The sequence below is a fragment of the Microcaecilia unicolor genome, chromosome 14 (assembly GCF_901765095.1).
Source record: "Microcaecilia unicolor chromosome 14, aMicUni1.1, whole genome shotgun sequence".
NCBI lineage: Eukaryota > Metazoa > Chordata > Amphibia > Gymnophiona > Siphonopidae > Microcaecilia > Microcaecilia unicolor.
Window position 1 is genome coordinate 18,655,011 of NC_044044.1, and position 144,179 is coordinate 18,799,189.

At 46.0% G+C, this 144,179-nt stretch overlaps 3 protein-coding genes across 6 annotated transcripts in view; all 3 read left to right on the plus strand.

Annotated features, from left to right (window-relative positions):
* The first annotated feature begins 298 nt into the window (after positions 1-298).
* Positions 299-74,779, plus strand: LOC115457000. The gene is made up of 13 exons (XM_030186428.1): positions 299-671; positions 5,671-5,706; positions 16,366-16,447; positions 16,578-16,643; positions 20,493-20,522; positions 31,714-31,838; positions 36,711-36,953; positions 42,773-43,204; positions 43,733-43,847; positions 58,583-58,630; positions 59,923-60,041; positions 71,453-71,600; positions 73,531-74,779. The coding sequence occupies exons 1-13, from the start codon at positions 501-503 to the stop codon at positions 73,638-73,640; spliced, it is 1,725 nt and encodes a 574-aa protein (XP_030042288.1). The 5' UTR covers positions 299-500; the 3' UTR covers positions 73,641-74,779.
* Positions 74,780-93,913: 19,134 nt separating this feature from the next.
* On the plus strand, positions 93,914-115,152 carry WRAP53 (WD repeat containing antisense to TP53). Of its 3 annotated transcripts, XM_030187802.1 has the most exons (12): positions 93,985-94,002; positions 96,890-97,092; positions 99,390-99,854; positions 104,389-104,487; positions 105,352-105,463; positions 106,135-106,223; positions 108,633-108,723; positions 109,070-109,202; positions 109,413-109,621; positions 111,243-111,346; positions 111,522-111,665; positions 114,059-115,152. In XM_030187802.1, exons 3-12 carry the CDS (start codon positions 99,529-99,531, stop codon positions 114,333-114,335), a joined length of 1,584 nt encoding a protein of 527 aa, XP_030043662.1. In that variant the 5' UTR covers positions 93,985-94,002; positions 96,890-97,092; positions 99,390-99,528; the 3' UTR covers positions 114,336-115,152. The 3 variants fall into 3 exon arrangements, with proteins under 3 accessions (XP_030043661.1, XP_030043662.1, XP_030043663.1); XM_030187801.1 differs by lacking the exon at positions 96,890-97,092 and having other exon boundaries at positions 93,914-94,002; XM_030187803.1 differs by lacking the exons at positions 93,985-94,002; positions 96,890-97,092 and adding an exon at positions 94,171-94,238.
* A 23,336-nt stretch (positions 115,153-138,488) lies between these two features.
* LOC115458034 (trichohyalin-like) overlaps positions 138,489-144,179 on the plus strand; it is a 20,853-nt gene continuing 15,162 nt past the window's right edge. The window contains exons 1-3 of one of the 2 annotated variants that reach the window (XM_030187806.1): positions 138,489-138,771; positions 140,288-140,451; positions 141,161-141,394. In XM_030187806.1, the coding sequence (XP_030043666.1) occupies positions 138,654-138,771; positions 140,288-140,451; positions 141,161-141,394 (516 nt within the window). In that variant the 5' untranslated portion in view covers positions 138,489-138,653. The remainder of the gene's footprint in view (positions 138,772-140,287; positions 140,452-141,160; positions 141,395-144,179) is intronic. The other variant, XM_030187805.1, reaches the window with a different exon arrangement.

The window sequence follows — 144,179 nt, forward strand, 5'->3', positions numbered from 1 at the left end:
TACAGAGAAACTGGGGGGGGGGGTGTTTTTCTTCTTTCCTGCTCGCTCTCTCTCCATTTCGCCGACCTCGTTTCCTGTCTTTTGAATTAAATCTATTTTTTTTTCACTTTGTTGGGGGGGGGGCTCTTGCTGTTCTCGTTTTGCCTTCTGGCACCGACCCCGGAGAAATCATGTTGGCCCGCTCTCCCTAACCCAGTCTGCGTTTTTTTTTTCTTTTTTTAAAGAGAGAAGATATCTGCCTCTTTTTTTTTTTTTTTTTTTTCTTCTTCCTAAGTTTCTGCAAATCCAACCAGGCGCGCGCGGGAGGGGAGAGAGAGTACGAGGAGGAAGTTGGATTTTGCCAAGAACCGTGACTGAAAACAAGAAAAAGAAGGGGGGACGGTTTCCGCAGTGCAAAGGGCCGGTCGCTTTTCTTTGTGTTTTGCATTAAACAGCCGCCCCGCGGAGCTCCGGGAGCGGAGGCCCCCCCGGGGAGGGGGAGGGGGGAGGACAGCGGCGGCATGCACCGGGCGGAGGGCAGGAGAGTGCGGCGGGGAGGAAGAGGGGCCGCTCTCCTGCCGCTGGGGCTGGCTGGGGTCGCTCTGCTCCTGGCCTCCCTCAGCCTCCTGCTGGCCGCGGCCTCCTGGGCCCGGAGCCTGCAGCACCTCTCCCGGGCCTTCCCGCGGCAGCAGGTAAGTCTCCGTCTCCTAGGCAACAGCGACCCTTCCCCGCGCGGCCACGGACGTCTCGCGCTTACACCTTCCCCTGCTGCTCTGCTGTGCTGACTGAGCCCCACTGGCTCCCCGTCTCCTAGGTAACAGTGCTCTCCCTCCCTCCCTCGCGGCCAGGGGGCATCTCGTGCTGAGCATCCTGCTGCCCCACTGGCTCCCCGTCTCCTAGGTAACAGTGCTCTCCCTCCCTCGCGGCCAGGGGGCATCTCGTGCTGAGCATCCTGCTGCCCCACTGGCTCCCCGTCTCCTAGGTAACAGTGCTCTCCCTCCCTCGCGGCCAGGGGGCATCTCGTGCTGAGCATCCTGCTGCCCCACTGGCTCCCCGTCTCCTAGGTAACAGTGCTCTGTCTCCCTCCCTCCCAGCAAGGGGGCATCTGGTGCTGAGCATGATCCTGCCCCACTATCTCCCCTGTCTCCTAGGTAACAGTGCTCTCCCTCCCTTGCAGCCAGGGGGCATCTCGTGCTGAGCATCCTGCTGCCCCACTGGCTCCCCGTCTCCTGGGTAACAGTGCTCTGTCTCCCTCCCTCCCAGCAAGGGGGCATCTGGTGCTGAGCATGATCCTGCCCCACTATCTCCCCTGTCTCCTAGGTAACAGTGCTCTCCCTCCCTCGCGGCCAGGGGGCATCTCGTGCTGAGCATCCTGCTGCCCCACTGGCTCCCCGTCTCCTAGGTAACAGTGCTCTCCCTCCCTCGCGGCCAGGGGGCATCTCGAGCATCCTGCTGCCCCTCTGGCTCCCCGTCTCCTAGGTAACAGTGCTCTGTCTCCCTCCCTCCCAGCAAGGGGGCATCTCGTGCTGAGCATGATCCTGCCCCACTATCTCCCCTGTCTCCTAGGTAACAGTGCTCTCCCTCCCTTGCGGCCAGGGGGCATCTCGTGCTCAGCATCCTCCTGCCCCACTATCTCCCCTGTCTCCTAGGTAGCAGTGCTCTCCCTCCCTCGCGGCCAGGGGGCATCTCGTGCTGAGCATGCTCCTGCCCCACTATCTCTCCGTCTCCTAGGTAACAGTGCTCTCCCTCCCTCGCGGTCAGGGGGCATCTCGTGCTGAACCTCCTGCTGCCCCACTAGCTCCCCCGTCTCCTAGGTAACAGTGCTCTCCCTCCCTCGCGGCCAGGGGGCATCTCGTGCTCAGCATCCTCCTGCCCCACTAGCTCCCCGTCTCCTAGGTAACAGTGCTCTGTCTCCCTCCCTCGCAGCAAGGGGGCATCTCGTGCTGAGCATGATCCTGCCCCACTATCTCCCCTGTCTCCTAGGTAACAGTGCTCTCCCTCCCTCGCGGCCAGGGGGCATCTCGTGCTGAGCATCCTGCTGCCCCACTGGCTCCCCGTCTCCTAGGTAACAGTGCTCTCCCTCCCTCGCGGCCAGGGGGCATCTCGAGCATCCTGCTGCCCCTCTGGCTCCCCGTCTCCTAGGTAACAGTGCTCTGTCTCCCTCCCTCCCAGCAAGGGGGCATCTCGTGCTGAGCATGATCCTGCCCCACTATCTCCCCTGTCTCCTAGGTAACAGTGCTCTCCCTCCCTTGCGGCCAGGGGGCATCTCGTGCTCAGCATCCTCCTGCCCCACTATCTCCCCTGTCTCCTAGGTAGCAGTGCTCTCCTCCTCTACCTCCCTCGCGGCCAGGGTGCATCTCGTGCTGAGCAATGCATCCTGGTAGCCAAGACCTTCCTCTGCTCTTCTGCCCCACTATCTCCCCTGTCTCCTAGGTAACAGTGCTCTCCCTCCCTCGTGGCCAGGGGGCATCTCGTGCTGAGCATCCTGCTGCCCCACTATCTCCCCTGTCTCCTAGGTAACAGTGCTCTCCTCCGCTCCCTCCCTCGCGCGGCCAGGGTGCATCTCTGCTGAGTAATGCATCCTGGAGCAATGCATCCTGGTAGCCAAGACCTTCCTCTGCTGTTCTGCCCCACTATCTCCCCCCCCACCGTCTCCTAGGTAACAGTACTCTTGGTTGGTCCTCCACTCCTCGACATCTCGTGCAGAGCGTCAACACTTTTCCCAGCTGCTCTGCCCCACCATCTTCTCCATCTCCTAGGCAACATCAACTCCCACCCCTCCCCTCCTTCCCCACCCTCAGGGCCAGGGGCATCTGGACGGTGCTCAGCATCCTCCTATTAGTTAAGACCTTCCCCTGCTGCAACAGTAGCCATACTGGGTCAGACCAATGGTCTATGTAGCTCAGTATCCTGTGGCCAAGCCAGGTCACAAGTACCTGGCAGAAACCCAAATTGTGGCAACACTCCATACTACAAATCCCAGGGCAAGCAGTTGCTTCCCCATGTCTGCCTCAACAGCAGACTATGGACTTTTCCTCCAGGAATTTGTCCAAACCTTTTTAAAATCCAGATACACTAACCGCTGTTACCACAACCTCCGGCAAAGAGTTCTAGAGCTTAACTATTGTTGAGTGAAAAGATATTTCCTCCTATTTGTTTAAAAGTATTTCCATGTAACTTCCTTGATTGTCGCCTGTGTATGAAAGAAGAGCAGGACTTGAGGATGATTGTGTCTGATGACCTTAAAGTGGTCAAACAGGTAGATTGGGCAACAGTCAAAGCCAGAAGGATGCTTTGGTGCATAAGGATGACCAGCAGGAAAAAAAGAAGTGATAGTGCCCTTATATCTATAACCCTGAAATGGCGATGCCATAACAGGTCTTTGTAAGCTACATTGAGCCTGCAAATAGGTGGGAAAATGTGGGATACAAGTGCAATAAATAAATAAATAAATAAATATAAGTCTCTGGTGAAGCCCCATTTAGAGTATTGGGTGCAATTCTGGAGACTGCACCTATGGAAGGATATAAACAGGATGAAGTTGGTCCAGAGGGTGGTTACAAAACCGGTAAGCGGTCTCAGTCATAAAACATATAGGGGATAGGCTTATGAACCTCAACCTGTACATGCAGGGAGGGAGAGAGGGGATATGATAGAGAGGTTTAAATACCTCAGTGGCGTTAATGTACAGGAGGTGAGCTTTTTTCAACGGAAGGAAAACTCTGGAATGAGGGGGTATAGGATGAAGTTAAGAGGAAATAGTCTTAGGAGGAATCTAAGAACATACTCTTTCACGGAAAGGGTGGTGGATGCATGGAGTGGCGTCCCGGTGGAGGGTCGTGGAGACGAGGACTGTGTCAGAGTTTAAGAAGGCATGGAACAAGCATGTGGGACCCCTGAGGAAAGAAAGAGTTAGTGGTTGCTGAGGATGGGCAGACTGGACGAGCCGCTTGGCCCTTATCTGTCGTCATGTTTCTGTGTTTCTTTTCGGAGAGTCTAACTTCCCAAATTGCCTTCGTCATGGAGGATACCACCTCACTAACCTTCTACAGTACCAGGGCGCACCTGGCTTTTACTGTATGTTATGCTTTATCATGGCCGTAATTACCCATAGCGTGTGTGTCCCTGGATTTGTTTGGTCTTCGTCAAATTCCATACATTTTACTTGGGTAGCTGATACGCATGGATATACCCAATTGCTTCATGGCCTGCCGAATGGGCATCTCACAGATAAATGCGGCATTGTTTCCTTTTGGGATGTACATGTCAACACGGACAGTTATTATCATCATTACTCTCAGTCTTACGTTGGCATGGACACTGAGCCTCTTTAGTACTGGCAGCCACAGGAAATTCCACCCAGCTGGTGGGATCCTGCAGTCTCCCAGTTTATGATTAACTTCGGCATAGTTCTCCTGAGGACACTGAGGCAAAGTGAGGTCCTCGTAGAGTGACCTTTTCAGAATAAGGTCATACATCTCTCTCCTGGAGAGTGATGTCACTTCATGTACCAAGACAGGCCAAAATGCCAGATATTTTATCAGATCCTGAATATGAGAGAGGTAGCAGGCCTTGTAATCTGATTGATAATGCTCTGCATCCTTCTGTCTAGGCCAGCGATAGGTGCATGAATCATCAGGGTAAGATACGTTGCCACTGATATGACCCCGAACCGAAGCATTGGTTCAGGTTTAAATTAATGTACATAACAGAACAGCAAAGAGCTCATCGTATTTTCTTTGGCATTGAACCAAATATTCACTTGCACTCTGTGCTTTACACCCCCAAAACTTTTCTTAGAACAGGTCTTTCATCTTGGCCACCAGATCTAGGGCAGTGAGTACCCGGAACTTAAATATGTATTGGTAAGAGAAATATCTGTTTTAGGAGTGGGGAGTAGCGGGGGTACTGCAGGGCAGTATCCAGCAGATAGCCAAGACCTGTCGCTTCTTCCTCTATAACATCAGCAAAATTCGCCCCTTCCTGTCTGAGCACACCACCCGAACTCTCATCCATTCTCTCATTACCTCTCGCCTTGACTACTGCAACCTACTCCTCACTGGCCTCCCACTTTGCCATCTATCCCCCCCTTCAGTCCGTTCAAAACTCTGCTGCACGTCTTATCTTCCGCCTGAACCGGTACACTCATATCACCCCTCTCCTCAAGTCACTTCACTGGCTTCTGATCGGGTACCGCATACAGTTTAAGCTTCTCCTTTTAACCTACAAATGTACTCGATCTGCAGCCCCTCACTACCTCTCTACCCTCATCTCCCCTTACGTTCCCACCCTTAACCTCCGCTCTCAAGATAAATCCCTCCTGTCGGTACCCTTCTCCACCACCGCCAACTCCAGGCTCCGCCCTTTCTGCCTCGCCTCACCCCATGCTTGGAATAAAGTCCCTGAGCCCATACGCCAGGCCCCCTCCCTGCCCATCTTCAAAGCCTTGCTCAAAGCCCACCTCTTCAATGTCGCCTTCGGCACCTAACCACCATACCTCTATTCAGGAAATCTGGACTGCCCCTACTTGACATTTCGCCCATTAGATTGTAAGCTCCTTGGAGCAGGGACTGTCCTTTTTCTTAATCTGTACAGCGCTGCGTAACCCTAGTAGCGCTCTAGAAATGTTTAGTAGTAGTACTAGGACTGAGGTGGAGTAGTAACTGATTTTTCTACAATCTTTCTCTTCAGGATTTGATGGAGGATGACATGGAGGATCAGGGTATGGTAAGCCCTTCTTCCTTTTCTATTTCTGCTAAGGGGAAAGAACCTAACCATTCTGACCTCTCCGATGACTGTTTTTGAATGCATTTTTAATTCACCACAAATGGGTGGGAAGCAGGCAGGGAGAATCAGATCTATGGGGGTGGGGGTGGGGGAGAGAGTGGCAAATGTTGAGTATCAATCCCAAAATTGAAGAATCAATAAGAAAAGACAAGTGGTATTTTTCTATTAAAATTGTTTTTTTTAAAAAGTACCAGCTTGGGATCTGAGGGAGGGAGGGAGCGAGCGAGGTAGTGCTTTCTGCCTTCCACTTCAGTCTCAATGGAAAGAATGAAGCAAGTTTGAAAGGTTCTGGATCGGTGACCTGGCTGAAACTCACCGCTACAGAGAACCTAAATTGTCATTTTCTGGGAGGGTAATTTTATATCTGGTCACCTGGATGTTAACGCTAATATCTTAATATTATATTCCCCTCAACACCTTAAAACGTTCGGACTGGATTACAATTCAAAACGAAACCAGTCTGCAAAACTGGGAACTCACAATATAATAATCAAATTGATGTAAAGAAGAAACATAGCATCGACTAATTGGAAAGCACATAGAGCAAAAAGATGCCCGCTTGCAGTCTATAGACTGATCCTGAATCCCTCTAGAGCAGAAGCTAGGTGACCCTCCTAGTAACAAAGCCCCTCTTCCTTTTCATCTGTAGCTAAACCATACTCCAATACCAATAAAAGAAATATTGCTGTCTCGTGATCACTTCTTGTTGTTCGAGCTGCCTATCTCTCTCAGGGTTGTTCAGAAATCTTTTCTGGCACTGAGCAAAGTTCGTTCATAGAGACCTTTTATTAGATGAGTTTGCATTGAAGACTTTGGTGCATGCCCTAGTATGAACTGCAATTCAGTGCTCTCAGGAGTTCCTGCCTACTCTTTAAAATGCCCCCAACTAATATAAATTCATTTATATAACTCTGTTACTTAAGGGACAACATTGGCTCTCACTGTCCAGTAGAATGGATGGTCCTTACTCATAAAGCTTTCTATGATAACCTGCCTCTCTGTTTATCCTTTCTCCTTACCCCATATTACTACTAATATTATTTTTCGTTTCTATAGCACTACTAGACATACACAGCACTGTACACATTATATTCAGGTACTTTCTCTATCCCTACTGGGTTCACAGTCTAAGGTTTGTTTGTTTGTTTTTTACCTGGGCAATGGAGGGTTAAGTGACTTGCCCAGGGTCACAAGGAGATGCAGTGGGAATCAAACCCAGTTCCCTAGGATCTCAGCTCACTGCACTAACCGTCAGGCTACTCCTCCACTCAACCATCAGCTTTTTCTTATTTATTTATAAGATGTTTTAAAACCATACAGTCCAACTTGTTCTTTACATTCTGAAAATTCAAGAAGGTTGAAGCTTCCCTACCAAACACAATGTTGCTTTGTTTGGACCTGTGAGCGATCATTTTCAATAGCATGTGTCTATGAATGTAAATAATGGAATACATTATCTGCCTATCTTAGGCAAATAGAAAATTACTGTACTTTAAGAAAACAATTGAAAGAAGCCTTGTTTATTGAGGCTTTTGCTTAATCTGGTGTCAAAGAGACTTTTTTTTTAATGCAGGCCGGGATTATGGTAATACCCAGGTTGGGCAAAGAACAGAAATTTTCTTTTAGTTATTATAGACATATTTCATTTATTAATGTGCTGTAAAAAGTAAAATTTTTGCCAAGATTGTGGTGCTTTGGATATCTACTGCATTGGTTGAGATTGTACATCGAAACACAAAGGAATCCTGTTTAGAAGGAATGGTTCCGCGGAATCTTAGCGGAGATTGGGTGGCAACGCTGGTAATTGGGAAACAAAATGGGAGCTGGGCAGACTTCTACGGTCTGTGCCCTGATCGTGACTGAATAGATATGGATGGGCTTGAGTGTAAATTTTAAGGGGCTTCGACGTTAGCTTCAGAACTTTTAGTACAAGAACCAGTGCTGGGTAGACTTCTACGGTCTGTGCCCTGAGAAAGGCAAGGACAAATCAAACTCGAGTATACATATAAAGTATCACATACCATGCATAATGAGTTTATCTTGTTGGGAAGACTGTACAGGTCTTTATATGCCGTCATTTACTATGTTACTATGAAATGGGTTTATCAAATCCCGATCAATGGCAGAGGACTTGCACCTATGTTGCCACATTCTCTCCTTGACCCAGACTCATGCCACCTCGGCAATCACAATTGCTTTGGATGCAGAAAGGGCAGTTGACTGGGTGGAGTGACCCTATGTATTTAAACTGGTTTGGGGTGGGCCCTCGATTTGAGCAGGTGATCCATCTACTATAAATGCATCAAGTTTAGTTAATGGTCTTTTACCTTTATACTTGGGTTTGACTAGAGGTACAAGACAAAGTTGCCCCCTTTCTCCCCTTCTATTTAGTGTATAGCACTAGAGCCTTTGGCCATCACACTTTTGCAGTCTGCAGGTATTGCCGTTAGGAAACTGGCGGATTGTGAATTTAAACTGTCTCTTTTTGTAGACGATCTCTTCCTCTTTACTCAGATTCTATTCCGGTAATACTATCTTGTATTGATAGTTTTAACTCAATTTCAGCGGGAGGTTGTGAAGTCAAAAACGGTGACAGAATTCAAGAATGCATGGGATTAACATAGATGGGGGCTTCACCAATGACTTGTACAGGGCCATCAACACATCCTTTCTTCTTCTGGTTACACCTCGCTCTATACAGCCTAGCATCCTTCTGGCTACGGCCACACTGTTTCGTCGCATTCAGATCTTCAGATACTATCAGTCCAAGATCCCTCTCCCTGTCTGCATATCAGCCTCTCACTACCTAGCTCATATGTCTCACTTGGATTTCTACTCCCTAAGTGCATCGCTTTGCACTTCTTTGCATTGAATTTTAATTGGTCACCCAGTCAAAGAATTCAATCAGATTTGTTTGGCATGATTTAAACCATGCTGTCTTGGATTTTGTAACCTATTGGCTTCCAGGAAATTCAGTATCCTTTCCTTCAGCATCGCTTCCCTTACTTTTCCATTAACTGAAGTGAGGCTTACCAGCCTGTAGTTTCCAGCTTCTTCTCTGTCACCACTTTTGTGAAGAGGGACCAAATCCGCTCTTCTATAATCACAAGGAACCTTCCTCGTCTCCAAGGATTTATTAAACTAATCTTTAAGAGGCCCTGCCAGAACTTCTCTGAGCTCCCTCAACATCCTGGGATAGATCCCATCCGGTCCCATGGCTTTGTCCACCTTCAATTTTGTTCCCGGTTTTTTTATATTTAGTTTACATTGAGACATGGTTGACTTTGGTTTCAGGCCCAGCGGGATTTAGTTAAACCTGATTGGCTGGGAGCAAGTCTTGATTGCTCCCTTTCCATTATGTCTTCTTTCGGATGTCCCTTCCTCCACAGGCCAAGCAATGGCTAGTAGTGGCCGCTACTCTTTGGGCCTTTTACTTGTTGGACAACATAGTTGTGAAGTTAGTGGATTATCAAGGAAATCCCTGATATGGAATAATTCTAAAAACCTGATTGATAAATGGTCCATCAACTGGAGAATGTGGCATAGAAAGCTCATTTGGCAGGTAGGCCAACTATTGGATCAGGAAGGCTATGAATCCTTCTAACTTTTACAATGAGAGTTAGGTCTCCCAGCAAGTCAGTTTTTAGCTTGGCTGCAATTATTGCATGCAATAAAACACGTTGAAAATCTCAGTGATATGGAGGGAGATTGTCTTTTGGTTGATGCCACCCTTAAAATACTCGCATTCCCTAGGATAGCCTCTTATTTCTATAGGCTTCTTTGAATGAGATTTTAGAAAAGACCTTTAGGTGTGGAGAAGGTAAGAGACTGAAACGGAAAACTGATGAAGAAATTATGGAACAAATTTTAGTCTAAGAGTGCTAGAATATCCGCATTGGTGACAAAATTATTATTTTTTGTAACCTCCATCACCAAAAACTGTGCTTCCCGATCAAAGCAAAGAAATGCAGTGCTATTCAGGGAAATACATACTGGTCATGTAAGGCAGATATTGGTACCCGTTCTCACTTAGGGGGGTCTTTTACTAATGCGAGTTGGCATTTTTAACGCGTGTTAAAAATAGGCACGCGCTAAATGCTAAAGACACTAGCGTATTCCTATGGGCGTCTTTAGCATTTAGCGTGCGCCAAAAACGCCAGAGCATCTAAGTAAAAGACCCCTCCCCCCCAATTTACTTTTTCCAAAATTGCAGATATTCTGGACCCAGATTTAGAGGCGGGTATCTGCGCTACTAAAAGTGGATAAAGTTCTTTCTTTTAACATAGTTATTTGGAAATCTTTTGTCCTATAAGATGAGTTTCCTTCAGGAGACTCTGTTTGTTTGTTTTTCATATGTGGCAGAATTATATACTTCAAATTTGTAAATACAAGAAGCTTAGGGCCCTGTTTACTAAGCTGCGCTATAGGCGCGCTAGTGTTTTTAGCGTGAGCTAAAAATTAGCTCGTGCTAATGCTAGAGACGCCCATAGGAATATATGGGCGTCTCTAGTGTTTAGTGCGTGCTAAATGCACGCTAGAGACGCCCACGTATTCCTGTGGGCATCTCTAGCATTAGCATACGCTAAAAACACTATCACGCCTTATTTTATTTATTTATTTTTTGTTACATTTGTACCCCCGTGCTTTCCCACTCATGGCAGGCTCAATGCGGCAGGCAGTGGAGGGTTAAGTGACTTGCCCAGAGTCACAAGGAGCTGCCTGTGCCGGGAATCGAACTCAGTTCCCCAGGACCAAAGTCCACCACCCTAACCACTAGGTTACTCCTCCACTATCACACCTTAGTAAACAGGACCCATAATCAGGGCCGGTCTTAGGCAGGGGCGACAGGGGTAGTCGCACAGGGCCTCGCGCTCCTAGTGGCCCCGCATCATGGCACATCTGTCCCCTTGTCTCGGAAATCCTCTCTGTCCCATGCCTTAATGCGCATCAGCGTTTCAGTAGAGGGCGGCAGGCAGTGGCAGCTATTTTTGTATCCCATCAGCCACTGCTGCATCCTGCCCCCTTTTGGTGTCACTTCCTGCCGCTCTCCACTGAAACTTAGTGGATGCATGTTAAGGCATGGAGTGAGTGGATTTTAATTTAATGCCATGATAATACAATCATAAATAAGAATAGATTACTACATAATATATATCGCAAATGAAATAGTGTATTATTTATTACAAACGATGCTTAAAAATACCCGTTACATCAGTCCACTCCAGATATTATACATGCTGTTTCTCCCTACCTATATGTAAATATTAGAACCATCAATCAACAACAATTTTGAAATGTTCTCCAGTATATTACTTTAGGAAGACTGTAACAGATCCCTAGGCACCCAAATATACTAGTTTTACCTGACTCTAACATCAAATTGTATTTGTTTCCATACCGTTCTAGGCGATTGCCTTGACCGGTAAAATGTAAGCCACATTGAGCCTGCAAATAGGTGGGAAAATGTGGGATACAAATAAAATAAAAAATAAACATCAAAATCCTCATTCTGACGAACCATCCAGAGGGATAATCCAAATTCTCCTGGGCTCACGAATCCAATTTTCAGCCACGGAAGAGCTGTGGTCCCTTAAAGAATCCTTTAGGCAAATATATCAACCAAAGCAGTTGCATTCCATACAATAGCGACTCTTGATATCAACAAATGTCTTGAATAACATCCCAAGGAAATATTGAAAGTTATTCTGCTGACAGCGCTACAGACAAGACTGTGTTTCGCCGATTGGCGACAGGAGTTGTTCAAAAAGCCGCCACGGACGAGCGGCAACTAATCACGTATCACTGAAAATTCTCAGCGAGATGGGAAACAGTGTGTTCAACTGCCCAAAAACGTGTTAAACTGAAGAAATTAAGTTGAGCTCAACTTTAATTCATAATATAGTTTTTAAGGAGGAGGGTAGAGAATGACACGGGGACAGAGCTTGCGGGGATGGGGCGGGGACAGATCCCACAGGGATGGGGCGGGGATGGGGACAGGGGACAAACTTTGTCCCCGTGTCATTTTCTACTTTGAAGCCTGTTAATGAACTGGACTGTTATTTATGTTTAAGTGATGCCTGCAAAGATATTTTGATTTTTTGGAAAAACAAGCAAACATACTGGCCACAGCTAGCAAAATCTGCATGGGAGATCCTGTACATCCTGCTACCAGCACATCTTCTAAGAAGACAACTTCTATTCCGGGAAGGGCTGTGGAAGACAAGAGAGCTAGATTGAATCCTGAGATTGTTAATGATTTCTTATTTATCCACAGATTAAAAAACCATAACAGTGCTTCATAGGGCATATTTCTCCCCTCCAGGGCTAATAGAACGGGTTGTATTTTGTACCCTGGACATTTTAACAGTGTGAATTAGGATTCCTTGGTGTAGTAGAAATCACCTATTGTTGGGGTTGGAAGGGTAGAGGGTGGTGGTGGGAAGGAGGGTTATTATAGCTGCTCATTGTTATTATTGTTCTCTATTTGTAATTTATACACAACAGTTGCACAGCATATTGTTCCTTTTTATATTTTAACAAAAAGATTTAAATATAAAATCATATGTTTGAGGCTTCTGCAGATGAGGACAGAGCCCATGGGACGGGGACAGAACCTACGGGGACGGGGCGGGGATGGAGACAGAACCTGCGGGGATGGGGTGGGGATGGAGACAAACTTTGTCCCTGTGTCATTACTACTGCTACTACTATTTAGCACTTCTGCAGCGCTGCACAAACTTAGAAGAAAGACAGTCCCTGCTCAAAGAGCTTACAATCTAATAGACAAAAAATAAAGTAATCAAATCAATTAATGTGTACAGGAAGGAGGAGAGGAGGGTAGGTGGAGGCAAGTGGTTACAAGTGGTTACGAGTCAAAAGCAATGTTAATGAGGTGGGCTTTCAGTCTAGATTTAAAGGTGGCCAAGGATAGGGCAAGACGTAGGGGCTCAGGAAGTCTATCCCAGACGTAGGGTGCAGCGAGACAGAAGGAGCGAAGTCTGGAGTTGGCAGTAGTGGAGAAGGGAACAGATAAGAAGGATTTATCCACGGAGTGGAGTGCACGGGAAGGGGTGTAGGGAAGGACAAGTGTGGAGAGATTCTCTAGAGGAGGGTCAGTTATATGTTTGGAATTGGATAACTAGTCAACATTTTGTGAAATGGTTGGGATGATATTATAAAACTTTAATTGTAGTATTTATAAATGTGAAGAGTTACATTGAGAAATTGATTGTTGATATTTTTCATTTTTGCCATAATGCAAGATTTTAACAATTATGCATGTTTCAGAGTAAACTGCCTAGTTTAATAAATAAATTATAAATATAGTCAACTAGTAGAAAAAGTATTCGGAGCATTATCTTTTAAATTCTTTTCATCCTCTCTGCTTGTGAGTTTATCATTGTTGTCTCTGTCTACCTCTCTGACCTGGAAGTGAAAGAGGAGAGGAAGGTTCAAATGGAACTGTTCCCAAACATTACAATTTGATTGGGGGAAAAAAAGCTGTAAAATGAAACCAAGTGTGATAATGTATTTAACCATTAGTTGTCACTGTCAAGAGATTTCAAAAGGTACACAGTAAATGACGGCAGATAAAGATCTGCATGGTCCATCCAGTCTGCCGAACAAGGTGGCCAGAGCCACACCCCCCCACTGTGTGTGGGCCACAGCCACCCAGATGGATTTTAAGAGATTTGTATTTATTATATTTTACAGTTTGATAATTTATTTATTTGGATTTTGCTCATACCTTTTTCATTAGTAGCTCAAGTTGGTTTACATTCAGGTACTCTGGATATTTCTCTGTCCCAGGAGGGCTCACAATGATCTAAGTTTGTACCCGAAGCAATGGAGGGTTAAGTGACTTGCACAAGATCACAAGGAGCGGCAGCGGGATTTGAACCGCCGGTGCTCTAACCCCTAGGCCACTCCTCCACAAAGCATTTCAAGTTGAAAGTGCAGAATATATCGTATAGATCAATGAAACAAAGTCTTAATGCCTTTTGAACCGTATTTTTAGACAACAGAATGTAAAAATATAGAAAGATGTGAAGACGCTGTAGCAATTCTTCCGATTCAATGAGATTTATAACAGCTGGAGCTTTTAAGCAGTCGAGTTTTCAGACTTTTTAAGGGAAAAGGGATGGGACTTCATATACTGCTTTTCTGTGGTTACCATCAGAGGGTTTACATATCCTGGGGCAATAGAGGATTGGGACCCTTTTACTAAGCCGCAGAGGCGCCGTACATTCGCACAATGTGCGTCAGTTTGGAACTACCGTCTGGCTACCACAGGCCCGGGCAGTAATTCCATTTTTTATGCGCGTCTGAAATTTTTTAAAATTTTTGGATGTGCGGCGCTAATTGGGCGGTAATCAGCAGTGTATTACCGCCCGGTTAACGCGTGAGACCTTACAGCTAAGTAAATGGGTGGCAGTAAGGTCTCAGACCAAAAATTAACGCGCGCCAATTTTTATTTTCCTGCACATTCATTTACGGCCCCAAAAAAAGGCATTTTTTTTTACAGGCGCTGAAAAATGGATCTGCGCGCATCCAAAATACGCGCCTGCACTAGCACGGGCCATTTTTCAGTGCACCTTAGTAAAAGGACCCCTACGTGACTTGCCCAGGGTCACAAGGAGCTGAAGTGGGAATTGAACCCATTTCACCAGGATCAAAGCCTGCAGGCACTAACTACTAGGCTACTCCTGCACACTAAAATATCTCCTCAGAGCTGAAATACAAATCAGAATAAAACTATACAAATCAAAATCAGAGTCCTCCGTCTGCTGTGATTCTGCAGCAAGGACCTGCATATTTCTGCCCTTGGCATGGAATTGGCCAGTCCCTGCCAAATCGCCTGAGAACTAGTTGGTCCCCATGAAATTGGCATGGTAAATCAGGGGCTGGGCTAAAGATGCAGAAGTAGCAGTGGAAGGCTGCAGAAAGATAACTCTTTTTCCTCTGTCTTCTCTCCCCCCCCCCCATCTCCCACCACAATCTTCTCATGCCACTAGGGGCTTGAAGGAGGACAGTGGCAGGTCAAGTGAGAGCATCGGAAGGGGGCATAGGTTATGGGTATGGGTTGTATGGAGTTGGGGGACTTTTAGAGAGTGGATGCAGGAAGAGAATGAAGAGATCTTAAGGGGTGTGGAAAGATCAGAAAGGGTACTATGGATTGTAAGTGGGTATTGGAGGTCTTGGGGTGTGGGGAGTGATGGAATCAGAGGGATTTTGAGACTTGAGTGAGAGGATGGGGAGAGGCCATTAGGGATCATTCTTCTCCCAGATCCCCTTTTTTTTTTTCAACCCCCTCCTTGTCCTTCCGTCTCCTATCCCTCTGCCTATCCTGCATAAGAACCATTTTTCCATTTTCTTCCTCTGAGATTCCCTCTCCCTTTCCATGTCCCAGATCTTTACCTTAGTAAAGGGATAGTGCTGGGCAGACTTACACGGTCTGTGCCAGAGCCGGTGGTGGGAGGCAGGGATAGCGTTGGGCAGATTTATACGGTCTGTGCCAGAGCCGGTGGGAGGCGGGGCTGGTGGTTGGGAGGTGGGGATAGTGCTGGGCAGACTTATACGGTCTGTGCCAGAGCCGGTGGTGGGAGGCGGAGATAGTGCTGGGCAGACTTATACGGTCTGTGCCAGAGCTGGTGGTGGGAGGAGGGGCTGGTGGTTGGGAGGCGGGGATAGTGCTGGGCAGACTTATACGGTCTGTGCCCTGAAGAGCACAGGTACAAATCAAAGTAGGGTATACACAAAAAGCAGCAAATATGAGTTATCTTGTTGGGCAGACTGGATGGACCGTGCAGGTCTTTTTCTGTTGTCATCTACTATGTTACTATGTATGTTACCTTAGCTTCTAGCCCCCTCTGCGCCTAGTTCCAATCAATAGGATCCTTTCCCCCTAAAAAAAAAGGGACCGAATAAATTGAACACACAAAAAATGCCAGAAAATTACATTTTGAAAATTAACTTGATTTAATATGCAAATATATGGAAGCCTATGAAAATGTGCCACATAATTTGCAAATGCTTACCAGAGAATCTTGAAAGTTCTGCTTGACTAAATTGGTAGCTGTGATCTTTAATGATTCCAGTGACCTGTGGTCTCTGATACAGTTTTATTTTGCTAACACTGTTGCTTTAAAGCTTCCCGTTCCTCCGTAGCACTGATGGAGTATTATCTTCCCATCCCACAGGCCTCTGGGATCCCAGCCAAAGTCACTATTTAAGCAGAGCTGGGATGGATTAACCAGCTGGGCCCAGGGGAGTAGGAACAAGTGTTATTCTCAGCAGGCGCTGGAACCGTTTCAACATCCTGCAAGGAAGAAGCAGCTGGTCCTACACAGTCCAAGCCTGAGACCATAATCACTTGACTTTGGGGGTGCATTTAACTAATATGATGGGAGGAGACTGACTTATCCTCCCTCACACATTGAGTACACCTGTGTGGTCTCAGAGATGTGTACTGTGGGTGTGCATGCTTGTGAGTCTCTCTAGGAGCATAGAAAGGATCTATTTAATAGTCTTGGTATCACTAGACTCTGGAACCTTAGCAACCTGACTGGTGTATTTGCTGTTTGCTGTACCTTTACACAGGTGCGTTTTGGCACAGGGTGGGACAGTGAACAGTTCCTGTATCGCTACACCCAGGAAAGAAAAGCCAGGCAGAGAAGAACAGGTAAAATGCTCTTCACCCACCTGCCTTCCAGCAAATACTGGTACCCTCAATTCACTGCTCATTCTTTGTTTCTTCAGTTCATTGCTCAACCTTTTGTTTCTTGTTATTTTCTTTTTTTTTTATTCAACAGCTCCAAAAAACAAAAATCTACGTAATCGGAAACAAGCTGCCCTGGTGGCAGCCGCTCATTATGAAGGTGAGTGACATGTGGCTGCATAAGCTGACTGTTCCTAGTACCTGTTATTGAGGGGGGTTGATATGATGATGAACACAGATGACAGGTGAAGAAGGGAGACTTCAGTCCTAGATTTATTTTCATTGTACACCCCGATGCATTCTGGTAGCAGTAGTCCCTACTTTTTATCATTTGAAATTGGCATGGCAGGCACTAGCATGCACCATGATGGGGACTGCCAGAAATACAGAACTAACCTAAAATCTCCCTTCTGCAGTCAGGAGGTAAAACATGTATTCAGGGAGAAAAGGATCATGGCAAAAACAGCAGTACCCACACTGAATTCATTCTTTATAGGTGATGAGTCAAAGGAACTGAAGCAAATCAGTGTAAACCAGAAAAAGGTGGTAGAACAATTGGGTAAAGTTTAAACTATATACTAGGAAATCACCGGGACCTGATAGTGTTCACCCCAGAGGTCTAAAGGAACTGAAGTAGAAAATTGTAGACCTGCTACTGGTAATATGCAATATATGCAAATTTGCTTTTACCTGAGGACTGATGGTAGCCAATAAAATGCCTATTTTCTAAAAGGCCTCCAGGGGTGATGCAAGTGGATAAACATGAGAAGAGCCAATGCAGATTTAGAAAAGGGAGGTTGTGTCTTACTAATCTATTAGAATTATTTGAAGATGTGAACAGATATGTGGATAAAGGTGAGCTGGACAATATAGTGCAGTGGTAAGTGGATAAGGAGTAGGAGGGAGGGGAAGCTGACCGACCAATAAAACATCTACTCCAGAAGTTGATTGCAGCAATAATTTATTAAACAGCAAGACACATACAGACTCGACATGGACCGTGTTTCGGCAAAGATATTGCCTGCCTCAGGAGTCAAGTATCTAAAAACATGTAAGAATAATGTAAATATATATCCAAACGGGAGTAATAATTAAAAATTATAGAGAGAACATAAAAAATATTTTAAAATATATCTAAATATATAAAAAAGTATAAAAAGGAAGGAGAGAGGTATAGCCGGAAACAGCAAAACATCAATGTGAATGCATTCAAATATCTATATATTAAAAAACATATATATGAAAAAAATATATATGGAGAGAAAAAGGTTACATGAGAGGTAATTGCCCAAGAAAGCACAAAGGCAGACGGTCTGCAAACTCCAAGATGGAAAGCAAAAAGAGCAGATCGTGTAAAAGGAAAAATATAATTTATTTCAAACAATATAACAATTCTTATATAAATACAAACAGCCCGACACAGGCCGTGTTTCGCCCAACTGGGCTGCTTCAGGGGCTATACAAGAGTCCTTTGCTACCAAATATAAAGCGTATGGAGAATGTTCTGTCAATAAATATATGAAGGATTGATTTGATCTGAAAAAAACAGCTGTATCAGAGATGCCAAAACATAATCCGCTGACGTAAAGCCAGTACTACGGTCACATATCTCTGAAGTCGCTGAAATAAATTATATTTTTTCCTTTTACACGATCTGCTCTTTTTGCTTTCCATGAGAGGTAATTGCTAAAGACAGCATAACACCAAATTGAATACATACAAATTGCAATTTAAACCCATTATATGCTGAGGTACTTTAAAATTGTTTTATGCTCCATTCCATCTATAAAACAACAAGGGTAAAACGGAACTGAATATCAGTAACTGACCTGTTGTTGTCTAACTCAAGCGTAATAAAACTGTTGAACCAAATGGAACAGTGGCGGATCAAAGAGAAATTGAGCTATATTAAAGAACAAATGAATGCTGAAAGACTAAGGGACCCTTCCAGCAAAAAATTTCCGGCATGCGGCATTGTATGCACGCTGACAATTGCCACCCGGCAGGGGCGTAGACAGACTTCGACGGGAGGGGGGGTCCAGAGCCCGAGGTGAGGGGGCACATTTTAGCCCCACTGCCGCCACCACCACCAACTTTGACCCCCCCCCCCCCCCCCCGCCGATGACCCTCTTGATCCCCCTCCCACTGCCAACCCGCTGTCGCCTACCTTTGCTGGCGGGGGACCCCAACCCCCGCCAGCCGAGGCCCTCTTCTTCCGGCGCAAGGCTTCGTTCTGTTTGAGTCTGACGTCCTGCACGTTGTATATGCAGGACATCAGACGTGCAGGACGTCAGACTCAGAAACAGAACAAAGCCTTGCGCCGGAAGAAGAGGACCTCGGCTGGCGGGGGTTGGGGTCCCCCGCCAGCAAAGGTAGGGAGGGGGGGGTCGAGAGGGTCATTGGAAGGGGGGGTACAGGGCCAAATCTACAGGGGCCTACTACTACTACTACTTAACATTTCTAGAGCGCTACTAGGGTTACGCAGCGCTGTACAAATTAACAATTAAGGACGGTCCCTGCTCGGAAGAGCTTACAATCTAAAGGACGAAATGTCAAGTTGGGGTAGATAAGTTTTCCTGAGAAGAGGTGTAGTGGTTAGGTGCCGAAGGTGACATTGAAGAGGTGGGCTTTGAGCATTGATTTGAAGATGGGTAGGGAGGGGGCACGGCGTATGGGCTCAGGGAGCCTAGGCCCCTGTGGCCCCACGTAGCTACGCCACTGCCGCCTGGTTAACGCGTGAGACCTTACCGCTAAGTAAGTGGATGACGGTAAGGTCTCAGGCCCAAAATGGATGCGCACCAATTTTCGTTTTTCTGCACGTCCAATTTTAGCCAAAAAAAAAAAGGCATTTTTTGCAGGTTTGCTGAAAAATGGGCCTGCGAGCGTCCAATACATACGTCTACAACAGCGCAGGCCATTTTTTCAGTGCACCTTAGTGAAAGGACCCCCTCAGTTAGAAAAACAGTGTACAGCTGCACCCAGAAAGATCTCAGAACGATATAAATTTTTACTCTGGTCACTTTTCCATCCCTAACTTGAAAAAGTACGGAGAAGGGTGACAAGAACGATAAAGGAATGGAATGACTGTCCTGTGAAAAAAAGGATAAATAGGTTTGGGATTTTTTTTTTTTTTTTAGAGAAGTGACAAGTGGTTATAGAGGTTTATAAATTCATTAGTGGAGTGGAACAGGTAAGTAGGGAACAGTTATGTTCTCCTTCAAACATTATTAGGACCAGGGGGCAACTCCAAGAAATTAACAAGTAGCAGATTTAAAAACAGATTGGAGAAGGGCCTTTTTTTTTCCTCAGTGAGCAAACAAGCTCTGGAATTTGTTGCCAGAGAACGTCGCCAAGACATCAAGAATAGCTGGTTTTAAAAAGGGGTTTGGATAAATTCCTAGAGAAAGTGACCATAAATAATTATTGGCTGGGTCGTCTAGGGAAAGCCACTGCTTATTTCTAGAAGTGGGATGCAAGGAATGGATCTAGTAAAGCGGGTTAGCTACTGTCTGAGACGGGACTTGACAGACTTTTTGGTGCGATCCAGCATAGCAGATCTTATATAACCGGGCCACTTGACAATTCCGGAGGAAGGGGGAGGGGATGGAAGGGGCTGTTGACGTCTAGTGTTGCCACCTGACCCAGGTGAACAGTAACAGGTCAACCTCTTCCTGGTTTTGCCTCATTGCATGCTGGGAATTTAAGGGGGCTCTGTTTACTAACCCATTCCTGTAGGCGTCTACATGGTTAGCGCGTGCTCATTTTTAGCACACGCGAAAAATGCTGGCGCACCATATTGAACAGGGCCCTAAATATGTTTCTCTAAATTCACATCGCAAAAAAAAAAATTATAGTTCCCAAAAAATGATTAAAACTGGGTGGGCGCAATCACATCCTTAGTTGCCAGAAGTATTTTCCCACTACTGCTCAGGTAATGGTAGCCATTGCTAGCTCTGCTCTCTGTCGTTTAATATGTAATTAATCTTTTCTGGTTTTCAATTTCTTTCAGTGAAGTCCGGAACTGCGGAGATGCAAGCAGGTAACCAGGGCCATGGGCATGGCGGCGTAGCAGAGGGGGAGGGTGTTTCTGTCGTAAAGTAATAAGTTTTTATTTATTTGTATTTCTCCAAGGGCAATTAGGCCGGTTGTATTCTCACAGCTGGGTAACGTCATCTGATGGGAGTACGGTGCATATGCTGACTTGCGAGTTTAATGCAGAACTTTCTAGCGGCATCCCACCGTGCATGCGCTGGTGCCTTCCCTCCCGACGTACAACTGCAGGTCCCTCAGTCTTCGTTTTCCGCGTCATCATGTTCTCTTCTCAGTGCGTTTTTTTTTCTCTGATTCACAGTGCCTTCCCGTGCAGGTATTTTGTCCCTTTTGTGATTATTTTTTCTTTCCTCTTTATTTTATTCTGTTTCCCTTTCATTTTTGTAGTGTTTTCGACTCTTCAAGTTTCCTTTCTTTTTTCATGAGTTTCTAGGCCCATTTAGGCCAGACCACCGACCTCAGTTTGAACACTGCCCCTTTTTACATTTCACAGTTGAGGAGTTTAATTTGGCTGCAATTCTTTTCTCAGTGTCCAAGACCCCAGTGGCTTTAAAAGGTACGCCAAGTGTAATCGGATGATTTCCATGATTGACCCAGACTCTTGATGCATCGGGTGCCTTGGGCCCGACCATGAGCCTAACTCTAGTTCTCTCTGTTTGCAAAAGCAGATGAAGACATAGAGGGTGCAGTAGGTCCAGCAGGACAGACGTTTTGGCTCCTCGAAGGCTGATCCATGAACATCGGCACCAGAAGCATTGGCCTTGATGGCTGATAACACTTTGACCATCACTGGGAGTGCACCGTCATTGAGGAGGTCTCCCCTCTCTCGACATCAGGCACTGAAAGTAGGCCCCGGTCTTGGTCAGCATTGGACTCAATTCCGAGGGCATGTACGGGTTCGATATCATCCTCATCGGCTCCAAAGGATCGTGATGCTGAGCATCGTGGGAAGCCCAAGGAGCATAAGCATTGGTCCTCATCGACACAGAGTGCTGGGAGCTCCGGGGCATCAGTTTCGCCGGTACCTAAGAAGCGCCGGCACCAGGAGGAGCTCTCCCCCTCTTTGGTAGAGGTGCCGGTGCATAAGTCTCCAGGCAGCCAGGTTCCTGCTTCTGATTTGACACCAACATCTTCTCAGGCTTCCCCGCCTTTGCCGATGTCTTCCTTCAATGACCAGTTCCGAGCTATGCTCGGGGAGGAGCTGCTGCATGTGCTGCAGTTGTAGTCCACTTAGGCATCGAGGGCATTCGCGCCAACTGTGGATTAGCTTTCAACGTCACTGGATCATTTTGCCACTCATCTCAACAATAAGGTCCCCCGGTTCTGTTCCAGGCTCAGATCACATGGCAGCCCAAAATTGGATGCATTTCTCCTACACTGGGGGGAGGTTCTTCTATATGCATAGCGTCCAATACCTCTCATAGAGAAGGCTTTGCTGAAACTCAAGCAAGACCAGGGAACTATGATCCTAATTGCTCTTTACTAGCTGAGGCATTTCTGGTTTCCTCTTATTCTGGAGTTGTCCTCTGAAGATCCTTAGAGATTGGAATATTTTCCAACTCTCATCACGGTGAACGAGGGATCCCTACTGCATCCCAGCCTCCAATCCCTAGCCTTCACGGCTTGGATGTTGAGAACAGAGAATCTGAATCCTTAGATTTGCCGGAGGGAGTCTCCCGTATCTTGCTGGCTTCCAGGAAAGGCCCCACTAAGTGGAGTTATTCATTTAAGCGGAGGAGGTTTGCCATCTGGAGTGAGGGCAAGACCTTAGATCCTCTCACTTGCCCTCCAAAAAGCTGCTTGAATATCTCCTGCACCTCTCCAGGTCTGTTTTGAAAACCAACTCTGTAAGGATTCATCTAAGTGCAATTAGTGCTTATCACCGTGTAGGAGGTAAGCCCATTTCCGTACAACCTCTAGTTGTTCTGTTTATGAGAGGTTTGCTATTGACAAAGCCCCCTGTCAGATCTCCAACTGTGTCATGGGATCTCAACATTGTCCTCACCCAGCCCATGAAAGCTCTTTTGGAGCCGCTTGATTCCTGTCATCTGAGGTATTTGACCTGGAAAGTTGTATTTTTGGCGGTAGTTACTTCAGCTTGCAGAGTCGGTGAGCTTCAGGCCCTAGTAGCTGATCCACCTTACACTAAGTTTCGCCACAATAGACTTAGTTGTCTGCACGCACCCTAAGTTCCTTCCTAAGATAGTGTCGGAGTTTCATCTTAATCAGTCAACATTTTCCCCAAAACCACATGCCCATTCTGGCAAAAGTGTACTGCATACCTTGGATTGCTACCGGATGGGGGTAGCCATTGGCAAATGCACAGTTCTAATTGGCTAGCACATTGCATCTCATTTTCTTATGCCCAGGCTGGGCTGACTCTCTAGAGGGTCATAAGGCTCAGAGCCATGGCTACATTGGTAGCCCACTTGAGGTCGGCCTCCATAGAGGAGATTTACAAAGCTGCGATGTGGTCATCTGTCCACACGTTCACATCTCATTACTGCCTTGAGCAGGATACCCAACATGACAGCTGGTTCGGGCAGGCAGTCCTGAAGAATTTGTTTGGTCTCTAGAATCCAAACTCCACCCCCCTAGGCCCAGTTTTCTTTGGTTCCAGGCTGCAAATTCACAACTAGTATGTGAATAGTTTCAGGCTAATTGACTTTGAGGCCTCAATGTTCCTAGCATTGTTGTTTTCGGTGAGCCTGGTAGCTAAGGATTCCCAGCTGTGAGAACCCAACTGGCTGGCTTGTCCTCAGAGAAAGCAAAGTTACTCACCTGTAGCAGGTGTTCTCCGAGGACAGCAGGCTAAGTATTCTCACATACCCTCCCACGTCCCCTTGGTGTTGTATTCTTTAGCTATTTTACATGACTGAGGGACCTGCACTTGTGTGTGGGGATGAAGGCACAAGTGCATGAGCAGTGGGACTCTGCTAGAAAGTTCTACATTAATCTTGCTAGTCAACATCCGCATCGGGTTCCGTTGGATGACCTCACCCAGCTGTGAGAATACTTGGCCTACTGTCCTCGGAGAACACCCGCTACAGGTGAGTAACTTTGCTTTTTTGAAAAGCGATGACATTAAATAAAGGATACTATCAATCACAAAGCTTTAAAAGAATTTGAAGGTTAACGAAAGCCATTCACAATGTGGTCTTACATAATGAGAAAATTATTGCAATAAATTAACTTTTCAGTTTTACCAGATTTTCCAAAATTTCCACGTCCTATCTTCCCCGCTCATCTGTTTACCCCCTATCCATCAACTACTTAAAATTATACTCCGTGATTTCTCTATCTTTAATCATCTCGTCCTTCTCACACCAGTTCCTAAAGAGGACCCCATACTTTGTGAAATTCAGCCAACTTTTGTTTCTGAATGGCAGTGATTTTGCTACATCCCAAAGTCCATGGTTCTACCCATTGAAATCAGTGCTGTAGGTTCCATAACGCATCAGGATGAGGTTGGCAGAAATCCAGGACTGGCCTTAACTCTTCCTCCTGGAACTGGCTAACTTGGAAGCACTAATTATTACTCCCTTTCTCTGGGTTTCACACTTGCTACTGCTTCTGCCTTTTTCCCTCTTCTGCCACTGCTACTGTTGTGAGCGACTAAAATGATAGCGGGGATGGGACGACTTCCCTATGAAGAAAGACTAAGGAGGCTAGAGCTATACAGCTTGGAGAAGAGACGGCTGAGGGGAGACATGATAGAGGTATATAAAATAATGAGTGGAGTGGAACAGGTGGATGTGAAGCGTCTGTTCACGCTTTCCAAAAATACTAGGACTAGGGGGCATGCGATGAAACTACAGTGTATTAAATTTAAAACAAATTGGAGAAAATTTTTCTTCACCCAACGTGTAATTAAACTCTGGAATTCGTTGCCGGAGAAAGTGGTGAAGGTGGTTAGCTTAGCAGAGTTTAAAAAGGGGTTGGACGGTTTCCTAAAGGACAAGTCCATAAACCGCTACTAAACGGACTTGGAAAAATCCAAAATTCCAGGAATAACATGTATAGAATGTTTGTACGTTTGGGAAGCTTGCCAGGTGCCCTTGGCCTGGATTGGCCGCTGTCGTGGACAAGATGCTGAGCTCGATGGACCCTTGGTCTTTTCCCAGTATGGCATTACTTATGTACTTATGAGTTGGCTCATCTTCCCCCCCCAGGTAGGAGATAGAACCAGCGGCATAGCCAGACCTCAGCGGGAGGGGGGGGGGGCACATTTTAGCCCGTCTCCCCCAGCAGCCGCCCCCCTCCCCTGCCGCTTCCGACCCCCCCCCCCCCCCCGCCACTGCTTCTGACTTCTGCCGCTGCTTCCGACTGCCGCAAGGTACCTTTGCTGGTGGTGGTCCCCAACCCCTGCTAGCTGAAGTGTTTACCTGTCCCGCACTGGTCTCGCACTTGCTTCCTCTCCAGTTTTCAGCGCGCCATGCACTGCATGCTCGTTTTAATGAAACTGAGCATGCGCAAGCATACTCGGTTTCATTAAAACGAGAGCGTGCATGGCGCGCTGAAAACATATGATCGTCATATGAACTGAGAGGATTTTTTTTAACCTTTATTTCCATACATTCAAGTGGACTAATACAGAAATCACGCTTTCACAGTTCGGAAAGAAGTGTATCTCTGTTTACAGGGCTGGAGCCAGCAGGGGGCGATGTTTCCAAAAGGTTTAATAGTGGAATACTAGGGGGCCCTGTTTACTAACCTACACTAGAGGCGCGTAGCGTGGCTTAGTAAACAGGCCCTAGGTCTTCTCCCGGGATTGCACAATGCAGGAGTTTCACAGAATTCCCCTCCTGTTCAGAATTGAGTGGAGGAGTAGCCTAGTGGTTAGTGCAGTGGACTCTGATTCTGGGGAACTGGGTTCGATTCCCACTGCAGCTCCTTGTGACTCTGGGCAAGTCACTTAACCCTCCATTGCCCCTGGTACAAAATAAGTACCTGGATATATGTAAACCGCTTTGAATGTAGTTGCAAAAACCTCAGAAAGGTGGTATATCAAGTCCCATTTCCCTTTCCTTCTCTGGCAATGATTGGCACAAGAGGAGAGGAGAATCAGACCACATCCTCTGTTGTACAAGACCCACTGTACACAGTATCCTTGCGTAGTACAGCGTTCAGAGCCAGAATAGTAAAGGAGACGGATGAGCCCAACATGCCATCACTGTCTTTCTCTTTTTGTGTTGATCGGCATGGAGGTGGGAAGGAGAGGAAGAAGGCAATCTCGGGGTGTGTGCCAAAGGGCTGGGAGAGATAGAGCTGAGGTGGGGTGCACTAGGGGATTCAAAAAGAGAGCTATGAGCACATGTACTGAGTGGGGAGGAGGGGGGTTGAGAGAGTGCTGTGGAGGTATGTGCCAAGTGGAGAGGGAGGTATGATAAAGAGGGGGGATGAAGAGAAAACGTTTTACATTGCCTGAGAATATGGTAATGGTGGTTAGCTTAGCGGGGTGTAAAAACGTTTTGGGCAGCTTCCTAAAGGAAAAGTCCATAGACCATTATTAAAATGGACTTGGGGAAAATCCACTGCTTATTTCTGGGATAAGCAGCATAAAATGTTTTGTACTTTTTGGGGATCTTGCCAGGTATTTGTGACCTGGATTAGCCACTGTTGGAAACAGGATACTGGGCTTGATGGACCTTTGGTCTGTCCCAGTATGGCAATACTTATGTACTTATGAGATGAAGAAATAAAGCTGGAGGGCAGAGAGAGGGAGAGAAATGTTGGGGATATGCACCCTGGGGAGGATGGTAGAAGAAGCTGGGGGTTGAACCTGCATGGAGGGGTGGGGAGAGAGATCATACCTAGGGAGAGATTCAAGCTAACTTGTAGAATGAGACAACTGGGTGGTGATCATAACAGGGGAGAGCTTTGGGGACTGTTAGGTCTGAGTGGGGGGTGTTATGATATAGGAGTTTTAGAATGATCCAGAATTTTTAAAAAATGAACACGGATATTTCAAAATGTTTGTGTAAAATTGTTAAATTCGTTTGCACAGAATTACCCCAGGAGTAGATATAGAATAGTGTTGTTGAGGGTGAGGGGGGGGGGGGGGGGGGGGAACAAATACTTCTAAGAACCATAGCATCTAAGAATAAAAAAATAATTTTAAGGATAAAGCAAGGCAGCCGTTTTGGAACAAATCCTTTCTGGTTACTTAACTCGTTTTTTTTAGGAGGGGTGGTTTCCCAGAAGACATGGATTATCTCCCAGAGGCTGCCGAGAAATCACAAGAGAATGGTTGCAATTTTACAAAAGGAAACCTTTTATGCATCTGAAGAGAAAAATGTTAAAAAAAAAAAAAAAAAAACTAGGGGACTTCAGTGAAGAATCCTTGTTAATTATTTCTTTACCAAGAGGAAGGGGGGCTTTTAAGTTTACAGGCAAAAAGGTAGAGCACGGTAAAAAGCTTATTTCCCTTTTCTAGCTTGGCATAATAATTTGTCTTAATATCTTTCTAAAAATAAAAAGCATGCCGTGCAAAGTTGCTCACCTGTCATGAGAATTCTTTGAAGACAGCAGGGTAAATCGGACAGAAAAGTGGGTGATGTCAGCTTGTACTGTATTCGTGGTTTACATGTATCAGTGTGATGACTGCACGGGGGTCTGATAAAGATTCGAACTGCTGCACGCTGACATTAATACCTGCTTAAGAAGGAATAAAATCATACAAGTACTGAGGGTCATCATTATTTTTTTTTTTGCGTGTTTGGTTTTAGAAAAGTAAAAGTCAATCTGGCTCCCTGAAATGAGGCATGTTTGGCAGAAGACTTGAACAGAGACATCAGCTGGCTGGCTGTCTTTTTAGATTAGGCTGATTCAGTCTTGGATTTGCATGCTGGGAGTTGTAAATCAGATTTTTTTAAGTAAGAAAAAGCAAGACAAGGCCTTGTGTGCAGTGTGGTACAAAACTGGGACTGGATTTTCTACTGGTGGGGGATATTTTCAGAAGCCCGGTGGAAGCATGTGTTTTCTGAGGACAGGCAGGATGAAATCATTGCACATCACCAGGATGAAATAACCCTCCTAGAGTTCAGAACTGCCTGTCAAATTCTAAGCATGCACAGCCTTTCCCGTGCGCAGTGGTCTTCTCAGCATCTCAGTTCTGTTCTTTCCATTCTGCCCAATGGACATGAAAACAATTCTCCCTCAATTCTGGTCAAGAGGTTTAAACTCCTGTTCCTTTTTCCAGCTTTGTATTTTGCTTCACCCGAAAAAGAATGTATTGTGTTAGTTTATTGTTTTCTTTTTCTTGGCTTCCTGCACATGCCTGTATCAGGGTTCTGTCCTGCCTGCAGTGTGTGAGAAAGATCCACAACTTCAGTACCCACTCCAAGCATTATTCTGCCTCAGCTCTGACAAAAACCAAGTTGACTGTAAGCATGGTAGTCGTATGTTTCCGAGAGTCCAAAAAGATCACCTTCACTAACTGAGGGGAGATATGATAGAGGTCTATAAAATAATGAGTGGGGTTGAACGGGTAGACGTGAAGCGTCTGTTTACGCTTTCCAAAAATACTAGGGGGCACGCAATGAAGCTACAAAGTAATAAATTTAATACTGATCTGAGAAACCTTTTCTTCACTCAACGTGTAATTAAACTCTGGAATTCGTTGCCAGAGAATGTGGTAAAGGTGGTTAGCTTAGCAGAGTTTTAAAAAAAGGTTTGGACGGTTTCCTAAAGGAAACGTCCATAGACCATTTGGGGAAAATCCACTATTTTGGGGATAAGCAGTATAAAATGTTTTGTACTTTTTGGGGATCTTGCCAGTTATTTGTGACCTGGATTGGCCACTGTTGGGAACAGGATGTTGGGCTTGGTGGACCTTTAGTCTGTCCCAGTATGGCAATACTTATGTACTTATGTTACTAGCTTCAAAACCATTATGAGGTGGAGAAAAGACTTTTGTTGCCTGAAAAGAAGAAAGTGGGCTTCCTTTGCATAGAAATCAGTTGAATTACATTCCAGCAGATCCATTCCAGCTGAAATTGCTTTGTCTTCCTGCACAGTGACTTCAAAAGCCCAGCCACAAAGGAACAGAACCAGAAATGGGTAAAAATGCCAAAGAGCAACTTGGAAGTAGCAAGGCCTAAAGTGCAGTGATTTTCAGAAAACTCACGCAGGCTTGATGTGACGACATCCTCTGTCCCCTTCAAAAACATAAGACAATCACAGACACATCAGAGCTGAAGATTGTCAAGTTTCGAACTGACAAACAGAGCAGAGCCGTGTACAGGCCAAGTCTACAGTAAGAAAGGAACTCCATTAAAAATAGGACAGGATGCTCAAAGCACGTAAGACAGAATGGAAAAAGGGAAAGGGAGAGGGACAGTCCTAGGGGGCCACTATCAGACAGTCCTGGGGGTCAGCCAGAAGAACCGAATGCTTCATTGAACAACCAAGTTTTAAGATCGGCCCTGAAGCTTTTAAATGACAAATTACCACGAAGTGAAAGCGGAAGGTTGTTCCAAGTAAAAAGTGCCAAAAAGTAAAAAGCATTGTGTGTCTTGTGGATTCTAATTGTGCTGCCTTTGGGTTTGGCAAAACTAGACGGTGGTCATTGAGGGAACGTAGAGCCCTGCTAGGGAAAAAGGGTATGGTAAGGTTTGACAAGATGCGTCTCCCAAGTTTAAGCCTGCACATCCATTTCTAGTGCTGTCTGCTCTATCAAAAAGGCAGCACAGGGACAGCGCTGACATGTTCTGAACTCTGCCATCGCAGTCACTTTGGCACACCCACGGTGCAGATCCTCAGGAGATAGGGTTTAGCACAGCAGCTTTTCCATACTGATAGCACAGGTACAGCACAAGTCTCTTGTGGCTTCCTGTTTTTATTTTTTATTTATTTTTATTTTATTACATTTGTATCCCGCGCTTTCCCACTCATGGCAGGCTCAATGCGGCTTACATGGGGCAATGGAGGGTTAAGTGACTTGCCCAGAGTCACAAGGAGCTGCCTGTGCCTGAAGTGGGAATCGAACTCAGTTCCTCAGGACCAAAGTCCACCACCCTAACCACTAGGCCACTCCTCCACTGTTGCTACTATTTGAGATTCTACATGGAATGTTGCTATTCCACTAGAAGTCGGCCCTTGCAGATCACCAATGTGGCCGCACAGGCTTCTGCTTCTGTGAGTCTGACGTCCTGCACATACGTGCAGGACGTCAGACTCACAGAAACAGAAGCCTGCGCAGCCTTCTACATGGAATGTTGCTAGTGGAATAGCAACATTCCATGTAGAATCTCCAATAATAGCAACAGTGGAGGAGTGGCCTAGTGGTTAGAGTGGTGGACTTTGGTCCTGGGGAACTGGGTTTGATTCCCACTGCAGGCACAGGCAGCTCCTTGTGACTCTGGGCAAGTCACTTAACCCTCCATTACCCCAGGTACAAATAGGTACCTAAGCCGCATTGAGCCTGCCATGAGTAGGAAAGCGCGGGGTACAAAAAAAAATTTAAATAAATAAATAAAAGCAGGGAGAGAGAATATGTTTATTGGCCACCTTACACACGCGGCTGAAGAGTCCCTCCACCAACATGCTCTCTCTTTTGTTAGTAGCGGTCCTGGACCCCTAACTTCTAATAGAGGCTCTCTTGCATCATCAACAGAAAATTTCCACCTGGCGATACAGGCTCTGATTGATGCCAGGCTAAACTGTTGCAATGGTGCCTTATTGGGGATTAGCAGAGCACAAAATGCAGAGACTGAAGTTGGTTCAAAAGACAGCTACATATCTGGTGGATGGACTACATTCTCAGAATCATACAAGTGTTGCTATACTGGGACAGACCGAAGGTCCATCAAGCCCAGTATCCTGTTTCGAACAGTGCCCAATCCTACGGTCACAAGTACCTGGCAAGATCCCATAAATTTAAAGACCTATGCTCAGGGGCGTAGCCAGACAACAGATTTTGGGTGGGCCTAGGCAAGAAGTGGGTGGGCACCAAGCATTCTCCCCCCCCCCCCCCCCCCCCCAAGCACCATCAAAAAAATATCTCAGCTGGCGGGAAAACGCTTCTTTCCACCTTGGCAGTCTGCAGCAGGTATGCGCTGGAAAATGAGCATGCTCAGGTGCCAGTATCATGGAGAGTAGTGTTTTCGTTACCATCAGGGGGAAGCCTTCAGCTGGCCGAGCTTGGGATCCCCACCAGCTACCACTAAACGTGTGCTACTGTTGGGTGGGCCTGAGCCCTAAATGGGTGGGCCCTGGCCCACCTGTGGCTATGCCACTGCCTGTGCCGCACTCCCTTTATTGGCTTCCTGTTTGAGTCAGGTGTCAGTTTAAAGTGTTTGGGCTTTTAAGGTCCTGTCGGGTACAGGCCCCCCCTCACCCTTGCTTACAAGAATCGCTTAAGGTTCTTGTGTCATTTTGGGTTCTCCGCTCTTTGCCCATAGGATACTAGTGATTCTGAATGTGAAAGAGGAGAGTCTACAGCTGATTCATAGACAGACCTTTTCAGCGGCAGTTTCTATTGATGTGGAAATCACTTTTGCAGAGTATTAAGCTATTAACAGATAATGGTTTTTGGAAGCAGATTAAAGCCTGGGCTTTTTTTTTTAAGACAGGCTTTTGATGACGCCTGAGGGATTAGGAGTTGTAGTGAGTGGTTGTGTTGGGTTTTGGGTAAGATGTGATGGTAGAAATCAGGAAATTCTAGGTATTATTTTGTTGCTCTGTAATTTGTAAATAGCTTTGAGCTTTGTGATCTTAGTGTCTGCTAAACGTAATAAATGAAATGAAATACATACTGCTCTGGGGGACTGTGTAGACACAAACTTAAATTTTTTTTTTCTAAATCTTCCCTAGAAATAGGCTACTTTGTGGGTTTCCATTTGATCCATCTTCCCCAGCATGGAATGAGTCCCCTTATGAGGACATTCCATACCTGAGGTTTCATTCAATGAATGGCAAGGGAGATACGATAGAGAGGTCTATAAAATACTGAGTGGAGTGGAATGGGTAGGCGAGAATTGCTATACTCTTCAAAAATACAGATTCTAGTCGTTCAATTCTGAGCTCTTGGAGAGTTGTTCCATCCCACCAATGTACAATGATGTATCCCACTTGTGTGCCTTATCAATCCTTATATCTGTGGGGAAACATCTGTTAAAGGTGAGCTACAATACTTTCCTTGACCTCACTGTTTCAGACATGTCGTCTATTTTCCCCAGGTAAGGACGGCACCATCAGAGAATGGACGGAGGTAAGACTGAATGCAACAAATCCACTGCGGTATGACAGCCGGAGGGGCGAGTTCATCGTCACTCGAAAAGGCCTCTATTACCTGTATTGCCAGGTGAGATTTGGGGTAGCTGTAGGAACCTGTACCAAGCAACGGGAAAGGAGAAGGCCAGTGAGTGGCTTGTATTTTTGATGTACTCTGATCCTTTTCTTTTTATACAGTAACGTTTAGGGGTTTCCTTCAGCAAGTCAGAACTGTAGGTTGGGATCTAGGGTCATGAGTCTTCTTTCACAACTACCCGTGAATTTTTCTTTTTTTACCATATGTTATGTGGAGGGGCGTTTTCGAAAGAAACGTCTAAGTTGGGATTTGGAAGTCTTTTGTAAAATGTCCGAATCCGGAGGCGGGGAAAAGCGTATTTTCAAAAAAAGATGGACTTCCATCTTTTGTTTCGAAAATACCAAGGACGTCCTTAGATATGGATGTCTTTGACTTTCGACGATTTTCGAAACCAAAGACATCCATGTCAAAAACGTCCAAATGCAAGTCATTTGGATGTGGGAGGAGCCAGCATTTCTAGTGCACTGGTCCCCCTGACATGCCAGGACACCAACTGGGCACCCTAGGGGGCACTGCAGTGGACTTCATAAAATGCTCCCAGGTACATAACTCCCTTACCTTGTGTGCTGATCCCCCCAAAACCCACTACCCCCAACTGTACACCACTACCATTGCCCTTATGGGTGAAGGGGGGCACCTATATGTGGGTACAGTGGGTTTTGGAGGGCTCACTGTTTCCTCCACAAATGTAACAGGTAGGGGGGTTATGGGCCTGGGTCCGCCTTTCTGAAGTGCACTGCACCCACTAAAACTGCTCCAGGGACCTGCATTTGCTGTCATGGACCTGAGTATGACATCTGAGGCTGGCACGTAATATTTTTAATGATGTTTTTTGAGGGTGGGAGGGGGTTAGTGACCACTGGTGGAGTAACAGGAGGTCATCCCCGATTCCTTCTGATGGTCATCTGGTCATTTTGGGCATCTTTTTGTGCCTTAGTTGTAAAAAAAACACGTCCAGGTGAAAATGTCCAAGTGTTCGTCATGGACGTCCCTGCTTTTTTCGATTATAGGTCAAAGATGTCCAAGTCTTAGGCATGCCCAAGTCCCGCCTTCACCATGCCTCCGACATGCCCCCTTGAAATTTGGTCGTCCTTGCGACGGACTTCAGTTGGAGACATCCAAAATCGGGTTTCGATTATACCAATTTGGACGTCTCCGGGAGATGGACGTCCATGTTCCGATTTATGTCGAAAGATGGGCGTCCATCTCTTTCGAAAATGAGCCCGATAGTCTCCTGACTCAGTTAGTCCACTCATTACAGCGCCAGACCTGATGTAAGGGCCATGTACCAGGATTCCTTCCAGGTCCTTAAAATCTGGCCACTGGGTGTTACATTATCAGTACCATCAGGGACTCTGAATGCTACCTGCCCAGTATTAGGGTTGTGTATTCATTTGAAATGACACAGGAAATGTCATTTTATGCTATTGGTAAATGCAAACAAACAGGGGAAAAATGAAATGTCATATTTTGTCATTTATGGTTTAATTGTATTTGATATACTACTGTTCATACATCAGAGCATAGTGGTTTACAATAAACAAAATAGTACATCATTAGACATAAAGGGACTCCAGTATTAGGACAGAGAGAGAAGAGCGGCAGCAGCCATTCCGAAGAAGGACGATTTAAAGAGATAGAGATCCTGTTTACAAAGGCGTGCTAGTGTTTTTAACGCGTGCTAACCATGCAATTGCCCATAATATTCCTGTGGGTGCCTACACAGCACACGCTAAAAATGCTAGTGCACCTTTGGAAAGGTAGGCTCTTCTAAAAACCGGAGGAGACATCTATAAAGAAACAATTCCTTATTGCAAGCAAAGTGACAACGACTTTGCTTGCAATAAAGAATTGTTTCTTTATTTCTTTATAGACGTCTCCTCCGGTTTTTAGAAGAGCCTACCTTTCCTACCTCTTGCTTCTGCAACCTTTTACGTAGGAACCAGTGTACCTCCACCCATTTTGGGGTGGTTTTCTTTGAGTGCACCTTTGGAAACATGGCCTACAGTCATAGCAGAGCACGGTCTCTAGGTGCCCCGGTGCCAGATGGGTGTCTCCAAATAAGTGGGTCTTGAGGGCTGCTTTAGATTTGGGAAATGACAATTCAAGGTGAAGACGGAGATGATAGTGAGTTCCATAAGGTTGGTGACACACAGTAGAAGGCCAGCTGCCTTGTAGGATCTAGTCATGCGGCAGATGACAGGGTGGCGTGGAGAGATGACCATCATTCAATGACCTGAAGAGTGTAGGGGGAAGCATATTGAATTATTAAGGAAGACGGGTATGATGGGATTCCAGTAGAGACAGTTCTGTGAGCGAGAGTCAAAACCTTGTGTTGAATGCGGTAGCTCAAACTTCAAGCCAGTGATTTTGAATAAAGTAGGGGGGGTAACTACTACTACTACTTATCATTTCTAAAGCGCTACTAGACGTACGCAGTGCTGTACACTTGAACATGAAGAGACAGTCCCTGCTCGACAGAGCTTACAATCTAATTAGGACAGACAAAATAAGGGATAAGGACAAAGAGTAGCAAGATTCCGTGTAGAATCCTAAAGAGTAGCAAGATTCTGGAATCCCACAGTAGCAAGATTCTTTGCAGAATCCCAAAGAGTAGCAAGATTCCGGAATCCCAAAGACTACTACTACTACTTATCATTTCTATAGCGCTACTAGACGTACGCAGCACTGTACACTTGAACATGAAGAGACAGTCCCTGCTCGACAGAGCTTACAATCTAATTAGGACAGACAAACAGGACAAATAAGGGATAAGGACAAAGAGTAGCAAGATTCCATGCAGAATCCCAAAGAGTAGCAAGATTCCGGAATCCCAAAGACTACTACTACTACTTATCTTCTAATATAATAATTTGCTCCTGCAACGTTCCAATGAGGCTACCTGCGTTCGTAACCAGCTCCTGACGTCACTCTCCTCCAACGTTCTCCGTCCTCCCCTCCCACCCAGCCCCAGGGTCGCCATCCCTCCCCCCTCTCCAGCTCCAGGCCCCCCCCCCGACCCCCAAAACCCATCCCCACCCACATGATCATACTTCCGATCTTGTCAATAGCGTGCACTCCTGCTATAAAGTATGCACTCTATCAAAAGACTGTGTACATAAGCATATGCTCTTTTGAAAGAATGCGCTCTCTTGATGACATAGCTCCCGTAACCAAAAAAAAAAAAAAAAAAATGCCGGAAACCCCCCGAATAAAACAAACATTCCCGTAAAAGTCAAGGGAAACAGCACGGAACAGCTGGCTCAGGAAGTGGAGCCCAAAGTCAGGAGACAACAAGTCAAGAGAGAACAATGAAGAAAATAGAAACACCAGTCTGGCAAAAAAAAAAAAAAAAAAATTTATTGCCGAAGTGGTTCATATATAAAAACCCGACGTGGCTACGTTTTGGCAGATGCCTGCATCAGGGGTATAGTTTCGAAAGACAAAACAGACATAGCTTAAAAATGAACAAAAATGACCTCTTCAGTGAATAAAATTCACTATAAACATTTTTTTTGATTGCTCTTTTAGCTGTTATGCTGTCAAACTTTAGAACTTTGTTCCTACTCAGCTTCGCGACATTTCAGATCATTATTTGTTTAGGAGATCTCTAAAAACCTTTCTATTTCAGAAGTATTTTGGTTCTTGACTTCACCATTCTTTGATATTGTTTTGTGTCTTGATTTTAAGCTCTGTTGGGCAGGGACTGTCTCTTCATGTTCAAGTGTACAATGCTGCGTACGTCTAGTAGCGCTATAGAAATGATAAGTAGTAATAGTCTTTGGGATTCTGCACAGAATCTTGCTACTGTGGGATTCCGGAATCTTGCTGCTCTTTGGGATTCTGCACAGAATCATGCTACTCTTTGGGATTCCGCACAGAATCTTGCTACTGTGGGATTCCGGAATCTTGCTGCTCTTTGGGATTCCGCACAGAATCTTTCTACTCTTTGTCCTTATCCCTTATTTGTCCTGTTTGCCTGTCCTAATTAGATTGTAAACTCTGTCGAGCAGGGACTGTCTCTTCATGTTCAAGTGTACAACGCTGCGTACGTCTAGTAGCGCTATAGAAATGATAAATAGTAGTAGTAGTAGTAGTAATTTTTATTGTATATCGATTACCACAATATCCGCTGCTTCAAAATGACATTCGTATAACTTGTAGTGTTATAATGAACAGGAAAAAAGGCACTCGATTTAGTAGTACAGTTGTGACTAGCTGCAGTAACAGGAAATTTACGTATTTAAAAGGTTTTTGGCCGATGATGAAGGCAGGATCTTGTGATCCGTTTTAGCTCGTACAGTTCCATTAAGATCTTTGAGGCCTTTTTTCCTGTTCATTATAACACTACAAGTTATACGAATGTCATTTTGAAGCAGCGGATATTGTGGCGATTGATAGATAATATAGCATACCTGCACCCGAGGTTTTGATTTGTGTTTAGTCATTTTTATTGTAACCCGCTATGACTCCCTGAGGGAAACTAGTGGGATAGAAAAGCTGGAATAGAATAGAAAACTTAAATGAAAATTAAAACACATGCTGGTGAACAACAGTATAGATGTTAAGGATCATCTTTTTGTCATACTGGTGTTTTGCCATTTTTTTTCATTGTTCCCTCTTGACTTGTCTGCTGACTTTGACCACCTTGGGTGTGTGATACCAGCCTCTTGTGGGGAAGTGGAGGATCTGAATCAGGTGTCAAACCTGGCTCCTCCACATGGCTGTTCAAAGCACTGGCAGTGAGCTCCTGGGTTAGCCCGTAATTATACATTTAAATGGCAAATGCTATCATCGATTTGCTGAAAAGTTCCTTAGGACTCGGGAGAGCTTACCTGACTTTTATTTCTCTGGCCCAACCCCCAGGTGCACTTTAATGAGGGAAAGAGCGTGTACATGAAGCTGGACCTCTGGCTGGATGGAGTCGTGACCTTCCGCTGTTTGGAGGAATTCTCTGCCACGGCAGCCAGTGTTCAGGAGGCAGAGGTAAAGGCCTGCCAGGTGTCGGGGCTGCTGCTTTTGCAACCGGACTCCCTTATTGCGGTCCGTACCATCCCCCAGGTCAGCTTGAAGACTAGCCGTTCTCTTACTTACTTTGGCCTCTTTCAGGTGCACTGAGAGCCAGAGTGCTGAGAGTTCGGAGGGTGCAGTAGTGGAAGAATGTTGACCCGGGCAGATACTGCTACTAATATCTGTTATGAGATTTGTGGACACTGCAGTCTCCTGCCCTCTCTTCCTCCACCACAAAACAAAAGATAAACCTTGTATTCCAAGTTCTTGCCTCTCTGAACAGAGTGGCGGTTTATTCAGCCTCTGCTGCAGGCTCTTCGTCCCAGTGGAAACCAGGATTGTGGGAAGGAGCCCCCCTCTCTCGGAATCGCAATTCATGGACTTCAGTTTTCAATGAAAGGTCAGACTGTCCCTGTCGTGTCCCTTCTTGTTGCACTCCCACAATGCTGCATCCCTACTATGGCTGCTATCGTTTTGAAGACAAGCAAAGGACAGTGACAGTAATTCTGCTGGACCAGAGGAAAAAGATTTATTATTTTTGCAGGATGCCAAGGCTCATGTTGGGAGTGCCTCTGATTTGCAAGGGTTAAAAGACAAAACTACTGCACCGTGGATGGTGGCACTCACTTTTGCAAAGAACGGGACAACCGACTTCTCTTGCAGGTAGCTCTCTCCACTTCCAGAGCACAAGATGTAAGGTCATAAACTCCATTCCAGGACTTGCACCACACCCTGTGAAGCCTCTGGTGCTGAGTACATTGACGAGGGGTTGGCAGGGGGTGATGGGGAGTATAAAGTCCTGTCAGAAGCTGGAAACACTTGGGGAAGAAGGAAACAGCTAATTCTGTGTTCAGTTCTTTTATATAGCGGGGTTCAGAGGAGAAGAAAAGCGAATTAAACCAAAGCTGCAGGGTATTACTTATCCACATGGGGGCACTGTCTCAGAGGAAAAGCTGCACCCTTACACCGTGCTGGGACAATAGGTTGGCATAGGCTCAGAGAAAAGCTGGTCTCCTAATACCACACTGGGGCAGTGGGGACAATATTAGGTGTAGATGGAAAATCTCCCTTTAATGCCATGCTGGGACAGAGGAGTAATACACCATGTTAGTATAGGCTCAGACACAAGAGTGTCCTTTAACACCACGGTGGAGCATTGGGTAAGTAGCTGAGTCAAAGGAAAAAGTACCCCCTAACTCTATGCTGGTACATCAGATCAATATTAAATCAGATGGAAAAGTGCCCACAGACACCGTGCTGGCACACCGCATCTGTGTTGGCTCAGAGGGAAGAACTCCTAATGCATGGTGAGGCACTGAGTCAGTCCTGGGCTCAGAGGGAAGAACAACCATTCTGGGGTGGTGGATTAGTACTGGCTCAGAGGAGGTAGTGGACCTGGTACCATACTGAGGCAGCGGGACAGGACGATGCCCTCTTCCTCTAGGCATTTAAAGGTTATAAAAGGGGGGTAGGCCACAGTGTAATTATTCCCAAGAAGGATAACCATGAGGTAAATGTACGTTTCAGTGTAAAGCTCAATTTCTTTTCAGCTGCCCTTGTTGAATCTCATCAGCAAAAGAGGTTCTCTGCTGCTCACTGAGACTGTGTTTTATATCCTAGCATCCAACTGTAATTTACACTCTGTAACCACTGCCTACTGTTTGAACCGTGTAAAGCTTTAATAAAGAAAATATATTCCATTAAAAACTGTCTGCACCTTGAAATCTCTTTACTTGTTAAATCAGAAATCACTGTCACTTTTGCATTATGGAATTTCCTTCTTCAGTGATTTTTTTTTACCTCTTGATTTTGCACTTATTCAGTATTTATACTTTACATCACAAGGTTTTTTAAATTTTGTGTTTCTCGTGTTTTTTTCTTCACTCATAACCTCCAGTAATTAAAAAAAAATCTCTTTGTCTTCTCCAAGTCTGCTGTTTGGTTGTCTGTGCTGTATTCATGCTTTATAGACCTTGGTGTAACACCAACATGGAGCTCTGATGAAGATCCACCCTTCAGTCACCTGTGCTGTATTCCTCCTCTACATGTATCAATGCATGGAGCTCTGAAAGTCTGCATTTCAGTCGTCTGTGCTGTATTCATGCTTTGTGTTATCAATGTGATGCCTGCCTGGAGCTCTGATAATTTGCATTTCAGCTGTCTGTGCTGTATTCATGCTTTATGCGTATCAGTGTGATGACCGCATGGAGCTCTGATAATCTGCATTTCAGCTGTTTGTGCTGTATTCATGCTTTACGTGTATCAGTATGATGACTGTATGGAGCTCTGATGACGATCAGAGCAGCAACATTACTCCAGTTTACTCAGCTTCCTACTTGCAGTGACGCCTAAGCAGCAGAAGACTTCAAAAGAATTTTGGACCATTAGAATATCTCATTCTCATCAGAAATTAAATACAATTTTGAACTAAGATGACACGAGATTATTCATAAATACTTTTTGTCGTTTACCAACTGACTTCTAATAGATCAGTTTGCTAGTGCAATTAGTTTCGAGAGTAGTGAAAGACAAAGAAGTGTCGATCTTCTCACAGAATCCAGGGACATTTTAACAAGGAAGAAAATTTAACTGTTTATTTGGCCAGATAAGAAACAATATACTTCTTGGGAAATGTTTGCCATTTCAGTGGACCGGAAGACAAAAGGGACTCTGTTTAGTGATACTTAGCTGACTCATTACACTCAGATAATTATTAATATGCTCAGATATAAAGCCACCCCACCCTCTGCAGATTTGAGTACCAACTGCACCGTAATGAGCAGGTTTTGCTGCTAGCCGAAGACGGCGAACCAGAGGTGTCTTCAAACCAAGGTGTAGGAATTCTTCTGTGGAGATTTAAAACACTTTTATTTTTTTTAATCCCTGGCCTTCAATGTCCTGGATACCCCCCCCCCCCCCCCCGACAGTGACCCATGCTTGGACCAAAAGCTCTGTTGATCGCCTGCATAGAGGCTAGCTTTTGATTGGTGATGGGTTAGCTTTGTGCATGTCTTGACAAGAATGAACCTCCCTCCCTCCTATGTCAAGGTATGTTCTTATGATCTTATGTACTGCTAATGCTCATTTCAACTTGTGTTGTGCTAAAGAGAGCCTTCATAAAATGTAATATAATATTCAGACAAAGCATATGTTAGCCGCTCAAAGATTTGTAGAGGAGTGGGATAATAACGTAGGGTTACCATATGGCTCCAGAAAATGGGGAGGACAGATGGAGCCAGTCTGGGTTTTACTTCCAGTGGAAGCAAAACCCGGACTGGATCAACGTATCCTCCTTTTTCTGGAGCCATATGGCAACCCTAGATATAAGATTTGATAAATAAATATCAAGGTGCACTTTTTTTTTTTTGTACCCCGCGCTTTCCCACTCATGGCAGGGCTTAGGTACTTATTTGTACCTGGGGCAGTGGAGGGTTAAGTGACTTGCCCAGAGTCACAAGGAGCTGCCTGTGCCTGAAGTGGGAATCAAATTCAGTTCCTCAGGACCAAAGTCCACCACCCTAACCACTAGGCCATTCCTCCACTGTTGCTACTATTTGAGATTCTACATGGAATGTTGCTATTCCACTAGAAGTCGGCCCTTGCAGATCACCAATGTGGCCGCGCAGGCTTCTGCTTCTGTGAGTCTGACGTCCTGCACGTCAGACTCACAGAAACAGAAGCCTGCGCAGCCTTCTACATGGAATGTTGCTAGTGGAATAGCAACATTCCATGTAGAATCTCCAATAGTATCTATTTTATTTTTATTACAGGCTCAATACGGCTTACATGGGGCAATGGAGGGTTAAGTGACTTGCCCAGAGTCACAAGGAGCTGCCTGTGCCTGAAGTGGGAATCGAGTTCCCCAGGACCAAAGTCCACCACCCTAACCACTAGGCTACTCCTCCACTCCACTCCACTTGGAAAATCTTTTTAATCAGACTGGTGATGCTTTGAAAATATATCTTATCACCATAGGGACCAGTGGAACAGCCAGAACATGTATAACAATTAAAAAAAAAACCCATCCAAATAATATTTTTCAATGCTTTTTAAAGGGCCTGTGTTAGGCATGCGTTGAGGCAGGCTGCTGCTCATCTTTTGGCATTTTGATGCCCTCTTGTGGCGATGTCTGATGCCTATAAGAATTGCCAAACTGCATCAAACCAAATGCATCACCTTGCTTAGCAAACAACAGTAGTTTAAAAGCAACAAGGGTATACGTAGAATTGTCTATCCCCTGGTATACGCTTTTAAGTTTGCAGTAGGCACGAGTCGGTCCAGAGGGCGCCTACAAAATTGGTAAGAGAGGTCTCTGCCGAAAAACGTATAGGGACAAGCTTATAAATCTCAACATGTATAATACAGTGGAAGAAAGGCGGGAGAGAGGGGGTATGATTATTATTATTATTTATTGCATTTGTACCCCACATTATCCCACCTTTTTGCAGGCTCAATGTGGCTTACAGAGTAAGCTTATGATAAGGTCAGTACAGGATTTAAATACAGTTGATCATAAGTTGAGGTAAAAGAGGATTTGGATGGGCGGATGTTGGGTAGGTTGTGTGAGAAGTGTTTTAGGTGTGCTTGGGTGGTTTGGGGGATGATTTGTATCATTGAGGGTGACTTTTGTAAGCTTTGTTAAAGAGGTGTGTTTTCAGAGCTTTGCGGAAGCTGGTTAGATTGTTCATGGATTTCAGGGCCTTGGGTAACGCATTCCAAAACTGTGTGCTTTTGTATGCAAAGGTCGTAGCATAAGCCTGTTTGTATTTCATTCCTTTGCAGCTGTTCTCACTCATACAACTCTTAAAACACTTTTAAAAGGGATTTTTCTGCCACTGCTGCTCCCAGACTCAAAACACATGTCTGTCCAGCTCCCAGCTGACCAGCAATAGAGATGTTTAAATACCTCAGTGGTATTAACGTACAGGAGGTCAGCCTTTTTCAAATGAAGGGAAACTCTGGAATGAGGGGGGCATAGGATGAAGTTAAGAGGAAAATAGGCTTAGGAGGAATCTAAGGAAATACTCTTTCACGGAAATGGTGGTAGAAGTGTGGAACGGTCCACTGCTGGAGGCCATGGAGACGAGGACTGGGTCCGAATTTAAGAAAGCGTGGGACGGGCACGTGGGATCCCTTAGGAAAAGAAGTTAGTGGTTGTTGAGGAAGGGCAGACTGGATGGGCCTTTTGGCCCTTATCTGCTTTCACGTTTCTATGGTGCCTGCTCCTGACTATTCTGATCCCCAAGTTGAGTGTTAGAAGTAGACCCCAAGCAAGCTGCATCCTCCTGTTAACTGGACCGTGGACACTGCCGTGTCCGGTGGTGAGAAAGGAGATCAGGCATGCTGTGCAGCTCAGTTGGCCTGGATGTGCGTCATTCTTGCTTCAGCACTTAGAAAGGGATTTTCCCTGCTAAAACTAGGAAGAAGGAGGTGGCTGGAAGACAAACAAGAGGGTAGTATGGGAGGGGTAATAAACCCCAGCTAGCTTTTTCGGTGACTGAACAAGAAATTGTGTACATTTTGTTCTGCCTGCAGGAACTGGCAGCATGGGTTTGGGACTGGCACAGATATCACTGCCTTGCTATCCCTGCATCGCCGCAAGTTAGGAGAACGGGAAGAGGGCATAGGACAAGAAAGCACCTGCTCCAAGGCCTATCTGCATCAAGGTTCTCCACCAGAAAGCTGGCTCTCTAGTAGTTTACTCAATCTCTCCTATTACCTATTTGTCTGAGCCATTAGCATTACATTCGCTTTGGCAAGGTTGCCCCTGCTGATTTCTCTACCCATTCCTTTTTTTCCAACTTTCTCCTTTTCTCCCTCTTCTTCCCCTCCCTCTCTCTTCATCCCTCCTTCTTCCCCTCCCTCATGTCTGTTCGTTCTTCCCTTTTTAACAACAACCAAAAAAAAAATCCCTTCCTCAAGCAAGATGCTTTTTTAAAATAGTCACAAATTTTATTGCCCTTGACGTCGCTGCTTTGGGCTTCCGCCACTTACTGAGTCCCCGAGTGCGTTCCAGCCACATAGGAAGCCAGATCTTCTCCCCCACTTTGGATCTGTGGGTTTTTTATCAGTGGCTGTGGGAAAAGGACAAACCTTTCTTTTTTTTTTTTTGCAAAATAGAGACCATGCCTTTGGAGGAGTCAGAAAGTGAAAGTGAAGGCTGCAGGCTCTCAATAGCTCTTTGGCTGGGGCTGGGATCCTTCTTAGGGCTGCAGCTCTGTCTCCTAGCCCTGCTCTCCCAAGGGGTGTACCTGGCCAGCCTACAGCGGGAACTGGCACAGCTACGAGACGAAATGGAGGAGAGGCGCTGTGCGGTGGGAACAAAGGATGCCAATTCTGGCACTGGCAAGGTAAGAACTTGAAGCGAGACGTACTGTTGAGAAGACGCTATGTTTTCGTTTGATTACACTGAGAGATCCTTGCCAGGGCACTGTAGTACCTTGCTAACCATTCCAGCACAAGCTGTTAGACAGAGTGTCACTTGTAGGGTGGCTGTCTCATTGAAACAAGAGATTGTCATTGTTGTAGGAAAAGGCTGTCTCTAACACAGGGCAACCGTATCACCATCACAAGGAGATTCTCTCAGTGCAAAGCAGTAATTAATGCTGAAGTACATTGAGAAAGGTATAAACTCTTCTGGAAATATATTTAAAAATTGATTATCCTTACATCAGGCACTCTGAAATTACAGGCAGAGAAAGGTTCTCTTTAGGGAGCGGCGGTTCTGGTCCCTCAGAACGATGACTTAATTGATGGTATCTGCCGCCTGATGAGGTTACAGTTACAGCATTGATGGATTACAGAGATCAATTAGAAGGACTAGACTGTGTGATGGGAGCAGGGTTTCCTAATCAATACCTTTCTCTCTGAGAGTTCAGGGAGCGCAGGGGTTCACGGGAACTGCATCCTCGGATGGTATACAGGAGATGCCTTATCTATCCTGGAGCAGAGCAAGACGGGAGGCCCCCACAGTGAAGACACAGCGGTCAAAGAGTAAGTGAACAAAATCGAAATGAGATCCCATGCTATTTTGGTGGAGGCACAAACTGAGGACCCTGTCTACTAACCTGCGCTAGAGGGGTTGTAGGGGTATTAAAACCGCTGGCGTAACTTAGTAAATAGGGCCCTTAAAATGAAATGTTGTGGAGACATAAAGCTTGCTGCCTGGAGTGTGTACCTGTTCTGTACGAGTGCGAGTGTGTTTGTTGTAACCAGGTGCCTCTAGGTGCAGCCAAGGATAGAACAATCTCCTCCAGCCACAGGCTCCCGGTACAGTCAAGAAATAAATGTCCAGCAGCAACTTCAGTCTTAAGGACTTTATTCCATGCAGGTTTTTAGTAGACCTGATACACAGTTCCAACAGCAGCATTCACCTTCAATCTTAAGCACATATAAGCCACCTGAAAGTGTGTGGCAAATAGTCCCTTTTAAGCAGTAGGCTATCAAGCACATACCAGGATTCAATACAGGCTCACAGTCAGCTCCAGTCTGGGCTCTTTATCCAGTGCACAATAAACAGTAGTTCAATTCCAAATAGGCAGTTCATTCAGTTCATCATCACAGTTAAACCACAAAGCAGAAGTTTCTACCTCCTACTCTCTTTACCTTCATGATGGGTTCAATACTTTAGGGACTTCTCATACCCAAGGGATTCCACCCTGCATCAGATTCACTGATAGATTCAATACTTTAGGGACCTCTCTTACCCAAGGGTTTTCAGCCTGCAAATACTTTTGGGACTCTCTCACACCCAAGGGATTTCACCCTGCATCTGCTTCAATCTACCCTCTTCTCTCCTCTTCCTGGGATTCCTTCCCACCTGCCTAATCAATCCCTGGCTTCTGCTACCACAACCAATCATTCTCCTTCCATTAGCTTCCCCCAAACCCATACCAGCTGAGTTGAGCATTAGACTAATGATGAGCTCCTGCACACAGGGTTTCCTATCTCTCTTTCCCCCTAGTGGCAGCCCATCTATTTACGTGGACAATATTATCCTTCCAATCCCGGGACAGATGCTAAGAACACCGGTCAGATCCGAACAACGGATCTCTCTGAAGTTTCGTAAATGGAGACCACAACCAGACCTAAGAAAAACTACTGTCTTGCTTCACCAATGCAACAATTAAGAGACTAATGTCCAACTGCAAGTTTCTTTCTGCAGGAAATTGATCAATATTGAGAAAGATCTTAAATATTTGGATGCACTATTAGAGAAAAGTCTCATTTTCAGGAATCTTATGAAGTATATATATATATATATATATAAAGTTAAGGGCTGCACTTATTATTCCAAACCTGGACAGCACAACCTTAGAAGCTGATACTGAGACCCTACAAATGATTGCTATAGAGCAGGGATGCTGGAGTTCAGGCCTCGAGTGCCAAAACCGGCCAGGTTTTTGGGATATCCCTAATGGATATGCATAAAATAGATTTGTATATAGTGAAGGTAGTACCCATACAGATCTCTCTCATGTATATTCATTAATTAGCATATACACTGGGTATAACAATTTCAATATAGCTGGAACAATTATATTTATTTATTTATTTATTTATTTATTTGTTGCATTTGTATCCCACGTTTTCCCACCTATTTGCAGGCTCAATGTGGCTTACATAGTACCGTCAAAGGCGTTTGGCCAGTCGGTGGATAACAAATACAAAGTTGTATAGTGATCATATGAGGTATAAGTGGAGGGTCGGAATGGATGAAGATTGCGTGTTGTCCTGTGCGATCATAGTCATGCTGTGTTGGTAGGTGAAGGGGGTTACGTGGGGTCGTTGGGGTAGGCCTTTTTGAAGAGGTAGGGTTTTAGTGATTTCTTAAAGTTCAAGTGGTCGTGGATTGTTTTCACAGCTTTTGGGAGCCCATTCCATAGTTGTGCGCTTATGTAGGAGAAGCCGGCTGCGTAAGTTGTTTTGTATTTCAGTCCTTTGCGATTTGGGTAGTGTAGGTTTAGGTAGGATCTTGACGATCTGACTTTGTTTCTTATTGGTAAGGTCTATAAGGTCTGTCATGTATCCTGGGACTACGCCGTACATAAAATCATGGACTAAGGTACAGATTTTGAAGATGATCCGTTCTTTGATATATATATATTTTTTTTTTAATTTTATTTTTTGTTACATTTGTACCCCGCGCTTTCCCACTCATGGCAGGCTCAATGCGGCTTATGTGGGGCAATGGAGGGTTAAGTGACTTGCCCAGAGTCACAAGGAGCTGCCTGTGCCTGAAGTGGGAATCAAACTCAGCTCCTCAGGACCAAAGTCCACCACCCTAACCACTAGGCCACTCCTCCACGCCAAATGCTTCTTACATCCAACCGAATGTCATATACAATTACCAAGTTCACCACTCGTCCAATATGGATAAATCCTTCAGGATCGGGAACTGAACAGCCACCAGATATCCCTTCCAAATGTCAGGTTCAATGTTTCAATACCTCCAATATTTCCAATATTGCAAGTCAGCCAAAGTAGAGATCACAAAGGAAATTCATGCAGCCCTCCACAACCGGTTCTCTATTTTGCCTGACTCGGGACACATCATGCCAGTCAGGTTTTCAGGATACCCACAATGAATATACATGAGAAAGATTTGCATGCAATGAAGACACTGCATGCAAATCTCTCTCATGCATATTCTACTACTACTACTATTTAGCATTTCTATAGTGCTACAAGGTGTACGCAGCACTGCTCAAACATAGAAGAAAGACAGTCCCTGCTCAAAGAGCTTACAGTCTTAATAGACAAAAAATAAAGTAAGCAAATCAAATCAATTAATGTGTACAGGAAGGAGGAGAGGAGGGTAGGTGGAGGCGAGTGGTTACGAATCTTGCATGGAATCTTGTCACTCTTTACGATTCCAGAATCTTGCTGTTCTTCGGGGTTCTACATGGAATGTTGCTACTCTTTAAGATTCTGCATGGAATCTTGTCACTCTTTAGGATTCCAGAATCTTGCTATTCTTTGGGGTTCTACATGGAATGTTGATACTCCTTGAGATTACTACTACTACTACGCATTTATATAGCACTACAAGGCGTACGCAGCGCTGCACAAACATAGAAGAAAGACAGTCCCTGCTCAAAGAGCTTACAATCTAATAGACAAAAAAATAAAGTAATCAAATCAATTAATGTGTACAGGAAGGAGGAGAGGAGGGTAGGTGGAGGCGAGTGGTTACAAGTGGTTACGAGTCAAAAGCAATGTTAAAGAGATATTCATTGTGGGTATCCTGAAAACCTGACTGGCTTGGTGATTTCCCTAGGACTGGGTTGAGAACCCCTGGTCTATTCTATTGAACTCTTCTATTCTCTTCCGTTCCATTTCATTCAGTCCTTTTTTTTTTAGTTTGTCTATTATTTAAACCCTCAGCTGTATGAGGTAGTCTGTGATACTCTTCCGAACATGGCTGCTCCCAGCAGCTGCTAAGGAATTTTAACTTTGCTTGGCAAGTTGTATTGTGCAGTGGTGTACCTAGCTTGGTTGCCACCCGGGGTGGGTCGCTGCTGCGCCCTCTCCCAGTGTGTCACACCCCTCCAAGGCACATTACCACCCCCCCTACCCCCCGAGGCGTATCACATCCCCCTGAAACGCATGCCTCTACCACCCTTCCTTCTAGCATAGGGGTGCATGGAGCAGTCGTGTGGCTTTCGGCTCTGCCGGTCCCCTGTCCCGGACCAAGAAGTAACGTCAGAGGAGGCAGGGAACCGGCAGAGCCGACAGCCACGTGTCTGCTCCATGCAGCCCCTTGCTACCTGCACCTGGGGCAGACCGTCCCCCCCTTGGTACACTACTTGTTTTGTGACCCCTGAAGCAGGTGGTTTCCTGCTGAAACATGGACTGTGTTGGGTCCGATCACTAGTGTTGTGAGTAAAGGCTCTTACTTCATCCCTTTGGCTGGTTTTGGTTTGTGTCATCCTCGACTATTGCTTTGCATTTTGGGACTTTACATAGAGGTTTCTACCTGTTTGCATGGTTGGAATTATAAGAGAAACAGATGCAACTTAAATTCTTTACTGTGAGTCCCAGTAGCTGCTCAGTGAGGGAGTCACCAGAAGGGGAGATAAATATGGGGGAAAAGGTTGTATGAAATTCCACAGAATTGGCATAGAAAAAAGGGCTTAACTTACCTTATAAGCCCAAAGCAAACAATAGAATGAAAACGATTCTTGCATGGCAAGCTGCTTTCACAGTTCTAGGCTCATTGTTACTTTGGGGAAGTTTTCGCCCCTGGCTGTGCAACTTCTTCCTTTTCTCTCTGCCAATACATATTACAAGGCCAACACAGAAAGTTTAGTCATCGAAATGTGGAAAGCCTTGAGCAGTTCTTTCATTGCCAGTGCACCGTGAGCAAATATGAGAGCTGGATGGCTGACCAGGAAGTACTTGAGTCCCTGCTTCCTTTCATCAAGATGGGAGTGTCACAAGACTGCTTTGCCTGGCAGCACTGGCCTTATCGATTTTGCGACTACATTAATATAGAGTTGTATAATCTTGAGTTGAAGCTATATGACAATAAGGAGCATGTGCATTTTATCAGGGCCAGTCTGCCTGTGAAGACACAATTCGGAGCGCAGCGCCGACACAACAGTCAATGTGCCTTGGGAAGACATCATGGCTGGCGTCCCTGTATGCTCAAGGCCTGTGGGGTGCCACCCCCTCTGAACTAGCTGTGTTGAAAGGGGCTCAAGGCTTGTGCCAGTCTTGTTGTCTTCCATAGGCATATTAACTGCTGTGTCTGTGCTGCCCCAGGGGGGATGAGGAAAGCTGCTGTATAGCTTGAGGAGGGGAGGGAAGGGGAAATGCTGAACGCTAGTAGGGGTAGGGGGGAGGAGAAAAATATAAATGCTGGACTAGATATCATGGGGAAGGAGTGTGGAAGAAGAGAGATGCTGGACACCATGGGGAGGAGGGGAAGAAGAGAAGGATTCTGGACTATGGGGGGGGGGCTAGAGAAAGAGAGATGCTGGACTGGGAGGAGGTAGGGAAGATGCTGGACCTAAGTGGGGTGAGAGGGAGAGCCTTTAGCTGCCTGATGGCTGAAGTTTCACCTAGGGTGTCAGATACAGTTGGACCAGCTCTGCATTTTATAATGTATCAAATTTGCATGTGAAGCGTCTGTTCACGCTTTCCAAAAATACTAGGACTAGGGGGCATTCGATGAAGCTACAATGTAGTAAATTTAAAACGAATCGGAGAACATTTTTCTTCACTCAACGTGTAATTAAGCTCTGGAATTCGTTGCCAGAGAATGTGGTAAAGGCGGTTAGCTTAGCGGAGTTTTAAAAAGGTTTGGACGGCCTCCTAAAGGGAAAGTCCATAGACCGTTATTAAATAGGGAAAATCCACTATTTCTGGGATAAGCAGTATAAAATGTTTTGTACATTTTTGGGATCTTGCCGGGTATTTGTGACCTGGATTGGCCACTGTTGGAAAGAGGATGCTGGGCTCAATGGACCTTTGGTCTTTCCCAGTATGGCAATACTTATGTATTTATGCATTGGTTAAACTAAGACGTGAACAAATGGTGATTTATCTCCATGTTATATTATAATCATGCAATACTAGAGAATGCATGCTGATGGTGACATTAGTGTACAATGCATCAGTGTGTAACACCAGGGAACAATCACAAGTGATGATATTACTATATAGCAGGTTACATGGTAACCATGTAACACTATGAAATATGCACTGTGACATTATTACTGCACTATACTGGGGAACACTTGGTAAGAGTGTTATATGGATTGGAGGAGTGGCCTAGTGGTTAGGGTGGTGGACTTTGGTCCTGGGGAACTGAGGAACTGAGTTTGATTCCCACTTCAGGCACAGGCAGCTCCTTGTGACTCTGGGCAAATCACTTAACCCTCCATTGCCCCATGTAAGCCACATTGAGCCTGCCATGAGTGGGAAAGCGCGGGGTACAAATATAACAAAAATAAAATAGATACTATTGGAGATTCTACATGGAATGTTGCTACTATTGGACATTCTACATGGAATATTGGAGATTCTACATGGAATGTTGCTATTCCACTAGCAACATTCTATGTAGAACGCTGCGCAGGCTTCTGTTTCTGTGAGTCTGATGTCCTGCACGTACGTGCAGGACGTCAGACTCACAGAAGCAGAAGCCTGCATGGCCACATTGGTGATCTGCAAGGGCCGACTTCTAGTGGAATAGCAACATTCTATGTAGAATCTCAAATAGTAGCAACAGTGGAGGAGTGGCCTAGTGGTTAGGGTGGTGGACTTTGGTCCTGGGGAACTGAGTTGGATTCCCACTTCAGGCACAGGCAGCTCCTTGTGACTCTGGGCAAGTCACTGCCCCATGTAAGCCGCATTGAGCCTGCCATGAGTGGGAAAGCGCAGGGTAAGTCACTCCATTGCCCCATGTAAGCTGCATTGAGTCTGCCGTGAGTGGGAAAGCGCGGGGAACAAATGTAACAAAAAGCAAAAAAAAATTTTTTTAAATCATTATTTGGGGACCCTTTTCTAAGTTGCGGTAACTGCTTAAAACAGCTCACTGTGGGGTGCATTGAGGTGTCCCACGGTAAATTTGAAATCGCGTGTGGAACCCACATTATTACATTGTTTAATTGTATTTTAATGAACTGTAATATGCCCTATGGTACTATGTAAGCCACATTGAGCCTGCAACTAGTGGGGAAAATGTGGGGTATAAGTGTGTTAAAAAAATAAACATAATAAAAAAATATTTTTTGACTGAGGGGGTGTGTCTATGCTAATCAGCACATCAGCATTGCCACTCGCTAACTGATCAGCACAGGATTAGTGCGTGAGCCTTTACTGCCTACAGGTGGCTGTAAGGGGCACACACCAATTTTTGTTAACGGATGCGTGCTAATGGCAAAATTAGTGCATGCAATATCAACCAATAATGGACCAATAGTTCACTGTGCAAATAAGTGAATAAACATGTGGAAGGAAAAATGGGGGGGGGGGGGGGGAAGTCTCATAAATCACCAGGTCAACATGTGAATTGCTTATCTATTTTCTTCTAGTTTTACTGTGTATTTTCTAAATTCTTTACTGGAATATTACTCTGTATTTCTATTCCGGAAATGGCGATCGCCACTACGGTATCTGTAAGCCACATTGAGCCTGCAAAGAGGTGGGAAAATGTGGGATATAAATGCAAAAAATAAATAAATAAACTTATGTGACTACTTCAGACCGGCTGGCTAAATCGTTGGAAACTTTAGTCACTTTCCAATTCTCTGATTAAATAGATCTTTCTGATTGTCTTCATCTGACCCAGTTTGGTTTTAGATCCTTACACTGTACTGAATCTCTCCTCGTAGCAATAGTATCGGAAATAAGACAATATTTGAGTCAAGGTTCTCAAATTGTTTGGTTGCGGTTTGATATCTCTGCAGCTGTTGACTCAGTCAATCTTAATTTGTTACTATCGTAGACTGGAGATAGGTGTTTCAGTAAAAGTCTTGAATTGGTTCACACAGCTCCTTGTTAAGAGGAATTACTGTGTAAGAAAACAAGATAACTACCTCCTTTATCTGGATCTCAAAATGTGGAGTCCCCCAAGGTTCTCCCCTTTTCTTTTTATTATTTAACTAGTAAAACAGGCCCGTTTCTGACACAAATGAAACGGGCGCTAGCAAGGTTTTCCTCAGAGTGTGTATGTTTGAGAGAGAGAGAAAGTGTGTGTGAGAGATGGAGTGTGTGCGTGAGAGAGAGAATGAGTGAGAGAGAGAGTGTGTGTGTGTTTGTGTCAGAGAGAAAGAGTGTGTGAGAGACAGAGTGTATGTGTGTGTGTGTGTGTGAGAGAGAGAGAGAGAGAGAGAGACAGAGATAGAGTTTGTGAGAGACAGAGAGAGAGAGAGAGAGTGTGAGTATGTGTGTGGGGCTCCGAGTTCCATGACCCCCTCCTTCCCTCCCTCCCGCTCCTCCAAGGTGCAGGCCCCCCTCCCTCCCTCTCCTCTCCCTCTCTCTCTCTCTCTCCTTCTCTCTCCTCTCCCTCCGAGTTCTTGGCCCCCCCTTCCCTCTGAGTTCCATGCCCCCCTTTCCTCGGAGTGTGTATGTTTGAGAGAGGGTGTGTGGGTGAGAGATGGAGTGTGTATGTGAGAGAGAATGAGAGAGAGAGACAGACAGAGAGAGTGTGTGTGTGTGTGTGTTTGTGTTAGAGAGAGAGAGTGTGTGAGAGACAGAGTGTGTATGTGAGTCTGTGTGAGAGAGAGAGAGTGTGTGTGAGAGAGAGTGTGTGAGAGACAGAGTGTATGTGTGTGTGTGTGTGAGAGAGAGAAAGACAGAGATAGAGTTTGTGAGAGACAGAGAGAGAGGGTGTGTGTATGTGTGTGGGGCTCCGAGTTCCATGACCCCCTCCTTCCCTCCCTCCCGCTCCTCCAAGGTGCAGGCCCCCCTCCCTCCCTCCCTCCCTCCCTCCCTCTCCTCTCCCTCTCTCTCTCTCTCCTTCTCTCTCCTCTCCCTCTGAGTTCTTGGCCCCCCCTTCCCTCCGAGTTCCATGCCCCCCTTTCCTCGGAGTGTGTATGTTTGAGAGAGAGTGTGTGGGTGAGAGATGGAGTGTGTATGTGAGAGAGAATGAGAGAGAGAGAGAGAGACAGAGACAGAGAGAGAGTGTGTGTGTGTGTTTGTGTCAGAGAGAGAGAGTGTGTGAGAGACAGAGTGTGTATGTGAGTCTGTGTGAGAGAGAGAGAGTGTGTGTGAGAGAGAGTGTATGTGAGAGACATAGAGTGAGTGTGTGTGTGTGAGAAAGTCAAGCCTTGAAGCATTTGTGCACTCTATCAGGCTCCATCTCCTCAATTGACGACACGTAGTTCCGGAACGTTGCAGGAATGCTTCAAGGCTTGAAGGCTTCACTTTCTCGGCTTCAGAATGTTGGAGGTGCGTTTTATTATATAGGATGTATTTCTGAGCCCTCTGGCTTGGTGCTTATTGGGTTTAGGTTTATCTGTGTTCTTGAATGCAGACAACATTTTTATTCCGATTCCAGTATTAGCTCATTTTTCTCAGTCCCTAGAACGAATTACACATTGCGTTGATTTGTTAGAACAATGGACGCTACAACATTTATTGACGTTTAATAAATTAAAAGCCAATGTTGTATGGTTATTATGTGGAACTCAGCTGACATACTTAAGGTGGAGATATCCTGCAAGGTTTTAGGAATCATTCTTGATTCAAGTTTATCCTTGGAACCACAGATAAATGTCTTTAGTGAAGAAAGCTTTTGTCAGATTAAGACGACCTCGTTCGGTTGGGTAATTTGTTCCCCAGCTCATTTAGCCATTCGTTTTACTGCAACTTGATTATTTGCAATTTAAGTATCACAGCCAAACTCATTTCCAAATTACACTTACTGCAGAATATCACCGCCAGATTAATCTATGATTGTGGTAAGTTTGAAAGGGCTGCACCCTTGTTGATTGGTTTACATTGGCCACTTATTCAGGCCCATACAGAGGATAAAATTGCATGTTTAGTCCATAAGATTTTAAACGGCCTATGTTCTGTATTTCTTATTCTTGCGATTTCATATCCAGTGGGTTAGACATTCATCTCGTTTTCAAGCGACTTTGATTTTTTTTTTATTCTTTATTTATTCAATTTTTCAATTATACACCAACGATAAACTTTGTCAAGAAAATAAAAAAAAAAGGAATTCATGGTCATTATGCTAATCCATATGACAACAAAATCAGTTCCTTTATATATAGTCCTCAAATAGAGAGGCTGATTGACGTAAATCTTATATAGAGGATTAAGATACATTTAAGAAACTTATATTAGAAAGGAAAGCGTCGAGCTATTTTATTGTTACATCTTCATGATTCAAAGTTCTAAATTAGATACTGTATCTATGGAGGTTTTGGAACCCTTGCATTCAAAAAGGATCTTAGTTGTATAGGTTCAAAGAAATGGTATGTCTTATTTTCAAAAAATATCACACATTTACATGGAAATATCAATTGGAATTTCGCCTCCATCTGTATTGTCTCTGAGTGACTTTGATTTTGAGCTTTCCTTTGGCTAATTGGAAGCTCAGACCAGATGCATTCCACCTATTTGCAAAGGTGGAAAGAAGAGAAAACGACAGCCAGCATGATTAAAAGGTGAAGTGAAAGAGGCTATTACAGCCAAAAGAATGTCCTTCAAAGAATGGAGAAAGAACCCAAATGAAGAAAATAAGGAGCAACATAAGCACTGGCAAGTCAGATGCAAAGCATTAATAAAGAAGGCTAAAAGAGAATATGAAGAGAAACTTGCCGCACAGGCTAAAACTCACAGTAACAACTTTTTCAGGTACATCAGAAGGAGAAAGTCTGCGAGGAAATATGTGGGACCGTTAGATTACGAAGGAGCAAAAGGGGCACTCGGGACAAGGCCATAGCGGAAAAACTGAATGAATTCTTTGCTTCGTTCTTTATGGAAGATGATGTGCCGGAAATGGTTTTCAAGGTTGATGATGTGGAGGAACTGAAAAATATCTTGGTGAATCTGGAAGATGTACTGAGCCAAATAGATAAATTAAAGTGTAGTAAATCACCTGGACTGGATGGCAAACATCCAAGGGTACTCAAAGAACTCAAGCATGAAATTGCCAATCTGCTGTTAGTAATATGTAACCTGCTGTTAAAATCGTCCATAGTACAGGACCAATGTGACACCGATTTTTAAAAAGGGTTCCAGATGTGATCCGGGAAATTACAGACCAGTATGCCTGACATCAGTGCCGGGAAAAATAGTGGAAACTATTATAAAGAATAAAATTACAGAGTAGATGTGATAGGGACTAAGGTTTGAGGGGAATGTGGAAGAGCGGAAGATGCCTAGACTATGTGGGCAGGGAAGAAGCCCTCATTCCTACCTCTGTGCCTGCAGAGTTTGGGGGAGACAATACCCTCTCTTGCTCCCTCCCCCAAAACACTCCCAGATCTGCAGGTAAGAAAACTTTGATGGGGCCATTCCAACTCCTGTGGGCAAGAACAGATTTCACCATCTGTATCAACTTGGTCAACTAATCTATAAACCAAAGTTTATAGATGCCCTCTCCACATTGCACAACGCTATCGTAACACCACCAAAATGTAAATTGTAAGCCACTTTGAACTGAAACTTGTTTTTGGATAATAGTGGGCTACAAGAATGCATAAATAAATAAATAAATAAAGGACCTCAGGTGGCCCAGCACCATAACCTTTTGGGCTCATTTTCGAAAGAGAATGACGCCCATCTTTCGACATAAATCAGAAGATGGACGTCCTTCTCCCAGGGTCATAGTAACATAGTAGATGATGGCAGAAAAAGACCTGTACGGTCCATCTAGTCTGCCCACGATAAACTCGTATGTGTATACCTTACCTTGATTTGTACCTGTCTTTTTCAGGGCACAGACCGTATAAGTCTGTCCAGCAGTATTTCCCACCTCCCAACCACCAGTCCCGCCTCAGACCCCGTATAAGTCTGCCCTCCCCCATCCTAGCCTCTCAACCACCAACCCCTCTTCCCCCCGCCACCCAATTTCAGCTAAGCTTCTGTGGATCCATTCCTTCTGCACAGGATTCCTTTATGCCTGTCCCATGCATGCTTGAATTCCGTTACTGTTTTCATCTCCACCACCTCCCGCGGGAGGGCATTCCAAGCGTTCACCACCCTCTCCATGAAGAAATACTTCCTGACATCTTTCCTGAGTCTGCCCCCCTTCAATCTCATTTCATGTCCTCTTGTTCTACCGCCTTCCCATCTCCGGAAAAGATTCGTTTGCGGATTAATACCTTCCAAATCGGTATAATCGAAAGCCGATTTTGGACGTCCCCAACTGCTTTCCGTCGCAGGGATGGCCAAAGTTCAAGGGGGTTGTATTGGAGGGTTGGCTTCATCCTGCCATTGTTGAATACTGGTTTGGTACTTCTCACTCGTTGAGCATGGTCTGAAGAGAAGATAAAGAAGGAGAAATTAAGTCTTACCTGCTAATTTTCTTTCTTTGAGTCTCTCCAGACCATTTCCAAACCCTCCCAGAAGAAGGTGTGAGGGATCTGCCTGTCTGTTTCTTAGGTCGAGAGTAGAAGACTTGAATTGTTTGGGAAAAGCTATGATTTTAGTTCTAAGTTCAGTAAAAAAAAAAAAGAAAGAGACAACAATAGTATGGAGATTAAAAGGCAGTTAAGAAACTGCAACTTGCAAACATGTTTTCCAGTTACTTTTTCAGGTTGTTTCCTTCTTTCCCTGAGCCTTGATTATGGGGAGTCTGGTTTTGGAATAGTACCTTCTGCTTTGTCAATAGATATACTGAACGATCCAGGACTGTACAGTACCATATATGCTGAAGTCTTTCAGGAGTTCTCCTCTCCTGGTAGGAGGACATATACCCATTTTTCGGGAATGGTCTGGAAAGGCGCAAAGAAAGAAAATTAGCAGGTAAGACCTAATTTCTCTTTTGCAGGGAACACATAAAATGAAAAAGGTACCAATTGGGGGGTATCCTCAAAACTCCAGCGCTGAAAAATACCACTACAACAGCTTGGGGAAGGAACTCCGTAATGCTCAATGCTAATGACATGCAAATGTAGGTGCATTCTGAGCATTGAGCATTAGGGGTTTCTACGGAAGGATTGTGCTTGGGCATGCGCTCAAGAGGTCTGATTTAAGCACAGCTCTTCAGTACATGCCCAGCAGCCAGATGGGAAGGAGGGGGAAGGAGGAGGAAGAGCTGCCGGTAAGTGCTGCTGAACAAGTGAACCTCTGCATTTGGGTGAACCAACGGGGACCCAACCCCCACACAGGAAGAGAAGAAGAACCATGGTAGTGAGAGTGGCAAATGGAGAAGTGCTGGCATTGTGCCAATGGGGACCCAACCCCCACACAGGAAGAGAAGAAGAACCATGGTAGTGACAGTGGCAAATGAGGAAGTGCTGGCATTGTGCCAACCCCTGCCATCACATGAAAAGAAGACATGCAGAGGCAGCGCAATCAGTGTGGCTGAGGGGATCCAACCCCCAGGCTCATAAGAAAAGGAGGAGACTCATAGCAGTGGAATCAGTGGGCCAACAAGCATCCGACCCCTGCCAGTACAGGAAGAGCAAAAGACCTGTGGCACTGGTGTGCTGGCAGGGCCCATCCCCTGCAGAACAGGATGGAAAGGGAAGGCAAAATGGCAATAGAATCAAGTATTTTTTCATGGAGAGGGTGGTGGATACGTGGAATGCCCTCCCGCGGGAGATGGAATTCAAACGTGCGTGGGATAAACCCAAAGGAATCCTGTTTAGAAGGAATGGATCCACGGAATCTTAGCGGAGATTGGGTGGCGACGCTGAATAGATATAGATGGGCTGGAGTGTAAATTTTAAGGGGCTTCGACGTTAGCTTCAGAACTTAGTACAAGAAGAGTACTGGGCAGACTTCTACGGTCTGTGCCCTGAGAAAGGCAAGGACAAATCAAACTCGGGTATAAAGTATCACATACCATGTAAAATGAGTTTATCTTGTTGGGCAGACTGGATGGACCGTACAGGTCTTTATCTGCCGTCATTTACTATGTTACTCTTTGGGGTTCTACATGGAATGTTGCTACTAATTGGGATTCCAGAATCTTGTAACTCTTTAGGATTCCAGAATCTTCAGAACTTTTAGTACAAGAACAGTGCTGGGCAGACTTTATAAAGTATCACATATCATGTAAAATGAGTTTATTTTGTTGGGCAGACTGGATGGACCGTACAGATCTTTTTATCAGCCGTCACTTACTATGCTACTATGTGTTGACAAGGACCCCAATGCATTTTTGGCACAGGAAGAGGAAGAGATCCAGGGCCTCTGTACAGGGGCTGGTGAGGTGGGTGGAGAAGGAAAATAAGGCGAGGGGAGGAAGGAGCAGAAGAGGAGGGGAGGGGTGCACTAATTCACACTCTTCTATGCACTAATTCACATACTTACGTGCAGCATCTCCACAACCTCTTGCTGTAATACCTCAGGAACATGTCCCCCCCCCCCCCCAAACACTTGGAAAACCCTGCTCACACTCATCCATCAGCCACTTTACATGCACAAACCTACTCCCAGCTACTCACATACTTATTCTCTGTACCAGTGGTTCTCAAGATATCCCTATTGAATAGGCATGAGATGGATTTGTATGTCTGTCATCTCCCTTATATGCAAATCTCTCTCATGCATATTCATTAGGAATATCCTGACAACCCAACTGGCTGATGGTCTCCTACCACTGCTGTGCACCAGTGCATCTCAGTCCAGTCCTCAGGGCACACCCAGCTGGGTGAGTTTTCAGGATGTCCTGAACGAATACACATGAGATAGATTTGCATACCAAGGAGGCAGCGTATTTACTATGGATATCCTGAAAACCGGATGTACCCTGAGAACTGGGTTGAGAAGCATTGCTCTATACGATCACGCTCACTCAAAACCCAATCAGCAAATTGCTCCTTCATGCAATATACTGTGTGTTTCGGGTTTCTTTTTCCCTTATCTTTTTTTGCATCTTCTCCTCTGTGCTGGAGTCTTTCCATTCCCCTGTTTTCACTACCTCTCATAAAGCTCTCATCCCTCTCTCTCCACCTACAATTTCTTTTCAATCCCTCCTGCAGACATTCTCTCTCTCTGTTATGTCCCCACCCCCACCACCACCACCAATGCCAGTCACATCATGGAACTTATGACTAAATAACACATTCATCTTTTCTGTTTGTTTACAGAGAGGCACTCAACTATCCACTTGAGTCCAGCTTCCATCATTAGTCATGGTGAGTGCTACCATCTTCCCCCCCCCCCCCCCCCCCCGAGCAAGAGGGTCACTATAAAACTGTGGAAATGAAATTGCCATTGATGAAAGGGATTCTGTACTCTTTTGACTTACACCGATGAGGATTCACTCTATCCTGGATTTTGCAAGCTGTTGTCACACACGGAGGATTCATTTTACCTTGAAATTTTACTGCAAGGGACTGTCCTTATACTGAGAATTTACTGTCATGGAGTCTGCAGAAGGGACTCTGCACCATCCCCTTATACCGGGGTTTCTCAGCCCAGTCTTCGGGACACACACCATCCAGTCAGGTTTTCAGGATATCCACAGTGAATATGCATTATCTTCCAATTAAGTAAGCACTATAAAAATTTATGCAAAAACATATGTGTATATATATATATACATATTTATAAATACATCCTAATAAACCATTCCTTAAACTACTCAGGTGCATCAAAACACCTTTCACAATACCTCACCTAGTACCTACATCTAAACCATATACCTTCAACCGATTATTGAATGTATTTAAGATCATGTAATGACTGTATCATAACAACATTTTGTAAACCACATTTAGCATATCCTGCTTTCCCATACCACACACCATTCATACCACACTGCCTCATGCTTATTTTCATTTATGTTCACAGAACTTCAAGACCGTAAATCTCACATGAGATACGTTTGCATAGAATGGAGGTAGTGCATGCAAAGCTATCATGCATATTCGTTGTGGATATCCTGAAAACCTTATACTGAGGATTTACTCTGTCTGGAGTCTTAGTGGAAGGGACGCTGTGTGCTTTTGACTCACAGTGAGGAGTTGCTCTGTTCTGGAGTATTTTTTTTGTTTGTTTGTTTTAACGTTTTACAGCAGGGCTATTCAAACTGCAACCCAGTCGGGTTTTCAGGATTTTCCTAATCAATATGCATGAGATCTATTTGTATGCACTGCTTCCACTGTATGCAAATAGAAATCCTGAAAACCTGACTGGGTGAGGGCCGAGGTTGGACACCCTTGTTTTATAGGGATTCTGCATTGCTATTTCTATACACTGAGGATTCGATTGATTTTGGGTTTTGAAAAGGATTCCAGACACTTGTCTCTCACATTTAGATGTTCATTTCTGTGGGTACAATGTAAGGATCTGGTGTGGTGCTGAGTTATTTTTCTGAACTATACAGAGAGCTCTTTCTAAATGTGACCCAATGAGACTGAAATATATGGTAGAGGTGAGGCAGATTTGGGAGTTTATTTTCAGTGGAGTGTTTATTTCTTTCCAGAAGCAGAAGACTTGACTGAAATTGCCTGGATGACATCTCTGTGCCAGGGCAACTCGTTCGATGTCCAGGGGAAAACGATCAGTGTGAGAGAGTCCGGTGTCTATTTTATTTACGGTCAGGTAATGCAAGGGAATATGTTTATTTTCATTAGGGCCTTTCTCCTTGTGAAATCAAACTCCACACTTTTTCCTTTCCAGCTATTATCCAGGATCCTTCCTTCTGCAATACTTCTTCCCATCCAGCTCTCAGCAGGGATCCTTCCATCCCCCACCCCACCCCACCCCACCGCACTGTGAGGCCTACCTCATTATTTTCCACAGAAACACAGAGTAAAATGACAGATGAGGATTGCAGTGCCTACCCAGTCTCAGGCTTTCCCTTGTTTTCTCATAAATAAGGGCCCTCTCTGGTTATTGAAAGGTGATTGCATATATCCGTCACCCTATCTGTAAAGAAATATTTTCTGACCTTACTCCTGAATCTACTCCCCTCTGAGCCTCATCTCACGACCTCATGTTCTAGAACTTCCTTTCCATTTCTTCACATAAAATCAAGGAACCTTTTTTACAGAAAGCAAAAAACATTTCTTCTGCTGTGAAATGGTGTCGTAGCAATGTTATCGCACCTTTAAAGGTAATGAATAGAAATAAAGCAGGAGAGAAGAGGATGCCTTTTTTATTGGACTATTAATACACTTTTTGATTAGCTTTCGATTTCGTACCCACAAATCCTACTTTGCTGAAGCAGCATCCAGCGCAACCAAAACGCAATGTTGTAAAACAGCCCAGGAACAGCCACTGCTACTACTACTACTACTACTACTACTACTTAGCATTTCTATAGCGCTGCCAGGGTTATGCCGCGCTGTACAAGTTTAAACATGGGGAAGGACAGTCCCTGCTCAAGAGAGCTTACAATCTAAAGGTTACAAACTATGTAGTCAGTGTAGGTAACATGAATGGGGAGGTGGTTAGGCGCCAAAGGCAAGGGAGAAGAGATGGGCTTTGAGTAAGGACTTGAAAATGGGCAGGGAGGGCGCATGGCGTATGGGCTCGGGAAGTCTGTTCCAGGCATAAGGTGATGCGAGGCAGAAGGGGCAGAGTCTGGAGTTAGCGATGGTGGAGAAGGGTACAGATAGGAGTGATTTGTCCTGAGAGCGGAGGTTACGGGTAGGGGGAGAGGAGGGTAGAGAGGTAATGGGGGGCTGCAGATTGAGTGCACTTGAAGGTCAATAGGAGAAGCTTGAACTGTATACGGTAGCGGATACTGCTGCTTTTAAACACTGTTTACTGCCGTAGCACTGTGACTGACAGAAATGACCCGATCAGATCATAAGTACATAAGTAATGCCACACTGGGAAAAGACCAAGGGTCCATCGAGCCCAGCATCCTATCCATGACAGCGGCCAATCCAGGCCAAGGGCACCTGGCAAGCTTCCCAAACGTACAAACATTCTATACATGTTATTCCTGGAATTGTGGATTGTTCCCCAAGTCCATTTAGTAGCGGTTTATGGACTTGTCCTTTAGGAAAACGTCTAACCCCTTTTTAAACTCTGCTAAGCTAACCGCCTTCACCACATTCTCCGGCAACTAATTCCAGAGTTTAATTATGCGTTGGGTGAAAAAACATTTCCTCCGATTTGTTTTAAATTTACTACACTGTAGTTTCATCGCATGCCCCCTAGTCCTAGTATTTTTGGAAAGCGTGAACAGACGCTTCACATCCACCTGTTCCACTCCACTCATTATTTTATATACCTCTATCATGATAATCCCCCAGTGCAAGACACAAACAAATAAAGAAAAAAGTAGGGAAGGCCCAATCCAATACCAACACAATGGTACAAAAAGAAAAAAAGGTTTGTATAACAAGTTCTTAAAAATGAAAAGACTCGACCCGTTTTGGTGCTAAATTGCCTGCCTCAGGAGTCGACAAATCTACAAATATAAAACACACATACGCACAACATAATCATTTACAAATAATATAGGTTTGCAAATTACAAATATACATCATACGTAAAGGAATTGCAAATCATGGGACCCTTTTACCAGGTCGCGGTAAAAAGTGGCCTGTGGATGTGTGAGATTACCTTGTGCCAAGGCCCACTCTTTTCGGCGGCAGAAAAACCCCCATTTTTAAATTGAGATCTTTAATGACCGTGTGCTAATTTTCCAATTGGCACGTGGCCACAGTGGCGTAGCCACAAGTGGGCCTGGGTGAGCCAGTGCCCACCCACTTAGGGCTCAGGCCCACTCAACAGTAGTACACATTTAGCGGTAGCTGTTGGAGATCCCAAGCTCTGCTAGCTGAAGACTTCCCCCTGATGGTAACAAAAACACTGCTGTCCACGATACACGCACCTGCACATCACATGCTCAGTTTTCAGTGCATGCCTGTTGCAGACTGACAAGGTGGAGATAAGCATTTTCCCACCAACTGAGATATTTTTTGGGGGGTGGGATGGGGGGGAGAACACTTGATGACCACCCACTTCTTGCCTAGGCCCACCCAAAATCCCCATGGGCCATTTACTGCCTGAGTTACCGCCACCTATTTAGAAGGCGGTAAGGGCTGGCACGCTACTCCTGTGGTAATTGGGCCAGCATGCGGCGATTGGCCGTACGTTGCCCGATTACTGCCAGGAATGGCAACTTCCTGCCCCCTTGTGCCAGAAAATAAAAATGATTTTCTTAACTCAGGGAATGGGACGTGCCAAAAACAACCAGTGCAGGGTGCCTGAATGCGCACTGCGGTAACGCTGTTTTCCTGCATGGTAGCCTTACCGCCCTTTTGTAAAAGGGTCCCATATTTATATAAAAATATATTTATACAAAAACAGTGGCATAGCAAGGGTGGGGCGGTGGGGGCGGTCCACCCCTGGTGCACGCTGCTGGAGGGGTGCAGAGAGCGGCCGCGTGCCTGTCGGCTTCGCTGGTTCCCTGCTCCCTCTGCCCCTGAACAGGTTACTTCCTGTTCCGGGGCAGAGGGAACCAGCGGAGCCAACAGCCTCGTGGCTGCTCCCAGCAGCCAAGAATGCACCTGGGGGGGGGGGGGTTGATGCATCGGGGGGGGGGGGGGTGTCATGCTGCACCCTGGGGGGACGGACGCCGCTGCACCCCGGGGGGGGGAGGGTGCGCTACGGCGATCCGCCCCGGGTGGCAGCCGACCTACGAACGCCACTGTACAAAAATAAAACGGCAATTAACATCTACAACCTTGTAAGCTTGCACCAACACATAAAAGACGTAACAGTTCATCAGAGTTTGAGCAACAATGTTCACAGATCCGTGCGAATGAAGTGCTGAATTGCACAAATCATTTAGGGGTCCTTTTACTAAGGTGTGCTGAAAAATGGCCCGCGCCGGTGTAGGCATGTGTAGGCAGGTGCATTTTTCAGCGCGTCTGCAAAAAAAAAAAGGCCTTTTGGGGGGAGGGGGAACGGTGAAAATGGACGTGCGGCAAAATTGAAACCAGCATGTATCTGTTTTCAGCCTGAGACCTTACTGCCACCTGTTGACTTAGTGGTAAGGTCTCACGTGTACTCTGGGCGGTAATCCTCAGCATGCATACCAGGGGCGTAGCTACGTGGGACCATGGGGGCCTGGGCCCCCGTAGATTTGGCCCTGGATCCCCCTGCCAATGACCCTCTCGACCCCCCCCTCCCGCCACCAACCTGCCGTCGCCTACCTTTGCTGGCGGGGGACCCCAACCCCTGCCAGCCGAGATCCTCTTTTTCCTTCGTTCTGTTTCTGAGTCTGACGTGCAGGATGTTGTACGTGCAGGACGTCAGACTCACAGAAACAGAACAAAGCCTTGCGCCGGAAGAAGAGGACCTCGGCTGGCTGATCTGCAAGGCTTCGTTCTGTTTCTGTGAGTCTGACGTCCTGCACGTACAACGTCCTGCACGTCAGAAACAGAACGAAGGGTCCCCCGCTAGCAAAGGTAGGCGATGGCGACGGCGGGGGAGGGTTGGCGGCGGGAGGGGGGTCGAGAGGGTCATCGACTGCAATGGCGGGGGGGTTGGCGGTGCCGGGGGGCCAAAATGTGCCCCCTTACCTCGGGCTCTGGACCCCCCTGATGCATACACTGCCGATTACTGCCAGGTAAGTGCCCACATTGTAGAAAATTTCTACCGCGCATCAGAAATGTTCCGGAGCAGAGGGAGCATGGAACCAGCGGAGCCGACAGGCGCGCGGCTGCTCTCTGCACCCTCCAGCAGCGTGCACCCGGGGCGGACCGCCCCCACCGCCCCGCCCTTGCTACGCCACTGATGCCGAGCCCTGTCCGGGTTTCAGCATTGAATATCTGGTTTATGCAGAGCCGCCTAACACACACAGGTCCAGTGCAGAGATTTTCAACCTTTTTCATCTCACGGCACACTGACAAGGTGCTAAAATTGTCAAGGCACACACACCATGAGTTTTTTTTAAGATATATGGTCCTCTCCACCCCCGTTTCTCGCCCTGCCTTGCCCCCTTGAGTTGCTCCCCTCCCCCACACACACTTAACTTTTTTTTTTTTAAAACCCACTAGTCTGTAATATTATTTGATAAAGGCAAGATTAAAAATGTAAGAACAAGAAAAAAAAAACAGGAATAAAAATCCAGCAGGCAACTGCAGGAAAAAGAGGTTTCAACAACAGCTTTGATGGACAGTTCAGTTACCTTGACCCTGAGAAGAAAAACAATTTTTGGATGTCCCCGACGCTGGTACTTCATGCATATGTGAAAACTAAGCATGTGCAGAGTACTCGCATCGGTGGCTCAGGAAGCAGCTGCTGAGTGCCGAGCTGTGCTTAGTTGCTCCTGGGCACCTTCAAAACATCTTCAGCTGTTGGGGCTTGGGGATCCATGTCAGCCACCAAAGCCACTGAGAGTCCCCTGGCACACCTGCAGACCATCCGTGGCACACTGGTTGAAAATCGCTGGTCCAGTGGTTCCCAAATCTGGTCCTGGAGGCACCCCAGCCAGTCGGGTTTTCAGGATATCCACAATAAATATTCATGAGAGAGATTTCCATGCAATGCCTCCACTGCATGCAAATCTCTCTCATGAATATTCATTGTGGATATCCTGAAAACCCGACTGGCTTGGGTGCCTCCTGGACCAGGTTTGGGAACCACTGTTATCGTCGCCTAAATCAATATTCAGCTCTTAACCAGTCATGAGTTAGCACAGAAAGAGCTAGCGTTTGCATAGCCGCCGAGAGGGGGGGGGGTAGGGGGGACAAAATTCCCCGGGCCCGGGCCTCCAAGGGGGGCCCGGCGCTGCAGTCCCACCCGCCCTCCGTCGTCAACCGTCTGCCCCCTGCATTGAAATCGCAGTCTCACCTCCGTGAAAGCAGCGCTGCAGGCAGCAGAACGCCTCCCTTCGGCCCTCCTTCCCTCCCTGTGTCCCGCCCTCATCTGACGTAACTTCCGCAAGGGCGGGACACAAGGAGAGAAGGAGGGCCGAAGGGAGGTGTTCTGCTGCCTGCAGCGCTGCTTTCACGGAGGTGAGACTGCGATTTCAATGCAGGGGGCCCGGCCCAGTGGCGGACGGAGGGGGGAGCGGTGGCGGCGACCTCGGGGGAGGGGGGTGGAGGGGGGAGCAGTGGCTGCAGCGATCTCGGGGGGAGCGGTGGTGACCTCGGGTGGAGTGGAGGGGGGAGCGGTGGCGGCAACCTCGGGGGGGGGGGGGGGCGGGGGGAGCAGTGGCTGCGGCGATCTCGGGGGGGGGTGGTGGTGACCTCGGGGGGGGTGGAGGGGGGAGTGGCGGTTGCGACCTCGGGGGGTGGAGGGGGGAGCGGCGGTGGCAACAACCTCAGGGGGACGGGGCCCCGGGCCCGGCCCAGTCTCTCGGCGGCCCTGAGCGTTTGTAGCGTACACTAAAAATAAGCTCACGCGAAACGTTAGAGACTCCCATATATTTCTATGGGCATCTCTAGCGATTAGCGCGCGCTAAAATCGCTAGCTCACCTTTGTAAAAGACTCCCCAAAGATAGGACTGCGATTTATGCTGTTCTATTTATGCGCTAAACCTGGCCGGTTAAGTTCTGAACCTCGGTGCTGACTCCGCCCCTGGAAAGCCCCCAAGATAACCGGTTTTCACACAAGCAATAACCGGTGATTTTCAGCTAAGATAAACGACCGTTTAGCACCGAACAAGTAATTTAAGCCGGTCAGCGGCTGTTTCTGGCTGGTTTAAATCAATTTGACTATCCACCGTAATATCTTGGCAGTTTCCCCAACAACTTGCAACACAGGAAGGCAATGGAGAAGTTAGAAGCCCTGTTCTGTTTTAAGGAGAGCGAGGCGGAGTTAGGAAGTTTTCTTTTGTTTGCTTTTTAAACTATACTGTATGTCTTGCAAATTCAGAATAGCTAAGCAATTCAAGTAATGATGTGTGGCAGAAATCTAAAAACAAAACCACAGCCAAACAGTGAAATGTAGAAAAAATAGTCAGAAATAACATGACTGTTGCACATCGGGCGTCTGCAGCGTACCAACACCACTCTTCATGCTTCTGTTCATACTTGCATTGTGTCAGAAGCAGCTTCCTTCAATTCCTAAGGTATAATATTTACAGACAACATATCATAACGTGCTTGGAAACAGTGGTCAGGGCTGGTCTTAGGGCGAGGCGACCGCATAGGGCCTCGCGCTCAAGGGGGCCCCGCGTGGCGCACCTGAACTCCACCCCAACCGCCCGAGTTCCAGTCCCCCTCCCTCTGAATTTTTAAAAGTCATCTAAGTTACCTCGTCGGGGTTATGGCAGCAGCAGTGAAAAGCGTGCGAGCTGCTCGGCGCTTCAGGAGCCTTCCCTTCCCTCTCTCAGCTCTGGTCCCGCCCTCCCGCCCTTGCGGAAACAGGAAATGAGGTCGGGAGTCGGGACCAGAGCTGAGAGAGAGAAAGGGAGGCTCCTGAAGCGCCAAGCTCGCAAGCTTTTCACTGTTGCTGCCTGCTGCTGTAACCTTACGAGGTAAGATGATTTTTAAAATTCAGAGGGAGGGAGGCCCCTGGAGCTTGGAGGGAAGCCTCAGAAGGAGGGGGCCCTTTGAGCTGGGAGGGAGGGAGGGGGGTCCCTTGGAGCTCAGTGGGAGGGAGGGGGACCCTGGAGCTCAGAGGGGGGGCGGTACTGGAGCTCGGAGGGAGCTCAGAGGGAGGGGTGGCCGGCCCTGGAGCTCGTAGGGGTGGAGCTAGGGTGGGGCGGGGCTAGGATGGGGCCCCATCAAATTGGTCTGCACAGGGCCCCACACTTGCTAAGACCGGTCCTAGCAGTGGTGTAACCACAAGGGGCCTTGGGAGCCTGGGCCCCCCCCCCCCACTTTGGGCTTGGCCTCAGGTATGGGCCCCCTCTCCCGCCAACTGCAGTACCCTGATGCCCAAGCCCCGCCGGCTGAACCTCCCCTGGTGTGAAGAGATCAGCAGCCTGCTTTTCAGATACTGCTGCTGGTGCTCCTCACACATGCTCAGTTTGCACGCATGAACTGAGCGTGCTCGAGCTGTGCCGGCATTGGTGGCTGGAAAGCACACTGCCGACTTCTTCGCACCGGGGGAGGTTTGGGCCATAGAGCTGTTCAGCTGGCGGGACTTGGGCCTCCTGCCAGCAATTGTAAAATTTTTAACGGAGGGAGAGAGAAAAATGGGTGGCCCCAACCAGTCCAACCTGGAGCCCCCACCAAAAATGGGCTGTTGGCTACACCCTTGCTTGGAAGTCCCGCTAGGTGCATTTTTTGTTTTTTTTCGCATTCAATTGTAGTTGCCAAACTCTTGAACACTTTGGCTTTCTTGGATCACTAATGTTTTCTATGCCGTCAAGAGTATCCACCCCGTTGCAGAACTAAGTATCATCTTCAAGAAGGGAAACTCACCCTACAAATCCTCTGCAATATCATTTATAAAACTAACCCCCCCCCCCTCCCTTTTTTACAAAGCAGTGCTAGTGGCTTTGTCAGCATTACTGCGTGGCTTTGTAAAAAAAAGTGTGTGGGGAGGGAGGTAAATTTGTTGTCAATGTGGTAGATACAGTTAGCGTAGCAGGATTTAAAAAAGGTTTGGATGAGTTCCTGAAAGAAAAGTCCAGAAACCATTGTTAAGATGGACTTCGGGAACATCTGCTGCTTATTCCAATGATAAGCAGCTTGACATCTGTTTTATTATTTTGGCATCCTGCCAGGTGCTTGTGACCTGGATTGGCCACTGTTGGAAACAGGTCATTGAGCTTGATGGACCTTCAGTCTGTCCCAGTAAGGCAATGGTTATGCACTTATGAAGATCTTTAAAGTTTTCTTCTGGAACTCTGAAATTCTTTGCCAGAGAATGTAGTAAAAGCAGTTAGCTTCGCGGGGTTTAAAAAAGGTTTGGATAGCTTCCTAAAAGAAAAGTCCATAAGCCATTATTAAAATGGACTTGGGGAAAATCCACTGCTTATTAAGCAGCATAAAATGTATTGTACTGTTCTGGGATCTTGCCAGGTACTTGTGACCTGGATTGGCCACTGTTGGAAACAGGATACTAGGCTTGATGGACCTTCGGTCTGTCCCAGTATGGTAATACTTATGTTCTTATCTTCTGGAATGTCAAGAGGGAGAGACTGGAGCATTTACACATATTTAGAGAAGATCATAATTTTTACAGCTGCTTCCCTTTCTAATGAAACATTTAATTTGAACTATTCTAACTCACTGGAAAGCCTTCCCAGAGAGGAGCATAATTAAGGTGAAACAGATGTTCCTGCTTTGCAGATACAGATACCATGAAATATTGCAAAGGTTCCTTGGCCCACTAAAAGGGGCAGCAGACGTTTTTGCAGGTTGGCAGCCACCACTCCCATGAGATTCATATTTACAAGTTCAGACTTAGTCTCGCTCAAATGTTACTTTTTTCGCCAAGCGTTCAACTTATCTGAGGACGGGAATGGGAAGATTTATTGAAGTGGCTGTAACTTGAGAAATATAGATTTTTACCTTGCGACTGAATGCTCTTGAGTGAATGGGTAGGTCTTTCCTGTTAGATAATGGCATTCCTTTCCTTTTTATGCATTCCCGGTAGGGCTACCGCAGTAAAGAACATAAGCACCGCCATACTGGGAAGAGACCAAGGGTCCATCAAGCCCAGCATCCTGCCTTTGACAGTGGCCAATCCACGCTTCAAGAACCTCCGTGGTTTTTATCTGGTCTATTTTGGTTTTCTTCCATTACTCTTTGGGGTTCTACATGGAATGTTGCTACACTTTGAAATTCTGCATGGAATCTTGATATTCTTTAGAATTCTAGAATCTTGTGACCTGGATTGGCCACTGTTGGGAACAGGATGCTGGGCTTGATGGACCTTTGGTCTGTCCCAGTATGACAATACTTATGTACAGTACTTATCAGGGGCGTATCTGCGTGGGGCCTCAGGGGCCTGGGCCCCCCGCAGATTTTGGCCTGACCCCCCACCTCCTGCCGCCAACCCGTCACCGATCTTTGCTGGAGGGGGACCCCAACCCCCGCCAGCCGAGGTCCTCTCTTCCGTTGCAGCAGGCTGCAAGTTGCAAAGCTTCCTGTTCTTCTGACGTCCTGTACGTACAACATGCAGGATGTCAGACTCAGAATTTGAAACTGAGTCTGACGTCCTGCGCGTTGTACGTGCAGGACGTCAGACTCAGAAGAAGTTACAGGAAGCTTTGCAACTTGCAGCCTGCAACGGAAGAGAGGACCTCGGCTGGTGGGGGGTTGGGGTCCCCCGCCAGCAAAGGTAAGCGACGACAGCAGGGGAGGGTTGGCGGTGGGAGGGGGGTGGAGAGAGTTGTTGGTGGCGGGGGGTCTGGCAATGGCGGCGGCGGGGGGTGGTGGTGGTGGTGGGGGGGGGGGGGTAAAATGTGCCCCCTCCTTCTGGCTCTGGCCCCCCCTACCGCCGGAGTCCAGATATGCCTCTGGTACTTATATAAATGCAATGTTATTACAAGTGCTTTTGTGCCAGTAACAGGAATTTAGGGGCCATTTTACTAAAGGGTTGCTGCGCAGAAACCCAGAACTACCGCCGGCCCTCTGCGGGTACTTGCGGTAGTTCCACCCCCCCCCCCCCCAGCGTGCGCCATTTCCGGCGCTAGCGGAGGAAATATTTCAAAAATGTTTCTGCAGGGGGTTTATCATGGCGGAAAGAGCTCCCCCCCCCGCCCCCAAGATGGCCATGTGGCAAGTCCAAACTAACCTACAGCCATTTCTTTTTGCGTCCTTTTTACCCGCTGTGGTAAAAGGGGCCCTGGCATGTGGCAAAACCACACGCTGCCGCAGGGCCCCTTTTTTCCGCAGCTTAGTAAACGGGCCCCTTAAAGGGGACGGGATTTGATTACCACCTTTCTATGGCTATAATCAAAGCGGTTTACATATTATTTACAGGTACTTGTTTTGCACCTGGGGCAATGGAGGATTAAGGGCCCCTTTTACCAAGCTGCGTCGAAAGGGGGCCGGCGCTGGTGTCGTCGCATGTTTTACATGCGCACTCAGGCCCCCCCTTTTACCGCAGTTAGTAAAAGGGAAGCCTCGCTTTCCTACAGGAAATGGCCGTGCGGGCAAGTAAAGCACTTGCCACCAGAGGCGTATCTGGACTTCGGCGGGAGGGGGGGGGGCAGAGCCAGAGTGAGGGGGCACATTTTAGCCCTCCCCCCGGTGCTGTTGACCCCCATGCCATTGCCGGACCCTCCTGCCGCCAACTTTGACCCCCCCCCCCCACCGACGACCCTCCCCACCCCCCTCCCGCCGCCAACCCTCCCCTGCCACCGTTGCCTACCTTTGCTGGCGGGGGACCCAACCCCCGCCAGCCAAGGTCCTTCCATTGCAAAGATGGCAGGGGACCCCAACCCCCGCCAGCCGAGGTCCTCTCTTTTTCCGTTGCAAAGCTGGCGGGGGACCCCAACTCCCGCCAGCCGAGGTTGTCTCTTCCGTTGCAGCAAAGCTTCCTTCAGTTTCAAATTCTGGAAGCTTTGCTGCAACGGAAGAGAGGACCTCGGCTGGGGGGGGGGGGGGGGTTGGGGTCCCCCACCAGCTTTGCAATGGAAGAAGAGAGGACTTGGCGGAGTGGGGTGGAGAGGGTCATCGGCAGGGGGTTCCAGGGCCAAATCTACGGGGGCCTAGGCCCCCGTGGCCCCACGCAGATACACCCCTGCTTGCCACGCGGCCATTTCGGGGGGGGGGAGTTCTTACCGTCACCCATTGAGGTGGCGGTAAGGGCTCCTGTTTTAAACCGGCGGTAACCGGGCAGCATGCGGCACTGCCCGATTACTGCCGGGTACACTCTGACGCTACAAAAATAAAAACATTTTTCTAGCGCCGGAAGTGATGGCGCACTAGGGGGTGGGAAGTACCGCCGGGCTGCTGCAGTAGCCCGGCAGTACTTCCTGTGTAGCAAGCGGTAAGCCAGCGTTGGGCTTACTGCTGCTTGGTAGAAGGAGCCTTAACTTACTTGCCCAGGGAGCTGCAGTGAGAATTGAACCCGGTTCCCCAAGTTACGATACTTCTCCAGATATCCTTATTTTCTCAAACCCATTTGATCCATTGCAGATCCTGTTTCACGACAACACTTTCACCCTGGGTCATATGGTGATGCGGCTGGTGGGTGGGTTTGAGAACCACGAAGAAATCCTCTTCCGTTGCGTTCAGAGCATGCCGCAGAACAAGGACAGCGCCTTCAACTCCTGCTACAGTGGCGGTACGTTGATGGATACACCCCCCCCTCCCTCAATATGAGCAGTTCTTTAACTTGAAGCACTAATTCTAGCCTGAGGAAAGGACACGTGTCCTTTAACATGACATTATCGATTCAAACCTGAGCAAAGAGCAGTTCTTAAATAGCCAGACATGATCCTGATTAGATATATATATATATATTTTTAATTTCACCATTGCTCTGTATTCCAGCAGCTCTAATCACATGTCTATTAAGCAACTGGGGTGTGGTTAGAGGGATGGCTGCTATTTCCATATTCTTCCCTGCTTTATTAGCTCAGATTTCAGGCTCTATTGTTATAATTATTAGAGTAGATCTTTTTTTTTCTTTTTGTGTAATGATCCTATTGATCATTAATGTTTTCTCAGCATATTCACTGTACCTGCTGAAGCTGGGTGTGGGAGAAATGTTGTTCATTATGCAACCTGACAGCTTCCAACTAGCTATAGAATATCAAAGCAGAGTAGTTTTAATTTAAGAAAAAAAAATCTAAATCTAAAAGGCTTTCAATGCTCTTATACGTGTGCTGTCTTCTAAGCTTTTTAAATCTTAAAAGTAACACAGCGTTGCACCGCATACGATATCTCTGTTAGCAGTTTATGCGCTGTTATTCATCTGACCAACAAGGCATTTTTTGCATCAGATACTACTAGACCCCTGACACAGGCCTTTGCGGCCGACAGTGGCGTACCAAGGGGGGGGGGCGGTGGAGGCGGTCCGCCCCCGGGTGCACGCCGCTGGGGGGGGGTGCCGTGGCACGCGCCTGCTCTGAGTTCGCTGACTTCGCGCGTTCGCTGTAGCTCCCCCTGCCCTGGAACAGGTTACGTCCTGTTCCGGGTCAGAGGGAGCTCCAGCGAACGTGCGAAGTCAGGGAACTCTGAGCAGGCGCGCGCTGCGGCACCCCCCCCCAGCGGCGTGCACCCGGGGGGGGGTGTTTCGCGCTGCATTGGGGGGGGTGCTGCAACTGGGGGGGGTCCGCGCTGCATCGGGGGGGGGTGCTGCACCTGGGGGGGCGTGTCCGCCCCCCTAGGAACGCCACTGGCGGCCGAAACACGTCACGTGTCGGGTCATTTGTGCAGATTTGAATAAAGACTATGGTAAGACTATAGTAATGGTGTAGAGTTGTGGGCAGTGGGTTTTGGGGGGGGGCTTTGAGGCAGTAGCGGAGCCAGGTTGGCGGTGCAGGGGGGGAGCGAAAGCAGCGTGAGAGTGGACTTCTGCCGGCACCAGCGCACATTTTCAATGAAACACAACAAGAAAAAAATAGACACCAGAGCCAGCAGAACTCTGTTTGGGGGAGCGACCGCTCCCCTGGCGCCCCACCTAGCTACGCCACTGATTTGAGGGGCTCAGCACCCAAGGGATGGGAGCTATGGGCTTGGGAGGTATTTTACTTTTTATTTTAAAATGTTACAAGTGCCCTCTAGGGTGCCCGGTTGGTGTCCTGGCACGTGAGGGGGACCAGTGCACTAGGAATCCTGGCCCCTCCCACGACCCGATGCCTTGGATTTGTTCGTTTTTTTGAGCTGGCCGCCTTTGGTTTCCATTATCGCTGAAAAACGAAACCGCCCAGCTCAGATCCGCACACATCCGATGCATTTGCCCGGCACAAACCGTATTATCGAAAAAAAAAAAGATGGGCGCCCATTTCTTTCGAAAATACGGTCTGTCCCGTCCCCTTCACGTACCCGTTCTCGGACATAGACGCCCATGGAGATGGGCGTTCGCGTTCGATTATGCCCTCTATGAATCTCGACCCCCCCCCCCCCCCCAAGCTTATAAACTAGGAAATGTGCTCTAGTAATGCGTAAATTTCATAGGTTGTAAACTGCTTTGTCCTGAAAAGTAAAGCAGGATATAAAATTTAATAAAACATAAGCAATAGTTGCTGTATTTTATTTTCCCCACACAGGTATTTATAAACTCCAGCAAGGCGACATTATAAAACTGTTCATTCCTCGTTCAAACGTTACCATAGACATGAGAGGCCATGCCAGTTTCCTAGGATTAACCAAACTCTAAGAACGTAAAGCTGAGCATCCATCCTGGAGAAGTGACCCACTCGAAAGGCACAAGCAGGCAAAGACTGTGAGAATCAGACCCTGGAGTGTTTTTGGCCATGGGAACACATCCAAAGAGCAAGAGGTGTTCGGGTTGACAAAGCACATTCCTGGTATTACTGAACTCACATGCTGAGATGGAGCCTTAATCTGTCCTTCCTTTGCTGGCCGCAGACTCAGCCATAGAGCCTTGCTCAATCCTCCCGTAACTGTGATGTAGAATTGCTCCTTCCTGCAACTGCTGGTCTCACATTCTTTAATGGAGTCTCACGCATTCCTCCTCTCGCTAGCCTCACACACTGTGATGATCACTGATTCCTCCAAACGTGGAAATCAGACACGATGAATCCTCGTCCTACTGAGATGGAGCCTTAATCTGTCCTTCCTTTGCTGGCCGCAGACTCAGCGATAGAGCCTTGCTCATTCCTCCCGTAACTGTGATGTAAAATTGCTCCTTCCTGCAACTGCTGGTCTCACATTCTCTAATGGAGTCTCACGCATTCCTCCTCTCGCTAGCCTCGCACACTGTGATGATCACTGATTGCTCCCAACGTGGACCTCAGACACGATGAATCCTCGTCCTACTGTGATGGAGCCTCGTTGATTCCTCTCCTCGCTGGCCTCGCACGCTCAAGGTTGAATGAAAAGCAATGCCTCCACTTCCGTAATTCATCAACAGGTGGCAGCACTGACCCGCTACATACGCTCCTTTACTCTTCGAAATCTCTTCCGTCAGCTCAGCTGGTGAGAAGTGTCTGTGCGAAGAGGCTGTGTTTGCTATTGCTTGTAAAATGGAAGCATGCGGTGAACACTGGTTGATGCGATTTAAGCAATGCGCCGTGAGAGAATTCCTGACTGTTCCTGTGCAGTTTCCATCTTTGTCCAAAATTTGTAGGAATACCTTCGGAGGCATCTGTTTGACTCAAATGAAGAAGTGGAAAGGACTGTGAGCCACTGGTTGAAGAGAAAAGATGTGCAGTTTTTTTTTGCAACAGATTTCAAAAACTTGTCCATTGTTAGCAAAAATGTGTGGTAAATGGTGGTAAACTATATAGAAGAGAAATGCATTGTAATAAAAGAGCAAGTTTCATTTTTTATTCATTACAATATCTTCATTTAAATAAAAGTTATGGAGCTGGAGACATTACTTTTCATTCAACCCTCATATGACGGAGCCTTGCTCATTCCTTCCCTTACTGGGCTCAGATGTTGCGACAGATCATCGCTCATTGCTGCCCTGGTTAGACTTCCATCACTGACCTCAGACATTGCACTGAAACTTTGTTCATTTCTCCTGTCGTCAGCATCACACGCTGCGAAGGATTTTCGTTTTATTCATTCTACCACTACTGCTTATCATTTCTATTGCGCTACTAGACGTACGCAGCGCTGTACACTTGAACGTGAAGAGACAATCCCTGCCCGACAGAGCTTACAATCTAATTAGGACAAATAAGGGATAAGGACAAAGAGTAGCAAGATTCCTTGCAGAATCCCAAAGAGTAGCAAGATTCCAGAATCCCACAGTAGAAAGATTCTGTGCGGAATCCCAAAGAGTAGCAAGATTCCGGAATCCCAAAGACTACTACTACTACTTATCATTTCTCAAGCGCTACTAGACGTACGCAGCGCTGTACACTTGAACATGAAGAGACAGTCCCTGCTCCACAGAGCTTACAATCTAATTAGGACAGACAAACAGGACAAACAAGAGATAAGGGAATATTAAAGTGAGGATGATAAAATAAGGGTTCTGAACAAGTGAATAAGGGTTAGGAGTTAAAAGCAGCATCAAAAAGGTGGGCTTTTAGCTTAGATTTGAAGACGGCCAGAGATGGAGCTTGACGTAGCAGCTCAGGAAGTCTATTCCAGGCATCTGGTGCAGCAAGATTAAAGGAACGGAGTCTGGAGTTAGCAGTGGAGGAGAAGGGTGCAGATAAGAGAGACTTACCCAGTGAACAGAGTTCCCGGGGAGGAATGCTGGGAGAGATGAGAATAGATCAATTAGAAAACCAATTAAACCATGTATTTGTTCAGACCGTAATCGGCTAACGCCGTTAATGGTTATATGTAAGCCACATTGAGCCTGCAAAAGGTGGGAAAATGTGGGATACAAATGTAACAAATAATAATAATGACAAGAACAGGCAACGATGTGTGCGTCAATTCCGTTTTCCTTTGGATCTGTGCACAAAGAAGCCATGCGTACTGCAAAACCTTTGTGCGGATGCCATCAGGCCCGTTCCCCCCCCCCCCCCCCCCCCACACACACACAATTAAGTACAAGTTTTCTGCAAATAAAATTTACATACCATTAGCTTTCCACAGGGCATGTTATTACAGGATTTGGGTATCCCCGACTATATTGTTGAAATGAAAGATGGACGTCCATCTTGTTTCAATAATACGGGGTTCCCCGCCCCTCTATCAGGACATTTTGCAAGGACAACCTCAGCAAAACGTGGGCGTCCCTTTCGATTGTGCCCCTCTTCAGCACTCTTTGAAAAGAATAATATTACGGTATTCTCCGAATTTCCAAAGCTTCTCTCCCTGATATAGAAAGGATAGCTCTAGCATGGATTTCTTTCGAATATCCTTAAAAGATGGATAATTTCATTTCAAACTACGTTCTAATCTAGCCGAGGAAAAAGATGATGGAAAACCCAAATAATTAATCAAATTACCAGAGCCATCACCATACAACACTTTTATACATCACACAAACTAGCTTAAATTGTAATCTTGAGTAAAGAGGAATCCACTGGTTCCAGTCCAGTGGAACCAACAGCGCTCCTTCCCCTGTTAGAGTTTGTAACTGCGCAATTGTCCCTGAGCCTTGTAAGTACATAAGTATTGCCACACTGGGACAGACCAAAGGTCCATCAAGCCCAGTATCCTATTTCCAACAGTGATCAATCCAGGTCACAAACACCTGGCAAGATCCCGAAAAAGTTCAATACATTTTATGCTGATTATCCCAGAAATAAGCAGTGGATTTTCCCCAAGTCAATTTAATAATGGTCTATGGACTTTTCCTTTAGGAAGCCGTCCAGACCCCTTTTAAACCCCGCTAAGCTAACCACCTTTACCACATTCTCTGGCAATGAATTCCAAAGTTTAATTCCATGTTGAGTGAAGAAAACATTTCTCCGATTCGTTTTAAATTTACTACTTTGCAGCTTCATTGTGTGCCCCCTAGTCCTAGTATTTTTGGAAAAAGTAAACAAACATCTACCAGTTCCACTCCACTCATTATTTTATATACCTCTATCATGTCTCCCCTCAGCCGTCTCTTCTCCAAGCTGAAGAGCCCTAGCCACTTTAGCCTTTCTTCATTGGGAAGTCGTCCCATCCCCATTATCATTTTCGTTGCCCTTCTCTGCACCTTTTCTAATTCCACTATCTTTTTTGAGATGTGGCGACCAGAATTGAACACAATATTTGAGGTGCAGTTGCACCATGGACCGATACAAAGGCATTATAACGTCCTCACTTTTGTTTTCCATTCCTTTCCTAATAATACCTAACATTCTATTTGCTTTCTTAGCCACCGCAGCAGCTAAGAAAGCAAATAGAATGTTAGGTATTATTAGGAAAGGAATGGGGGTTGCTCACACGGGTCCTTTTACAAAGCTACGGTAAAAAGTGGCCTGTGCTAGTATAGGCGCGTCTTTTGGGCGTGTGCGGGGCCACTTTTTACCGCGACTGGGAAAAGGCCATTTTTAATGGGTCGGGAAATGGGTGTGCGCAAAATTTAAAACCAGCATGCGCCTATTTACGGCCTGAGCCCTTACCGCCAGCCAATGAATTAACGGTAAGGGCTTACACGCTACCTCCATAGTAACCATGCGGCATGCGCCAATGTAGCCGTGCTGCCGATTACCGCTGGGAACGCCCCCCACGGTAGAAAATATTTTGTACCGCCGGATTCAGCGCGTGTCAAACTCAGAATTACTGCTGGGCACACACGCTACACAGGCAGTAGTAATATAGTAGATGACGGCAGAAAAAGACCTGCACGGTCCATCCAGTCTGCCCAACAAGATAAACTCATATGTGCTACGTTTTGTGTATACCTTACCTTGATTTGTATCTGCCATTGTCAGGGCACAGACCGTAGAAGTCTGCCCAGCACTAGCCCCGCCTCCCAACCACCAGCCCCGCCTCCCACCACCGGCTCTGCCACCCAATCTCGGCTAAGCTTCTGAGGATCCATTCCTTCTGAACAGGATTCCTTTATGTTTATCCCACGCATGTTTGAATTCCATTACCGTTTTTATCTCCACCACCTCCCGCGGGAGGGCATTCCAAGTATCCACCACTCTCTCCGTGAAAAAATACTTCCTGACATTTTTCCTGAGTCTGCTGATCTGGTACACGCTATCCGCGCTTTAGCCCTCCCATGCCTTTGTAAAAGGGCTCCACTATGAAAGGATCCTTCGGAGACTGCTCAGATGTGAAGGCACCTGCAAGGCATTGTAAGTGCAGGACCGTCCCTTCCTCTGGCTATTCCTCCACTCTACACCTGGGGCAATGGAGGGTTAAGTGACTTTCCCAGGGTTATAAGGAGCTACAGTGGGAACTGAATTCAGTGTGAAGTGGAGGAATAATCTGAGAATCCAGGAAGAACCAGTAAATTGAAACCTTGTTGGAAGGTGTGGAATAAGATCCTCCAGTTAAGACATAAGGCAATAGTGTCATCTAGTGGTTGAACAGATTATCTCACATCGCCTTTCCAGCAGTTAGAAAATGTGAGCCTTGATTTCCATCAAACACAGAGCTTTGTTGTTATAGTAACATAGTAGATGACGGCAGAAAAAGACCTGCACGGTCCATCCAGTCTGCCCAAGATAAACTCATATGTGTATACCTTACCTTGAATTTGTACCTTACCTTGAATTTGTACCTGTCTTTTCCAGGGCACAGACCGCACAAGTCTGCCCAGCAGTATTTCCCGCCTCCCATCACTGGCTCTGGCACAGACCGTAAAAGTCTACCCTCCCCTATCCTAGCCTCCCAACCACCAACCCCTCTTCCCCCCACCTGCTCCGCCACCCAATTTCAGCTAAGCTTCTGAGAATCCATTCCTTCTGCACAGGATTCCTTTATGCATATCCCACGCATGTTTGAATTCTGTTACCGTTTTCATCTCCACCACCTCCCGCGGGAGGGCATTCCAAGTGTTCACCACCCTCTCTGTGAAAAAATACTTCCTGACATCTTTTGTTGTTATCAAAAACTACTACTACTATTTAACATTTCTAAAGCGCTACCAGGGTTACTTAATAGCATACTTTTTCTCCCACTCTACGGTATTGCTATCTAGGCGGTGGGGGCATGGGGAGGGGGCACAGGGGGGCTGGCATGGCTTTTTGATTTTGGCTTTGGTTCCAGCTGAAAATGAGCCGTGGATTTCAGCCACGGATTCAGTTTCGGTTGGCCTGTAGCATCTGTCTGTCCACCCTCTTATATAACATTTGAACTCTTCATACAGTTTCAATTAGGTTTGTACCACAGACAATAGAGCAGCCAGCGATTTTTCATGCTCGTTTGACAATTGCAGCACATAGAAAAACGTGTATTTTTCATAGAAACAGACTATGATGACGAAAAGTCCCAGGATACATGACAGACCTTAAAGACTTACCAATAAGAAACAAAGTCAGATCATCAAGATCCTACCTAAACCTACACTACCCAAATCTCAAAGGACTGAAATACAAAACAACTTACGCAGCCGGCTTCTTCTACATAAGCGCACAACTATGGAATGGGCTCCCAAAAGCTGTGAAAACAATCCACGACCACCTGAACTTCAGGAAATCACTAAAAACCAACCTCTTCAAAAAGGCCTAACCCAACGACCCAACGTAACCCTCTTCACCTACCAACACAGCATGACTATGATCGAACAGGACATCACGTAATCTTCATCCATTCCGACCCTCCACTTATACCTCATACGATCACTATACAACTTTGTATTTGTTATCCACCGACTGGGCAAACGCCTTTGACGGTACTATGTAAGCCACATTGAGCCTGCAAATAGGTGGGAAAATGTGGGGTACAAATGCAATAAATAAATAAATAAATTAGGACTGTAAGGTCTATCTTATCTGCCCTAAAGGAAAAGAGGCTAATTTTATTCAACTCAATTTTACTACTACTACTACTTAACATTTCTAAAGCGCTACTAGGGTTACGCAGCGCTGTACAATTTAACATGGAAGGACAGTCCCTGCTCAAGGAGCTTACAATCTAAGAGACAAATGTACACAGCAATCTGATAGGTCAGGCAGATTGGGGCAGTCTATATGTTGGAAAGGTTAGGTTCTGAAAGCAGCATTGAAGAGGTGAGCTTTAAGCAAGGATTTGAAGGTGGATAGGGAGGGGGCTTGGCTTAGGGGTTCAGGAAGATTGTTCCAGGCATAGGGTGAGGCAAGGCAAAATGGGCGGAGCCTGGAGTTGGCAGTGGTGGAGAAGGGTACTGAGAGGAGGGATTGGTCATGTGAGCGGAGGTTACGGGCAGGAACGTAGGGGGAGATGAGGGTAGAGAGGTAGTGAGGAGCAGCTGACTGAGTGCATTTGTAAGTAAGGAGGAGAAGCTTGAATTGGATGCGGTATCTGATCGGAAGCCAGTGAAGTGACCTAATCCTCAGCAGGTCAGAGCACACTGCGATGCAGCTAAACATTTTGAAAGCTTCTTTGCCACTAGTCTGTAGTCATCCCATATGCAAATTTCTGTGCCAAAGAAGGAAGTTCAGTATCGAGAAATGTTTACACATCTCTTTTTATGGCTCTATTTCAATGCTCCCACTCTTGAGATAACCGCGGAGCGTGTGGGGTTGCCAATGCCAAGAGACAGCCTGTACCTTGATGAAAAATTTGCTTATTCATTTTTATTCCTGAAGCTGAACTTGGTTCCTCATGTACTTTCTAATACTGTCCCTTTTGTCATAGTTATTGCACCTTCAAGGTGACAAACGGGCTCATTTTCGAAAGAGAAGGGTGTCCATCTCACAGGGTCGCCCAAATCGGTATAATCGAAAGTTGATTTTGGGCGTCCCCAACTGCTGTCCATCGCAGGGATGACCAAAGTTCACGGGGGCATGTCGGAGGCGTAGCGAAGGCGGGACATGGGCGTGCCTAACACATGGACGTCCTCGACCCATAATGGAAAAAAATGGCGTCCCCGACGAGCACTTGGACGACTTTACCTGGTCCTGTTTTTCTTACAACCAAGGCACAAAAAAGGTGCCCGAACTGACCAGATGACCACCGGAGAGAATCGGGGATGACCTCCCCTTACTCTTCCAGTGGTCACTAACCCCCTCCCACCCTCAAAAAATATCTTTGAGAATATTTTGTGCCAGCCTCAACTGTCATACTCAGGTCCATGACAGCAGTATGCAGATCCCTGGAGCAGTTTTAGTGGGTGCAGTGCACTTCAGGCAGGCGGACCCAGGCCCATCCCCCCCTACCTGTTACACTTGTGGTGGTAAATGGGAGCCCTCAAAAACCCACCACAAACCCACTGTACCAACATCTAGGTGCCCCCTTCACCCGTAAGGGCTATGGTAGTGGTGTACAGTTGTGGGTAGTGGGTTTTGGGGGGCTCAGCACCGAAGGTAAGGGAGCTATGCACCTGGGAGCAATTTGTGAAGTCCACTGCAGTGCCCCCTAGGGTGCCCGGTTGGTGTCCTGGCATGTCAGGGGAACCAGTGCACTACAAATGCTGGCTCCTTCCACGACCAAAGAGCTTGCATTTGGTCGTTTCTGAGATGGGCGTCCTTGGTTTCCATTATCGCCGAAAATCAGAAACGACCAAGTCTAGGGACGATCATTTCTAAGGATGACCTAAATTTCAAGATTTGGGCGTATTCGACCGTATTATCGAAATGAAAGATGGATGTCCATCTTGTTTCGATAATACGGGTTTCCCCGCCCCTCCACCGGGACGTTTTGTGAGGACGTCCTCAGCAAAACTTGGGCGTCCCTTTTGATTATGCCCCTCAAATGGACCCTTTTACTAAACAGCGATAAAAAGTGGCCATTGCACGTCCTTACATGGGGTCATTCCTGCACACTAAGGCCGATTTGTTTCCATTTTTCACTATTAACGGCCATGTGCTAATTTTCCCATGAAGGCGTGGTCATTAGCGTGTGAGCTGCTATCGCAACCCATTATGTAGGCGGTAAGGGCTCACACACTAACCATGGGCTAATCGATTAGCATGTGGCAATGTATATTCATTGTGGATATCCTGAAAACCTGATGGGACTAGGTACATTGCCTCAAGGACTGGGTTGAAAAGCACTTGTCTAGAGGAAAAAGCTCCCACACCCGTACTGCTCAGAATAAGCAAACCTGTAACGTCAGCATATTACATCCACATTTGTGTTGACATCAGTAGTAGACAGTACCAAACCGGAATGTTTTTCTGAGTATTCAGTCTGCCCTCCCCCCTTCGTTTCAGCTAGTTTCAAGCTCAGGATAGGTGGGAGGGCTTGAGTGGCTGTAAAATCCTGCTATCCATGGAGAACCCCTGTTCCAGGTAAGCAACTTTGCTTTCTCCATAGATAGGCAGGATCGTTGGAGCTTCTAATCCAGCCTTCGCAACCCTACAAACATCTTCCCTGTCTCTTGGAAGGCAGTGTTTCTTGTGGTTATCACCTGGTTCGTTACCTACTGTACACACAACTTTATGACAACTGTAGTGTCATGTAAACATCCAAAATTTTTACCAAAGATGATATCCAATTTCCATATCAAATAACCTCTGTTCTCCTGCCAGCATTCTTCCTCATGTAAATAGGCTAGACTGCAAACAAGCATTATAAATCCACATCAGAGGACACAACTGTTTGTCTCCTATGATCCCAGCAGGACTGGGTTACTGGTCCTAAAGAATACACTGTCCCCTAATTCTGTACCACCATTTAGGTGTCCAAATGGAGGGGGGGGGGGGGGGGTGAGGGAGTGACTGAGGTTGCAGCTTAGCCACTTTACAGCAGGTGGCGCTAAACCAGCCATGTCAGAAGCTGAAGCTGACCAAGTGAGCATAGGGATGTTAGGCTGTCTGACCAGGAGGGCGGGGCTCAACAGCGAGGAGAAAGTAAAAACCTTGTGGCAGAACAGAAAGGGGTGGGCCACACACTTAGGAACCAGGGGCGTAGCCAGACCGGTGGGAGGGGGGCCAGAGCCCGAGGTGAGGCGGCACATTTTAGGTGCTGCGGACCCCCGCCACCTTTCGACCCCCCCTTCCCGCCGCCACCAACCCTCCCCCGAGTCAGACTCAGGACGTCAAACTCAGAAACAGAACGAAGGAAGAAGAGGACCTCTGCTGGCGGGGGTTGGGGTCGCCCACCAGCAAAGGTAGGTGACGGCGATGGCGTGGGAGGGTTGGCGGCGGGAAGGGGAGTCGAGAGGGTCGTTGGCAGGGGGGGTCAAAGTTGTTGTTGGTGGCGGCGTCATCGTTGGCGGGGGGTGTCAGCAATGGTGGGGGGGGGGGGTCAGCGGTGCCGGGGGGGGGGCTAAAATGTGCCTCCTCACCTCGGGTTCTGGACCCCCCCTCCCGCCGAAGCCTGGTTACGCCCCTGCTCCTCATACGATATAAGAGGGTAGCAGTGAGATGTGTACCTGGGACCTTTTATGTGAAGTCCATTGCGCTGCCCCCTAGGGTGCCCCCACTGCTCTGCCAGGATGTCTTTGTGGCCAGTCTACTAAGAATATTGGCTCCTCCCACTTCTCAATGGCTTGTTTTTGTGCGTTTTCCAATGAGACCTTTTTTTTTTGTTAACGTTCACAAAATTAAAACGAACTGAGTCTAGGAAATGGCCATTTTCAAAACAAAAAGGTAGTCATTCTTCTTGTTCAAAAATTGCTAGGTTCGTCACTTGATTTTTGCAAGTTTTCAGCAAAATGTCCAAAATCGGATTTAGACGTCATATCAATAGAAATCAAACAAAATAAAACATGGAAAATAAAATAAGATGATACCTTTTTTATTGGACATAACTTAATACATTTCTTGATTAGCTTTCGAAGGTTGCCCTTCTTCGTCAGATCGGAAAGGAAGAAGGGCGACCTTCGAAAGCTAATCAAGAAATGTATTAAGTTATGTCCAATAAAAAAGGTATCATCTTATTTTCTTTTCCATGTTTTATTTTGTTTGATTTCTATTGATTACCTTAAGAGTGGACTAACACGGCTACCACACTCCTCTACTTAAGACGTCATATCAAAAATGCCCCTTTTTGACACCCATGAAGCCACATTCTCTTTTCTTAACCAGACCTTCTATCTCCCGTCATCTCATTCACTCATGTTTTTTCAAGTTAATCTTCCAATTTCTCCTACAGCAGCACATTTCACGTGTATTTATTTTCTCTGTTACTCAGCCTTAAGCCGATTTTTCTCTTAAGGATCCTCCTGAGAAGTGGTAAGCGTTCAATAGCTTTTTCTTTAAATTCATATCTTAAGTTCCTTCTAAGAAACTCACAATGGCCAAAAAATATTTTGTTTTGCTTTCCCAATTCTTCTGTTGGACATTTTCCATCTTCTGTGATCCAACTGCCTATTTCTTTTTTATTCACTCCCGTTCCTGCCTTTCAGCAAATATTTCTAAAGTGCTGGAATTCATTTTTGCTGACTATCATGATTTTCATCTGCTTGATGTTCAAGACTCATTGCCGAGGATTATTTACCATCAGCATATTGAATAATCGGTAGGTTTACGCTATTGATATTTACGTCGCCTTCCTGTCCATCGCCAGCCTTTGAGGTTAGAAATTCAATATAGAAACTGAGTAACGGTGAGGAGGTTCTGCATTCTTGTCTTACTCCTCTTTCAATTCCCACGTTTCTTCTGCTTTCTATGGTTTTGCCTTCAGCGCTTTGATTCCAATATAGATCAGCGATTAGGCTAATGTTGTGTTTTGTATATAAAAAGCGCACACATAATTGCTGTCAATTACTATTATTCTAGCTAAAGTTTCGATCTAGTCAATAAAGTAAATAGGAAACGGATTTTCTTCTGTTGAGTAATTCTCTCGCGTTTCACTCATAATAAGTAAATATATGCTTTTGCTCCTTTTCAAAATTCCAGTCATGCCTCATCTAACATACAAATCTGCATCGCACTTTTGACGAAAGAAATAATTCTTGGGAGTAGCCCCCACCCTCTGGAATGCACTCCCTGAGAGGCTTCGCTCAACGCAAGACGATCTCTACTTCAGGAAGCAGGTGAAAGCTTGGCTCATCAACCAGGCCTTTAACGGAAGAAGCACTCACGCAAGGACTAAGGGACCCCTTTTACTAAGGTGTGCTGAAAAATGGACTGTGATAGTGTAGGCGTGTGTTTTGGACGCTTGCAGATCCATTTTTCAGCACACCTGTAAAAAATGGCCTTTTACTACTACTACTAATCATTTCTAAAGAGCTACTAGACGTATGAAGCGCTGTACACTTGAACATGAAGAGACAGTCCCCGCTCGACAGAGCTTACAATCTAATTAGGACAGACAAACAGGACAAGTAAGGGATAAGGACAAAGAGTAGCAAGATTCCAAGCAGAATCCCAAAGAGTAGCAAGATTCCGGAATCCCAAAGAGTAGCAACATTCTGTGCAGAATCCCAAAGAGCAGCAAGATTCCGGAATCCCAAACACTACTACTACTTCTCATTTCTATAGTGCTTCTAGACGTACGCAGCGCTGTACACTTAAACATGAAGAGACAGGCAAAAACAGGATAAACAGAGATAAGGGAATATTAAAGTGAGGATGATAAAATAAGGGTTAGGAGTTAAAAGCAGCATCAAAAAGGTGGACTTTTAGCTTAGATTTGAAGATGGCCAGAGATGGAGCTTGACGTACCGGCTCAAGAAGTCTATTCCAGGCATATGGTGCAGCAAGATAAAAGGAACGGAGTCTGGAGTTAGCGGTGGAGGAGAAGGGTGCCGATAAGAGAGATTTACCCAGTGAACGGAGTTCCCGGGGAGGAATGTAGGGAGAGATGTGAGTGGAGAGGTATTGAGGAGCTATAGAGTGAATGCACTTTTAGGTCAATAAGAGGAGTTTGAACTGTATGCGGAAACGGATAGGAAGCCAGTAAAGTGACTTGAGGAGAGGGCTAATATGAGCATAACGACCCTGGCGGAATATTAGTTGTGCAGCAGAATTTTGAACAGATTGAAGAGGAGAGGGATGGCTATGTGGGAGACCTGTGAGAAGCAAGTTGCAATAGTCTAAGCGAGAGGTGATGAGAGTGTGGATGAGGGTTCTGGTAGTGTGCTCAGAATGGAAAGGGCGAATTTTGATGATATTATAGAGAAAGAAACTACAGGTTTTAGCAGTCTGTTGAATATGTGCAGAGAAGGAGAGGGAGGAGTCGAAAATGGACTTGCGGCAAAATAAAAATGGGTGCGTGTCCATTTTGGGTCTGAGACCTTAATGCCAGCCATTGACTTAGCGGTAAGGTCTCACGCGGTAACAGCGCGGTAATCATCTATGCACATAGAATGACGATTACCGCTCGATTTCTGCCACGCGCCAGAAAATAAAAATTCTTTTCCGGGATGTGTAGCAGGCGCGCATCAAAAATGAAATTTAACCACAAGGGGCACGCAGTAGCCGGGTGGTAACTCAAAATGGACACGCGTTGGGGGCGCGTAGGCGCCTACGCAGCTTGGTAAAAGGGCCCCTAACACCGACTGCGCATACTTTAGCAGGACTTGCACTGCTGCCCTGAGATCATATTCATGTACTTTTCTGACTCCCACATGCAACTTTCTTTAAGTTAATCCCTTTATTTTCTATCTAGTTGCTGTTACTTGAACTTATCAGTCTTTAAGTTTCACCTCCGCTCAGGGGTGTAGCCAGACCCCAAGGTGGGGGGGGCACATTTTGGTCACTGCCCTGCCACCGCGCCCCCCTCCGCCGCCGCATCCCCCTTCGCTGCCACCCCCGCTATCGCCTCGCTGCCCACCCTCCGCCGCCTACTGCCACTGCTGTACATCATGGCTGGTGGGGGTCCCCAACCCCCGCCAGCTGAAGACTTCGTCCAGCGCTGGTCTCCGGCTCTGCCGCATTGCTTGCCCTGCTCTCTCTTCCCCTCAGGTCCCGCACGCCCTTTTAGTGAAACTGCTCAATTTCACTACAAGCAGGAGAGTGCCCGACGTGAGGGGGAAGAGAGAGCAAAGCGGTGGCGCAGCCCCAGACCAGCGCTGGACAAAGTCTTCAGCTGGTGGGGGTTGGGGACCCCCGCCAGTCAAGCAGGGGCCCAGAGCAAATTGGGAGGGGCCCAGGCCCCTGTGGCCCCACCTAGCTACGCCACTGCCTCCGCTTACCCCCTATGCTGTCTATTAAGATTTTTTTATTATTATGTTGAAACATTGTAATGTAGCACAGCGGCGCAGCCAGGAATTTTTAACAAGGGGTGCGTCTCCAGTACACCCTCCCCCAGTTCCTTACAATCACTTCCGCTCCACTCTTCGCCCGTCCCACCCTTCACAAAACAGGAAGTTACACCAGAAGGAGCCAGGATGGTTCAGAGAGAAAGTCCCGGTGCAGGCCGCAGGCAGCCTACGAATGCCGCTGCCTCTGCCTGGGCGAAGATTGGAACGCAGATGGCAAGGGCGGAGTGATCCGGGTCTGACAGGGTGTATGTAACACACACACACACACCTTGAATAAATATGCCACTGATGTAGCATACTATACGTGTGTACTCTTTTTTTTGAAGATTATTTTCTGCTGAAAAAATTGTCTGTTGCCTATGAACAGACTGTTCTTGTGGTACACTGCCTGGAGTGAATTTCTTCAAAAAGATGGTAAATAAAATCTAATAAATAAATACAGTAAAAGAAAGAAAGAAAAACCCTAAAGGTTGGACTTTTCTAACCAGAAAGCAGCCTGGTTCTGTTACCAGTATATTGAGGGCCCTGTTTACCAAACTGCTCTAGAAGTGCGCTGACATTTTTAGCGCACACTAACCATGTACATGACCATAATATTCTATGGTGTCTACACGGTTAGCATTCGCTAAAAAATGCTAGCTCACCTTAGTTAAGGTTACCATATGTCCGGATTTACCCGGACATGTCCTCTTTTTGACATGTCCGGGCAACCGGGCGGGTTTTGCCAATCTGTCCGTTTGTCCAGATTTCCAGACAAACGGGCAGATTGCTAGCCTCCCCTCCCCTTATTTACTACTGCCCTGGTGGTCTAGTGACTTCTTCCGCCTTTGGGGCAGGAAAGAGTCCCCTCTTTCCTGCCCGGAGCACTGCCCTGCATGCATCCTTCCTGTTGGTGATCTTGGTGCTGATTCAAAATGGCCGCCGAGAGTTGACGTGACCTCGTGAGACTTCAACTCTCCGTGGCCATTTTGAATCGGCGCTGAGATCACCAACAGGAAGGATGCATGCAGGGCAGCGCTCCAGGCAGGAAAGAGGGGGCTCTTTCCTGCCCCAAAAAGGCCACTAGACCACCAGGGCAGTAGTAAGGTAAGGGGAGGGGTGTGACGGGGAGGGGGTGACAGGGGGAGGGGAAAATGTGATGGGGTGAAGCGAGGGCGTGAAAGGGAGTGGGGCATGTGTCCTCCTTTTTGGGGGACAAAATATGGTAGCCCTAACCTTAATAAATAGGGTCCTGAGTATTTTCATGGGGTTGGAGCTGTGTAAATGCACAGAAATAAACGTTAATAAATAAGTCTAATCTCTATATTTATTACCTGCTATATTCGAAAAGCAGTTCAAGGCAGTTTACATATTAAGAAACTGGCACAGTTTATTGGGACTTACAACAATAAATCAACAAAATAAAAAACACACATCAATTATTCATTTTTTCCCCAGTTTTATTTTATTGAAGAAAAATTGCAATAACAAGAAAATGCGACTGTTACATAGTGCAACAATGAATAATCAGAACCATTAAGTAGTCAAACTTCCTGTAACATTATGATTTTATCTATATTCCATCTCAATTCCCCCTTTGAACCCCCCCCCTCCATTTCTTTGAATGCAACAACAAAAAAAAGCACACCAATTATTTAAAAAGCTCAGACTCATATTATACTTTCAAACACTTAAAGAAAAGATTTTCAAGTGTCTACAAAAAAAGAAGAGACTGCAATTTAATCTGTGATGGCAAGCCGTGATAAAGCCTGTTTAGAAGCCAACCAAATTTCGGTTTGGTTACAGTGTTGAAAAACCAGCCCAAAATCCATTTTATGCCTGGTTTCAGTTTTGGCTGAAGGCTTATTTTAATTTTCAGCCAAGTTTCAGTTTTGGCCGAAAAATGACCATGTGTTTTCGGTGGAAGCTGAAAATTTGTGTTTGGTCCCATTTGTTTCCCTCCCTCCCCCACCTCCCGAACAGGAGTTGTCCCTCCTCTCAGACCCCCCCCCCCCCACTTGGGTGCCTTCCCACAACCCGTAGGCCGCCCTGGCCCTAGTTTTATAATCCTTGGTGGTCTAGGGGAGTAGTTGGAGTTGATTATAAGGAGGGAGGGAGGGAGGGAGGGAGGGAGACAAATGGGACCAATTACTCCTACCCATTCCAGCTTGGCTCTCAAAATGGCTGCCGCAACTGGGGCATCGCTCCTGCCCCGACTATTCTTGGGGTTTTTTTGTACTGCGATTGCAGGTAATGCAGTTATGATCTCGCATAGTAGTTTATGGTAAATCGAGCATTGCTAAAGGAATTTAAGGACTCCTTTTCCTAAGCATGGGCTTACTGCTCGCTATACAGGAAGTACCGCCGGGCTACTGCAACAGCCCGGCGGTACTTCCCACCCCTAGTGCGCTGTCATTTTTGGCGCTACAAAATGTATCTATTTTTGTAGTGCCAGAGTGTACCCAGCAGTAATCGGGCAGTGTCGTGCGCTGCCTGGTTACCGCTGGGTTAACGCAGGAGCCCTTACCGCCACCTCAATGGGTGGTGGTAAGGGATCTCCTTGAAATGGCCGTGCGGTAAGTGCTTTACTTGTCGCACGGCCATTTCCTGCAGGAAGGCGAGAATTCCCTTTTACCAGCTGTGGTAAAATGAGGCCTTGGCCGAGTGTAAAACACGAGCCGACGCTAGCACCGGCCCCCTTTTGCCGCAGCTTGGTTAAAGGGGCCCTAAGTCTGTAAATTTGGGATGATATGCTCCTTAGGAATTAGCCTCTCTGTGGAGTTATGACATCAGATGTGGCGCAAAGTCAGCCACTGTAAAAGCTCCATGATTTTAAGTTTCAATTTTCATTAGCTGCGGAAGTCTCGCGAGGCCGCTGCATGAAGTCTCAGCAGCCATTTTGATGAAGTGGTGGCAACGAGTGGATCAGCAGCAGCGGCCAGGAAAGAGTGGGGATCTTTCTTGCCCCCAAGAGGCCACTAGACCACCAGGGTGCATTGAGGTATGGTCCGGGAGGACGCCCTGAGGCTTGGGGGAGGGGGAGGGAAGAGAAGGCTTGCCTGCACATCCCCAGGGGATTCCAGTGCATCTAGAGGGGATCCTCACAGTAACCCGCTAACCCCATTCCTGTGCAGCTCTCTATGTCCTAACTGAACTCTTCAAACAAAAAAACTACAACCCTGAAATCATCTCCAGGAAGATTGCATCTTCACTTAATATGCCCAGGGAAAGCTAGTACAACATTAAAAAAAAAGGAAATTGACAGAGCAAGCAAACCTGTGAGCTGCTGCACCCACCTTGTCGTTCTTTATTGTTGGTAGCATTTTTATTTAATCTCACTTATATTTTCAAACATGCCAGCTTGTGCACCATACGGGTGTACACAGAAGAAGCATAATAACGGAATAAATTTTCATAGGTAGAGTAGTCATTTGTTATAAATCTTAATCAGTAGTCAGTTGGAGGGGTTGGTTACAGAGACACCCTAGCACATGTTATATTCGTGCAGAGATTTTTTTCTCCTGGTAATGGGCCACTAAAACAGACATCATGTTAGGAGAATCAGGTGCTCAACATTCAGAGTTTCTATTTATTTATTTATGAATGACATATCCCACATTTAACATGTATTAGGTTGAAACCAGGGAGCATGTGAAAGCTTTTTTTTTCCTGTGCCTAGATCAAAAGAGAAAGATGGTTTGTGGGGACTTGCTCCTTAAGTTTTGAAGAATGCAGTGATATATTATAAAAATTCACTTAATATTATTACTATTATTTACTACTGGTTGATATACAGCAGAAGTTAACCAAGTCAACTTTATGCTTTCTAATATAACTTTTAATTGCATTTTCTCAGTTATTACCCACATACAAATAAAATTATAAAGTTAATTATAAGACCGTGTCTGCCTTTTATGGTAGTTAGGATAACCTGGTCCTGGAGTTACCCAAGGCAGCCAGGTTTGTCAGGATATTGACAATGAATATTCATGACAGAGATTTGCATACAGTGGAAGCAGTGCTCGTTATGAAATGCTTTGAGTCCTACTGATCTGTACATCTGTTGTGTTATTTTGGCGGGTGGAAACAGATGGGCTTAAAGGGAGGGAGGGGAGTACAGGAGGGAAAGGGTTCTTGGGGTTATGTTCTCTGTAAAAGTTTTTATTTTGCCATGTTGGATGGTTTACTGTTTTTTTTGTTCTGTATGAAGCTTATTGACCAACATGTTTTGCTTTTAATAAAGATGATTAAAAAACATAAAAAAATAAGTTTTGGATGTTACTGAATTCTATTATTCTGTCTCACTGTATTTCCAGTTTTGGCACAGTATAAGCCATCACAAGAACAAAATATAAGAAAACCAATGGACTGCATTAGTGGCTTATAGCCCATTTAGTTATGTTTCAACAAATGAGAGATCTGTTTGACAGAAAATATTTTTATTATTTTGACTTATAAACCACTTGTCCCTGAAACATGCTCAAACAACAGAATAATCCATTTGTGTATCTAAAATGTAAACTTCTACCAAACAGATGAAGATGTGATTCCATGTGCCCCAATGAAAGGAGAGTTTAATTCTACTTCCATTTACTTTCAATATATTCCATCATCTTTATAACACCAGGCTTCCCAAGGCAGATTACAACATACCTCATACCCACCCCCACCCTGCTAGACTGTCAATGAAATGCTTGGATGTTTCACTTATATATACTATCAGCTACCACATTTGCTTATTTCCAATCTGACGAAGAAGGGCAACCTTCGAAAGCTAATCAAGAAATGTATTAAGTTATGTCCAATAAAAAAGGTATCATCTTATTTTCTTTTCCATGTTTTATTTGGTTGATTTCTATTGATAACATTTAAGATGAACCCATCATGAAACAGGATATCCTCACTGAAATTTAGCCATCTGTATTGTATACAGTGTATTTATTTAGTTTTTAGTGTAGAAAAATGAGCACAAAATACAGAGTTTAAAATTGCTGTTTCTATAATATTTTTAAAGCTGTTTTAGTGATATTCAATTGTTATTTCATGATATTTATATCTACATATGGGAAGCTTTCAAATAAATTAAAAGGCTGTACAATAAGTAAAAAACAAACAAACAAACAAAAAAAAAAACCATTTGTCCTCCACCATTTAAGGCAGTGCCTAACCAACTGAAACAGCTAGACTTGTAACAGATGGACCAATAGTTAAAAAAAATGACAATGTGGATGCAGCAGCGCATAGGTTTGCTTGCTTTGTTTTGAGTGTACTGGATGACGGCTGCGCTGGGAAAGGGAAACTTAGATTGTCCTAATTGGCTTCCTTGCTTATAGTGGACTAGATAGGCTCACTTATTTATTTATTTTTTATTTATTTATTTCATTTGTATCCCACCTTATCCCACCTCTTTGCAGGCTCCACTCCTGTCTATTAAACATCCTTTCAGCAGCTCATAGGTTTGCTTGCTTTGTTTTGAGTGAACGAGGATGACGGCTGCGCTGGGAAGGGGAAACTTAGACTGCCCTAATTGGCTTCCTTGCTTACAGTGGACTAGATAGGCTGAGGCTCACTTATTTATTTTTTATTTATTTATTGCATTTGTATCCCACCTTATCCCACCTCTTTGCAGGCTCCACTCCTGTCCATTAAACCTCCTTGCAGCAGCTCATAGGTTTGCTTGCTTTGTTTTGAGTGCACGGGGATGACGGCTGCGCTGGGAAGGGGAAACTTAGACCGTCCTAATTGGCTTCCTTGCTCACAGTGGACTAGATAGGCTCACTGCCACTCCTGCCTATTAAACCTCCTTGCAGCAGCTCATAGGTTTGCTTGCTTTGTTTTGAGTGCACGGGGATGACGGCTGCGCTGGGAAGGGGAAACTTAGACCGTCCTAATTGGCTTCCTTGCTCACAGTGGACTAGATAGGCTCACTGCCACTCCTGCCTATTAAACCTCCTTGCAGCAGCTCATAGGTTTGCTTGCTTTGTTTTGAGTGCACGGGGATGACGGCTGCGCTGGGAAGGGGAAACTTAGACCGTCCTAATTGGCTTCCTTGCTCACAGTGGACTAGATAGGCTCACTGCCACTCCTGCCTATTAAACCTCCTTGCAGCAGCTCATAGGTTTGCTTGCTTTGTTTTGAGTGCACGGGGATGACGGCTGCGCTGGGAAGGGGAAACTTAGACCGTCCTAATTGGCTTCCTTGCTCACAGTGGACTAGATAGGCTCACTGCCACTCCTGCCTATTAAACCTCCTTGCAGCAGCTCATAGGTTTGCTTGCTTTGTTTTGAGTGCACGGGGATGACGGCTGCGCTGGGAAGGGGAAACTTAGACCGTCCTAATTGGCTTCCTTGCTCACAGTGGACTAGATAGGCTCACTGCCACTCCTGCCTATTAAACCTCCTTGCAGCAGCTCATAGGTTTGCTTGCTTTGTTTTGAGTGCACGGGGATGACGGCTGCGCTGGGAAGGGGAAACTTAGACCGTCCTAATTGGCTTCCTTGCTCACAGTGGACTAGATAGGCTCACTGCCACTCCTGCCTATTAAACCTCCTTGCAGCAGCTCATAGGTTTGCTTGCTTTGTTTTGAGTGAACGGGGATGACGGCTGCTGGGAAGGGGAAACTTAGACTGTCCTAATTGGCTTCCTCGCTTACAGTGGACTAGACCCTGTCTATTAAACCTCCTTGCACTGGAGCCATTAAAGCTAGCTTGAAAGCAACCTTCCAGCTTCTCTTTCCTTAGAAACGTAGCCGCCCCCTCTCTGACGCAACTTCCTGTTTCCGGCAGGGGCGGGACGCGTCAGGCGGAAGAGGTGGCCGCGAGGAGGACTGCCTGTGCGCATGGTGTTAAGGAGATTGGTTATTAACCTTACCTCCTCCTTGTGCGCCGCTGCCGGTGGTGACCTGTATGAGGGAAGAGAAGCTGGAGGTAGTCTTGGGGGAGGAAACGAGGGCATGAGGTGCCCTAGGCAAAGCCTGGGCTTTCCGAATCACATTGACCTGTAGGTGCTTTGGCTTTGGAAACTGACCACCTTTCCTGCTGGGGAAATGCCTCCTGTTTGTGTGGCTGTCAGGATCTGTTGTGGGTTGCTTTGACCACAGCTGCCCTTTGCTGCTCTCCCCCTCCCAGAGAGGCGTGGTAGCCGTGTTAGTCCACTTTTAAAGGTAATCATCAATAGAAATAAAACAAAACATGGAAAAGAATTGCTACTAATGAACAAGCACCAACACCGCAATCCTTATGCCGAATATGATTTCTATATCAGTGGCGTTCCTAGGGGGGCTGACACCCGGGGCGGATCGCAGATTCGCCCCGCCTCCCGGGTGCAGCGCTCCCCCCCCCCCGATGCAGCACGGACCCCCCCCCCCCCCCCCCCCCCGGGTGCACGCCGCGCGTGCCTGTCCTCCGTTGTTCCATGCTTCTCTGCCCCGGAACAGGAAGTAACCTGTTCCGGGGCAGAGAAGAAGCATGGAGCAACGGAGGGCAGGCGCGCGCGGCACCCCCCCGGTGCCGTGCACCCAGGGTGGACCGCCCCCACCCCCCCTAGGAACGCCACTGTTCTATATAAATGATGACCTAACAAATGTTTACACTCAGGAACCTATATGCAATACCATAATGCATTCTTCTTTATCATGTATGTATGTACCTTAATGCAATACCTTTTGTATTTCTATTACCCGGAAATGGCAATCGCCATTACGGCAAATGTAAGCCATATTGAGCCTGCAAATTGGTGGGAAAATGTTGGCTACAAATGCTACAAATAAATAAAAGATGATACCTTTTTAATTGAACATAACTTAATACATTTCTTGATTGGCTTTCGAAGGTTGCCCTATGTCAGATCGGAAATAAGCAAATGCTGGTAGATGACAGTATATATGAGCGAAACATCAAAGCATTTCAGTGACAGTCTAACAGGATGGGGGTGGATAGGTGAGAGGGAGACAGGAGAGCACTACAGTTTACAAGGCAATACAATTTTATTCTTTGTAATGGGCTAGAAAACCCAGAGCTTTGTTAAGTCCTGTCTGGTGGGTGTCAAAATATGATGTCACTGAAATGCTTTGATGTTTCACTTGTATATACTGTCATCTATCAACATTTGCTTATTTCCGATCTGACGAAGAAGGGCAACCTTCGAAAGCTAATCAAGAAATGTATTACGTTATGTCCAATAAAAAAAGGTATCATCTTATTTTCTTTTCCATGTTTTATTTTGTTTGATTTCTATTGATTACCTCCCAGAACTTGAAGCCGTTGCCTTAAGTTGCCGTTGCTTTTAATGCACCCTAGTCATGTTTAATGGTTGGGCCAACCCAGGGTGGGAACAGGGGAGAGATGTTGAGGCACAGGGCAGGAAGGGAGGTAGAGAAGGAAGAAAGAGGGAAAGATCACACCCCTTCATGGTTCAACATCAGGGAAGAGAGTGAGGGGACTGTGTATGGGGAGTAGAAGATGGGACATGGAGATGCTGGGGGATGGTGGGAAAGGGATAGGGATATGTCAGGTTATAGGGATGGGAATGGAACTTGATATACCACCTTTCTGAGTACCTGGGACAGTGGAGGGTTAAGTGACTTGCCAAGAGTCACAAGGAGCTGCAGTGGGAATTGAACCCAGTTCTCCAACTTCTCAGGCCACTGCACTAACCATACTAGGCTACTCATCAAGAGGCAGGAGATTTTGGGCTGCAAGGAGGGAGGGAGGGAGGGGATGTGATATCAATGTTGTGACCATGTGGGAAAGTCCTGGGGGGGAGGTATCGAGATTAGTGAGTACAGAGAATAGAAATGTTGTAGCAGGGAGTAGATGAAAAATAGAAGGGGGTTGAGAGAAGAGAAATGGGAACACTAGGGCATGAGAGAAGGAGATGGGAAGTTGATAGGTACATGAAAAGTAAAGAGAAGGAGATGGAGGACTGGAGGTTGAGATAGTGTGATTTCACTGTACAAAGAGGGAGGAAAGAGCTAAAAGGGAAAGGTCAATATATGTCAGAGACAGATGTAGTGATGAAATGGAGGAAGACAGGAGGAGAAAGCAAAAATTACAAGTGGACAGTAGTCACTGGAAAGAGAGCAGAAGAGAGATAGGAAAACAGAAAAGAGAAACTGTGACCAATAAGATAGAACAGTAAAATGTCCAGACAGCAAAGGTAGGTAGAAAAGTTTTGAATTTATTAAGTGGACTAGGTTAGCATCATGGATGTCTTTTTACTGTGTTCAGTGTAAGAGGAAATGCATTTATTTTTATTTTCCAGTGACGCAGTGTATGCTGAGTTTGACTTCTTGGGGTTCCCAGTTCAATTTTGCTTTCATTTTTCTATTTTGAATATCCCTTGTTTTGCATTTGATCAAGGTCTGTCTGTGACTGAGGTGTGGTGGTCTGTTTTCTTGTAGTTTTTGTATGACGATATGCAGAGTCGTGCTTGTTCTGTTTTACCAGTAGTAGGTGAATGGGTGTTCTAGGGCCCAGGGTAATATTTGTAGCGCTGCCTATTCATAGGTGGGGTTCCTGCTGTTTGAATCATAGGATTAATGCTATGGTTGTTTGACATGTTTACTACATGTATGTTGAGTTAAGATTTTATTTAGGTTTTGTATTATTTTAATAATGTGCCTGGTAGTGGATAGATTTATATTGCTATTGCTCAGATGACACGAGAATCAGAATGCTTTTTTGTAGGATGATTTCCATGGGGAACTGTCCTAATTCTGTTCTGCACCTTGTTGTCGCAAGGGTTGGGGGAGGAACTTGGAATTATGTGGGTGCAGACTATGTTTATATTTAACTCATAACAACTGCTGTACAGTGTCAGACCACAGGTCCGTGAGGGTCATATATACAGCGTGTCACATATGAGTGCATCATCCCATCTGGTGTGTTTTGACTGAAAAAAAGATTGTGAACCACTACCCTTAGAACCTCAGCAGCATTTGGAAAGCAAAACAACATGCAAAACTTTCCAGATTTATACCCGAGATGCACTGCCAGAAAACCTCACTGATTGTGCTGGTGAGTCTCACTCTTTGGGATGGGCCACCCTTGGGGCCTCTGCAGTATTCTAATGGTTAAAGCAGCAGGCTTAGAATCGAGTAAGCCTGGCTCAGATCCCAGTGTAGTTCCTTGTGATGTGGGGCAAGTCAACTTAATCTTCTGTTGCTTCTGGGGACAGGAGAATACCTACTGAATGTAACTCACCTTGTACTACAACTGAAAAAACAAGTGAGCTAAATCCCAAATATCTTCCTTTATATGCTTCAAAGAGCCAGAAGGCATTAGAATCCTGGATGTGCATTGCGTATCTATTGTCCTATAATTTTTAGCTATTGGCTATACAGTTCTACTTCAGGTATGCTGCACTATTTCCCATCCCCCATCTCTCTTTTCCTATCAGCCACATGTAGGAATTTCTGGCTGGTCACCATTGCTAAGGCAACTCAGATACCTGGTATATCCTGTTACTAAAGTAATTTGCTGAGAAGAGGTATGGCAAGGACACCAATTGCAAGCTTCCAGCACCTATGAAAGACCCAATTACAAGTCTCCGGCATATACGCAGCACCTATGATTGGTCCAGGGTAGAGGAGAGGTGGATGCTCACCACAGCCTATAAAACCATGCTGCAGACAAAGAAACTCTGAAAAACTAGGCATGCTTGGAAAGAGAGTTTCAGATCCGTCCAAATGGCCTATTGTTTTTCCTGAAGGGGTTTGCTCTCCCTCCTTCGTAGAAACTAATTCTCTATATCTAAGAATCTTTCTTTCATTTATTCTTTCTTTCTTTCTCTCTGTTCTGTGACCGTTGTATGAGGAACAAACTCATCTTCCTTCTTTTTCTCTTCTTTGTATAATTAGCCTAATTACTTATAATTACCAGAGGTACTGATGTTAGATTTTGTAAGTCTGTTATAACTTTACAACTGATATCTGATGCTGTGCTGGTGGGTGAGACTTTTAATTCTCTCTAATTCCTGTTGAGTTTTTTTTGCCTGTAATAATTTATAACATGTTTAGAGAATAGCAAACCAAATGCGCAGCCTAGTACACTATGAGGGGCATAATCGACCAGAAACGCCTATCTCCATGGGCGTTAATCTCCGAGAACGGGTCCGTGAAGGGGCGGAGTGAACCGTATTTTTTAAAAAAAATAGACGCCCATGCTTTATTCGCCAAGGTGTGAGCTGGGCGTTTTTGCTTTTCACCGATAATGGAAAATGAAATCGCCCAGCTCAAAAACGAATAAATGCAAGGCATTTGTTCGTGGGAGGGGCCAGGATTCATAGTGCACTGGTCCCCCTCACATGCCAGGACACCAACCGGGCACCCTAGGGGGCACTTTTACAAAAACAAAAAAAAAGGTAAAAGAGCTCCCAGGTGCATAGCACCCTTCCCTTGGGTGTTGAGCCCCCCAAATCCCCCTCAAAACCCACTGCCCACAAGTCTACACCAGTACTATAGCCCTAAGCGGTGAAGGGGGGCACCTACATGTGGGTACAGGGGGTTTGGGGGGGGTTGGACGACTAGTAGCATTAAGCAGCACAATTGTAACAGGTAGGGGAGGGATGGGCCTGGGTCCACCTGCCTGACGTCCACTGCACCCCCTAACAACTGTTCCAGGGACCTGCATACTGCTGCTTGGGAGGAGGGTATGACATTTGAGGGTGAAAGTAAAAAGTTGTGAAACATCATTTGTTGTGGTGGGAGGGGGTTAGTGACCACTGGGGGAGTCAGGGGAGGTCATCCCCGACTCCCTCTGGGGGTCATCTGGTCATTTAGGGCACTTTTTGGGGCCTTATTCGTCAAAAAACAGGGTCCAGGAAAAGTGCCCTAAATTCTAGCTACAAACGCATCCATTATCGGCGAAGGGCGCCCATCTCTGTTCGGGTGATAACCACGCCCCAGTTCCGCCTTCACCACGCCTCCGACACTCCCCCGTCAACTTTGTCCGCATCCGCGACGGAGTGCAGTTGAAAGCGTCCAAAGTTCGGCTTTCGATTATGCCGCTTTATTTGTTTTTGTGAGAAGAACGCCCATCTCCCGATTTAGGTCGGAACTTGGGCGTTATTCTCGTTCGATTATAAGCAGGCATGTGCATCAGATTCCTACAATATTGTTTGTTGGATATGTAATATTAATATATGACAATAGATAATGGCCCATTTAGTCTGTTATTCCCCATGCCTTCAGAATCCTTGCTCCCCTCCTCACCCTCCCAAAATCAGATCCCCGGTCTGTATAATCTACCAGTACGTTGCAGATGTGTAACTCCTTTCCATTATGTAGCTAATGGTACTTTGTTTTTTCTGGCAGCAAACCTGAGAATCGGTTGAACTGGAAGCTGGGATGACCAAAGCGTATGGGTCTGCCCTCGGCCTGACCTTCTACCAGGCCATCGTCAGGAAACACTTCAAAAGCTAGTACTTGGGAGTATACGGTTTCTAGGAAAAGGATGGATTCAGAAACTGCTGGGAGTGAGCCACCAGCGCTGGATAACGGCAGCGGCGGAGGTGATGCAAGTATTGATTGCGCTGAGAGATTGCCAGAGGCTGGGCTCTTGGCAAGTGAAGACTGCAACAACAGTGGGGTGATCGATGCCCCGTTGGTGCCTTCTGTTGATGAACAGCCTTTAGACCCTGTAGCCAAAACACTGCTCTCTGCAGAGCCACGTGCCACGGATGGAGCTGGGCAGGAGGCCTTGCCCCAGCAGCCTGTTCAGAGTGAGGCGCTGCCACCATTGGAAGGATCATGTAATGAATCTGCTGAGGACCTTTATTTGTAAGTGTTTTAGGTGGTGGGAGGTGAGAAAAGGCGGTCTGATTCTGTTTGTTATTTATTCACATTTGTATTTCGCTGCTACAAGGCCATCAAGCCCAGCATCCTGTTTCCAACAGTAGCCAATCCAGCTCACAATACCCGGCAAGATCCCCAAAATGTACAAAACATTTTATACTGCTTATCCCAGAAATAGTGGATTTTCCCCAAGTCCATTTAATAACGGTCTATGGACTTTTCCTTTAGGAAGCCGTCCAAATCTTTTTAAAACTCCGCTAAGCTAACCGCCTTTACCGCATTCTACTACTACTACTTATCATTTCTATAGCTAGACGTACGCAGCGTTTAATTACACATTGAGGGAAGAAATATTTTCTCCGATTCATTTTAAATGTACTACATTGTAGCTTCATCGCATGCCCCTTAGTCCTAGTATTTTTGGAAAGCGTGAACGGACGCTTCACATCTACCCGGTCAACTCCACTCATTATTTTATAGACCTCTATCATATCTCCCCTCAGCCGCCTTTTCTCCAAGCTGAAGAGCCCTAGCCGCTTTAGCCGTTCCTCATAGAGAAGTCGTCCCATCCCCTTTATCATTTTCGTCGCCCTTCTCTGCACCTTGTCTAATTCCACTATATCTTTTTTGAGATGCGGCGACCAGAATTGAACACATAGAATCTAGCCCTTAACCCTTTGTTGCCTCAGCATGATGAATTGCTCACTAGAGAGAACAAGTATCCCAGATCTATGTTTACTTAGATACTTTCTGTTCTGCTCTATTTAACAAGCAGATCAGAGCAACTTATGATATTAAAAAGCAGAAATTGGAAAGGAATGCTAAAATGTAGATAGGCTAGGATCCAGACAGAGAAACTAAAACCTAATAAAATAAGGCAAACGAGGAAAATAAAATACAGAGAGAAAGAAAAATCACATCCCGCCTCAAAACTCAACTGAATACCAAATGCTTGTGGAAAATAATAAGTTTTTAATTCACTCTTAAGTAGAGGAGTGTGGTAGCCGTGTTAGTCCACTCTTAAGGTTATCAATAGAAATCAAACAAAATAAAACATGGAAAAGAAAATAAGATGATACCTTTTTTATTGGACATAACTTAATACATTTCTTGATTAGCTTTCGAAGGTTGCCCTTCTTCCTCAGATCAGAAATAAGCAAATGTGCTAGCTGACAGTGTATATAAGTGAAAACATTCAAGCATTACTATGACAGTCTGACAGGGTGGGAGGATGGGGGTGGGTCGGAGGTATGCATGGGGACATCAAAGCATATCATTGATATTCTAACAGGATGGGTGTGGATAATTGAGGGGTGAGGTGATCAACAGAGAAATACAGCTTTATGGTTTATAATGGGCTAGGAACCCCAGATCTTTGTTAAGTCCTTTCTGTTGGGTGTTAAAATATTCAATCATTCTGACTTCAAAGATCTTACGTTCTTGTATGGTTTTAAAGTTACCTTTCAGTATTCTCACTGTGAAATCACTGGTACAGTGTCCTGGTTCTGGAAAGTGCTGTCCCACCGGGGTGGGGGCCCTACTGGCTGTATTGTTCATGTGATGTCTATGTAAATTGAATCTTGTCTTAAGCATCTGGCCTGTTTCTCCAATATAGCATCCTTCGTTACATTTTTTACACTGAATGATATATACCACATTGGAAGATGAGCAGGTGAAAGATCCCTTTATGTTGAATATCTTTCCTTTGTGGGTAACTGTGGGGTCCTGTGAAATATTTTGGCATAGTTTGCAACTGGATAAATTACAAGGAAGTGTGCCCTTCTGTTCCTTTTCAGTCTGTGATGGAAGTTTACTTCTGATTAGCTTGTGTTTTAAGTTGGGTGGTTGTCGGAAGGCCAGTACTGGTGGGGATGGGAATATCTCTTTCAGTAATTCATCCTCCTGGAGTATGGGTTGTAGATCTCTTATGATTTTCCTCAGTTTTTCCAGCTCTGGATTGTATGTCACTACAAGGGGGATTCTGTCTGTGGCTTTTTTCTCCTTGTTCTGTAGCAGATTTCTCTGGGTGTTTTGAGGGAGGAGGCAATATTCTTGGAGATTATTTTGGGGTTGTAGCCCTTCTGTTTGATGGATGTAGTCAGGCTTTTAAGGTGTATGTCTCTGTCCCCTGGGTCAGAGCAGATACGGTGGTATCTTGTGGCTTGGCTGTATACAGTGATGGCTGTATACAAACATCTATATACAAGAAACCCACAGACAGATGCAGCTACCTCCACAACTCCAGCTTCCATCCTTCACATACAAAAAGATCCATCATTTACAGCCAAGCCACAAGATTTAATTGGTCAGGAGCCCGTTCTGGCCGGTTCAATTTGCTTTGAATATCAACCCCGAGAAGTTTTTTTGTGCGGAATTCAAATTCACGAGAGCGAAAAAGACAGAAGAGTGTTCCAAAGGTACAGGGCAGTACAAAAGAAGGTACTTTGGCGAGTATAATGGAAATGGGACTTTATACCGCCTTTCTGAGGTTTTTGCAACCACACTCAAAGCGGTTTACATATATTCAGGTACTTATTTTGTACCAGGGGCAGTGTGGAGGGTTAAGTTCCCCAGGATCAAAGTCCACTGCACTAACCACTAGGCTACTCCTCCGCTCAGCTAATCAAAGCCCACCTCTCAAAATCGAGGGAACAGAGAGGCGAGAATCCTGTATAGAGCACAGAGAACAAACCAGGAGTATGCGAAGTGATAAGTGAAGATAAGTCTGAAGGGGAACCAGTATCCAATGCTTAAATTGTATTATGAAACCGATAGGAAGCCAGTGATGGGCAAATTGTTTTGCACGCGGAAGCGGAGGACTGAAGCCTCCACTACGTATACAAGTCAGCACAGAAGGAGTAGTGTGGCCAGCAGGGCTGTTCCAAAAGACAACAGGAGGACGAAAAGTAAGATGAAAAATGCTTTATTCTTGAAAGTTCAAAGTACCCAACACAGCACCGTGTTTCGGCTAAGTGCCTGCCTCAGGGGTCTACAATAAGTTCATACAGCACTATAAATAATGTATACATAAAACATATATTAAAAATGGGGGATAAAATACCAAAATACATAGATAAGAATTATACATAAATCAACTTATGATAAATCACATTAAAAGAGAAATTATAAATGAATAAAATGCTTACAATAGGTAGATACATGAAAATGCAAAGTAAACAGAACAAACGCGCATACTACAGATATAATGTATGTTTAATGGAAACACATGTGATAGACTAGGACGGAACATCAATCATATAAAGTAGATACTTCAAATGAAAAATGCACATATCATTGAAAAGAACCGTGAAGCATTATTGTAAAGGAATGCACCTCAATATAGGTTGTCTTGCATGGCGGATGATCTTTATATAGCTGTATTCAGAACGGTTTGAAGGTTCTTAAGCAACTAGAGATTTGTGGCAGAGTACACCACGTTGCAATAATCTAGTTTTGAGGTAATGAAAGCGTAAAGTCGAGGCGGCTGAGACGGGACGTCCAGACAGAATCGTACCAAGCGGTCTTCACCAGTGTGCTAACTTGGTGATCAAAAGAAAGTTGTTGATTGAGAATAATCCATAAATAACTGAAGGGATCAACGAGAATAATCGAAGAACCAACAAAGGACAGGGGCAAGCGATGATCGCAGAAAGTGGCCAGTCAACCAACGCGCGGTTTACAGATAAAATTAAAAATAAATTACAGTAATGTGGGTCTAGATTACAAATCTGCCCTCTAAAGGAAACAATCAGAACAAATAATAAGGCTAAAATAAGATTTAATCAATATTTATAATTACGTAAAATAAAATTAAGACACAATAGGATTGGAGGAGGTGCAAATAGAAGACAGAGCTTTATTCTATAAAGGTTATGCTCCTGAATTACGAGCGTAATCTGTTTTGAAGCTTAGAGTATGCTCATAAATTTAGGAGCATAACCTTTATAAAATAAGGGCCAGAACGTGCAATGGTATTACATAGGGCTGAACTGAATATTTGACCTCCTAGTGCTCCAAATGCATTATTCATATTCGGCCCCCACTTTACTGCTAAGGAGTTTGCAAACTGGCAGCCTTTTAAGGGACATAAAAGGATTGACGAGGAAAAGTCTTCTTAAATAAATTTGGAACATTGCCTGGAATTTTAATATTGCGGATTCATGTCTTAAATGCATTCCAGAGAGATGGAGCTACCACTGAAAAACAGGATGAACGGGCCCAGTGTGATTTAATTTGTAAGAGAGTGGGAACAGTGAGTAGATTTTGTCCTGGAGCATAAGGAGTAAGGGAGCTATGAAGAAATAAAAGTAGACCTGCAGAAAATATATGGAAAGTTAGAAAAAAAATTTTGGATGTAATTCAGGAAGAAACAGGAAGCCAGTGTTCAGCGATCAGCAAAGGAGAGACGCTATCATATTTTCTTGCACCATAAACGAGGTTAATTCTGAATCGGGATTAATTGAGTCTGTAAAGCAGGGCTCTTCCGGCTTATATTTCCCTTTTCTCCTCTCCATCACAGCTCCCCTGGGTATGATATCACTCATGCTCCCCGAATGCTGACAGGATCCTGGACAGAGTACTCTGGCATGCTTGAGAACTTCTTAAGAGGCTGCAAGTGGTAAGTTGCCTCTTCCACCCACATTTGAGGGTTCTCGTTTTGCTACTCTGGAGCTTTTTCCCCAGCTGTGCATTAGACACTATAAGGACAATTCATAAGTACATAAGTAATGCCATACTGGGAAAAGACCAAAGGTCTATCGAACCCAGCATCCTGTCCCCGGCAGCGGCCAATCCAGGTCAAGGGCACCTGGCAAGCTACCGAAACGTACAAACATTTTATACATGTTATTCCTGAAATTGTGGATTTTTCCCCAAGTCCATTTAGTAGCGGTCTATGGACTTGTCCTTTAGGAAACCGCCCAACCCCTGTTTAAACTCTGCCAAGCTAATCGCCTTCACTACATTCTCCAGCAACGAATTCCAGAGTTTAATTACGCGTTGGGTGAAGAAAAACTTTCTCCTATTTGTTTTAAATTTACTACACTGTAGTTTCATCACATGCCTCCTAGTCCTAGTAACAAGTCCCTTTGCTTGCATGCCAGCTGTGAGCCTAAAAGTCCAGAGTACCGACATTTAAACTCTTAATTGTACATTTACAAAAATGTCATTTGGGCGTTTAACTGGAATGCTATCAATAGACGCTCAAGTGGCATAGTGCATATTTCTAAGGGGGGCATTCACATGGGTGGTTTATAGGTGGAGCACCCAATTTATGCCACATTAAATGGGGTCGGCTAAATGTATACTGTAATTCTATATGGACACTTGGATACTGTGGTGTCCATACAGAGGAGGGTGTTGCTCCGTGCTACTGGGGTACATAATGGAGGTGCCCCGGTTGAAAAATTGCCCCCTACTTATGAGCTGTCTGCTTGCTCATGGGCTGGGGTGAGTGACCTCTGGCTGTGGTCTCTGCCCACAGGGCTCCTGACGGAACTTGCCTGCTGACCAACAGCGCTGACAACATCCTGCGAATTTATAACCTTCCCCCTGAGCTCTACAGTGGCCACTGGGGGGACAGTCTGGTGGAAATGGTGAGAAATGGTGCCTGCAGAAGGCAGAAACGGTGGCTTGGATGCCTTCCCCAAGAAGGATCGTGCGCATTTTAGTGATAAACGATAATGATTCATGTTCCCTGACCCTGTACCAGGCGCAGCTTAGATTGTAGATGTGAGCACAGGGAAGACAGAATGCATGCAGTAAGTTCAAAGGAGGTGTTGGGAAGGGGGATGAGTCTGCATTTCCAGGGCTCTGGCAGTGGTCCCGGAAGGGAAACGCCATGTCTTAACGTGCCAAAACTTGGTCTTTCAAGTGAGAAACGTGGTAGGAATTATTGACCAGTATTTAACCGACTGCCTCTGTCTTTATTTCACTATCTCTGTTTCTCTGAATATTGTTCAAATTATGTTTGATTTTATTCTGCTTATGTGTAGTGTGGGATTTGAAACGCGTTTCTCTTGATTCTGTTTTTTGTGCCTTAAATTGTTGCGTGTTTTATGTCATTTCCTTGTGGTTTGTAGTTTAAATTCTGCTTTCAGTTTGCCCAAGCGATAGCACCTCTTTTGTTTTTTTTTACAGGCTCTGTGTTGTACACACACGAGTTTGGAAATGGAGAAAGGGAAATATACCGTGCTTTTCAACTTGCTGTGTCTTGATATAACCCCTGCCCACCCATTTCTCTCTTTCTGTCTTGCTCTCTCTTCAGAGCCCCGTTCTGCGGATGGCAGAAGGAGACACTGTGTATGATTTCTGTTGGTACACGCAGATGGCCTCCACAGACCCAGAAACGTGCTTGTAAGTCAGACTTCAGCTCCAGTCCTTTCCACCCACGCCTAACTGCCAGTGAGGTCCGGGGCAGTCCTTCTCCCACTGGCTGGAGGCTTGAGTAGTGACTGTTAAATCATTTATTATGAATTTTTTTTTTGTACCCTGCGCTTTCCCACTCATGGCAGGCTCAATGCGGCTATTTATTTATTGATTGGGATTTATTAACCACCTTTATGAAAAGATTCACTCAAGGCATAACGATAGGAAAATGACCAAATATAAACATAAAATACAGTGTCGAGCAGGGATACAGGAATTTTCCCTGTTCCATACCCAGGGCTGAAGCCAGATTGATATGGGTCTAGCCCAGGGGTAGGCAACTCCGGTCCTCGAGAGCCGCAGGTCAGGTTTTCAGGATATCCACAATGAATATGCATGAACTTGATTTGCATACACTTCCTCCATGGTATGCAAATCTATCTCCTGCATAGTCATTGTGGATATCCTGAAAACCTGACCTGCCTGCGGCTCTCGAGGACCGGAGTTGCCTACCCCTGGTCTAGCCAGTTTCTTCCCTTTAGCCAGTCGTTCAGTTGAATGCAAACTGCGTGTTTTGTAAGTTTTTTCCCAGGAAAGGAATGTCAGATACCGCACGGTGCTTTTCCAGCTTGTCCTGTCAAAGGAGCTATCTTTCAGTAGATGGCGCAGCACAGCCATTTTTTTTTTTCCATATCATTTTATTGATAACACTGAACATATCATATCAAATAATGCGAACAATACATATAAAAATGTCATCAAGTTTATACATTTTCTCCCTCCTCCCCCCCCCCCCTCCCCATTCCCACCCTCATTCCGCTACAAGTTCTATTAACAATTCAATATCCTGCTTCTCACAACGGGTGTCAGGGTATCCCAGAACGGGAGCCAGGTTTTACAGAACTGGTCTCCCTTCTTTGAAGCTAAGTCTCCCACTTTTTTTTTTTCCAGCATACAGCATTGCATCATAGCACCACGCCATTGCGGTGTTTCGGGTGGGTCTGGTTGTAACCATAGTTGTAATATGGTGCGTTTGCCCATCAAGATTACTCTTTTCAAGAATTCTTTAAGTCTCTCTGGTGACTTGCCGCAAATTTTATAGACATCAAATAATTGTCCCGGTGTTGGCTGCCAATGTATGTTCCACATTTGCGATACTTGATGTCCAAGTTTTATCCAGAAGGGCTTTACCCTTGGGCAGTACCAGAACATATGTCCCAAAGATGCCCCCACTGTTCCACATTTTGGGCAGTCATCTGTTGCTCTCAAAGTCGCCTTGTAGGCCCTGTGTGGTGATATATACAATCTCATGAGGAATTTGTAATGCATTTCCTGCCAGGTTACGTTCTCCGTCACACTGTATACACCCTTTAAGCTCAGTTTTATCTGTTCTGGATCCGGTTTCCATCGGAGCTCCTGATGCCATTGTTGTGACACCTGCGCGTAGTCAAGTGTTTCCTGTAACTCTCTTAAATGGTGGTGAAAGTATTTGAGTGGCACTTTTAATTGTGCTTCTAGGCCCAGCATCTCACTCATTGATTCCCATGTTTGTTGGGTAAGAGCCATAGCCGGCAACGTTCGTATATAATGTTTAAGTTGCAAATATTGAAAATAGTCTTTTTGTTTAAGTCCAAATTCTGTACACAGGGCCTGAAATGTTTTAATAACCCCTGTCTCCGACACTACTTGGAATAGATATTTAATACCACACATCTCCCATTTCCTAAACAATGCAGAGTTTCCTCCCTCCGGGAATGCTGAGTTACCTTTAATGGGTAGTAATGGGGACACCATACTATTCCATTTGTTTCTTTTACTCAACCATTTCCATGTTTTCCGCAAGGGGTTCAATAGAAATCTATATGGGCCCAGGTTTGGGAGTTCCCCTGGAGGGGCATGTAGCCAATAAGCAAATCCCATTGGGGCCATCAGCAAGGTTTCCACTTTCGTACAGGAGAAAAACTCTCTGGAACGAAACCAATCTGATAAATGTCTCAGGTTACAAGCAATTGAAATAAGTTTTAAATTAAGCAGCCCTAGCCCTCCTTTTAGGCAAGGTCTCATAAGTTTATGTAACCCAATACGTGCGCGTTTCCCTTGCCACAGAAATGTTGTAAGGGTTTTTTTAAGCCACCTCTCCTCTTTATATCCCAATATAGCAGGGATCATCTGGAAAGTATATGTCCATTTGGGAAAAACAAACATGTTAGCACAGCCATTTTTAATGCACACCTTTGATCTGTCTGTCTGCAGTACAGGCATCTGCTGGTACACATTGGCTTAGGAACCGCAGGGCAGGTGGGATCTTTCAAAGCTGGGAAGTTAAGAGAGGTTACTGGTGCCTGTCTTTCCTGCTCTCGAGGAAGTTTAACCAGCACCTTGTTTCTGTATTTGCAGCATTGCTAGTAGCAGCAGGGACAATCCGATTCACATCTGGGACGCTTTCTCGGGGGACCTGCAAGCCACTTTCCGGCCATACAACCATCTGGTAAGGGGACTTTTCCCTTTTGGTGACTTTATCACCCCGTCCAATGCCAGGTCTGTCTCTAATTTATTATCACGTAGGTATTTCTGAGACCTGCTGGATTTCCAATCCCGGTAGCTCTTCAAATGCAAAAGAGAGAGCTGTTGCACTAGGAAGACCCCCCCCCCCCCCCCAGCCTCGAATGCCCTCATGCTTTTCTGCGTCACTGCACACTGTTTGAAGTTAAGCAGTGAGGCTGAAAGTGGTGGTGGTGTCTTAGCTCACACAGTGCGAGAGGTGGCAGCGGCAGAATTATAACCCGCATCTGTCAGTGTTAACGATTTTCTGTTTTCATTTTCTGCCTTTACAGGATGAGCTGACAGCTCCCCACTCTCTTTGTTTCACCCCTGATGGGTCCCAGCTTTTCTGTGGCTTTGACAAAATGGTGCGGGTGTTCAACACCTGCCGGCCAGGTCGGGAGTGTGAGCAGAGGCCAACTGTGAGTAAGTAGCCTGGGCTTGAGCAGCGTTACCTGGTTAAATTTAGTTGTGGGTTGATTGGTGTGGGGACCAGGAGAATGTGGAAGCGAGAGCTTGATAATTGTCATAGTCGATGTGACAAATTTGGTTAGTTGGTGAGCCTGCGGGACTCGCATCGGCTGCTGCTTCCGCCCTGCCTCGTGACAGCTCCTCCCCACCCCCCTTCTCTTTCAGTGAAGAAGCAGGGGCAGAACGGGATCATCTCCTGTATCGCCTTCAACCCGTCTCTGGATGTTTACGCCTGTGGGTCCTATTCCAAGACAGTGGGGTTGTACTCGCAAGACGACGGAGCTGTTCTGTCTGTGCTGCAGGGGCATCAGGGGGGTGTCACCCACTTGCTCTTCTCCCCAGATGGGAACTGCCTCTTCACTGGAGGGCGCAAGGTAACGCACCGTGGTTTATTTCGCTACCTGTAGCAGTCAGAGCCACCTGGTTGCTGATTACAGGTTGACCTTGGCTCTTGTATTGTTTCTAACTAATATTGGACAATAAGTATGTTTTCAATGAAATGATTTGACTTTACACCATATTGGCCTTGAAGAAGCCAACCAGATGACCAATGTGGAATAATGAATTAGACAAGTAATATCTGGTTAATACCACATTTTTTTTTCTGTTTACTGTTTAATTGATCTCCTTATCTTGTTTCACTCTCCCTATTTAGTGGTCTAAGCAAGAGAATACAAGTACCTGACTGAAAGAATTCCTATATATTATTTTCTCTGTATTTCCGGCAAGTTGTTTTATCGCTTGTAAAAATTTAAATGGTTATAAATATAATTTAAAAAAAAAGAAAACATACACACAAAATAGGGATTTCGTTAAAGGAAAAATGGCTGTCTTGTGACTGAAATACGCAAATTTAATCTGGTACCTCGGGCCAAAATGTATGCAAATATGATCTCATACAAATTCACTGTGGCTGTCGTGAAAACCAGACTTTTGAGATGGCAAAAATCACTGCCTTGTACTCGTCCCTTTACAGATTTCCTAGGGCTGGAAATACTTTGTTTTCCTTGTTTAAAAAATAAAATGCTTCTGCGATCGCCTCTCCGGTACTATGTAAGCCACATTGAGCCTGCAAATAGGTGGGAAAATGTGGGATACAATTGTAACAAATAAATAAAATTATTTTTACTAGATTCTTAATATACTGCCTTTCTGTGCTGCAACCAAAGCAGTTTATATATTACATATAGGTTCGTCATTCCAAAAGCGAGTTAGTCTGGGCTCATGTTCTTGAGATGCGTTTTGAGTGGAGGAGTAGCCTAGTTGTTAGTGCAGCGGACTTTGATCCTGGGGAACTGAGTTCGATTCCCACTGCAGCTCCTTGTGACTCTGGGCAAGTCACTTAACCCTCCATTGCCCCAGGTACAAAATAAGTACCTGAATATATGTAAACCTCAGAAAGGCAGTATATCAAGTCCCATTTCCCTTTCCCCCTTTCCCTTATGACATCACAATATCAGAAGTGAGCCAAGTATTGGGCAATCAAGCCATTGTGACATCACTGATGAGGTTGGCTCAGGCATTGGTGGAATGAGGCATTATGACATCACAATATTAGCTCCAGTGGAGGAGTAGCCTAGTGGTTATTGCAGTGGATCCTGGGGAACTGAGTTCAATTCCCACTGCAGCTCCTTGTGACTGGGCAAGTCACTTAACCCTCCATTGCCCCTGGTACAAAATAAGTACCTGAATATATGTAAACCACTTTGAATGTAGTTGCAAAAGTACCACAGAAAAGCAGTATATCAAGTCCCATTTCCCTTCCCTTCCCTTGTCATGTACTGTCAGCTGCTTATATAGCTTTGATGTTATCCTTGGGAGCTCCTTGGTGAGCCCAGAGTAAAGGGTCTTTAGGGTAAAGTTACAGCTGGGGAGGCGGAGAGTTAAAGGGAGTCCAGAAAAGCTCTGTTTAACAGCAGAATGGAAGCGTGCAGACCTTTTGGGATATTGGGAGACTGTGAATGACTGCTGTACCTTTTTTGTTTATGTGCAAAGGACCCTGAGATTCTGTGCTGGGATCTGAGACAGCCAGGGAAAGTACTTTTCTCCATGCTGAGGACCGTTACTACGAACCAGAGGATGTACTTTGATGTAGAACCGTGAGTAGTCAAGCATCTGTATGCATAAGGTTAACCATGTTTCTGACTTTTAAGATGTATGGGTGTAATTGGCTCCGTGACAGTCTCTTTCACTCCCTGCTGACTTCATTCTTTCGGTTTGTTTCTCTTGCAATGTTTCTGCATTTTCACACACCCCCTTTCACATTCTCTGCAGGTATGGCAGGTATCTGGTGAGCGGTAACACGGAGGGGCTGGTTTCCGTCTGGGACACTTCCTTAGCCCCCTCAGACGGTGTAGAGCCAATCCTGGAGCCAGTGCTTAAGTTTAAGGCTCAGCAGGACTGTATCAACGGAATCAGGTGATTAAATAGGGGAGCAGTAGGACAAAGTGGCTGATCTGTCCGTCACCCCGTGGGGGAGGCCTGCTGTCGGTTTTGATGCCTTTGAGGTTGATGCAGGCTTAACTGTGTGGTTACTGTGGTTGTATGCGCTGTGCAGGGGCGTAGCTATGTGGGGCCACGGGGGCATGGGCCTCCACAGATTACGCCCTGGCCCCCTCTACATTTGACCCCACTGCCGCTGTCCCCCGCCCCCATCAGGTACCTTGTTTGCTGGTGCTGGTCGACTCCAGCGTCTTCATTGTGGGATCATCTGTTTCTGATGCCTTACGTCCTGCACCGTGTACGTAGCCCTGTGCAAGACGTAAGGCGTCAGAAACAGATGATCCCACAATGAAGGAGTCGACTGGCGCTGAAGAAGACTCTTCGGCTGGCGGGGATTGGGGACCCCCACCAGCAAACAAGGTACCTGATTGGGGGGGGGGGGTTGGGTTTGGGGGGGGGGGTTGGCGGCTAAACAGTGTCCCCAACCTCGGGCTCTAGCCCCCCCCCCCCCCCCCCCCCCCCCCCCAGCCGAGCTCTGGCTATGCCCCTGGTGCTGAGCAATGCAGAGAGATTGAATACAGATGTTAACTCGGGCAGAATACGTGGCTGCACATTCATTGAAATGAATGCTAATGAGGCCATTGAGTAACAGAAAGGTAAAACAGGAATTTTTGAATTTTTTCACCTGGTCTGAGGCAGCGTACAAGGGTTCACGGAGAGGATTTCATGCCAGACTTTTGAGCTTTAAACTGTCCATTTCGTCTTGTTTTGCAAGCAGAAGGAAACCCCTGCAAGTTTCAAAGGCAGATGGGAAGTAACAAGACAAGTGTGCATATCTGAATAAAACCGAAAGTAAAAGCATCAGTTCTGCGCCTAAATATGAGCCTCGCAGAAATGTTATGTGCGTGAACTTTTTGCGAGGCTCATATTTACTACTACTTATCATTTCTATAGTGCTACTAGACGTACACAGCGCTGTACACTTGAACATGAAGAGACAGTCTCTGCTCGACAGAGCTTACAATCTAATTAGGACAGACAAACAGGACAAATAAGGGATAAGGACAAAGAGTAGCAAGATTCTGTGCGGAATCCCAAAGAGTAGCAAGATTCCGGAATCCCAAAGACTACTACTACTACTTATCATTTCTATAGTGCTACTAGACGTACGCAGCACTGTACACTTGAACATGAAGAGACAGTCCCTGCTCGACAGAGCTTACAATCTAATTAGGACAGACAAACAGGACAAATAAGGGATAAGGACAAAGAGTAGCAAGATTCTGTGCGGAATCCCAAAGAGTAGCAAGATTCTATGTGGAATCCCAAAGAGTAGCAAGATTCCAGAATCCCAAAGACTACTACTACTTATTTCTATAGCGCTACTAGACGTACGCAGCGCTGTACACTTGAACATGAAGAGGCAGTCTCTGCTCGACAGAGCTTACAATCTAATTAGTCTAGAAAACAAGAGCTAAGGGAATATTAAAGTGAGGATGATAAAATAAGGGTTCTGAACAAGTGAACAAGGGTTAGGAGTTAAAAGCAGCATCGAAAAGGTGGGCTTTTAGCTTAGATTTGAAGACGGCCAGAGATGGAGCTTGACGTACCGGCTCAGGAAGTCTATTCCAGGCATCTGGTGCAGCAAGATAAAAGGAACGGAGTCTGGAGTTAGCGGTGGAGGAGAAGGGTGCAGATAAGAGAGACTTACCCAGTGAACAGAGTTCCCGGGGAGGAATGCTGGGAGAGATGAGAATAGATCAATTAGAAAACCAATTAAACCATGTATTTGTTCAGACCGTAATCGGCTAACGCCGTTAATGGTTATATGTAAGCCACATTGAGCCTGCAAAAGGTGGGAAAATGTGGGATACAAATGTAACAAATAATAATAATGACAAGAACAGGCAACGATGTGTGCGTCACTTCCGTTTTCCTTTGGATCTGTGCACAAAGAAGCCACGCGTACTGCAAAACCTTTGTGCGGATGCCATCAGGCCCGTTCCCCCCCCCCCCCCCCACACCCCAACACACACAATTAAGTACAAGTTTTCTTCAAATAAAATTTACATACCATTAGCTTTCCCCAGGGCATGTTATTACTCTCGTAGTAAAAACCACGCGTTCAGACATGCGCATGTGGCTCCATTCAGCATTGGCCCCTTTCTCAACTGTTTTGGTTGGCTGGTCCAGAGAACCAATATATCAGATTCCATAAACAAATGAGTCCTATTTCTCGCCACCCGAGAAAAACCTCATTCCTCCGTTTCTGCACCCCCAACACTGAGCGATGGGGGGCGCACGCTGTGAGTTCTTCTGTGATTCTCGAGTTCTGAATTTAATCCTGTTCTTTTCTCCTGCCTTTCTAGCCTGCATCCCACCCTGCCTCTGCTGGCCACTGCCTCTGGCCAGCGCATAGTGCCCGAGCCCCTCGAAAGCTCAGAAGAGGACGATGCAGATGGCGTCCTCATGACTTCCCGGCACATCCGGAGCGAGAACTCCCTGTGGCTCTGGTGGTGTGGCGCCTCGGAGGGACCTCCGTGCGTCCCCGTGGAGGTCGCAGATGATTCAGAGACTACCATGGAGATAGAGACTCTGGCGACCCCCTGGGACTGTGTAAAAGACATATCATGCCCAGGAAAGTGATACCGCCCAAGCAAATACGGAGTTCTTTGCTTGTTTTATGGCCAGAATAATAAATGTTCCTGATCGCCTACGTTTGCTTTTACGAGCAGAGAAATCGCCCAGGAGGATAGAGAAACCTTTTGCCCAGTCCGTTCTGCCACACTCTCGGCTTTTGACCTTTCAAGGGGTGTTTGCAACCCAGAATAAAGGAAATCTGCATGTTTGTTCTTCTGTACTTGGCAGCTACTGCTCTTTGCTTATCTCTTTTTTTTTCAGTTTTGGTTTTAATTGTGCTTTTTTTTTTTCTTTTGCGAGAGGCATCAAAGGGGGGTTGGGATGTTTCATTTTGGTTCTTCTACCACTCGGCTGCTTTGAGAGATGGGGTCCCTTCCGTTACTGGCTTCTTCCCCTCTTTCACCTTTAATTTTTTGCCTGGGCACAGAGCAAGCGGTGGTAGTGATCCTGGTGGGGGGAGGATCAGTTTTACCTGCCAGCCACAGTCAGCATCTTGAGCTGTGATGGAGTCAGTTAAACCATCCCACCCCACTGCAGTAAAGGAACTTTGCACTGGGAAGGCGGCTCTTCTTTTCACTCTCCTTTGCATTCAAGCAGTTGCAGCAAAGCTGCAAGGGACACGTGAGAAATGGGACACCTCGCTGCTGCTTTCCAGCTGGTAAGGCAGTACTGAATCATCTGTGCCGAGGGCAGGCATCAGCTGCCCTAGTAACCTTTGGAGATTCATTCAGAATATAAAAAAAGTATGTATATTTTTATAGGATGTGTTACCCTGTATGTTTTTTCTATTTTTTTTCTTAAAGAAATCAGTGAAGTGGAAAATCTTGAATAAAAACTTGTATTTATTAATATTTATTTGTTCAGTGTTGGCCCTGGTAGTTTGGGATTTTGATTTATATTTTGATTGTAGCAATTAGGATTAAAAAAATAAAAACAACTCAGATCTTTAGCTTAGCACTTAAAAGAAATCCATCATTCGAGACCTTTTATAAGAACATCTTTTCTCAGTTATTGTCATGATGGCGATGGTTCTGGAGGATTAGAGGCAGCTGGATACGGTTTCTCTTCATAAAAGTGAAAGTGAGGAGGGTGGGAGGCTGCTTAGTTTGATCTTAATTGAGTAAATCAGTGGATTCAATTCCAGAGTTTCTGGAATCCTTTGGATTATAGGAGCCAAGACAGTAAAGAGTTAAAAAAAAAATAATGCAGGGTCAATGAATTCAGGCTGCAGAAATCCAAGGGAATGATTAACGGTGGCTCTGGCCCGTGGCAAGCTGTATCACCCTGAATGATATCACTCACAAGGGTGGTATAAATATGTATAATTAAATAAATCTTGTGCAGCAGTCTTTGGGTTCCCAGTGGCACTTGACTGCTCCGTCTTTCTCCTGCACATACGCAAACAAACCTATGCAGGACTGTGTAAGGACAGATACAGACCTCCAACAGGCGCTATCACTCAGCAGAACGTCATTATATTACCAGTAACTCGCGCTATTTTAGCACAGGCCCCATTTTATGTAATGAGACCTAATTACTATAACTGAGGTTAACAGTAAAATAACATGTCAGTAGCCCATGTTGATAATTTCCCTCCTTAGTTAAAGAAAAGAGAAAATGTCTCTAGAATTAGAAATCACTGCTATCCTATATAATAATTCTCACCTCCAACGTTCTGTCTTGCTGCCTGGGACTGTGGCTCCTTGCGAGTTGGTCTGCTAGGCTCCGTAGATCAGGCTGACATCACCGTAGCCATTATGATGTCAACTTCAGAACCCGGGCGAAAAAAAAACATGCCTCACAACTGATCCATGTCCAGAGGAGGATCGCTGGACATGGGTTGCTGGAGGGGCAGGGGAGAGAGGAGGGTCGCTGGACATGGGTGGCTGCAGGGGGTCATTGGACATGGGTGGCAGGAAGGGGGGGCAGGGGAGAGAGGAGGTTCACTGGACATGGGTGGCTGCAGGGGGAGAGGAGGGTCGCTGGACATGGGTGGTTGGAGGGGCAGGGGAGAAAGGAGGGTCGCTGGACATGGGTGGCTGGAAGGGGGGCAGGGGAGAGGAGGGTCGCTGGACATGGGTGGCTGGAGGGGGTCACTGGACATGGGTGGCTGCAGGGGGGGGAAGGGGAGAGGAGGGTCACTGGACATGGGTGGCAGGAAGGGGGGGGCAGGGGAGAGGAGGTTCACTGGACATGGGTGGCTGCAGGGGGAGAGGAGGGTCGCTGGACATGGGTGGCTGCAGGGGAGCCAAATAAAACCTTGCTAGCGCCCGTTTCATCTGTGTCAGAAACGGGCCTTTTTTACTAGTGTGTAATAAAAGTGAGCCAAGTATAGGACAGTCAAGCCATTGTGACATCACTGATGAGGTTGGCGCTTAGGTATTGGTGGAATGAGGCATTATGACATCACAATATCAGCTCTGGCTACCTAGAGTGAAACTCTTCACTCAGGGGAAGTTATTAATGTGGGCTACCATTAAGATATGTTATTTTACCACTAACTTGTGAGAATTTAGCACAGGTCCCATTTTATATAATGAGACCTAGTTACTATAACTGGGTTTAACATTAAAATAACATGTATTAACAGTAGCCCACATTGATAACTTTCCCCTTATTGTCTCTAGGAATTGAAATCACTGCTATATGGTGTCCTTTGGTCCTGGGGAACTGAGGAACTGAGTTTGATTCCCACTTCAGGCACAGGCAGCTCCTTGTGACTCTGGCCAAGTCACTTAACCCTCCATTGCCCCATGTAAGCCGAATTGAGCCTGCCATGAGTGGGAAAGCGCGGGGTACAAATGTAACAAAAAAAGACCTCATTCCTAATACTAGTAGCTCACATTGATAACTTCCCCCTTAAATATAAAAACCAAAATCTTAAAAATACCCTGTTCCCTCATAGGAAACCCGTGGCATGGCATTGAGCCAACAATTGGCACTTGTTCTCTTTTTATTTTTCATCAAAAATCTAGTTTACAGTGTGTTGTGTTACATGTGACTTCTGTAGTAATTTCCCAGATAATCCCACATAGCGTGCATTACAGTAGTCTAGGGACAAGGACAAGTCCCCACACCACTGTTCTAAATAGATCTGCATCGAAATAAGATCTAAATTTCCTTAGAAGCCGCAATTTAAAATACACTTGTTTTACCGCTTGTGAGTTTAATCACCACTTCCAAAAACACATCCCGTGAGATTTTGTGTGTTTTAATGTGAAATTTTTTATGTGTTTTAATTTGTACTACTTTTATTTTTTTTTCTTTCTTCATATTCTTTTCAAAAATTCTTCATTAAAAAGGAGTATGATTTGCTCCAATTTATTGTGCTCCAACGAACAGAAAATATCCCTTAACACCTGCAAAATTTCAACTTAGCAATTGTATTGCCTCAAAAGAGGGTTTCTCAAGTAGAACATTTTACTTTCGGAGATGTCATCAAAATCCTAATAAAAATTGCACTGTTAAGTAAAACATAAGTGTGAAGATGATTTTCATCAAACAACACATGAATAACTTTAAATGGCAAGTGATTTTTTGGTCAGGCGGCGGTGAAGAAAGCAAATAAAATGTTACATATTATTAGGAAAGGAATTGAAAAGAAAAATGAGGATGTTATAATGTCCTTGTATTGCTGTATGGTGCGACCGCACCTCGAATACAGAGAAGGGCGATGAAAATGAGGGGATGGGACACCTTCCCTATGAGGAAAGGCTAAAGTGGTTAGGGGCTCTTTAGCTTGGAGAAAAGATGGCTGAAGGGAGATATGATAGAGGGCTATTGTGAAGAAATGGTGTGTTTTAAGCCTGTAAAATGTATTGGCTATTTTCCTGCCTTAATTATGTCCTGAAGTGTATTTCTCCTATTTGGCCAGTAGGTGTTGTTTCTTTGCTGTAAAGCTGTTACAGGGAACTAAATGTTCTTTTCTTTAGTTTAACACAAGTAGGAAGCATGAGCAGTATATTTTTGAAATCTTGTTGACTGGGCTCTGATTGGCCCAGGAGCTCATTTCCTTTAGAGTGTACTGGTTTTGCCTCCAATCTTAGCCAGGAAGAAAAGAGAGCAGGATCTCTTTGCTGAGGCTCAGTGAACAATTGTATGTCCTGATCTTCCCAGATACTTTTTAGAAAGTAAACAAATGTTTAATTTGTTTTCTAATTGATCCATTTTTCAGTTACCTGTTATTGTTTGCTGATTGCACATTTTCTGTCCACTGTTCAAGTTCTAAGAATAAACTCATTTGTTTGTTTGCCCTGCCTATCTGGACAGATAAACAATCCTGGTGGTTTGTTTGTTGGATCAGTGAGTGCTTTCTGGGAACTGTGGAACCACTGGGGATAATTTGAGAATGGGAGACTCACCCAGAGGTGGTGACCGAGTCGGTGGGAGGAGGGTCCTAGTGTAGAGCACGAGCGTCAGATGCAGGCAGACCTGAGCTGTGCTGGGGATAGACCCTTTAAGTGGCCACGGGGTAACCCCAGGTGGGTGGCTATGTGTTTCGTGATATCTATAAAAATAATGAGTGGAGTGAAATGGGTAGACATGAATCACTTGTACTCTTTCCAAAAAATACTAGGACTAGGGGACACACAATGAAGCTACAAAGCAGTAAATTTAAACAAATTGGAGAAATATTTCTTCACTCAACGTGTAATTAAACTCTGGAATTTGTTACCAGAGAATGTGGTAAAAGTGGTTTGCTTAGCAGGATTTAGAAAAGGTTTGGATAGCTTCCTAAAAGAAAATCCATAAGCCATTATTAAGTTGGACTTGGGGAAAATCCACTGCTTATTTCTAGTGTAAACAGCATAAAATGTACTGTTTTGGGATCTTTCCAGGTACTTGCAACCTGGATTGGCCACTGTTGGAATCAGGATACTGGGCTTGATGGACCTTTGGTCTGTCCCAGTTTGGCATCACTTATATGTTCTAAGTCTGTTTTGATAATGGTGAAAATCTAGAATAAAGCTTAGAAAAGATTTTCACTCTATGCAAATTTATATAAATTAATCACAATAATAATAATATTAAGCTGAAGCCTCTTCGACTCTGCCTCTTGGCCATGGCTGATTGGCTCTTCAAGCATAAACAAACTAAATCCAGCAAAGACAACTGCCTGCTGGATTTCTGGTTCCCTCCCTCCTCAACCTTTTCCCACTATTCTCTTTGATCTTCTGATACACCCAGTATCTTATTTCCATTACATTGGGGTCTGGATCACCGCTTAACCTATTTTTCACCAAACACATTTCTGAAGTTACCAGACTGGGTTTCTCAGTGCTCTGTCTTTTACGCTCTTTTCGTTCTACTTTAGATCGTCACTCTGTACATTTTGCTCCACGTGCCCTTTTCTTATCTCCCACATTGCAGTGTGGTTTATGCGGGTCTCCCCTCTGCCCAAATTAAACGTTTTCAAACATTACAAAACTGTGTGGCCTGTTTCCTGTGTAATGCCAAGAAATTTGATCATGTCTCTCCCTTGCTAACTGGTTTACATAAGCTTCCTATTAAATTTCATATTCCTTTCAAAATTCTTATTCTTTCGCACAAGGCTTATTACACTGGGTACCCGGCTTATCTTTCTGTTCTAATTACCCCTTACACTCCATTGTGTAACCGTTGTTCTCTTGACACAAACAGGCAAGTCCTGCCTAACCGTAGACATACCTATTATTATTTGGTTCCTACACTCTGGAACAACTTAACAAGCTACTTACGTAATGTATTTATTTGGATTTGCTCACACCTTTTTCAGTAGTAGCTCAAGATGAGTTACATTCAGGTACTCTGGATATTTCTCTGTCCCAGGAGGGCTCACAATCTAAGTTTGTACCTGAGGCAATGGAGGGTTAGGTGCCTTGCCCAAGATCACAAGGAGCAGCAGTGGGATTTGAACTGGCCACCTCTGGATTGTAAGACCGGTGATCTGACCACTAGGCCACTCTTCCACTCCCAAAATCGTTCCTAAAATTCAAATCCCTCTTAAAAACCCATTTCTTTCAACAGGCCCTAGACTAGGGTTATCATATGACTGGGTTTCCTGGATATGTCCTTCTTTTCTAGGGCATGTTTGGGTGTCCGGCCAGTTTATTTTATTTTTTTGAGAGTTCATCCGGTTTCCAAGCCACTAGGTATGCCGCATGACTCCTGACACACACACATGCACCAGTGAGGTCAAAATCACCTGATCTACTGGGGCTTGTGTGGTGTGATACAGTTGGCTCATGGCGTGAAGATCCTCCAATCTCCATCGAACTCCCTCGTGACTGCATGCAGCCTGGCAGGCAGCTGCAAGGACCCAGCGGGTCAGGAGGAGCCGTCTCTTACTCAAGGTCATTGTGTTGTTGGACTGGGATTCAACCTGCTCCGCAGCCATGCACAATCCTGCTGCTAGGCTCTCTCTGACTCACTGCCGCGTGGTGGCCCCCACCACCCCCTCCTTCCAGCGACACACACCACCAGGACTCGAAGGGTGGCGCTAGCTGAGGTTGAGAGGAGAAGGAGGATCAAGAAGGGAGGGCAGCAAGCAAGTGGCGCCCGACCCGAACCTGACACTGTGTACTGTTGGGGCCAGCCCTTCCCTTGTGAATGTGATCCTTATTTCTTCTGAGTTCTGAATCCATTCCTGCAGCACTCGAAGTCAAGAAAAGGTGAGAAATTTTTCTTTTGGGAGCTGGGATTGGGCCCGGCCCTGGGGGGGTGGGGGAAGTGAGGGAGGAGACTGTAAAAAAGGTAGATGGAGTGTGGATGCAGGGAGGGAGGCTGAAAAAAGATTGGCGATGGGGATGTAGATGGAGGGGGGAAGGAATAGGGGGAAATACAGCACATAGAAGGGGATTGAGAGGAGAGGGGGATATGCTGCTCATGAATGGGAGGGAAAGCAAAGGGGGACATAATGCTCATGGATATTTGCGTTTTTGGAAATGTACATTTTTCCTAAATTTGTATTTAGCAGACTGTGGAAGAAAATGCATTTCTGTTACAGTATTTTCACTGCTTATAGAATCTGGGTTTCTGGATGGGATCAAGGTGACGATGCAGCGGGGTGATATTTTATTTTTGTTGTTCTCTTTATTTTTGTGTCCACAAATATGGTAGCCCTACCTTTGGCCGTCTCCTGGAGTGCAGCATTCATTACTATTTAAAATTTTTTAAATTATTTTGGGGGGATTTTTTAACTGCCTTTTATGAAGAGATTCACCCAAGGTGGTGTACAGCAGGTACAGGTTAACATCAAACTTACAATTTTGTTGACAGCATAACAATAGTAAAACGTACAAGCGTAAATAGAATGAAAGAAGAAAATTTGACAACTGCAAATTGAGACCTAATAATAAGACTACCATGAAACAGGATCAAAAATAGATGTATTTAGCAGCACTGAAATTCAGATAACAGAGACATAATATGAAGCAAGCATCATAGTGATGGAATATCTAATAAGCATTCAACTAACACTGCTTTTCTACAATACAACTTACTATATAGCTGAGGGGCCAAATGCAGATATATAAATGTGGGCAAGATGTATGGTAGAGAGTCAGCTGTGATAAATAGATGGGTGGCTAAACTCAAGGCGAGTTCTTTGTACAGTTAATCAAGATATCAGGAACTGGTCTAAGTTACAGTGTGTGTAGCAAGCCTAGTCCAGGTGCAGAATGAGTGTATAGTCAGTCACCCTATGCATTAAAGGCTTGGGAGAAGAGCCAGGCTTTCACCTGCTTCCTGGCGTAGAGGTAGTCTCGAGGTAGATGAGTGTGGGGGCTACTCCTGAGAAGGCTCGCTGGCGGGTATTACATCGTACAATTTCTTTTGATGAGGGGACAGATTATTGTCTCTGGATTGAATGTGTGTATTCTGTCTTATTTAGTGATGCTCCTGTATAAATTGGTGCTTAGAATGGATTTTAACGATGCCACGTACTGAATCTGGCCCTATGTACATGTGAATGCAATCTACACGTGTACGTGCTGCTGTTTACATGTAGAGATGCTTCTGGAATAACCCTCATTGTCTTTATTTCATTTAATGTTTAAATATTTGATATACTGCATAGTCCAACACACAAGGATCTATGGAGTTCACAATAAAATCAACACATAAAATCTTTAGAAACGATATGTTGTAATGACCGGAATACGTAATTGTTTTGCCATTTCATAGTAACATAGTAGATGACGGAAGAAAAAGACCTGCATGGTCCACCCAGTCTGCCCAACAAGATAAACTCACATGTGCCATTTTTTGTGTATACCTTACCTTGATTTGTACCTGTCTTTTTCAGGGCACAGACCGTATAAGTCTGCCCAGCACTATCCCCGCCTCCCAACCACCAGCCCCGCCTCCCACCACCGGCTCTGGCACAGACCGTATAAGTCTGCCCAGCACTATTCCCCGCCTCCCAACCACCAGCCCCGCCTCCTACCACCGGCTCTGGCACAGACCGTATAAGTCTGCCCAGCACTAGCCCCGCCTCCCAACCGTCTCTGCCACCCATTCAAGGCTAAGCTCCTGAGGATCCCTTCCTTCTGCACAGGATTCCTTTATGTTTATCCCACGCATGTTTGAATTCCGTTACCGTTTTCCTCTCCACCACCTCCCGCGGGAGGGCATTCCAAGCATCCACCACTCTCTCCGGGAAAAAATACTTCCTGACATTTTTCTTGACTCTGCCCCCCCCCCCCCCCTTCAATCTCATTTCATGTCCTCTAGTTTCAGATCGTAAAACTCACCTTGGTTGGTACCTACTGAAAACATTAAAAAAAAAATACACAGATACAGCAGCATAAATCCTCTGATGAATCAAAGATTAAAAACCTTAAAAATAACTCTCTGTTTCACTAGCAACCAGTGAAGCTCTTTCAAAATGGGGGTGATGTGAGCAGATCTTTGAATTCCCACAATCAAACGTGCTGCTGCATTTTAAGACAACCTGCCAGAGCCCGGAATCTTGCAGCTGACACCCTCAATACAATGAGTTATAATAATCAGAAATTTTTTGTTACATTTGTACCCCGCGCTTTCCCACTCATGGCAGGCTCAATGCAGCGGGCAATGGAGGGTTAAGTGACTTGCCCAGAGTCACAAGGAGCTGCCTGTGCCGGGAATCAAACTCAGTTCCTCAGTTCCCCAGGACCAAAGTCCACCACCCTAACCACTAGGCCACTCCTCCAAACATCTGAGAAATGTTATCAAATCTCCGTTAAGCACATCCTAAATATGTTCTCTTATTACAGGTGTTGAATTTTCGCTATGTGGACAGTAAAACTGAGTATCACCCGGTTGACTATTCACTTCTTCCACTTACCTATCATTAGTGATTTCAAAACCAAATGTTCTTGTCAAGATGAATCACTAACCCCCCCCCCCCCCTCCTCTTTTTGTACAAAGCCACGCAGTAATGCTGACACTATGAATGGGCTGTGTCAGCATTACCACACTGGCAGCCGCTAACACGGCTTTGTAAAAGGAGGGGAGGGGGTTATATTAGAATGATACAATGTTAGAATTTGGATGTGCTCAGTAGAGGTATGAAAGATAGCATTTTTCCATGGATCTAGACTCTTGCCCTCATTTATTTATTTAGATTTATTTACATAAGTACATAAGTAATGCCATATTGGGAAAAGACCAAAGGTCCATCAAGCCCAGCATCCTGTCCCCGACAGCGGCCAATCCAGGTCAAGGGCACCTGGCAAGCTTCCCAAACGTACAAACATTTTATACATGTTATTCCTGAAATTGTGAATTGTTCCCAAGTCCATTTAGTAGCGGTCTATGGCCTTGCCCTTTAGGAAACCGTCCAACCCTTTTTAAACTCTGCCAAGCTAACCGCCTTCACTATGTTCTCCGGCAACGAATTCCAGAGTTTAATTATGCGTTGGGTGAAGAAACATTTTCTCCTATTTGTTTTAAATTTATTACACTGTAGTTTCATCGCATGCCCCCTAGTCCTAGTATTTTTGGAAAGCGTGAACAGACGCTTCACATCCACCTGTTCCACTCCACTCATCATTTTATATTCCTCTATCATGTCTCCCCTCAGCCGTCTCTTCTCCAAGCTGAAAAGCCCTAGCTTCCTTAGTCTCAAGGCGGTGTACAATAAGAATAAAATCAGACATGAGCAATAGGCAATTACAGCAGTAAAAATATTCAAATAACAAAACAAAGTATGGCATAGTATACAATATCAACACAATACGTAATAGAATTTTTAATTGACAGTGTAGGGTATAAGCAAAGATGGAACATATAGATAGGTAGGAGAGTAAGAGGAGTTAGAAAATAAGGTGACTAATTTAAAGAAAGTTGCAGATGAGGTCAGAGAGATGGTTAAATATCTCAGCGACGGTAGAGCCCAGTAAAACCCGTGGAAGACTTTCCAGAGGGTGTGTTGGGGTTCTCGCACTAGCACTGATTCCCCTCGTTGCTCAGTCTTATTAATCCACTAGGCCCAGCCCGACACATCCTGCTTTCCTTATGAAAATAAAACAAGTGGAAAACTCCACACCTGTAATAGTAACATAGTAGATGACGGCAGTCCTAAGCACTGGAATGCTCTCTCGCAACACCTTAAAACTCAAGCGGACCACGCCCTCTTCAAGAAGTTGTTGAAGACCTACTTCTTTGCCAAGACCTACTCCTCACTTTATACCGCTGCTTGATGCGCCCTCCCTGGCTCCTACCCTGCTAGTTCACCCTGTTAGATGCTTCTCCCCCTGCATACTCCTTGTATACTCTTCTAAGTTTTCCTATTCTGTATTTTATTTAATGTTTGTAAGCCACATTGTGCCTGCATGAGTGGGAAAATGTGGGATATAAGTGAACAATAAATAAAAAGACCTGCACGGTCCAACCAGTCTACCCAACAAGATAAACTCATATGTGCTACTTTTTGTGTATACCTGACCTTGATTTGTACCTGTCCTTTTCAGAGCACAGGCCGTAGAAGTCTTGCCCACCACCAGCCCCGCATCCCACCACCGGCTCTGGCACAGACCGTATAAGTCTGCCCAGCACTATTCCCCGCCTCTCAACCACCAGCCCCGCCTCCCACCACCGGCTCTGGCACAGACTGTATAAGTCTGCCCAGCACTATCCCTGCCTCCCACCACCGACTTTGGCACAGACCGTATAACTCTGCCCAGCACTATCCCCACCTCCCAACCACCAGCCCCTCCTCCCACCACCGGCTCTGGCACAGACCGTATAAGTCTGCCCAGCACTATCCCTGCCTCCCAACCACCAGCCCCTCCTCCCACCACCGGCTCTGGCACAGACCGTATAAGTCTGCCCAGCACTAGCCCCGCCTCCCAACCACCAGCCCCGCCTCCCGTAACAAAATGGTGTGTCTGTATCCACCTTCAAGGACTTTACGTGCTGGATCATTGAATTTATTAGACATTCCATCCTTTCGTTCAGTTCACCTGGATGAATATAGGGCTTCGATATATATATATATGTACGTTTTTTTTACATAGCTGGACCAAAATTCTGGAACATTTTGCTGCCTTCTGTGAGGTAATTGAGAAATCTGGTGCATTTAATAAGATTTTAAAAAACTATATTGTAAATGTGCATTCAGTGAGAAATGAGTAATGTTAGAGCTTGCATGTGTTGATGTTTCTGACAAATTAGGTATTCCAAAAATACAGATTTTTAGAAGATGATTATTGTCTACTTAAGTAAGATGTCAGTGTTCTGTTTTGTATTTTGTTACTCTTTTTCTGTGCATGTTCGATGGCGATCCACCGAGGATCGTAGATAATGCAGAATATAAATTTTTGAATAAAATAAAGTAGATGGATGGACCCTTCCCATTGGTAATATTGCTTTGGCAAAACAAAGGCAATCAGACAGAAATAAACCAGATGGCATCACAGATCAGGCTGCCCTGCTGGAGATTTTCTGTGTTCCCAATGGGCCTCCCCAAAACATTCTTTCCATGCACACAGCACGATAGTTAATAATGTGGGAGTATTGTTCATAGCACAAGAAAAGCTGCTTAATTCCTGTCGGGCCAGACTTAAAAAAGCCAAACTAGAGAAGGTAAATTTTGCATTTGGAAGAAGTGGCCCTTCTTAGACCTTGTCCTCCTATGCGAACAGCAGTAGAGTGTCTGATACGGTACTAGTCATAGCTATTTATTTATTTGTTACATTTATAGCCCACATTTTCCCACCTATTTGTACACTCAATGTGGCTTACATAGTACCGGAGAGGCGTTACCTACTCTGGTGTAAACAAATACAAAGTGATGTTGTGTTAAGATAAAGTTCATGTGGCACAGCCACACTAGGGAATCGTACAACGGAAGAGTTGTGTTATGTCCATTACGTTCTTTAGTTTTGTTGTGTTGCAGAGATTAGGCATTTATCCTGGATCGGTAGGGTAATCCTTTTTAAACAGGTTAGTTTTTAGTGTTTTCCGGAAGTTTAGGTGGTTGTTCGTAGTTTTCAAGGCTTTTGGTAATGCGTTCCACAGTTGTGTGCTTATGTAGGAAAAACTGGACGCGTAAGTTGATTTGTATTTGAGTCCTTTGCAGCTTGGGTAGTGCAGGTTTAGGTACGTTCGTGTTGACTCGGATGCGTTTCTAGTTGGTAGGTCGATCAAGTCTGTCATGTATCCCGGAGCTTCACCGTAGATAATTTTGTGAACCAGAGTGCAGATTTTGAAAGCAATGCGTTCTTTGATTGCTATAGGCATTCCAGTCAAATAAAGTGGCTGATGTGATGGGTGGTAGATTTGTCACCAAAAGTACTCTGGCCGAGGGAGGTTACCAGTTGGTGGGAGAGGGAAATTGTCTTTTGGACCTGTGTTGGAAATAGTCTTATTGGACCAAACAAACAAAGTCAGGTTGTTTTAGATGTTTCTGCTCCCATAAAGTCATCCAGGGAAAGTCTAGGTTCAGATCCAATGGAATTCCCTACTTCTGTAGGGTTGTTACACAGAGGTTGACTGATTCTTTAAAAAAAAAAAGAAAGAAAGAGAGAATTTATATCCAGGAAAAATGTGAACATCCACAGAAACATAACAAATTATATATATATCATCAGAATGAACTAGGTAACAGAACTAGGTGCCTCATGCAACATATTCATAACCCATTCATAACCCATTGAACAGGTATTGTCATCCTCCATCAGGCATAGCAAAAAGTTAACTGAACGAAGAAGTCTCAAGGCACCTCAGGCTCACCCCCCCCCCCCCCCCCCCATTGGAGTATTTTGAAATACACGCGTGGGATAAACATAAAGGAATCCTGTTCAGAAGGAATGGATCCTAAGGAGCTTAGCCGAGATTGGGTGGCACAGCCGGTGGTGGGAGACGGAGATAGTGTTGGGCAGACTTATATGGTCTGTGCCAGAGCCGGTGGTGGGAGGCGGGGCTGGTGGTTGGGAGGCGGGGCTAGTGCTGGGCAGACTTACAAGGTCTGTGCCAGAGCCGATGGTGGGAGGCGGGACTGGTGGTTTGGAGGCGGGGATAGTGCTGGGCAGACTTATACGGTCTGTGCCAGAGCCAATGGTGGGAGGCGGGACTGGTGGTTTGGAGGCGGGGATAGTGCTGGGCAGACTTATACGGTCTGTGCCAGAACCGGTGGTGGGAGGCGGGGCTGGTGGTTGGGAGGCGGGGCTAGTGCTGGGCAGACTTAGACGGTCTGTGCCAGAGCCGGTGGTGGGAGGCGGGGCTGGTGGTTGGGAGGCGGGGCTAGTGCTGGGCAGACTTACACGGTCTGTGCCAGAGCCGATGGTGGGAGGCGGGACTGGTGGTTTGGAGGCGGGGATAGTGCTGGGCAGACTTATACGGTCTGTGCCAGAGCCAATGGTGGGAGGCGGGACTGGTGGTTTGGAGGCGGGGATAGTGCTGGGCAGACTTATACGGTCTGTGCCAGAACCGGTGGTGGGAGGCGGGGCTGGTGGTTGGGAGGCGGGGATAGTGCTGGGCAGACTTACACGGTCTGTGCCAGAGCCGGTGGTGGGAGGCGGGGCTGGTGGTTGGGAGGCGGGGATAGTGCTGGGCAGACTTACACGGTCTGTGCCAGAGCCGATGGTGGGAGGCGGGACTGGTGGTTTGGAGGCGGGGATAGTGCTGGGCAGACTTATACGGTCTGTGCCAGAGCCGATGGTGGGAGGCGGGACTTGTGGTTTGGAGGCGGGGATAGTGCTGGGCAGACTTATACGGTCTGTGCCAGAACCGGTGGTGGGAGGCGGGGCTGGTGGTTGGGAGGCGGGGATAGTGCTGGGCAGACTTACACGGTCTGTGCCCTGAAAGGGACAGGTACAAATGAAGGTAAGGTATACACAAAAAGTAGCACATATGAGTTTATCTTGTAGGGCAGACTGGATGGACCATGCAGGTCTTTTTCTGCCGTCATTTACTATGTTACTATGAAATGTTTACCCTCTATCAACAGTCAACCATCCTTGCAACCCCTACAGCCGCTACCCCAAGGAGAAGAGCGGTATAGGAAACAATAACTTGGCAATATTAAGAACCAAGTGTTATTAGATTAGAATTCCTCTCCCCCTTCTAGGCATCCAAAAGCTTCACCCCTGCTTCAGACAGCCAGAACATCTTCATGTCCTGGCTGTGTCCCCAGCACTAGAATGATTTAAGTGTGTTGACTCAAAAACTCTTATCATTATGAAAATCCTCAAAAATAAGAAGGAATAAAAACCCTAGGGAAGTACATGTGTAATTTTACAGATATTCTTGGAAGCATAGCCTGAATTGTAATCGGTGATCTTAGATTATTTACCTGAGAAAAGGAAATGAAAATTTTCAACTCGGTGGAATGTTGGAAAAAAATTATACAGAAGAAGTTGAAGAAATGTCCTAATTGGGGAGGGGGGGGGGGGGGAAATAACCCTTCAAAAATGTAACGGAGCAAGACCAAAATCAGCATGGAGGAATAAACAGTTGAAAGACATATTGGGGCTGAGGGGAGTTAGCCTGGCTTAACTCCCGCAGTTGGCGATAATGTTGGGTATTCAAGGCTGGGCCATTTCCAGTGATCGGCACTGAATATCTGGTTTATTTTTGGCCGGTCGAATCCAAAGAAGCTTAGCAGAGATTATGAAGCAAAACCGGTAACTGGGAAACAAACTGTGCCTTGATCATGGCTGAATAGATTTGGATGGGATGGAGTGGAGCTGTTCAGGGGCTTGGACGTTATCTTCAGAAATTTTAGAACAAGGACAATGCCGGCTGCCGGGCAGAGTTTTATGATCTATGCCCTGAAAATGGCAAGGACAAATCAAGACCACGTATACATATGAAGTATAGCATACCAAATGCAATGAGTTTATCTTGTTGGGCAGACTGGATGGACCATATAGGTCTTTATCTGTCGTCATCTACTGAGTAACTGTGTGTGCTAATTAGTGACAGCACCAATTATAGCCTATAATTGGTTGTTACACAAAATTAGCATCTAATTATTCCATTAAGTTGTGCGTTCAATTGACCTTATTGTGTAACTTGCTTGTGCAATTTTGTGCACTAATGGCTGGATTCAGTAAATGTCGTCAATAAAATCCACGCTAAGCGCCAATTCTATAAACGTCAGCGCTAAGCAGTCTTTATAGAAGAGCACTTAACACGGATTCCTGCACCCAACTTTGGGTTCGTGGACTTGCACCAGCCAAAAGATGGTGTAAATCCTGTTGCCCAACTGATGGCAGTCGGGAACATTGCACCTAATTTTTGGGAACGCCCTTGACCCGCTCGTGCTCCTCCCATGGCGTGCTATAGAATAGAATCCAACATAAAAACAGTAACCGGCCTCTACGGAAGCCCAAAGGATGCCAAAGGGAGTGGAGGATGTCACAACTTCCAAACAAGGAGTAGAAGATCAAAGTCTCTTTATTGAAGCACCAGAATAAGATCTGACATGGTGCCATGTTTCGGTGGGCACAGCCGCCCGCTTTCAGGGTCACAAAAGAACACTGTAGTATCTGGTGCAAATGCTGGGTATTTCACTGTGTGTCTGCTGAGCGCTGCTGTCCAATGTGCAGTGCGTAGAGCAAAACAAGCATCAAAATCGCCTACCTTTACACCTTGTTACGGTGGCGATTTTGGTGCTCGTTTTGCTGTTTTCCAAGCTGCTTTAGCCTTTCCTCATGGGGAAGTCATCCCATCCCCTGCTAGCCAAAAACTCAGCAGGTAGACCTTGGGTCCCAAGGAAAGGAGAGATCACAGTTTTTTTCTTCTGGATTTGCAATACGTTAGGGGCTCAAGATGGAGCTGATGGTCTTAGATCACAACTACAAAAAGGGAGCATTTTACAGCAGTGCAGTCTCTCCTCTAGCAGAAGCAAGGGAAATGTTTGCTCAGCGGTGGGAATCCGGTATGCTGTATATTTTTTCTTCCTGGAACAACAGCCCAAGAGTATTTGGACAGGACTCCGACCTCTGGGGCAGAAATTATTATTGTACTTTCTACAGCAGGTTTATTAAATCATCCTGCACCTAAGTCAAGACAAGGCCTAATGCGAATTTAGACTCAGCTGGATCCAGGTTCACCCAACAGGGTCGATCCAGTTCTGGGTATACTCTGTTGCAGGCTGAGACTTGCAGTCTCGCTTTTCTTAGGGAATGCAATGGGGAAATTAGAACTACGAGTTCCTGCATGCACGGGGGTAAACCCGGGACTGGATGAATCCTATCGGGCGAATCTGGATCCAGTTGGCAACCTTAGTAATGCAGTTTTGTCAAACCCTCCCTCTTTATTTCATCTGCCTTGTGTTGTATTGCATTGCAGGGGTAAGAGGCTTTAACTGTATATTTTTCCTTTTTTTATTTTTCCTATCTGCTCTTTGACTGGGAAAAGGGAGTGGAGGAGTAGCCTAATGGTTAGTGCAGCAGGCTTTGATCCTGGCAACCTGGGTTCAATTCCCACCAAAGCTCCTTGTGACCTTGGGCAAGTCACTATAAAACCCTCCATTGCCCCAGGTACAAAAAAACGTAGATTTGTGAGACCCCTAGGGACAGAGAAAGTACCTGTATATAATGTGTACAGCGCTGCGTACATCTAGTAGCGCCATAGAAATGATTATTAGTAGTAGAAGGAGGAGCTGGCAGGGCTGTTCATATTGACAGGGTGTATTAGAGCAGATCGAGCTAAGTCATTGCTGGGTTCACCCAGAGGGAGAGAGCAGAATCCTGCAGTCCAGCCTGTTGTGGAGAACTTGCATAACTGGTTGGATTGGGGGGAGCCAAAATTCCCATTCCACTTACAAGAACATCCTTTCAGAGTCCCTGGGAACATTAACATCTTCTGTAAGTACTAGGTCCAGGAAATGCTTATTGCATTGAATTGGTTTCCCAATTAATAAAAGGTGTTTTTAAGCCGCTCTGGAAGTGTGTATTTCATATATTCAAAGGCTTTTTAATATGCCTTACTCGCTGCCTTTAAAAGGAAAAAAAATAAAAGTCATAAAACCCCAGCAGCCAAGCAACATCCAGATAGCAGCTGATCACACAAGTTTTGACAGGCTCCAGCTTTAATTGGTAACAGCGTGCCAGACAGTTCGATATTTTACAATCTGCCTGCAGGATACGGTGTGTATGCCGACAGGACCGCGGGCAGGGGACAGCTCATTGGGTTGATGTCTGCTCACTCGTAGATGAGGAACAGCTAACAGAGGCGAGAAGCTCCTGGTTTAACCTGGTCTCCCAAACCCTGTCCCTGCCTTACCTCTGCAAAAGCGCAGGCACCTGTCGAAGGAATGATCACCTGCCCCCTCGTTCTATAACAAACCAAAAGAGAAAAAGCAGATCAAAAAAAATGGAACAGGAGGGTAACAGAAGAAGTGGTTTATTACAAGCTACCCGACGTGGCCAAGTTTCGCCTTCAGGCTGCGTCAGGGGTACAAAATACTAGTAGGGGTAAAAAGCAAAGTGAACCCCTAAACGTAGTCATACAACCACCTTACATAAGTGCTTCCCAAGCTTACTCAGCAGGGCTCCTGACGACCTCATGTCCTTCAACCGGAACCAATGCATTATCTTCAGTCAGTAGCATGGATGGGGTATCTCTGCACCAGGGGCGTAGCCAGCCTTCCGTGGGGGAGGGGTCCAGAGCCCAGGGGGAGGGGGCACATTTTAGCCCTCCCCCGGCGCCCCCCCTCCCGCCGACATTGCCGCCTCCCCTCCCACCGCGAACCCGCCGCCGCTGCAGCCTACCTTTACTTTTGCTGGCGGGGGATCCCACTCCCCGCCAGCCGACGTCTTCTTCTCAGTCGCTTCCTGCTCTTCAATTTGTTTGCTGACGTCCTGCACGTACAACGTGCAGGACGTCAGCAAACAAATTGAAGAGTAGGAAGGACTGAGAAGACGTCGGCTGGCGGGGAGTGGGATCCCCCGCCAGCAAAAGTAAAGGTAGGCGGCGGCGGGGGCGGGTTCGCCGGGAGGGGGGTCTGGGGGTGAATCTGCGGGGGCCCCACGTAGCTACGCCACTGCTCTGCGCCCTGTCAGGCGTGTGGCCACCCCACAGCCAGGAACTGAAGGAGTTGCAGGCATTGCTGTGCCCAGTGTCTCCGACTTAATAGCCCTTGATAAAATGGCCCCTCCCACAAAATAACCCTTGACAAAATAACCCTCTAAAAAACGATGATAAACTATAAGTGAAATCTTCACTGATAAAGGCTCTTAACAGCCAGGGGCGTAGCCAGACCTCGCGGCCTGTGTCGGGCAACTGTTTTACATACGATATCTTTAATCAACTCCTTTTGATGTTATACTGATCTGCTGGCTTATTTTCCACGTTGGATTTTGCAGATCACTTGCCTTGTTTTTTTGGGACTAAACATGTCCCGCTGCAGTATGTGCAGCCCGAGTCAATCATTGTGTGTTTGAGTGAGACTAACAAGTTAGTTGCTGCTTCCGTTAAAGGCTTGGTTGAAGAGCCAAGCTTTCGCCTGCTTCCTGAAGTAGAGATAGTCTTGTGTTAAGCGGAGCCTTTCAGGCAGTGCATTCCAGAGTTCATTCATCTATTTGTGTGAATCGCAGGATCGCACACACTTTTGGGTGCCCAAACTCGAGCACCATTTATAGAATCCAGAGGATAGCACATATTTGCAAAGGGGCTTATGCGTGGGCAGGTCGCACAATTACACGCGTATCTTATAGAATACTGTAAGTTACGTGTTAAAGTGCAACGTTTAGGTGTGCGCATTTACACCCACTTTTGCCCCTAAATGTTGGCATGTAAATGTTGTCTTGCAGTGGCGTACCAACGGGGGGATGGGGGGGGCGGTCCGCCCCTGGTGCACGCCGCTGGGGGGGGGAGGGGGAGGGTGCCGCGCGCCTGTTGGCTCCGCTCGTTCTGAGCTCCCTCTGCCCCGGAACAGGTTACTTCCTGTTCAGGGGCAGAGGGAGCATGGAACGAGCGAAGCCAACAGGCGCGCGGCAACCCCCCAGCAGGTAAAAATGCACCCGGGGGGGGTGTCCTTTCGCCGGGTGTGGGAGGGGGGTCGCGCTGCACCCGGGGAGGGGGGGCGCATCGGCGATCCGCCCCAGGTGTCAGCCACCCTAGGAATGCCACTGCCTTGAGGGCCACAGCCCAGTTGGGTTTTCAAGATTTCCACAATGAATATGCATGAGATTGATTTGCATGTACTGCTTCCATCATAGGCAAATAGATCTCGTTGCATATTCAATGTGGAAATCTACACGACCCGACGGTTGTGGCCACTGTTCCCTCTAAGCTGAGCGGGAGTCCTCCGACTTCATTGCTGCCAGTAGGGGGTGCTACTTCAATATTGGATTTTCAGGTTCCCTGGAGTCCTGCCTGTTTCTCACTATTGAAAATGTGATAGAGAAACAGCACCACCCGCTGGTAGGAAACAGTGGTTCTGGCCCTCGAAGACCATGGTTGTCCACTCAGTGACTATCCTAGGTCGGCTGCCACCCGGGGCGGATCGCCGATGCACAACCCCCCCCCCCCCGGGTGCAGCACGACACCCCCCCCCCCCCGGCGCAATCACACACACCCTGGCGCAGTGCCCCCCCCCCCCCCCGGGGCAGAGGAAGCAGGGAACCAGCGGAGCCAACAGGTGCGCGGCTGCTCTCTGCACCTCCCCAGCAGCGTGCACCCGGGGTGGACCACCCCCACCGCCCTGTCCCTGGTACACCGCTGTGTCCACCCCTGCTTTATTCTATAACAGCATTTGGCCGCTTAGATGCCATTATAGAGTAGCGCATTTCACGCACATTTTGGCACACTTTACTGAATTGTATCCCCCCCCCCCCCCCGGCCTGGGAACAGCGATAGAGTGTTCTCTTGCCCACTATGGCCCTGATCACTCCTAGAGGCAAAAGACTATGTAGCCTCGTGCCAGTTCTCAGAGCCATTCAGTTCAGCCCCAAGTGGTGTGGTTTCTTTGAAATGTCCTAGAAGATAAATAAGGGAACCGAAAGCACCATAAAACAAAGGAACAAAAGCAGCATGGGAAAATGTGTCTAAATATTTGCTTAAAGTTTGCTAGTCAGAGCCGGGAGGCTGCAGAGCTGATGTGCAATGTTTGACATTTTGTATAACCCCTTCCATCATTCTCTGAAGTAGGTGGTGGGGACAGTGGCGCCAACACACGGGCGCGGACCTGTTCAGTGTCTTCTGCCCATGAAGGGAAAGAATGGGCCCGGCTCATCCGAAATAACCTTGGTAATAGATGAGCTGTGTGAGGAGGGTGGCCAGGACCACCAGGACTTTTTCCACAAGTTGGTACGTTGCAAATTCCAAAACAAAATGCTATTTAATCCATTGGGTATTTAAGCATCTCTAAGAAGTGTCCCTCTCTGACGCTGACATTTTCAGGCTATATAACAAGCCAAACCTTGATCCTGAAATCAAGGGCACTTTTTAAATATAAAGTGTTCAGCTTTGTACTGGAGAAATCTGCCTAATCCCTTTCTGAATATAGGGCAGCGTTTCCCAAATTGTGTGCCGCGGCACATCTTGACCTCCCTCCCCGCTGCCCACAATCCAGCATTGCTCCCTACTTTCACCTCCCGCAGGTCTGGAATTTGCTATTTCCTGCTTCTTCCCCCGCTGCCGCTGCAGCGCTTGCGGCTTACATTTTCGGGCCGGTCATGATTCACACAGGCATTCTGGGGCAGCGGTGTACCAAGGGCGGTGGGGGTGGTTGGCCCCGGGTGCACACCGCTAGAGGGGTGCAGAGAGCAGCCGCGCGCCTGTCAGCTCCGCTGGTTCCCTGCTCCCTCTGCCCCGGAATAGGTTACTTCCTGTTCCGGGGCAGAGGGAGCCAGCAGAGCCAAGAGCCGTGCTACTGCTCCCAGCAGCCAAGAATGCACCTGGGGGGGGGGGGGGGGGTGCGCATCGGTGATCTGCCCCGGGTGGCAGCCGACCTAGGATCGTCAGTGCTCTGGGGCCTTCCCTATGCCGCGTCCGGCCCTCACAACAGGAAGTTGCATTAGAGAGGGCCGGATGCGGCATAGGGAAGTCCCCCGCAGTGCCTGTGGGAATCGCGGATGGCCCAAAAATGTAAGCTGCGAGCACTGCAGTGGCAGCGGGGGAAGGAGAAGAAAGCGACAGTGATCTTTGACCTGCAGGAAGGAAGGTAGCTAGTGATGCTGGATTTGGGGAAGGCAGAGGTGTGCTGGATTTATGGGAGGAGAGGGGCTGCAGGGAATGTTGTGCTGGACTTTCTGGGAAGAGGGGGGCTGCAGGGAAAGGGAGACCTATGTGGCCGGGGGGGGAGAGGGGTGCTGCGAAACATTGCTCTGACACTAAGAATGCCATGAACCGAAAAAGTTTGGGAACCCTTGATATAGGTTAAAGTAGTGTGACTGTGCTGCTTGTCTGCTTGAAATGTTTGGAAATACATTTCATTTATAATTTTTGTTTACGGACTTTCATTAAAAGCTCCTTTTACAAAACTGCGGTAGTGATTACCATGCGCTGAATGCAACAAAACTATAGGGTTACCATATTTTGTCCCCCAAAAAGGAGGACACATGCCCCGCCCCTTTCACACCCGCCCACCCCCTTTCACGCCCTCGCTCCGCTCCCTGTCACATTTCCCCCTCCCCCCTGTCACACACCCCGTCACTCCCCCTCTCCATCACCCCCCTCCCCTTACCTTACTACTGCCCTGGTGGTCTAGTGACCTCTTCGGGGCAGGAAAGAGCCCCCTCTTTCCTGCTCGGAGCGCTGCCCAGCATGCATCCTTCCTGTTGCTGATCTCGGCACCGATTCAAAATGGCCGCCGAGAGTTGAAGTCTCACAAGGTCACTTCAACTCTCGGCGGCCATTTTGAATCGATGCTGAGATCAGCAACAGGAAGGATGCATGCAGGGCAGCGCTCCGAGCAGGAAAGAGGGGGCTCTTTCCTGCCCCGAAGGCGGAAGAGGTCAATAGACCACCAGGGCATACTAGTAAGTAAGGGGAGGGGAGGTTAGCAATCTGCCCGTTTGTCCAGAAATCCGGACAAACGGGCAGATTGGCAAAACCCGCCCGGTTGCCCGGACATGTCCTCAAAAGAGGACATGTCCAGGTAAATCCGGACATATGGTAACCCTAACCCATAGGAATTGAATGAGTTTCGTTGCATTTGGCATGCCGCTAATCACTAGCGTGGCTTTGTGAAAGCAGCCCTAAGTCAGTTAAACAAACGATGGGCCTGATTCTCAAAAAAGGATGAGCTCTTACATTTGGGCCCTATTTTCAGCCAAATTTAGGAGCATAACTTTTCAGCTGAAAATTCTTCTTAATTTAGGAGTTTAGAAGTTATATGTATAAAGTTAGGTCTACTTCAAAGGGCCCACATCAAAGAATCAGTTAAGGTAGACGGGGGTAAAATACACAAACAATATAAAGGTACAAAGTTCGGCCTGCCATTCGTTTACCTAGATTTTTCAGCCTAATACTGAAAATCAGTGCTAAGCACCTAACTTCTTGTTATCCCATCCTAAATCCGCCCCTGCTACCACCCACTTTTTAATGCTTACACCCTTACATTTTACTGGCCAGTTTATCAAATTGCCCTTCATGTGTGTGTGTTTGTGTGGTACAAGAATGGACAGGGTGGGGGTGAGAACAGCTGTGACTGGAATCCGCCCCTGTGTGGCAGCAGGGATCTGCTTTACTTTCTCATGGCCCCCAAGGGGCTGCATGCTTTGTATGCCTTGAAGCAGAGCTGTTTGTGTCACAGACTGTTCCTGTTTGAATGCTGCTTTTAACTCCTAACCCTTACTCACTTGTTCAGTACCCATATTTTATCATTCCCATCTTAGTAATTCCCTTATCCCTTATTTGTCCTGTTTGTCTGTCCTAATTAGATTGTAAGCTCTGTTGAGCAGGGACTGTCTCTTCATGTCCAGTGTGCAGCGCTGCATACGTCTAGTAGCGCGGTATAGAAATGATAAGTAGTAGTAGTAGACTTTGGGATTCCGGAATCTTGCTACTCTTTGGGATTCCACATAGAATCTTGCTACTGTGGGATTCCGGAATCTTTGTACTCTTTGGGATTCTGGAATCTTGCTACTCTTTGGGATTCCGCACGGAATCTTGCTACTCTTTGTCCTTATCCCTTATTTGTCCTGTTTGTCTGTCCTAATTAGATTGTAAGCTCTGTCGAGCAGGGACTGTCTATTTATGTCCAGTGTACAGCACTGCATACGTCTAGTAGCGCTATAGAAATGATAAGTAGTAGTAGTAGACTTTGGGATTCCGGAATCTTGCTACTCTTTGGGATTCCGCACGGAATCTTGCTACTCTTTGTCCTTATCCCTTATTTGTCCTGTTTGTCTGTCCTAATTAGATTGTAAGCTCTGTCGAGCAGGGACTGTCTATTTATGTCCAGTGTACAGCACTGCATACGTCTAGTAGCGCTATAGAAATGATAAGTAGTAGTAGTAGTCTTTGGGATTCCGGAATCTTCCTACTCTTTGTCTTTATCCCTTATTCGCCTGTATCTGTGAATTTTTATTTCTATCTATTATTTGATCTACTGACTTGTCTTGTAGAGGGCTGTACCTGTGCAATCTCTGTTTTATTGTTTTCATTGTTTTTTTTTTCTTTTCTTTTATTCTCTTACGTAAAAAGCTTGGTAAATCAGACCCTGTTTTCTCCCTCTCTGTCTTTCCACACTATCCTTCTCTGTTCCCTGCATATCTTTTTTGCCACTCTGTCTTTTTAGCACTGACTATCCTCCAGCCCCTGTCCATAAGGTTCCTCTGCCAGCTCCTTGCAACTGATCACAACCCAGGTGACCTGTTGCCTAGCAACCCTTGTAAACTGAAGCCCTGTCTTCCAGCGGCGTGTGCGAGAGTGCATGCCACTGTATGATCCTCACATGTAAAGATGGCCCAGGGGCCCAAGGAGGTGTATACTACCTCCCCAGGAAGGACGAGCCCTTTCCAGGAGAGGACCACAGAATCGTCTCTCTCAGCTCAAAGGTTCCCTGGTTTGCACACACCGGGTGAGTCATGTGCCAGGGTGCTGCCAGGGTTGGGTTCTGATTGGACTAGGTGCATGACATATTCTGACATCATTGGCAATAGAGACCAATGGGATGCTCACGTGCGTTTGGAATGCGGGTGTAATTTGCGGCACCGTTCCGGTTGTGGCCAATGTTTGTATGGGAGCAGTTTGAAATTACAAACATCAGTTTAAAAGCTGTGGTTTCGGGACCAGCCCTGTGGTTCAGTGGTAGGTGCTGTGCAGTGCTAAAAAGACTCCCACTGAGGTCACACTAGATTTGTTTTTTATTGGGAGTGTAAAGAATGAAAAAGAAAAAAAAGTCTTTAAATTAAATGAGGGGAGGTTTTTCAGACATGTCAGTTGTGAGGTTATTATTACTACTACTACTACTACTTATAATTTCTATAGCGCTACTAGATGTACGTAGCGCTGTACACTTGAACATAAAGAGACAGTCCCTGCTCGACAGAGCTTACAATCTAATTAGGACAAACAGGACAAATAAGAGATAAGGACAAAGAGTAGCAAGATTCCATGCAGAATCCCAAAGAGTAGCAAGATTCTGTGCAGAATCCCAAAGAGTTGTAAGATTCCGGAATCTCAAAGACTGCTACTACTTATAATTTCTATAGCGCTACTAGACGTACGCAGCGCTGTACACTTGAACATGAAGAGATAGTCCCTGCTTGACAGAGCTTACAATCTAATTAGGACAGACAAACAGGACAAACAAGAGATAAGGGAATATTAAAGTAAGGATGATAAAATAAGGGTTCTGAACAAGTGAGTAAGGGTTAGGAGTTAAAAGCAGCATCAAAAAGGTGGGCTTTTAGCCTAGATGTGAAGACAGCCAGAGATAGAGCTTGACGTACCGGCTTATTTGACAATTATTGTCACTGAAGTCTTTCCCTCCTCCTATATGGTAAGTCAATGTGAGTGGATAAGAGTATATTTGAACTGGAATTTCACATTAGAAGATTGACCTCGTTAAAGTAGGCATGACCAATGGGAGTGTTCCTTCATATCTCAAGGACCGTAGTGGCTGATAACAGTCCAATGCCTGATACGTATATAACATGCCAATGGAGGTGCTCACTTGTAGACTTGCCCTTTTAATGGCCAAATTCAGGTCCTGTAATTTTAGAGTTCCAGAAGGCTACATGACACATAGGCCATGGTCCAGGACTATCATTGCAGTAACCAGAATGGGGGGAGAGGGTGGGAAGGAGATATAAAAAGAGGGAATGTCATCAGGTAGGTGCAAATGAAGGCTTGTAGTGCCAGATCCCCACCCTGGTTCTAATTAAGCTGGAAGTAGAAAAGATCTGGAAGAAATTCCAAGTAAAGCTGCAGCTCTGAGGTGGGGGCACAACATGTAAACTCATCTTTCTCCACGCAGAACTGCAGGAAGGCAATGTGCTTGGCATGTGTTGCTGCAGGTTGCCCCTGTTTGGTTGTTAATTCTTTCTGATGCACTTCCTCTGTAATTTTCCTGCTTCCTTCTCACCAACCAGCCCCGGGAGATGCACTGTTCTGCAGTCAGAAACGATCGCTGCAGGAGGGGCCCCGAGAGGACAATACGGATAGGGGGACCATCCATAGGCTGGAGGAGGCACTGTTTGCAGCCCAAGCCCAGGCGCAAGAGGAGAAGGAGCTAGCACTCCAGGAACAGGAGAAGGTATGCACGATGGGAAAGAGGAAGCAATGACTTCTTCATTAAAGAGCCTTGAATAGATATTATCAAGCTGTTGAACACCACCTTGAGTGAACCTCTTCAGAAAGGCTTCTAATAAACCTCAATAAATAAATAATGTGTGCACTGTCTAATGCATAGGGTTCTCCACCCAGTCCTCGGAAAACATCCAGCCAGTGAAGTTTTCAAGCTATCCCGATGAATTTGCACGAGATATATTTGCATGCACTACCCTCTATTTTATGCAAATTATCTCATGCATATTCATTGCGGGTACTCTGAAAACCTATCTGGCTAGGTGCGTCTCAAGTACTGGGTTGAAAACCTCTAATTAAATATTCAAACTAATACTTATTGAGATAATCCTATTTGAAGTCTTTAATGCTGAACAATGTCGCTATGAGCAGGGGTTGCCATTTTCTAATGATTCATGGATAGAGGGCACCAACGCTCTGATGACATGAACGGAAAGAACACTCTGAGCTTGTAATGGGGAAATAGCTTCACATAATAAACAATGCATGATTTTAACTGAAAACAAAAACATAGTTCGGAAACACATTGGACATGAGAGGAGAAGACATTGGGTGTGGAAGGTTAGGGCAGCCTGACTGTTTTATGTTTTGTTTTTGGGGTGTGTGTGTATGTGTGTGTTTGTTGTTTAAGTAACCTCGTCCCCTCTGGTTCTCTGAAGTCCTTCACCGAGAGGATGGAGAATGCGGGAAAGAACCGAGATCACCTGGAGGAGGAACGCTTCATGCTGTTACGGCGGAAGTTGGAGCAGGAGAAAGACCAGGCCTTGAGGGCGGAACGCCACCAGGCAGAGCTGGGAACTCAGCGGGCCGTGGAGGCTGCGCTGGCTGCGCTGCGTGCAGAACTGCTCAGGGAGGTGCGTCAGGAAATGCTCAGAGACTTCGAGTTAACCCAGGTAAGAAGGAAGGTAAGATACCCTCTAGGGTTTCTTGTTCCCAGGTGCTCCAAAAAGCAGGATCTACCCTTGGTAACATAAAACTGAGGGGCAAAAGAAGGATCAGAGTAAAAAGCAGTGAAGGAGTGGCCTAGTGGTTAGAGCACCGGTCTTGCAATCCAGAGGTGGATGGTTCAAACCCCACTGCTGCTCCTTGTGATCTTGGGCAAGTCACTTAACCCTCCATTGCCTCAGGTACAAACTTAGATTGTGAGCCCTCCTGGGACAGAGAAATATCCAGAGTACCTGAATGTAACTCACCTTGAGCTACTACTGAAAAAGGTGTGGGCAAAATCCAAATAAATAAATATGTCTGAGAAGCAAGATGGGTTAGGGGGTCTCTTAGAGTCTCAGGGAGTGAAAAGTGGCACCTTCAGGGCATTGCTGGAGGATTTCTAAATGAGAACATGTCAAGCGAATTCTTCTATACTGAGTAATGAACTAGATTTGCCTTTGTGATCAGCTTCTCATTAATTTAATGTCATTTCAATGTTAAGTTAACAAGAGAGCAGCAAAGCAAAGACCTTCAAATACAGCAGACTCAAGTTTTATACGAGAAACAGAGCAATTCTTTTGGAGGTAATATTCAGCCAGTCAGCGTTTGGTTAAATGCTGGTCACCGTCACCTAAATTGTACCCTGGTCCCTTTCTGGGTTGGGTGACGGTAATATCTATTCTGGGCACAAGATGGCTGCCAGGAGTCACCTGGATACTAACAGTATTTGAAAGTACCCGATTAACTTAAAACAGCCTTTTTGTTATCCAAGGTTAACCGGATACTTATCCGGCAATTACTGCTGAATATCAGTGGTGCCCAGGTAACTCCTGGGTTTGTTCCAGACCAGCCTGGCACCAGGGGCGCAGCCAGACTTCGGCGGGAGGGGGGTCCAGAGCCCGAGGTGAGGGGGCACATTTTAGCCCCCCCCCGGCCCCACCGACCCCCCCCATTGCCGACACCCATCCCCCGCCAACTTTGCCCCCCCCCCTGCCGATGACCCTCTTGACCCTCCCGCCGTCACCTACCTTTGCTGGTGGGGGACCCCAACCCCCGCCAGCCGAGGTCCTCTTCTTCTCGCAAAAGACTTCCTTCTGTTTCTGACGTCCTGCGCGTTTGGGGTCCAGGGCCAAATCTGCGGGGGCCCAGGTCCCCCCTGGCCCCACGTAGCTACGCCACTGCCTGGCACTAACCAGCTAGAGCTGCAAAGGTCTGTCTGAATGTTCAGTGGCCTATCACAGTTATGCAACACTGAAAATCCACGTATGACCCTCTCAACGCTACTTAACCAAGTCAGCGTCTCTCTTACCTGAATAGCAGGTCCTTCGGTGGAATTGAGGGGTTGATAAGAGTGGACTGAAAGTCTTTCAGGCCGATGCCCAGAACAACCAAATGGACACTAGAGGCAATCAGTGCCGAACTAGCATTAGTGAGCGCAGAACGGTTGGAGGGCTGTAGCGCAGGAGACAACGAGCTCGCCAAACATTAGCACATATAGCCTGCTAATGCAGTCGAATGGATGTTAATGGATGTCATTTCCTGTTCCCTCCCAATGCTCAGAGAACAGCGCACAGAACAAAGCCGCCTTACCAGTGGAAAAAATAATGGCAACTCAGAACAGGCGTTAGGGCATTTGAAGAGAGGATGTCTCATGATTCTTTCTTTAAAATATGACAGTTTCTATTTAATTTGGAAGCAGAAGGAACCCCGTGCGAGCCCCTAAGCGCTGGAGGCGAGAGACGAATGTGTACGAGTCTGAGCAAATCCAAAAGTGAAAGCACACATTGGCGTCTGCTTCCTGCGTTTTAAATATTCCAAGTTAAGAAAAATTGAAACTCTTATATTTAAAGGCATGAAAAACAAATGCCAATGTATGCTTCACTTTCATGTTTGCCAGGCGCATGTGCACAGGAGCTGAACTTACCGTGAAACTCTGCGCATGCGCCAAGCACGTTCCCTTCCCCTTGCTTTCATTTTTACAGCGCACATATAATTTGAATATCATTTCCTTTGAGCATAGGTCAGTTAGGTTTCTGCAGTGTTCCGGTGGTATGGTTTCTGCACTGTTGGCTTTACCCTAGAAGTTCTGAGTATCGGCCTGTTTGTGCATTTTGGTATCTGTTTCTTATGCGTATGTGCCCCACTTGATAACTTTGGAACAATTAGACCTGCCATACTGGGACACACCAAAGGTCCATCAAACCCAGCATCCTGTTTCCAACAGTTGCCAATCCAGGTCACAAGTACCTGGCAAAAGATCCCCAAAAAGTACAATACATTTTATGTTGCTTATCCTAAGCAGTGGATTTCCCCAAACCCATTTTAGTAACAGTCTATGGACTTTTCCTTTAGGAAGCCACGCAAACCTTTTTTAAACCCCACTAGGCTAACTGCTTTTACTACTTTCTCTGGCAACGAATTCCAGAGTTACATGTTGAGTGAAGAAATATTTTCTCCGATTCGTTTTAAATTCACCACTTTGTAGCTTCATTGCTTGCCCCCTAGTCCTAGTATTTTTGGAAAGAGTAAATGTTCCATTTCACTCAGTATTTTGTAAACCTCTTTCATATCTCCAGGCACCGGCATTGAATTTCTGGTTATGTGTGTTATTCAGAACTTAACCGGCTATGGGTTACCACATAAAGAAAGGACTGACTTTTATATGGTCCTATTTATGCGGTTAACCTGGTTGGTTAAGTGCTCATAACCGACCAAATGCCAACTCCACTCCCAGAATGCTCGCAAAATTGT

Coding starts and splice junctions, on each gene's coding strand:
- LOC115457000 (XM_030186428.1), top strand. CDS start 501: ATGCACCGGGCGGAGGGCAGGAGAGTGCGGCGGGGAGGAAGAGGGGCC. Junction 20,523..31,713: donor AACTGCGGAGATGCAAGCAG/GTAACCAGGGCC, acceptor TATTTTCCCCAG/GTAAGGACGGCACCATCAGA. Junction 60,042..71,452: donor TCTATTTTATTTACGGTCAG/GTAATGCAAGGG, acceptor GATCCATTGCAG/ATCCTGTTTCACGACAACAC.
- WRAP53 (XM_030187801.1), top strand. CDS start 99,529: ATGGATTCAGAAACTGCTGGGAGTGAGCCACCAGCGCTGGATAACGGC. Junction 99,855..104,388: donor TCTGCTGAGGACCTTTATTT/GTAAGTGTTTTA, acceptor TCTCCATCACAG/CTCCCCTGGGTATGATATCA. Junction 104,488..105,351: donor TTCTTAAGAGGCTGCAAGTG/GTAAGTTGCCTC, acceptor CTCTGCCCACAG/GGCTCCTGACGGAACTTGCC.